The 140818-nt window shown below is 40.8% G+C and overlaps 11 protein-coding genes and 6 non-coding genes across 20 annotated transcripts in view; 12 read left to right on the top strand and 5 right to left on the bottom strand.

The window, feature by feature from the left end:
- Positions 1-19799, top strand: part of mybpc1 (myosin binding protein C1) — a 46939-nt gene extending 27140 nt beyond the window's left edge. Inside the window, exons 15-32 of the mRNA XM_050035702.1 lie at positions 1741-1865; positions 1995-2100; positions 3349-3515; positions 3630-3795; positions 3875-3981; positions 4075-4211; positions 4987-5146; positions 5220-5324; positions 6310-6498; positions 7089-7223; positions 9058-9225; positions 9446-9534; positions 9610-9805; positions 10192-10331; positions 10407-10566; positions 10969-11105; positions 12532-12718; positions 18918-19799. Of these exons, the coding sequence (XP_049891659.1) occupies positions 1741-1865; positions 1995-2100; positions 3349-3515; positions 3630-3795; positions 3875-3981; positions 4075-4211; positions 4987-5146; positions 5220-5324; positions 6310-6498; positions 7089-7223; positions 9058-9225; positions 9446-9534; positions 9610-9805; positions 10192-10331; positions 10407-10566; positions 10969-11105; positions 12532-12718; positions 18918-19012 (2569 nt within the window). The 3' untranslated portion in view covers positions 19013-19799. The remainder of the gene's footprint in view (positions 1-1740; positions 1866-1994; positions 2101-3348; positions 3516-3629; positions 3796-3874; positions 3982-4074; positions 4212-4986; positions 5147-5219; positions 5325-6309; positions 6499-7088; positions 7224-9057; positions 9226-9445; positions 9535-9609; positions 9806-10191; positions 10332-10406; positions 10567-10968; positions 11106-12531; positions 12719-18917) is intronic.
- Positions 19800-22260: 2461 nt separating this feature from the next.
- chpt1 (choline phosphotransferase 1) lies at positions 22261-34628 on the top strand. The gene is made up of 8 exons (XM_050035724.1): positions 22261-22698; positions 27034-27181; positions 27298-27439; positions 27565-27649; positions 28115-28246; positions 28341-28499; positions 30477-30602; positions 33103-34628. Exons 1-8 carry the CDS (start codon positions 22459-22461, stop codon positions 33217-33219), a joined length of 1149 nt encoding a protein of 382 aa, XP_049891681.1. The 5' UTR covers positions 22261-22458; the 3' UTR covers positions 33220-34628.
- Positions 34629-37393: 2765 nt separating this feature from the next.
- On the bottom strand, positions 37394-63485 carry gnptab (N-acetylglucosamine-1-phosphate transferase subunits alpha and beta). Its single transcript, XM_050035700.1, has 21 exons — positions 63217-63485; positions 60857-60942; positions 60350-60469; positions 59866-59916; positions 57083-57285; positions 56681-56745; positions 56369-56503; positions 48480-48641; positions 48203-48382; positions 47817-47987; positions 47575-47698; positions 47273-47488; positions 45590-46668; positions 45310-45509; positions 44763-44982; positions 44536-44649; positions 44340-44425; positions 44151-44249; positions 43870-44037; positions 42129-42219; positions 37394-40136 (listed from the first exon to the last, which is right to left on the bottom strand). The coding sequence occupies exons 1-21, from the start codon at positions 63376-63378 to the stop codon at positions 40065-40067; spliced, it is 3804 nt and encodes a 1267-aa protein (XP_049891657.1). The 5' UTR covers positions 63379-63485; the 3' UTR covers positions 37394-40064.
- Positions 63486-69695: 6210 nt separating this feature from the next.
- dram1 (DNA-damage regulated autophagy modulator 1) lies at positions 69696-77728 on the top strand. Its single transcript, XM_050035733.1, has 7 exons — positions 69696-70110; positions 70460-70527; positions 72557-72699; positions 72790-72967; positions 73197-73255; positions 74533-74625; positions 74717-77728. Exons 1-7 carry the CDS (start codon positions 69980-69982, stop codon positions 74753-74755), a joined length of 711 nt encoding a protein of 236 aa, XP_049891690.1. The 5' UTR covers positions 69696-69979; the 3' UTR covers positions 74756-77728.
- A 567-nt stretch (positions 77729-78295) lies between these two features.
- washc3 (WASH complex subunit 3) lies at positions 78296-83783 on the bottom strand. Its single transcript, XM_050035739.1, has 7 exons — positions 83566-83783; positions 82920-83018; positions 82741-82806; positions 82476-82613; positions 80311-80427; positions 80163-80227; positions 78296-80071 (listed from the first exon to the last, which is right to left on the bottom strand). Exons 1-7 carry the CDS (start codon positions 83614-83616, stop codon positions 79972-79974), a joined length of 636 nt encoding a protein of 211 aa, XP_049891696.1. The 5' UTR covers positions 83617-83783; the 3' UTR covers positions 78296-79971.
- A 216-nt stretch (positions 83784-83999) lies between these two features.
- Positions 84000-93054, top strand: LOC126384601 (zinc finger protein 23-like). 3 transcript variants are annotated; one of them, XM_050035705.1, is made up of 9 exons: positions 84000-84945; positions 85484-85686; positions 85770-85871; positions 85949-86044; positions 86130-86240; positions 86325-86442; positions 88017-88779; positions 89929-89990; positions 90080-93054. In XM_050035705.1, the coding sequence occupies exons 1-9, from the start codon at positions 84834-84836 to the stop codon at positions 91603-91605; spliced, it is 3093 nt and encodes a 1030-aa protein (XP_049891662.1). In that variant the 5' UTR covers positions 84000-84833; the 3' UTR covers positions 91606-93054. The 3 variants fall into 3 exon arrangements, with proteins under 3 accessions (XP_049891662.1, XP_049891661.1, XP_049891660.1); XM_050035704.1 differs by having other exon boundaries at positions 85946-86044; positions 89932-89990; XM_050035703.1 differs by having other exon boundaries at positions 85946-86044.
- Positions 93055-96641: 3587 nt separating this feature from the next.
- LOC126384613 (tetraspanin-7-like) lies at positions 96642-97730 on the top strand. Its single transcript, XM_050035725.1, has one exon. The coding sequence runs from the start codon at positions 96642-96644 to the stop codon at positions 97728-97730; it is 1089 nt and encodes a 362-aa protein (XP_049891682.1).
- A 6618-nt stretch (positions 97731-104348) lies between these two features.
- On the top strand, positions 104349-114298 carry def6c (DEF6 guanine nucleotide exchange factor c). Its single transcript, XM_050035706.1, has 12 exons — positions 104349-104863; positions 105543-105683; positions 107118-107300; positions 107846-108076; positions 108158-108304; positions 108475-108583; positions 110716-110945; positions 111028-111135; positions 111347-111513; positions 112838-113036; positions 113135-113225; positions 113822-114298. The coding sequence occupies exons 1-12, from the start codon at positions 104768-104770 to the stop codon at positions 114031-114033; spliced, it is 1914 nt and encodes a 637-aa protein (XP_049891663.1). The 5' UTR covers positions 104349-104767; the 3' UTR covers positions 114034-114298.
- Positions 114299-115088: 790 nt separating this feature from the next.
- Positions 115089-119030, top strand: mcat (malonyl CoA:ACP acyltransferase (mitochondrial)). The gene is made up of 5 exons (XM_050035722.1): positions 115089-115692; positions 115931-116018; positions 116114-116331; positions 116475-116612; positions 118606-119030. Exons 1-5 carry the CDS (start codon positions 115255-115257, stop codon positions 118882-118884), a joined length of 1161 nt encoding a protein of 386 aa, XP_049891679.1. The 5' UTR covers positions 115089-115254; the 3' UTR covers positions 118885-119030.
- A 32-nt stretch (positions 119031-119062) lies between these two features.
- bik (BCL2 interacting killer) lies at positions 119063-122841 on the bottom strand. The gene is made up of 6 exons (XM_050035742.1): positions 122777-122841; positions 122664-122692; positions 121525-121627; positions 121238-121390; positions 121037-121151; positions 119063-120077 (listed from the first exon to the last, which is right to left on the bottom strand). Exons 3-6 carry the CDS (start codon positions 121617-121619, stop codon positions 119961-119963), a joined length of 480 nt encoding a protein of 159 aa, XP_049891699.1. The 5' UTR covers positions 121620-121627; positions 122664-122692; positions 122777-122841; the 3' UTR covers positions 119063-119960.
- A 1747-nt stretch (positions 122842-124588) lies between these two features.
- On the top strand, positions 124589-139127 carry ttll1 (tubulin tyrosine ligase-like family, member 1). Of its 2 annotated transcripts, none has more exons than XM_050035718.1 (10): positions 124589-125054; positions 125197-125320; positions 126984-127192; positions 127288-127468; positions 127784-127921; positions 128085-128193; positions 129154-129297; positions 130728-130814; positions 132900-133063; positions 138048-139127. In XM_050035718.1, the coding sequence occupies exons 2-10, from the start codon at positions 125208-125210 to the stop codon at positions 138175-138177; spliced, it is 1275 nt and encodes a 424-aa protein (XP_049891675.1). In that variant the 5' UTR covers positions 124589-125054; positions 125197-125207; the 3' UTR covers positions 138178-139127. The 2 variants fall into 2 exon arrangements, with proteins under 2 accessions (XP_049891675.1, XP_049891676.1); XM_050035719.1 differs by having other exon boundaries at positions 124589-125058.
- On the top strand, positions 129932-130019 carry trnay-gua (transfer RNA tyrosine (anticodon GUA)). The gene is given in 2 exon segments: positions 129932-129968; positions 129984-130019. It is a non-coding gene; the product is annotated as a tRNA-Tyr (tRNA).
- trnay-gua (transfer RNA tyrosine (anticodon GUA)) lies at positions 133190-133277 on the top strand. The gene is given in 2 exon segments: positions 133190-133226; positions 133242-133277. It is a non-coding gene; the product is annotated as a tRNA-Tyr (tRNA).
- trnay-gua (transfer RNA tyrosine (anticodon GUA)) lies at positions 134121-134207 on the top strand. The gene is given in 2 exon segments: positions 134121-134157; positions 134172-134207. It is a non-coding gene; the product is annotated as a tRNA-Tyr (tRNA).
- On the top strand, positions 135375-135480 carry trnay-gua (transfer RNA tyrosine (anticodon GUA)). Its single transcript has 2 exons — positions 135375-135411; positions 135445-135480. It is a non-coding gene; the product is annotated as a tRNA-Tyr (tRNA).
- On the bottom strand, positions 136861-136947 carry trnay-gua (transfer RNA tyrosine (anticodon GUA)). The gene is given in 2 exon segments: positions 136861-136896; positions 136911-136947. It is a non-coding gene; the product is annotated as a tRNA-Tyr (tRNA).
- On the bottom strand, positions 137755-137842 carry trnay-gua (transfer RNA tyrosine (anticodon GUA)). The gene is given in 2 exon segments: positions 137755-137790; positions 137806-137842. It is a non-coding gene; the product is annotated as a tRNA-Tyr (tRNA).
- Positions 139128-140818: the final 1691 nt, after the last annotated feature.

Here is a 140818-nt window from a genome sequence, read left to right as displayed (position 1 = left end):
TACAAAGTATGAAATTGTCTGTGAGTTTCATGGGGTGCAAAACCAGTGCCATTAAGGCTCAAAATGCTGCACCAGTTAAAATAGAAATGCTCCTTCAAAATAATAATTACTCTTGGTAATCTATCGGTCAATCTCTGAACGCACTGGCTATCATCTGACGACGATAAAGCTTCTAGGGGCAATGGCCAGTACTTCGGGCTAATGCTGTGTAGCCAGCGGATATTCCGGCCAAGATTTTCCGTTCCATGCGCAGGTAATTTTGGCTAGTCGTATAAACACATATATGTATATGAATGCAGATTCATTTTTCAAAACTAACATAAAGCTAGCTCGTCATAAGACGACAGCTGATGGGCTCCGCTTCTCCATACTTCTTGGACTACAGACAGAAACCAAAACACTTCCAATACCAAAACCTTGTCCCATCACCTATGCTATGCATCGTCCCATTTTTCTGCTACCAAGGGAAATGGCGTCCACTCTTATCCCCTCTCAAATTGCCTACTGCCTTTCAAAAGGATTATATTCCTAAGAAAAGCTAACTAACTAAACTTATATTTTTATATTGACAATAACATAAAAACCTATATTAAGAATATTTTTAAAAATCTACTTAATTAGTCATATTTCCAGCTTTTTTCGCTGCCTCTAAGTGGCCCAAAAATCATCTAATGCAGGTTTAAGCTCAACCATTCAAACATTAGAAAATGAAGCTTTAGTATATGTTCCCAACCTTAAATGTCTAAAAGAAGAATAGTAATAATGATAAAATGTACATGTCGAATAATTAATGGTAAAAGGGTAGGTGTAATAAGCTAAGGCTTTAGTCTACACCTTGCTTTTTTGTTGAACTTTTGTTTATAATGCCAAAAAAGCATCAACTTAATGTTATTTATTGTCTCTCTACCAGTGTATTTGAGTTCTTTAAGTTGGAAAATGACCGAAATAAACTAAACTAAAAACTAAATTATAGTTATCATGCTTTGCTAATAAGGCTTATAATAATAGCTGGTGATATCAAATTGAAAATGATTCGTCAATCAAAGGTGTTTATCTATAGAATCCGAGAATAGATAAAACAGATATTAGGATTACACACCTGTATACCAGATGAACACTATGCCTAACCTAACGTTCATAAGCTGAAACTTGTGTTCAAAGCCATTCAAAGTTAAAGCCATCTGGGAGGTTATTGCTGTTTTCTGGTTTTGGTGTCCTGTTGCATTTTCTCCAGGGCTCCCTGCTTCGAAGACTTCACTATAAAAAAAAAACTCTCTGTCTCTCTTCTGACACTATTTGCCGACTTCATAAACCCCTCCAGGCATGATGTCTCTCTGTCTTTGTCTGTCTGTCTATCTGTGTGTCATATCATGATGCTCCTTCCTGTCTGCCATAATTACTTCCTGTACACTCCCTGTGCTCCGGCCCCATTCTGGCTCCACTGCCGACCGTTAGTCAGAGGAAGTAAGTCCATCCGTCCAGTCGATTCTCCCTTCTCCATGTGTCTTTGTCTAGCCTGACCTTTGGGTTTGTGAAGTGCACTTGATGCATGTTTAGAATAATAATGATGTGCAATTGTTTATTTTGTCTACTCCACTGTACATTTTGATTTAAAGAATGATTTTTGTATTTCTTTTACTTAATATCTTGTAATAAAACCCATTCCTATCTATATATTACTGAATATGGACACAATATCTGTAGGTGATCAGTGATGTGACTACTGAATTTCCTGTTTAGGTATATTTTTGAGCATAAGGGCACACAAAGGATTATGGTCATCAACAACTGCACCATGAATGATGACGCAGCTTATTCTGTAGCTGCGGGGGACGAGAAATGCGCCACAGAGCTGTTCGTCAAAGGTATCCTGATTATGTACTCACTTTAATTTAACTTCTAAAGAACTGCATATGACATACAATATGCTGCAGATTTAGCGTGCCAAACCGTGAGAAACTTTTTCAGTTTCTTTCTCTATTCTTGTCTTACAGAGTTGCCAGTTAAAATCGTTAAAGGTATCGAGCCAGTGAAGACCACAGTGAATGAGAGGATTGAGCTGGAGTGCGAGGTGTCAGAGGAAGGTGCTCAGGTCAAATGGTAAGACTCGATGTGTTGCAAAATTACACATCAAATTCAAAATAGACTGCTTTATGGCAGATTAAAAGAAGAGGCCACTGGTTGGTTAGAGCATAGGAAAGACTAATGGTGAAAAAAAGCAGCTACACCCTCTCTGTCCTAAGCCCCTCCCACCAGACAACCAGTGGGATATGCACAGGCTTTATACAGTAACCCAGTGTTTCCCATACATTGATTAATTTTATCTTATTTCATTGTAAAGTTGCCCTTAGCACATTCGCCCAGCCCCTCCTTGCCCTGCTCTCTGTCCATCAGACATCAATTGAAACAAGAATTAGGCACCCCACGGTCCCTTCGCCTCGTCCCTAGCTGCTGTGGACTGCTTCCCCAAGAAAAGAGTCGGGGGGAAGCTCAGAGACAGACCTCGGGTGGCAGCTGTAAAAGCTTGAATTCAGCCAGTGCAGGCTGTCACAGTGGGCTGCTGAGTCTAACCTGTGTAAGGGCATCAACAGAAAGTTTGCTGATCCAGCAGCAAGCCATGGTCGTTCAGTTCCATGGAGCTTGGTGTTTGCACTGACTGGATTTAAATTGCTACTGTCTGTCTCCAGAGCTGCTGCCTGCCCTCCTCCCGGCGAGGTGGTCTGTAGCAGTGGAGGACATTGTGATTCAAGGCTAACTTTAGCTACAAAAACATGAACTTGAAGCATTGTTTTGATTTAAGGTAAAAGGCAAAATGTAATTGTCACAGTCTTATTTGAAACAATAATTTTCTCTGTTTTGAAATAAATGACCTAACTTTTGGTGCTTTGTAATCATATTAAGTATATGTAAGCAAAACAGAGTATGGCCTGGATGGGCCTTTAACAACAGATTCAAAAATGCTTGTTAAAGACTCCCTGTCTGTCACTATAAGGCTAATGGCCAAGAGCTTATTTGAAATTGCCTATGTTGCTATTAGACCTAAGTGTAGGTATGTGATGGTGCTGGAGTGGGAGTGGATGAGGGGCCCTATTTGTAAAATGTTGTCCCCCTGTCCACCGTTCCTAACGGCTGGCCTGATTAGTACCGAATTAGTTCTTTACAGGAGGCAGTCATAAAATCATTAGGAAATAATGAAGCCATAAGATAAAGCTTCACAAATAATCATGACAGGAGTTAATGTAACAAGGTAACACTTGATGTAACAATGAAACATTCGTGCTTATGTTTAGCTGCTCATTTATCCATGACGTGTTTGTGACTAATTTCAAATTCTTCTTCCTCCCTCAGGATGAAGAACGGTGTTGAGGTTCCAACAGGAGTTCGCTCCAGATACCGAGTTAAGTCTGAAGGAACAAAACACTTCTTGGTGATTGATGACGCCTCCAGGGAGGACACTGGGACTTACTCCATCATGGCTACTGGTGGCACATCTGAGGCACACGTACAGGTTGACTGTACGTAGCATCCTGGCCCTTTTTCACAATGCCTGTTTGGTTGAATGGCTTTAAAAAGAATCAGTATTAATAATTTGCTCTGTTCAGCTCTAACCCCTTTTTACATTTAATTAGTGAAACCACTGAAGATATACCAGGACCTGCAGGATATGACGGTGTTGCTGGGTGAACCCCTCAAGATGCACTGTGAGATTTACCCCGGCAACGTCCCAGGGCGTTGGTACAGGAATGGACAGCTGATCCAGCCCAATGACCGCATCAACATCTTACACAGAAATAAGTATGTAACCTCTGTTAAGCTCTGTTCTATCAAAACCAATTTCACACAAACGCTGACTAACATCATTCTGGTTTTCCAGGAACCATCGCCTTGAAATTGCGGCCAGCTCCCTTCATGATGCAGGAGATTACACTTTTGTACCTGAGGGATATTCACAGAGTCTCTCTGCCAAAATTCATATCATTGGTACGAACCTTATGCTTCATTTATAACTTGCCATCACACTTAAATGCACTTATTAACATAATGTCTTTTATGAAACAACTTAATTTTCTGCAGACCCACCAAGGGTGCATTTGGATAGCTTGAACTTCCCAGACAACACAGTGACAATTGTGGCGGGAAACAAACTTCGCCTGGAGATCCCCATCAGTGGAGAACCAGCACCCAGAGTGGTGTGGATGAAGGGTGAAAGGGTGAGCTTTAACCTTTTTAGTCTTAAACTATTTTAAAGGAAAAGGCTGGCATTGTTTTATTTTTTCTTCTATTTTTCTTTGATAACAAATCCCGGGAAAATACCAGAACCAAAGTACTTTCCAATTTCCTTATCCTGTCTCTGGCAGGGGTGGACTGGCAACATAAAGCAGCTCGGAAATTTGCTGTCAAGCGGTCTCAACTTGACACACAAAGTTTTAACTAACACAACATCCTTTTCAGTCAATTCAGCCAGTAGGCGCCCGGTCTCTGAAACTCAGACCCACTGGTTCCTTTTGAAGACAAAAATCTTTGAAAACTGATCACAAACATGCACTTTCATTTTAAGAAAAGGCTTGGTTATTTCCCACAACAGCTGGGCACTGTAGGTGTTAGCAAATGTTACCTAAACAGGACTGAACAGTACATTTGTTGGGGATTATTTTCAGCGGTGGATTAATACGCATTTGATGCTATTTCAAGGCACAGCACAGCATGTGGGATTGAGTTAAAATAAACTACAGTGGCCTTGTTCACAGTATAAAAGGAATATGTCACTCAGTCTTTTTAGTAGTTTTTGGACAACAGTGGAGCTTTGTGGCACAGAGGAATGAAATATATCAGGCATTAGATACACAGACAAAAATTAATTGTTGGTTTTGGTCTTTTCATGGGATTTGTTGACAGTAAAAACAGAACATAGAATATACCCAGCCATTTGCTTAAAATGTCATCTGGTAGTCCTTAATATATTTTTTTCTGTCTTATTCATCTTAGGTGATTCTTGAGACAGGCCATCGCGTCCACGCTGAAACATACGGCGACCAAACCAGCCTGACGATTGACGTCACAGAGCGGGAGGACACAGGCAACTACAAGATAGTCCTGCAGAATGAGGCTGGTGAAGCTACAGCTAGCGTCAAAATCAAGGTTGTAGGTAAGTGATAGCAAAACACTTGCACTGCAAATTTGTTCCTCGGATATTTTACATGGCCTTGTGTTGTCTGCAGACATCCCCGACCCTCCAGAGGCTCCCTTGGTCCCAACGGTGGGCGGTGATTGGTGCACTATGACATGGGAAGCACCAAAATATGATGGAGGCTCACCATTATTAGGTAAAATTGCATGTTACTTGTTATGACAGCTTAAAGGGGATCTATTATGCTTTTCCGTATTTTGTGTCTTTTACAGTATGGAGCATTACAATGTTAGATGTTCATATTAAACGTGGCCAAAGTTTTAAAAATTTAGGTAAACTCAACATACTGAGAGTAAAAGTTATCCCTAGTAATCCCTGCAAACGCCTCAGGCCTCAGACCGTTCTGAATAATCTGTTTCCGACTGTTATTTCTACTTTAGAAACAAGATGTGTGTTCGCATTATGTAGCCAGCAATGCTACATGTAGCAACATGCTAACGTAAGACAAACAAGTAATCTTGGTTGCTTATGTTAGGAGCTTTTACTGGTGATTTTTCACAGTAGAAAGTGCCGTGATTCTGTTACATTCATTACCCAGCTGCAAGTACACTGCTAACACACATGTAGCTAGATGCTAACATCAGGGAGACATGTTATCCTGGTTTCTGCTTTTAAATTCTCCCTGATTTTGGATCGTATGTTGTGTTTAAATGTGGCTGTGATTACAGTGTTCATGAGAAAACGACCATATGAACGCCCCCATTGTGGTATTCGTGACCTCGTAAGAGTACATTTTCTGAGAGCTCAGAGTTCACAACTTTGTGTATTTGACTTCTCATGTAGTAAACATGAGCTCACGAGTTCCAGATGAATGTAGCAATTTTCCTACTGGAACATGTAAGGTTCTATTTAGTAGTGTTTACTGGTGATTTTTCACGATAGAAAGTAACGCTTTTCTCTGTTGCAGTCATTCCCCAACTGCAATGACCGTGAATACACGTGTTTCAGCACAGACAGTATTCAAAAAATAGTGTTTCTTGACCATTAAAGCATGTAAACATCAGCAACATTCTAAGTGAAAACCCCAAATACAAGCACAAACCTGAAAATGAACATAATAGTTTCCCTTTAAATGTATGTGTTGGTGGTTATATGATAAGCTTTCTGACCGTCCTCTAAAGGCTACTTCATCGAGAGAAAAAAGAAACAGAGCTCCAGATGGATGAGACTGAACTTTGACCTGATCAAAGAAACATCATTCGAACCCAAGAAGATGATTGAAGGAGTGCCATATGAAGTGCGCATCTTCGCAGTCAACGCCATCGGTGTGTCCAAGCCCAGTGAACCATCCAAACCCTTTACTCCCCTCGGTGAGTAGCCCAAATGTCTCCATATATCCACTAAGCAGTCCAAACACTGGCCCTTGAGCTGTTACTGCCAATAATCTGTCCAGGAAAAGAATTACACGAGGCTTGAGTTTATCTAGCAACCGTTTCATGATAATGGGGGAAATTTTAAAGAGTGAGCCAGTGATAGTGCATGTGTCATCTGCCCTTGGTACCCCAGAGACGCAGCTGTTCCTCCCCATACCCCGCCATCCCAAGCATTCTGACTGTGACCTCCACTGGACACGCAGGAGCTTTAGAGGATATTAAATATGTCTTTATAATGGCTGCCAAATCATCTGCGGATTAGAGGTTTAGGAGATCAGGTCTGTCAGAGGGTTCAATAGGAGTTAAATATGATTCACAATACAAGAATAGATAGAAAGAGCAGGGACTAATAAGATCTGCTATACAGATTGATAGCATACCAGCCTGAGAGCGAGGCGCACTTGCTCACGTGTTCTTGTCTTGCCAAAATGGATGTTGTCCGATCTCGCTCATAGCCATTATTGGAAAACAAATGAGGAATGGTGGTTATGACTCTTCTGATCTCTAAAACCTTTATGTCCACTCAGCTGTGACCAGTGAGCCCACCATGCTGGTCGTGGACGATATCACCGACACCACAGTGACAGTAAAGTGGCGTCCTCCTGAGACTATCGGAGCTGCCGGACTGGACGGATACCAAGTGGAGTACTGCATAGAAGGAAGTGAGACAACCATCAAATCTTCTAAAGGCCCCAACACACTGTGTGATTTTGGGGATGTTTAAGACACAAGTTGACAATTATGAGAGTAACGTGCCGAAACTTTGGTTGATAATCCAAACTACTGATCATAAATCACACTGTAGGTGGATTTCCATCAACCTTTTTATTGATGCACATTTTAGATTTGCACATAAAAAACACCCAAGAGGAAACGCCAAAAAGTCAAAAAGATTGAAAAAAATATTGCTGTATTGATATAGGTAACTGTGACTAAGTGTACTGGAAGCAGATTCAGTGAATAAACTAAGACATACAGTCATGACGTACTGTCATTGCATAAGCCACTGCAAGCTCTCGTCATCGTCTCTGGAAGGCTTTGAAATAGCACTGAGCTGTAATATTAGTTGTATAAAACTCTTATCATTATTATTATTATCCAGTGTGCCCTACGTTACTATCCATCATTTTTTTCCCTGTGTTTTAGGTTTGACAGGTGCTCTTTTAATCATGTCATCTTGTTGCGCCCTCCTTTGCAGTGGCACCTAACTGGAGAATTAGCACCATGTCATGCTTATCTCAATTAACCAACCTCCAATATTGACACAGATACAGTAATGATGGAAAAGTACATAAATTGACATATTTTATTGTACATTTTTCGAAAGTTTGGTTAAAATTTGCACTACCATTGGATGGAAACTCAATTTGTGACAGGCATCTGCCAACAGCCTATTTAGTGACATTGCACCCAGACTTATTCTGCGTAATAATTCTAGAGATTTTAAGAAATCTAATGCATGGGTATGCTCAAAAACAACTAGTTTGCACAACATGGTCCAATAATGTCTGAAGGCAAAAGCGTTTATAGCTGTTCCAAACTGCCACGCTGACTACAGGGGGAAAGTCCAGCCATCATAGAGCAGCGTGAAACGCAATAATCGTTACAATTAAGTTAACGACACACTTGTGGACAATATTTCCTGGAAGACATTTGTAGCATTGCACTCATTTGTACATACGAAAAGTGACAGAAGCAGTCGTGTATAGAATGAAAAAAAAAAAAGAAATTGCTGGACGCACCAATCAGGAATCAAGAAATCCGGAAAATGTCTTCAAATATTAAAAGAAAAAGTGCACATGCAGAAAATTTTAAATGAATTAATGAATTAAAATAATTAAAATAATTAAAACAATACAGGAAAAGCTGCAAGTCCTCAAATATGAAAAACTAGAACCATGAAAATTTTTTGGATGAAAAATAATTTCAACAATTATCAAATTAGTTGCCAATTCATTTTCTAATTAATCGACTAATAATTTTAGCTGTACTTTAGCAGCCAATCGTTATTTGTGAAGTAACTAGTAAGCAAAGTTACAAAATAATTGTAGTGGAATAAAAAGCACAATATCTTCTTCTTCAAATTTGTACTTAAGTAAAGTGCTTCAGTAAACCTACTTGGTTGCATTTCAGCACAGGGACTACAACATGAAATGATATGGTATACACTGACCAGTGCAACATTGTGAGCGCTCATGGATAGATAGATATTCACATGAATACCAAATTCCCGTGTATATATCATGCTGCTTACGTATTGTTAAAAATGTACATTTCAGTGCTACAAATCACCAGACATTCATGGCACAATCTGACATGCCTCAAAATTGATATAATACAGTCACAGACAGTTATTTTATCAGACCTATCCCGCACAGTGTTTGTCGGAGCCTGAAGTTGTGTGTGCATGTTTGTCATGTTAGTCAGAGCTTACAAAAATTTCAGCAGAGGCTGCTAACAAACTATTAATTCAGCTGGACTGTTTGTTCGCTGTAGCTGATGATTGGATAATATCCAACACGGAGCTGACAGAGAAGACCAAGCACACCATCACTGGGCTGACTCCAGGAACTAAAATCTTAATTCGAGTCAAAGCCATCAACGCTGCCGGAGCCAGCGCTCCACGGACCATTCAGCACTCCGTCCTGGTCAAAGAGGTTATCGGTGAGCTCTGGAAACTGCAGTGGAGACTTTCACTACATTTTCTCTTTAAAGTGCTTTTTTATGAGACTATTCTCCAAAAATACATTTCAACAAAAACTTTTCTGCTGTAACATGAGTTAAAAGTTTTTTAAAGAAAAGATTCAAACAAACTCAGATATTTCACTAAAAAGATATCTTAAATCATTTGTCATACACGTGCTATGGTGTGTCTTTTCCTAAGAACCACCCAAGATCCGCGTCCCCCGACACTTGAAGCAAACATACACTCGCAGAGTTGGAGAGGCAGTCAACCTCGTCGTGCCATTCATGGTAAAGCAACCTCAAAATCACTAAATAGTCGTTTCATCTCTGAACAGAATAATTATCTGTGTGTGATTTCTGCAGGGTAAACCCAGGCCGAAGGTCAACTGGCTGAAAGAGGGCAAGCCCATCGAGCCTTCCCACGTAAGCATCCGCAACACAGACTGCGACAGCATCATTTTCATCCGTAAAGCAGAACGCAGCCACTCTGGAAAGTATGAGATGACCGTGCAGGTTGAAAACCACATGGACACGGCCATTCTGGACATACAAATTGTAGGTGAGTGAACGAAAGACTGCTCTTAGAGAATGAAGTCGGAAACAGCACTGTATTGTTTCCTCATAAATGCAAAGGTGGTATTAAGTCTTAAACTAAATAAAGATCCATCCATCTATTTTATGCTACTTGTCCAGGTCCAGGTCACACTCAAATAATTAATGATATTATTAGCAACTATTGTTATATACTGCTGGGAAGGACATATAGTCCCTCCTGGTTTCCCATTATAAGTTAATACTTTGGCCAGAACAATTGTGAATTGAATTTAAAATGAACCCTGCAGCTAGCTACTCTTCAACAAAGTTACTATATTATCATTATTTTTACTACTCAAACTTAGTATATTAATAACAATAAGAACAAACAATCTTTTCTCTGATTGTTAGACCTACCTGGGCCTCCTCAGTGTGTGACGATTGAAGATGTTTGGGGAGGAAACGTGGCTCTGGTCTGGACTCCTCCAAAAGATATCGGCAACGCTCCAATTACAGGCTACACTATTCAAAAAGCAGACAAGAAGACAATGGTAGAAGATCAATTTTTCAAAAAATGCTGAAAATGATGTGAACGTTACACTAACACGCTGTGATCTGCTTTACAGGAATGGTACACATGCATCGAGCATTATCATCGCAACTGCATCACCATCACAGAGCTGGTAGTAGGGAACGAGTACTTCTTCAGGATCTTTGCAGAGAACATGTGCGGCCTAAGTGAAACTGCCACCCAAACCAAGAAAAGCGCCCTCATCGTCAAAGAAGGTAGCACTGACTATCATATAAGCAAATGCTTACTAATAATGTCTGATGGGGGAAAATGCTTCCAAAGTTAAATCTTTGGAACAAATCACATTCATTTTATTTGTCATAAATGCCAATAAAGTTGTTTGCTGTCTATTTATTTCACAGCTGTTATCTGAAAGGAACTGTCAGTGATGTTTTCCACCCTGAAGTGAGCCTGGGTTTATTTACAGCCTCACTTTAACTTAAATGAAACAGGGGTTGGGCTATGACTGACAGGCCCTTTGACAGTGGTGTTGTAGCCTCAGCCGATGATAAACACAAAAATATTGTCTTTCCCTCATCACTTAGGGAATTTCCCACATGATACCGCTCAGAGCCAGTATCATGCACAACCCCATTCCTTTACCCTTCCCTCAACAGGCTTGCAGGTGAAAACGCACGAGTTCAACGACCACGACTTCAAGGAGGCGCCAAAGTTCACGCAGCCGCTGATCAACACTTTTGCCATCGCCGGCTACAACACTACTCTCAACTGTAGTGTTCGTGCCAACCCAAGGGTAGGTGGGAGGACCACAGGTAAAATTTTGTATATAGATTGCACTCAGGTAAATACACAGGTTGACCATGTTGTACTATGGCACACTATTGGTAATGATAGATAACGTTGGTGTCTGGTCATAGCTAGGGGGTGTGGTGAGGGTGGAGTCGGTGAGGGGGAAAACAGTCCTTGCCACACTGCCTGTAAATGCTGGAAAAGCACAGTTTTTAAACCTAAATAAGAGACACTATTACATTTACTATAGATATGATAAATTAAACTTACCATAACATCAGTACCCTAAAGACGTTAACACTTTTATGTAACAGACTAGCATGTTTAACTGAATTTCATGCACGTTTAAAGACAGCATAGCAGTGCTAACGTTACTTAACGTCATTAGCCCGTGTTTTGATGATGTGCTATAATGTTATCATGCAGGGATTTGCAAATTCAAGAGCTATACATCCTTGGAAGCTCACAACTTTTGTACCAGTGGCTAAACAATCTAACACTGTTTGGATAAAGCGTTAGATCCTTTTTGTAAAACCAGAAACAGTCCCGGATTTGCTATCACTAAACTCACCAGACAACATTTAAATAAACAGTCATTTTGGCTTCTCAAGAGTCGTCATATTTTCACATCTAATTGGATGAATTAAGGGTTGATTTAAACCAAACTAGAGTTGGTGATTGAACAGTGGAAATGTAAACTATGTTTGTTTCTGTGAGTTTCTTGTTTCTTTTGACTTTGAATTTAGTGTGTTTTACGATGATAAAACTGTCGTTTATTTAAATGAAGTCTGCTGGGTATATCAATAGTGATTTCGGAGCTGTTTATGGTTAAACAAAAAAGATGTTATTCTTTAGCAAAATGGTCTGTCTCAGTAGGGATCCTTTTGCTGATCCTGACACTTAAAATTACAATCAGAGCCTGTCACTAGCAAATACAAGCACTTTCAGTGGATGTAAATTGACAGCTGGAACGTGCCGTATTTACATTGCAGCCTGGCCCTGCTGGCTGCAGCACTCTTGTCCAATACTGGGCCAAATCAAAAATGTTGTTCCCATTAGTCACTTTGACAAAAAAACCCTGGAAAAATAGGATTCAGGTTGAAAAAATACCCTTTTTTCTGATTTATTTCTTTGACGTACAGAAAGCCACATAGCAACTTTTGCTTTTCTCCTTAGCAAAAAAGGCTAGGATGTTTTATGGGCGCTCCCACAAATGCCAACTGTATCTATAATACCAGGGAGCATCACTAAAGAACAAGAGCACCTAGATGACTGTGCAGTTTTTAAAAAACTTGTTAGCAAAGGAAAACGAAGACAAATTTTAAAATTATGACCCAATATTAAAATTCAGGGATTATATCAGGACACTTTTGCCCAATTGCCTGTCAGATTAACACCGTTATGCTGATGTTTCTGTTGTCTGCCTGCAGCCCAAAGTGATCTGGATGAAGAATAAGATAGTCATCCTCGACGACCCACGCTACCGCATGTTTAGCAACCAGGGAGTATGTACTCTGGAGATCAGGAAGCCCAGTCCCTATGATGGCGGCATGTACTCCTGCAAGGCTATCAACGACCTGGGAGAGGCCCTAGTTGAATGCAAGCTGGAGGTCAAAGGTCAGTGTGGTCCAGGAGGCGAGCTCAGTGTGCCTCCCTGGGTACCTGTCTGTTTCTGAGTCTGGCTTCCCATAGCCTTTTGCCTTTCTAGTTTTAAATCTTAATTTCTACTGCCTCTGGCCAGTGCCCCTGCTGAATGTTAATTCAAAAATCTTTGTTTCTTTATCTAAAACAAATAAGTTATAATAAGTATAAAGACCCCACGATGGCTTTGGGAAACCAACTCTACTGTGTGTTGCAGTCTCCCAAAGGGCTGACCACATAGGCAGTGGACATGTAAGTATCTTTACTGGGTTGCACCAGCTGCTCACAAATTCATTGCTCAGGTTGTATGTTAAGTCTTTCTGAAGTTCTTAGAACTGTTAGCTAATTTCTGATGATTCACTACATTGGGCTGCACCATCAAAACTTAAGGAATGTTTTAGCTAGATACATTAGTAAAGTGTAAACTGGTTGCTGTGAAATATCTGTCCAATCTAATACTTGATTTATGCTTGACAAACCTGTGAGGGTTGTGAGTGTCCCCATGGCCAAAGTGATGTCATACCATCAGTCCCACCACTTTGCACAGGTACCATGCAGCAGGTTTTCACCTTTCCATGCAAATCCGACATTTTCTGATGACGCAGACACTGATAGGCAGAGAAAAAGGAGAACTATGCTGTAGGCATGAATTTTCGATACGTACAGTTTAGGAGAATATTGGTTTGCCACAGAGAGAAATCAACACGGAAAATTAAAGATCAAAAAATGTACTCATCACGATACCGCATCAGGACGCATGAGGACTAAGGTCCCAGACACATGCCACATTTTTTGTGCCCTCCAAGCCATTGTTGTCGCCAAGCTTGCCCAAAAGCGAGAGCAGCGTTTAAACTTTCCCAAGCACCTATTTTTCAGGGTGTGAAAGCTGTGCCCTAATATAAAGACAGTTAAACTTTTGGAACGCACACACATGATGAAGAACAACCAATCACAGCCCATTTTTACCATTTTTTTTATTGGTGAGCTGTTGATCATGTTTTTGCAGGGCTACCCAGAGCTTTACATCTGCCCCACAGACAATATTTTAATATATACTGTCAAAAAACAACACATGGAATATCAGTTACAAACTCAGGATTTCTGCTAAGTAGCCAAGGCAATGATATGGTGCTAGTTATAGTCGTAAGCAACATCAGGCACAACCTGCCTCCGCAGTCCACGCCCTTAAAAATTTGACACAAAAGTTGGCACAAGAATGGCACCCACCACCCAACCTTGTATTGTGTATATGGTAAAAGATGCAGCATGTGTATGAGCACTAAAGTAATCAACTATGAAAACAGGAAGTCACTGTAGCATCACAAGCTGTAATAACAAATGCAGAAAATAACAGCTTTAGGAGGCTAAACAATATATTAAACTTACCTGCCAATGATTAGGTTTGACTTTACTTTATTAATAATTTTCTTGATCAATATATGTATACATAAGGAAATATGTGTACCAGAATTATAAGCACTCATCTTGCTTGAGTGTGAGCGGGAGATGATGCAAACCTAGCTAACATTTTTTGGTCATTTAGGCTAAATATTACTAGCATAATGTTTTGTAATTTGAGGCATAGTTTTTGTGAAATCAAATGTAATATAAAGGCATTTAAGATGTCGACAATATTGTCTCTTTTGCTCTTAACAGATACAATTAGCAAGCTAAAGCTAACTTTGTCGGTTAGCACAATTAACGTTAGCTAACTGACAGCTAGCCCATATATCTGGCAATTAATAGGTGTAAATACTAAGTAACAATCAAAGAGAGTATATTTAGACAGACAACACGTCCTCACTTACTGCCACTGTGAATAAAAAATAAAGCCAAACTGTCCCAGATACAGCTGCCGCCATCTTGTTGGCATTAAGAGCCAGTCTGCTCAGTTACTATCTCTGCAGTACCAGGTTCCCGCCCATTCACCCGTCCAACCAATCACGAGCAGCGCCGTGGCTCAAGTACACACTGATTGGCACATGTAGCTGTCAATCATGACACCATTACACACCCTTTGTTTACATTAGATGGTATTAAGCTAGCAGATAGCTAGAATATAGCCTACTTTTTATTTGTATGCTTGTACCTGTTTTATCTTTTTTTTCGGAGGGTTTATTTTGACGTAATTGTCTTAAAATATATTATTTATACTCTTCACATATACTTTTGTCATTCCTTTTTTTAATATGTGCTTATGCATATAATTTTTCAGTGTGATAATCCAGATGATAGCACTCTTGAATATCTAATTAATTTTGTTCCTCTAAATGCTACATTTTTTATTTACAATCAGAAATTCTCTAAGTCACTTCCTGAATTTTTATTCTTATTTTAACTATTTATTTATTTTATCTTTTCTCCTAGAATTCAAGGCTAACCCTTCTCAAATCGACAAAAAACACAAACAAACAAAAATGTGTCAAGCTTTTAAAAAATATGCATTTTTTTTCCCAAAAATCCTTTGACTGAATAGACTTGTTCTTTATATGCTTGTATCCATTTATCTTTTTTCCTATTTATTTTTGTATGTAATTGTCTTAAAATACTGTTATTTCTACTCTTCACATGTACTTATGTCATTCCTTTTTTTTATATAAGTGCTGTTATTATTTACCTGATGTTTCATACATGTTCCTTTAAAACAAAAACAAAAATCAGAAAAACAATCCCTTGATCAGCGTGATAAGAACTACTTAAAATGACAGAAACCATATTTGGGTCCCATCTGCTAACATGAGGGGCCTGGTTTATGACCTATACTGCAGCCAGCCACCAGGGGTTGATTGAAATGTTTTGGCTTCACCTTGGGGAGCTGTCATGATGTCCATGTGTAGTTGATTTTAACAGCTAATGTTTACATAAAAACTAGTTTGCATGGTGCAACCCGTTTGAATTTAGCGACATGTCAATCCTCATTTCCTAAAGACTTATCCTGAAGCTTGAACTTATGAACAGCTGGTGCAACCTGCTCCTGAACACCATTTTACAGATACAAATAATGACATAATAATAATACATTCATTTGTGTGCAGTGCACATAATATCTGGTGACACTTTCCCATCACCACCACATGTACGGGTTTATCCCCAGTCCAATTCATCCAGTCATCATGTTCATCATCACAACACACCACCTCCACACACAGTCTGTCACCAGTCACACCTCAGTAGGAGCTGTGATGTTTCTGTGTTGTCTTGAGACTATTCTCCACAGATTCCAGTGTCGTCTTTATGCCACAGTTAACTCCTCATATAAAAGTGTTCAGTAATAACTCAACAGTATTCCCTGGTGCACACATATAACTCCATGTAAACATTTTGTTAACCCCTCTTCTCTTCTCTCTCCCCCAGTCCAAACTCAAGAATTGTGAATGTATGTTCTCATATAAGGTAAGCTTTCATATGGTTTTGGCATATGAAGCTTATGTCATTCATTATGCATCTTTCAGCCAGCTTGTAACCTCGCTTTTCTCGGTCGGTGGGTTTGTAGCTGCTTTTCTTTCCCATGAAAGCAGGACCCAGAGAAATCGGGCATTAGTGAAACAAGGTTTGCATGACAACGTTTGCCAAATTTTTCCCCAGTTCTGCTTTGCTGGCTGAATTTAACAGCCCTGTTCTGAATATTTTAATCAATTGCCATAGTCGCTGGTGTGAAATGGAGTGAAATCAAAGACTACCTCTCATGTATTTTGTGCCACAGATAAGGTGAGTAAAAACATTTTGCAAACTTGCTAACCTTTTTCCGAGAAATCAAAAGCTGGGTTTCATGTTGACATGATGTTTACACAGCAGTCATCATACAAAATCCAAGCAAAGCGTACTAACACTGGGTATTTTCCAAATCCTGTGTGAGTTTGTATGACAGTGCAGTTTCTGTTGCGTCCCTTAGCTTACAGTGGTGGAAAGTAACATTACTTAAGTACTGTAATTACAGGAATATTTTGACATTTTGGGAAGTATGCTTATTTGCTTTCTTGCAGAAAGAGAAAGGATCAATACCACTCTCATGTCTGTCCATTATGGCCCAGACACACCAAACTGACATCAAAGAACTAGTGGCAGTGAAGGCCAACTGCATCGTCTCAAGTTGCATGTGTCTTGGCCAAAAAGTTGCACGTGAATACACCTCAAAGACTACAGCCAACCACCAACTAGTGCATGCATTCTGTGCCTGCGTGAGAAGTGATAACTCTCCATACCAGCAGGCAGCGGTAGTCTGTATTCATCATTCAAAAACGGAAACCGGAAGACTGACAGGGCGGATTCAAGACACTAGTTAGCAACACGACCCGATGTTGAAAGAACAAATTATATTTACAATGTGCTAGCAAACAACAACACAAACACTTACAAACTGTCTCTGCTAAAGAGCTCAATGGATAAAAAAGTAATCTTACCTAATATAAAAAGTTTATTTTGCCTATAGTTATTTGTTTACTTTCCTCATTTCAATTTGGCCTCTGCCGCCATTTCAGCATGCTCAATAAGCTGATAAAAAGTGAACGAGAACACACTGCAAAAACTAGGGCGACAGACGTGTATGGATCTTTGCTCTCAAACCACAAAACAATGTGATGACACAACAGTCTCCTTCAGTACATTATTCTATGCTTTCTTTTGATTTTCACATTGGCGCTTTCTTTTGATTTTCACATTGGCTAGTCATCCTGTTTAATTTGTATTCTGATTAAATCGGAACCGTTGAAACAAGTTGTAGGAAGCCTCTGCAAGTAAGTGGTTGCTGGCAGACACTCTGTGCTGCAATAAAATGGTTAATCAGTAGTGCCGTGCACTGTAGAGCCGATAATGATAATGATAATAATTTATTGTACAAAACGGGGGAAACAAAGGTTGACAAAAACGGTTCCATAATTCATATTAAATTCAAAAGATAACGAAAAAACAGCTACAAGTTAGAGGGAATAGTGTTAAAGTGGTAAAACTTGGCATTGACCCACAGTCTCAGACGGATGCGCTCAAGCATGCCGTGTGCACAAGCTCAGTTGGTAGGCTATACTNAAAATATGTAAAAAAAAAAAAAAAAAAACAAAAAGTAAATAAAAAAATGAATATTGAATACCAAATTTTCACAACGAATACCTACCCATAGAAACAAATATTCAAATATCCGAATATTTGGGTACAGCCCTGGTTCAAAGGTCACAAAATCCATCTTAGCATATCTAAAACTCATTGATTAACAAATTATATTTTGTGTGTCTTATCCGTACAAAATCCAAAGTAAAAAAAAAAAAGGTTTTATGAGTGATTACAGGTCGTACTATTTTTAAGATGGGCACAGTAACTTACTGGAGTCTTGTTGCCACCAGGTTGCCAGGCAACCAGATGGAAGTTACAATGGAAAGCAAATAAGTGTAATTCCAAAAATGTCCAACAATTCCTTTAAATACAGTTAAGAACTTGTATTTTACCACATGCAGCTTCATACTTATACTGTAGAACATTTCAGTGGTATACTGTGCTTGTTTTTGTTTTGTAAATTATATTTTTACTCTGATATTTATCTGACAGATATAGTAGTTAATCTGCAGAGTCAGATTTTATATGCGAGATGTGTGATCCCTTAAAATATGACGATTTAATAATGGTCTAACTGCCTAACGGTGTATAAGTTAGTTCAAATTTGCACCTTCTCAATTAGCTACAAGAAAAATATGCTTCTTTAGAAATGATAATCCAGTAATGTCATATATATTAGAGTATAAAACAAAATAAATTATACATTTTTATGTATTATTAAGATATTTGTCACAGACGAAACCTGCTCAGTGGTATTGGCCCATTAACTTAAGGATCTGCAAACTTTTTCCACCACCGTTAGCATATAGTGGATGACTAAAGACGGTGTATGCTTCATTAATCTGGAATTTTTCAAAGGTGTTGGACCTGCATTTTAGTTCAGTGGAATCAGCTATGCTGCTGGTTCTGCAGGCTTAAACCGATGCAGAGATTTAGTGTACTCATGAGCTATTCTGACCACCCTTCTTCTCTCACTCTTGATCCAGTGTTGTGAACACTTCTTTGCTCTGCCTGGTCAGCTTCTTGCTCTCTCCTCCTCCATTCCTTCTTCCTCTCTCTGTTTTCCACTCTCCACATCTGCCTCTGTCCCCTTTAAGAATATTATAAGATCATTTTTCCTCTCGTCCATCAGGCGGCTTCACCTTCTACGAACTCATGCAACGCGGAGTGCCCCTACACCTGATTGACAAGTACATGAACGAGAAGATTGTCGAGCAAGAGAAGTAAAATGGGACAGAGCGCAATGAGACACTTTAGCTTTGCAGACATCTGCCGCCACTAGTAATCCTCTTCTCTCACTTACTGAGGTCAGCAGGCTGAAGATTGGATGGAGGGATGATAGAGGGATGGCGAGACAGGTGGAGGAGTGTGGGGGAGGGTGTACTGCTCTGTTGTGTGACATAATGTGTGCAGGTTTGGGGCTAGTTACCATAGGACAAAAAAAAAAAGCCAGCTCACTTCTTTGTCACCCTCTTGTGTTCGAAAAGACTCTGTTTCAGCTCAGATGCATGCCGGCAGTGTTTTGGTACATGTAGAGTGTAAAACAAAAATAAAAAATATTCAATATATAGCACATTGGCACACACTTACAGTATTTACATGTTGATTCTTGTTGGGAGTGTCTGTTGAAGGCGATAATTTATTTCCAGGGTCTGAAAGAAGGGAAAACAGAATGTATAAACAAAGGTTTGGTGTTTGTCTGGTGTGACAGAACTTCTATATGGCAAGACAAATGAAAACAGACCAGAGTAATGTTGGATAAATGAATGTGTAGGTCCTTCTGAGATAATTCACAGTAATGTTTGTTCATTTCACTTGTTTTCTGTGTAGGTCATTTGTGTCTAGTAAGTGAGAAAATGTAGAGGTTTACACACAGTCCATATTCTGCATGACTCATTGTGCTTTTTGGATTCATTCTGGACTTGAAGCTTGATTGATGCTCAGTCATGTGCGCATGCCTTTACCTCTGTAATTATGACCCGTGGATTACATTAAAAAGTCATTTTGAAAATTGTTTTGTTTTGAGGACTCCTTTTGTTTGGATTATAATCATATGACAACCTGTTTAAAAAAAGCTTATTGGGGCTTTTACACAGAGACTCATTCTTAAATAAATACAAAAATACAGATTTATTATGGTGTAAGAGGTGGACCAAAACATGGGCTTCTGTTAAGAGTGTAACCTCAAGTTGTAAATGTTTCTTACATGCACAGACAAATGATTTGCATGTGAAATATATCTATCTAGATAAATATCTATCTTCATAATTTAAAGAATAAGGTTCTACATCCCACTGAGCCTCTCCATTGGATGGACACAGACAGAATACACACAGACCAATTATTTCACCATTATATTTACATGATGGGGTTTGACCATGAACATATTAGATTCTGCTCAAGGTATATACAAGGTTACTAGGCCATAAAATATTATAAGTAAATAATTATATTTTCTAGTAAAAACAAAAGCCTCAGTGAATAAAAAAATAAATCACTGAGGTCACTGTAGTCACATCCTTGGTATTTCTTCGGGGTATTTTAGCTGAGTTGTTTACATAATTCAATTAAATACTTACACGTGATGGGTGTTTTCGGGTTATTCCAGTATATTTATACTAAAATTTGACTAATTTTAGGCCAGTGAATTAATAAATGAATTAAGGATTTGATTTTCATCCACTGCATCCATTGTGAGTGCAGTCTAATTCCATAGAGTATCCAGGAATGACATTTTTCTGTAGGGCAACGCAGAAGATAGCATTGTCCTGTTTTTTGTTTTTTTTTTAATTGCAGAAAGTAAGCTCTGTGGCAAACTTACACGTTTTGTTCAGCAAGCTGATCTTCACAAATTAACACAGCTTTCATGATTTCTGGAGCCTAAATGCGATTGCCAGAAGTAAAAAGCTATTGCTAAGCTTTAAACAAACTATACTACAGTCACAAAATTCAACAGCCCTACCACAACGATGCTGTAAGTTTCATTTAGCTACTTGTTAGCAACTGCCTTTTTAAAGACACATAAAAGCTTTAAATTCACAAGGGGAGTATTTACTGATGTATTTTATGTCATATAACAAAACATAAAAGTCTCTTAAGCTTGTGTTAACCACAGACCCTATTTCAGGTATCTAACCGAAAACCCATTGACTTTGAGATGAGGGAACCAGGAGTGCCAAAATGCTAACTTATTTTCAGGTTTTAGGACTCACTCCTGGGGTACTTGATTATGCTCGAGAGAAGGCAGACATCTCTACGGTGGATATTTCCAACATTCTGTAACTCAGACCAAAACAATCTAGACTGATACATACAGTAGCATACGGTACTTAGGATGGGCCTCATTGCATGCTATTATGACATGCCCTAGTGCCTGATCTTGCGCCTAAAGTAGCAACCGTATATTGTATCATCTCGTTACATGATTAAATAGATAGTTGACATTGGACAACATCAACAAACCTGTCACCCCACAATCATCGTTGCAAATTTGTATATGACACAGATACCAAATAAAATAAAAAATTATGCATTTGATTGAATATTTTTTAGTTTATCTATGTTTTTTATAGTTTAAATGGAATAAACATATAATTTTGTTAAAGACTGCGACTAAAAAAGAAAGATAGAAACCCATGATGGACATGGGTTCACCTTTTTGAGGGCATATATAGCAGATGGCACCATTTTTATTTTAATGTGAGTTCTTTTTTCAACATGCATATTTCTGATGTGGCAATCTGAATCACTTGCAAGGGCAAGTGTTAGCGAGCGTCTGTCGCCCTAGTTTTTGCAGTGTGTCCTCATTCACTTTTTATCAGCTTATTGAGCATGCTGAAATAGTGGCAGAGGCCAAATTGAAATGAGGAAAGTAAACAAATAACTATAGACAAAATAAACTTTTTATATTAGGAGAGATTACTTTTAGATTACTTTTTTATCCATTGAGCTCTCTGCCTAACACATTGTAGGACAGCCCACTCTCTCTACAGGCCCCCACCCATCACCCCTTGGGCTCCAGTGCCACCGCACTGCCTGCACTGATTATATTTACGCCCCTGAATACGTTGTAGGTAAGAGGAAAAATGTGTTTTCAATTTTGAGATGAACTGTCCCTTTAAATCCTTTTAAATGCACATAAAATATAATAAATAATATAAAATTAAGTATACTATCAAATAATATAAAAATGAATTAGTGACATTAAAACATAAATATGTGAACATTTTAATTTAATACTTACTGTTATGTAAATATAATGGAATTAATGTATAAACATCAGCCTCTCTTTCCGCTTACTTGCAGTCGTATTACTGTATTTTTTTACGTGACAACTGATTAATTTTGACATTTAATACAGCATATAACGGTTTTAATAACCTCGTATTTGCCATATGTTTGTATTTCAATTCAAACTTCCCGGTCCGCAGCCATATTATTCCCTTCCGGATCTTCGCTTCCTGCCGAGACGCCAGTCGATCAGAAACGTACCGAGTATCGACTGCTCATGGTTCCGCTGTGGAAATGGCCTCGTCTAGTCACCTAGCTATAAATGCCAAATGAGCTGCTTTATTTTGGGGGCGGTCGAGAGAAGATAGTCCCGTGTGAGCCACCACCCGGGCGTCCTTGGAAGTTTGTGACGGTAATTTGAGGAGAGACTTGGCAGAAAAACAATGCCACATTTCCTGTGGCCAGAGCCGCTGTCACCCGCACAACTGAAGCGGCTGGAGGAGCATAAATACAGCGCCTCTGGTCGGTCCCTGTTTGAGCCGCCGTTTCAGCTCTACTGGAACTGGCTCGTCCAACAAACTCCGACATGGGTCGCACCAAACACTCTCACTATCGTCGGACTGCTGGTCAATATCATCTCCACGGTGGTGCTTGTGTATTTTTGTCCCACGGCAACAGAGGAGGTGAGTAAAGCGACCTTGGCCAAAGTTTGTACCCGGGGACTAGCCCCAATTACGTGCCCTTCTCTGGTATGGGAAGAACGCGGATCCTCCATTCAGAAATCGCGTAAGTTAACGTTACGTGGCCACCTGCGCCAACCTCACACCCCTCAAAGCCACTTTACAAGATATTTCTGAGTCAGCAGAGTCTACTTGTTAATTCGGCAATGATTTGAGCCTCACAGCTACTCACATTTTAAAAACATCTCCACGTCATTGATAGGGTCACCCTGCTCTCTAACACCCTCTCTGTGTTATGGCAGAAGGTCCAGGCAATATTAAAGGAATCACTTCGGGCATTTGATATTTTATTTCAGTATACAATGTAAGCCGAATTAAAGATTGTCACGTGATGGTCTGGGAGATGTGTTAAAATACAAGGTGTAACATTTGCATGGCCGCACACAAGCGAGGAAGCTTTAAATGTTGGGGGTTTTCAATTGGATTAGGTGTGACATTGCTTTCCTGTGGAAAGACTGTAACGGGAGAATACTGTACGTGTTCGTCATGTGGTCTCTCCCACATGTTTTTGGAAAGTTGTCAGCTTTGAGGTGTTGCGTGTTGCTGTCTGCCCAGGCTCACGTGGTGCTGTGTTGTTGATGGTAAAACAGGAATTTGAAGGAAATGTTGTTGCTCTTGTTCAGCTCACTCAGGGTAGTAACACTTAATTACAAATTAATAACAGATTTTTTTTTTTAGATGACTAATTTGATGTGGAATTGCTTCAGATATACCCATGAATGGATTATTGAGTGGGCCCACCAGTCACAGGCCCAGGGGCCCAAGTGTCAGGGGTCCCCTGGCCTTTATCTGCAGACATGTACTGTTTAGGAAGAGACTCAAATGACTACAAAAAGACACAAAATGACTACAGTGAGACACAAAACCACAAAAAGATGCATAATGAGACACAAAATTACTACGAAAAGACATAAAATGACTACAAGAAGACACAAACTTTACCTCAAAGAGACCTAAAATTACTACAGTGGGACACAAACCCACAAAAAGATGCATAATGACTACAAAGAGACACAAAATGACTACCAAAAGACATTAAATGACTACAAAAAGACACAAAACAACCACAAAGAGCCACAAAATGACTACAAAAAGACATAAAATGACTACAAAAGACACAAAACGACCACAAAACGACTTCAAAAGACACAAACTTTACCTCAAAGAGACACAAAATGACTACAGTGAGACACAAAACCACAAACAGGTGCATAATGACCACTAAAAGACACAACAACAGCAAAAAGAGACAAAACCACCACTAAGTCAGTTTCTTGCTTTTTTGTTGGAAAGATGGTGGGGTCTTTTGCATATCTGTGCCGAGGTCTAATGTAGTCTCTGCTCCATATTTCAAAAACTTAGACCTAAAATACAATAATAGGCCTTGCAACAAACCTGTGACCTATAGTCCAGTTAACGTGTGTCACCAGGTTCACTGTGGAGCAGTGACCCATGCAGGTACTTAGGTGTGTTTATCAGATTTACACCTTTGTCCACTCTCAATCTGAGAACCCTCAGCTAAGTCCACAGTCCATGCAGCATGCTGTTACTGTCAAATTCCTCATGTGCAAAGGTATTCCAGTTTCCCTTACTCATTGTTTAGTGCTGCATAATGCAAACCTGGCCACTCTTCTTCATGGACTGTAAACATACGGAGGCTCCATGCCTGTGCAAACAAACACATACTAGAGGAATTTAAACAATAATGGACACAGTTGAGCGTTCTCCCTAACCTCTGTGATAACCCTGAACAGGCAGACCCTGTCCCCACCACTCTATGAGGCATTTAGGACATGGACTTTAAAGACAACAGCGGGATCTCTGAATATTTAGGACAGCATGAGATTCTTGATCATTGTGGACACACAGACGATCTTTGTGTCCCGCTCTCACACACTCAGTCACAAGCATACACACATTGTAGTGGTAAACACACTGTGTTGGCTGGCTCCACCGTCCAGATGGTCCATAACCTCCACCCCAGTTAGAGGAACTGAGTCACGCCAGTCAGCTGGAATCGCTCTTTCTCAATACCTAAAGCACACACACAGATACATGGAGTGTGTGCACATGGCAAGGCACTAAAATACATTTTGTAACAGTTGTATTACTACTCAGAAGTTGCTGTGCTTTAAGTGATGAGGTGCCTTGTAAACGGTAGCCACAAGAGCCACACAGATCCTGATCCGTCTCATTCTGTGATCCATTTCTTAAAATTACAGCCATATCTAGAGATCAGTTACAACAGCAATACAAACATTTTTAGCTTTCAAACACCTATTACACCCTCGACCAGCCATATTTAGATAAATAAATCATTTTAAAAACAACTAAAAATGTTAGAATACATTTAAACAAGTGAGTTAGCAAACAAACACGAATAAATAACAAAGAAAAAAAGAAAAATCTGGTTAATACAGTATAATATATTAGTGCGTATACATAATAATGTGCGTACACTGACAGCAGGTTCATCAAAAAGGTACAGCAGGAGTGTATGATTTCAGAATCAAAAATACTTTACAGTTTTTCGCAGTTTCTCTAATATATGAACATATAAAATGATTATAAATTAAGAAGTATGCAAAAACATGAAAATGTGTGCATTATGCTCCAATATGTAACAAAATATATATAAATAGAAAAACAAGAAGCTTGTACAAATATGTGCATCATAATAACGTGTGTTAAATATAAATGCAAATATTGCAGAAGTAAGAAATAAATAAGACTGTTAGGTGAAATAACGTTGCACAGTTCAGTCATTGCACAATTTATTGCACGTTTCCATTACCTCACAGTAATCCTTTATCCTCATAGCAGGGGAAACATCGTTTCATGATCAGTTTAAATTTTGTAGCTATCAGTCTGAAAAGAAGCCACACTCAGAAAATGAATAGCATTTACTGTGTAAAGAAAAAAAAGGGTTCAGGTTTTATTTCATATAAGTGTATTTGTTTTTTAGTGTATGTGATATACTAGGTGGAAAAAGAGACTTTTTTCCCTCTTTTATGAGATTATTTTCAATCTATAATATCTGAATTATCTGCATAAGATATCATATTGATATATTATATATTCTTATGTAACAGACTGGGTGCAGCACTTATCTGACCTTTGCTTTAGGGCTGTAACTGTTATTTTAATTATTGACTAATCAGCAGATTACTGTCTCGATTATTCATTTGGTCATAAATATCAGAAAATAGCCCTTAGATGAAATGGTATGAAGATTTATACCATGATTATAGTGACAAAAGTCTGCGGCACCCTCCACTTTTTGTTTGCATAAACATTAAAGGTCCAATGTGTAGGATTTGGTAGGATATATATTGGCAGAAATGGAATTTGAGATAATATGTTTTCTTTAGTGTGTAATCACCTGAAAATAAGAATTGTTGTGTTTTCGTTACCTTAGAGTGAGCCGTTTCTGTCTTCATAGGGAGCGGGTCCTCTACTACAGAGTCAGCCATGTTGTTTCTACAGTAGCCCAGAACGGACAAACCTACACTGGCTCTAGACAGGGCCATTTGTTGTTGTTGGGTTTTTTTTGTGTCGACCACCGTAGTTAGCAGCCCTCAGCAATGAGCAATGTCATGTTTTTACTGGTTTAAATCATCTGGTCGTTTTTGTTTGTTTGTTTGTTTGTTTTTGGAGAGGAAGAGACCTCTGTGAATAATTGGACTCCCGTGAAAAACCTCCTGAACAGTAAACACTGAAGGAATTCTAACCTAGAGAAGTTTTAGCTGGTTACAGTCTGCAGTCGTCAACATAGATGCCACTAAATCCCCCAAAGTCTTACACTGGACCTTTAAAATAGTAACATGGCCAACACCTTTATGTAAACGCATATAAATCTTATCAAATATACATTTACATTAAAGGTAGCCCGTCTTTGACATGCTTGCTCAACTGTCAGTATCACTGTAGATAAAACGAGAGCAGTAGCATCACTGGGTTTGCCTCCTCCACACCCACTCTGCAAACAAGGGAACAGCAAAACAAACCCATGTTGCAGGCTGCAGCTGTGTGTCTGTGTGTGACTGCAGCTAACTTTAGTTGCACATATACTACACAAAGTAATAATTGATGAAAGAGGTTATTTTGCTGTGTTCACTGTGTGCACCGCGATGTTGCTTTGACGTCAGGTTTGTTTATGTTGGCAAACAGGCTTTGTGGACCGTTCCATTGCACTTCACTGTGTCGGAGGTAGTTTTTTTCCAAGTTCTGAGTACAATAGATTGCAGATTAAAGTCCCTCTCCCTCCTCCACCTCCAGGCTCCAGCATGGGCCTTCATCATGAGCGCTCTGGGCCTGTTCATCTACCAGTCTCTGGACGCCATTGATGGGAAGCAGGCCAGGAGGACAAACAGCAGCTCACCTCTGGGGGAGCTCTTCGACCACGGCTGCGATGCTGTCTCCACAGGTAGCTGCCTCACTGGACAGCTGAACCCAAACTACAGAATATTAAGAGTGGCTGCAGAGCTTTAGTGGATCAGGGAGAGATTTTTATCGTCTGTTGTTTTGTCTTTCTTGTGTCAGTCTTTGTTGCCGTGGGAACATGCATTTCATGTGGAATAGGAAGATACCCAGACTGGATGTTCTTCTGTGGTTTCATCGGGATGTTCATGTTCTTCTGCGCCCACTGGCAGACCTATGTGTCCGGGACCCTGCGCTTTGGCCTGTAAGTCACACATTCATCTTGTCCAGTAAGAATATAGATGTGGCTCCGTGCCCGTATGACTGTGAAACCATTATGTTGTCACTTAAATTAATGATCTCGCTCTCCCTCTGTCACTAACTTTGCAGGATCGACGTCACAGAGGTGCAGATCGCCATCATAATCATGTATTTGATGTCAGCTTTCGGAGGCGTGAGCCTTTGGCAAACCACGGTAACTGAGAATGACAGATTTTGTACAGTCACATGTACAGATGCTCAAATACTGTACACACACAGGAACTCTTTCATTTCACCTTGTAGTAGTCAAAGATTTTCCTCCGTTAGTTTTCACACCAAACTAATTCTGATCATTTCCTAGTTTTTAGTCGTCATTCTAGTCTTTAAATAGAATTTGTGTTTTACTTTTACTCCGTGCTGCCTTTGGAGGCTTGACTTAACATCACATGAGAGAAGTGAGAAGGTAAATATGGCTAGCTAACGCCATGGCAACAGGTCATCTATTGGACATGATCTGGCTCAAAAAGCTGATGATGTCACCTGCATTTTTTTTTTCTTTTTGCTTTGCCCTCCCATCACGCTCGGCATGCCTGCAGCTTCCATATTAGCACTTTACTTCCTGCTAGAAGGAGAACGCGTTGTGTCTAAGCATTAATTTTGGCTGCATGTGTTTCCATAGTTGCCTGTCATTGGACTGAAGCTATACTACTTCCCCATCATGGGCATCATCGGCGGGGCTCTCTACTCCTGCTACAACTACTTCTATGTCATTTTGAACGGAGGTGTCGGCAAAAACGGCTCCACTGTGGCTGTAAGTCCACAAACACATCTACTCCTCACACAAAGTCTGATCCAAGTCAGAAACTATATTGTGATGCATGCTTAATAACTGTCCCTCTGTACAGGACACCAGTGTGCTGACTCCTGGTTTGCACATCGGCCTCATCCTCACGCTGGCCTTCATCATTTTCAAGAAGTCGTCCAGCGAGCTGTTCGAGCTCCACCCCTGTCTCTACCTGCTCGCCTTTGGCATGGTCATTTCCAAGATCTCCAACAAGCTGGTGGTACGTTTCATCTTGTCTTTAAGTTGTAATCCAAACTGTTTCAGCCCTGGTTGATGTGGCAACACCTGTGGTTACCATGGTGACAGCAAGCAAGGTTTAGTACAACAGTTAACACTTAATGAGCAGCTACTTTGTGGTATGCGTGTTTCTAGTGCAACCAAACAAACTTGCATTGTTTAAATGTTGTTCCCAGCCAAGACAACGTCATGACGGCTGCTATTGCTTTCACCTTGTGTGTCATCATGCCAAAATGTGGTCCTAGTGACACCAAATTGTAGCAGGAACTACCTCAGAACACATTTTGAGTACTTTGGCTAGTGATTAAACTTTACAGGTGTGTAATTGGGAACAAAATGACGGACAACTTTGAAGACATGTGTGGTGCGATCAAGGGGGACGGAAGTAGGAGGGTAGGAATTAGGGAAAGAGGCCATTGCCCCCCAGCACATACATTCACGCCCCTGGCCAACGTTTGCTTTAGGACATGGATCACGGTGTCGGGGATGGAGAGATCTCGCAAGATGGTCTCTAGTTTATGTTGTGGATGCACTAACCTCTATGATAAATACACTGCGACTCCTGTGACAGCTTCACAATAAAAACCACCCAGTGTTTGGTCAGTTGAACATCTTTAATGTGAAGCAGCAGCTGATTCAGTTGTAGGACAGTAACAGTAAACGGTGAGTCTGGTGTAAATGACGTACCAGAGATCGTCTTGTGATGGGAACAGTCAAGCCTGGATACTGTCTGTCGATGAGTCTGTGGTGGCCGGTGCTGTCCTGTTTGCTGCTGTGTGCCGGGGCAGCAGGTTGAGGTTAGCAGAGGTCAACAGACTCAATAAACTGATTAGCAAGGCCAGTGATGTCGTGGGGGCGGAGCTGGACTCTGTGGGGGCAAGATATGTGCCATTTTGGACAATGTATCCGACCACCAACACAGGAGCACATTCAGTATCAGACTCATTCCCCCAAGATGCACCACAGAGTGCAACAGGAAGTCATTCCTGCCTGTGGCTTTCAACCTGTATGACTCCTCCTTCAGATCATCAGCCGCCCTGAGTCAATAGACTGTCATCAGGACTTCATTAACCTTCTGCATTTATAATTGATTATCTACTGGGTGCAGTTATTCAGCTGTCTATTCTTGTTTTATTCTATTGATGTATATAATGTAGTTACATTTTCACACTAACAGCCTCGGCACAGTGACAATATATATTTTGTTTTTAATATTTTTAACATCTTAAGCACTAGTGTTTAACACTGTAGCATAATGCACATTTTATTTTATTTTTAATGCACATTTTCATGTTTTTTATTTAATTTCATTGCTTTATATTAACAAACTTCTATGTCATACACATAGTCTTACTTCTTATAATTCTCTATTCTTTACATCAGAGCGACTGTATCGAATCACAATTTCTCCTCAGGCATCAATAAAGTATTTCTGATTCAAATTCTGATCTAGCGGTCCACAACATGGGCCAGAGGCATGAAGTGAGGGGGCTAATGGCTCTTCCCGACTTCCTATACTCCCTACTTCCTGCCTCCTTGCTCAGACCATACTCATTTTCAAATTCAGCCTTCACTGTGATCTCAAGTACACACCTGTGAAGTTGCCTGATTGCGTCTTGCACGGTTGCGACAGACAGACAGACAGACAGACAGACAGACATATAAAGTACTCAAAACTGCTTCTGTGGTTCCACTATACCAGGTGTCTCCAGGACTACATGCTGATGATATACACACACACACACACACACACACACACACACTACCAGCCAAAGTAGTGTTGAAAATTAAAAACTGTGACGTTGGAGTACATGCTGCAGTGTTCCCTCTAAGTCCCTCCTGTGTGTGAAGGCAAATTGAATTCAGCGCGGAAATGGCGGACTCCGCCACTCCACCACATTCATCATGCCTACATTTAATCAGTGTTTCATTCCTCTCATGTGTCCCTGTTTCACTGTAGATTGCACACATGACCAAGAGTGAGCTGCACCTCCCGGACACGGCCTTCATAGGCCCTGGCCTCCTCTTCCTCAACCAGTACTTCAACAGCTTCATCGACGAGCACATAGTTCTCTGGATCGCCATGGTAGGTGTCTGACACATTTATAGGGGTAAAGATTTAATATCACAGTATAACATCCTCAACTACTAATCACCACGAACAAGTACCAAATACAAGCATCTAACTGATCCACTGTTTGACTATTGGTGATGTATAATCAATCACTTTTAATTATTGTCAATAAAAAGTTTGGTGTTTTTGAGAGATTGTTCTGTTCAGTTTAGGCTTAAAATGATGAAAACAAAGGTCTGATTTGTATTCAGAGATTCCCAACATGTGCACATTTTTTAACCTTATATTTGATGGTGTGAAACGCTTTCTCTCACAGTGGCAGTCTGGGCACTGTGGTGTTAGATAAACTGTATATTCAGTCTTCATGAGGCTGCACCCACGACTCAACATACAGACGGGAGCAAACGTGTTAGTAGAACTGTTGCAGAGAAATATATCGTGCAACCAGAAAAAGACTACCAGCCGTTTCATAATAAATGCCTTCTATTGTTCTTGCAGCACACCTGCTTCTATTGAGAGCAAAACATTTTCATGACAGTGTGATTGAGCCAGCTGTAGTAAAAACACGCAAGACAGGTTATGACTGAGAAGAAGAGCACATAAAGTCTATGTACACGTAAGCACAGTGTGGTTCTCGATCCTGTGTGTGGGACTTTTACTTTAGCTAATCAGGGACTCAGGTGTTGGTCGAAGTTCAGTGCCAAGTTCCTTTAGACTAATGGGATGACTCGACATAAACCTTCCTTTGACATCTGTGGCGCGTGTTCTTCTGCCCAGCCTTGATATGAGAGCCTGATTGTGGGTCTTCCTACAACTTTACACTTTACCTGGCTGCAGTGACAACATCCAGGTATTTTCACACAGTCAAAATGCAGGTTGAATGCGTGGTCATAATCCTGGGTGATCTGCAGGGTTCATGTGTGAACAAAGAACTTGTTGGGACAGAAAACACGCAGTTCTCAGGCTCAGGAGGAGCTGAAATGAGGTTCTGTCGCAGCCCTATAGGGCCGTGCACACCCACACAGGCGTTTCCAGTTATTCTGGCTGATTAGACTGCTTAACAAAACATCAGCGTGTCTCTGAATGATTAAAGTGTAAGATGAGGGACATCAAACATTTCGACAAGTCACAGCAGGAAAACCACAGATGTCACTAATGACATTAATTACACCTGGTGTGGTGCATGCACTCACTGGGACACTTTAATGGAACAGAGCCATTGTTAATCCAGTAAAAAAATATTTTTGTGGGCGTGTTACACCAAATCCTGTTTCCCCCCGGCAATATTTTTGCAAGAGCACCGTTGCTGTGGCACCACCAAGAACGACTGTGATTGGTTGAAAGAAATACAAGCAGCCGGGGCGTTTTTTTCTCCAATCTTAAAGTGAGAGTCGGCCCAGCCAGACCTGTCGTTTCTTGAGAAAGGTCTGGTGAGCGAGACTATCATTGCCCACATGTGCATGACGTCAGAGCAAGTTGGGATCAAGTCAGACTTACTCTAACAGGCATCTCAAATGAGCCTACTATCTGCTCATGAAGGTTTAAACTGAGGGAGAGCAATCAAGTCTGGCCTGTTCACACCCACACCCTCCTGAGGAAAGGTGTATTGGGGAAACAAGTTAAAACACCTGTGTGGGTGGACCATGGATAGTGAGCCTTTTTTATGTGGGGATATCAAAATAAAACAACTCCTCACTTCCCAGTGGTGGATGCAGTAAAAAAAGTACCTGGTTAATGAATTACTCAAAGTACTACTTACAATGGTTAGTGGGGAGTTAACACGCTCTCCCTGTGTCAGCGTGGGTTTTCTCCAGGTACTCCAGCTTCCTCCCACAGTCCAAAGACATGCAGGTTAATTGGTGACTCTAAATTGTCCGTAGGTGTGAATGTGAGTGTGAGTGGTTGTCTGTCTCTATGTGTCAGCCCTGCAATAGTCTGGTGACCTGTCCAGGGTGTACCCTGCCTCTCGCCCAGTGTCAACTGGGATAGGCTCCAGCACCTAAGTCGACTGTAATGATGTAGTCCCAACTCTCACCTATGGTCATGAGCTCTGGGTAGTGATCAAAGGAACAAGATCGCGGATACAAGCAGCTGATATAAGTTTCCTCAGAAAGGTGGCTGAGCTCAGCCTTAGAGATAGGGTAAGGAGCTCGGACATCCGGAGGGAGCTCGGAGTAGCGCCGCTGCTCCTTCACGTCGAAAGGGGTCAGTTGAGGTGGTTCGGGCATCTGATCAGGATGCCTCCTGGGCGCCTCCTGCTGGAGGTGTTTTGGGCATGTCCCACTGGTAGGAGGCCCCGGGGCACACCCAGAACACACAGGAGGGATTACATATCTTATCTGGCTTGGGAATGTCTTGGGTTCTCCCAGGAGGAGCTGGAAGACATCGCTGTGGAGAGGGACGTCTGGGGTGCTTTGCTCGGCCTGCTGCCCCCCTGATCTGTCTTCAGATAAGCAGGTAATGCAGTTGTAGTGAAGTATATTTATTTTTTATCCTCTCCATCTCTCTTCAGGTCTTCTCTCTTCTGGATCTAACACGCTACTGCACGGGCGTGTGCCTCCAGATCGCCTCCCACCTGCGCATCCGGGTCTTCAGCATCACGCCGCCGAGCAACGCTCACCGCGACTGACGGCTTGCCCGGCGGGAGGAGGCGGGGGAGGATGCAGACCTCTCCCCGCTCCTGAAAGCAGATGATGACGACGAGGAGGGACACTCCTCCTCGACCCTGAGCCACTGCAGCCTTGACAAAGTGACCACCTCTGAGTGAAAACTGCCTCTCCCACAAGACGGAAAAATAAAACCAACTAAACTCTACAAACCAAAAAAAAAAAGAAAAAGTTTTGAAAGGCATGGAATGGAAGATTATACGGGACTAAAGTTTCCCTTCAAAGTTTTTAATTTAGACGAAAGTGCATGTCAGAAAAGAAGAGTTCCTGCTTGTTCAACTCAAATACCAAAATGTTTCTCTAACCTTTGCTTGGGCAAATATCAAAGTAGTTTTATCGGTTTTAAATTTTCAGACATGTTATTGTCATACATTTCATAAATATACAGCGAATATCGAGATAAATCTCTTTGATGTATGCTCAAACTAAACGGACTAACTCTTGGAAGTTTTCTTAATCATTTGTTTTATTTATTAAAAAAATCAGACTTAAATCAGGGCTTAAAAAAAAATGCAGATTTTTTTTTTTTAAATGACCTTTAAAACCTCATAATTTCCAATGATGTTTGCAATGTGGGCTGGCAGGTTGTCAACGCGGTATGTGGCGGGGTAACGGTGTGTGTGTTAGTGCCGAAAGCAACGACGGGTTCTCTATCAGGCTTCTCTTAGAAACACCTTTACATTAATATTTGTATCCTCAGTTACTCATCTCATCCTACATTCCTGGAAATAAAATAACACTTTACCTCCAGCCTTTTAGAGCACCGTCGACTGATGAAGCATTAACACACAACTTGTTCTGCTTTCTCTGTTCTTCTCCCTAAAGGGCTAATTATGTTGTGATTGTACAGAATTCAAACGAAAACGCCTTAAATATTTTTGTTGTAATTACTGTTAAACTTGTGAATATTTAAAACAGCTTTGTACGTTTGGTTTTTTTCACTGAAGTATCATACCAGATGCAACGACAGTAATAATACAATGCTACGCCACTGTTCACTCTTCAAGTTTCTTCACTCATACAAAAGGTACATGATGTATGTTCAAGATTTGTTGGATTATCTGACTCATTATTCAGGTTCATACGGATCAAAGGGGATGTTTCTGTAGTGCGGGTAAACTATATAAGGGTAAAAAACTGTTGTACTTTTAAAATTATCTTCCTCTCAGATTCTGCTCCGGCAGGATTGTGGACACTAAAAAGAGGGGCATGTTCTAAAAAGATGGTTTTCTGTTGGACTTTGGAACTATGCACTGACATGTTCACCCTTTGATTTCAACACCATGTTGCACTGTTCAATAATACAGTAAATCACATTTCTACTAACAGGTACTGTATGAGTGGAAAAGATTGTAATAAAGAAAATATTTTTCAGGATTTGTTGTTACTGTCGGCGGTGAAAGACGCACTCGCATCCTTTACTAATGTCAAAGTCCCAATGAGACATGTTGACTTGTCACAGGAGGGAAAGCACAGGTGTGAATCATGAAATTAATGATGGCTGCATTCCATTTAGCAGCTCTGATTTCAGGTTCTTGTTACTGTGCATGCTGACTCGCTGTCACTCAAACTGGAACTCTAGTTGTGAAGCACACACAGAGTTTTAGGCGTATAAATATATATATATATATATATATATATATATATATATATATTTTAGTGTGTCTTACTGTTGTTTTTATGTTTTATTCACTTGCAGATGTGCCCAGCTTGTCAGTCTTGAGAGATTTAGCATCTAAACTAGCTGCTCTAAATCGTTTCATCTAATTTTGTGATTAAACAGAGACTACCCAGCAATCATCATTACATATCTGTATATGACAAAAACTACAAAAGAAAACAGGAAGTTATTAGTTTAACTTAATAGTCTTTTTGTTTTTTATAGGGGTGTCGGTGGCTTATTGGATAGAGCAGGCGCCCCATGTACAAGGCTGTTGACGCAGTGGACCGGGTTTGACTCCAGCCTGTGGCCCTTTGCTGCATGTCATTCCCTCTCTCTCTTTCTCTCTGACCTTTCACACTTGACTTTCCTATCAATCAAAGGCAAAACTGCCCAAAAAATAGTTAGTTTATAGTTCTAATAGTTTATAGTTTATGTAGAATAAGCATATTATTTTGTAATAGATTGATACTACTTTACAAAAACAGAAAGCCATGATGGAGATGGGTTTGTCTTTTTGTGGGCATATATAGAAATCACACCTTTTTTTGTTCGACAGCAGTTTACAAAGCATAATTTTTTTTTCACAATTAAAGAACTTTGTAGAACATTTGGGGAGAAATTAAGTGTACATATAAGCGCGATATGTTGGGGAGACTTGAGGAGGGATTAAAGAGAGAAAAAAATAGAATAGCAGTCAGTGAGGTTTGTTTGACTAAACATCATAGGGTCTTTTTCAGGTCATAGGGGTTTTTCGTATTTCACCCACTTCACCCAGAATTTAATGAACACATTTTTCTGAAAATGAAGAGAAAAAGTAATCTTTTCCATAAAGAAATTGCACCATTTTTAATTTAACATGAGTTCTTCTGTAAACATGGGCGTATTTCCGGGTGGCAATCAGGCCCCTCCACCCCACAGCTCTCAGCTCAACTGCACTACCTGCACTCTCTATATTTACACCCCTGGAGCCATAATTAGTGTTATTACTAACACCCGTGCATGTCCTACTCTGAAAAGTCAAAATGTCTGCTGTGAAAAAGGCCTATACCACTATGTAAAAATACTCTATTACAAGTTAAATTCCAGCACTCATACTTAAGTTAAAGAACAGAGGTATCAGCTAAACGTAAGGGACAGTTCACCCCACAATCAAAAATACACATTTTTACTCTTACTGGTAGTGCTGTTTATCATTCTAGATAGTTTTGGTGTGAGTTGTGAAGTGCTGGAGATATCTGCCGTAGAGATGTCTGCCTTCTCTCTAATATAATGGAACTAGATGGCACTCGGCTTGTGGTGCTCAAAGTGCCAAAAAATACATTTGAAAACTCAGCAGCAATGTCTCTTTCCAGAAATCGTGGTCCAAATACTCCACAGACCTTGTTGTGAGCAGTTTCATGTAGGAACTATGCCAACCGTATCACTGCAGAAGGAAACGTGCATCTACTCATAGACAAGAGGCTCGTGCTCGTGACAGTGTTAGATGTAAGCATCAATAGAGAGCCCCAGGAATGAGTCCTAAAACCTGGAGATGAGTCAGCATTTTTGCACTCATAATAATGTACAGGATAAACTCAAGAGAAAGAAACTACTTGCCAGCTCTGCAGCCCCATGTGATGATGAAGACAGACTGAGTGACATGGTGTTCAGGGTCGTAATAGGGGTGAGCAGGTGAACTCAATCAGATTAATGCGTGAACACAGAGTGAGAGGAACCAATCAGTGCTGAGGAAAGGGAAGGAAAGGAAGTGAGAAGTGATAAAAAGGAAAATAGGAATCCTTACTGGGGTTTTTAATGGGTTTTTGGTAATGAGCCTGAAATAAAGTCTGTGTAACCTTAATGTGAAAAGTAGCTATAGTTGTAAAATAAATGTAGTGGAATAAAAAGTGCAATATTTCCCTCAAAGACGTTGTGGAGTAGAAATAAGAAGTGGCACGAAATTGAAATACTCAAGTACCTCAAATACACTGAACAAAAATATAAACGCAACACTTTTGTTTTTGCTCCCATTTTTCATGAGCTGAACTCAAAGATCTAAGACATTTTCTATACACACAAAATACCATTTCCCTCAAATATTGTTCACAAATCTGTCTAAATCTGTGTTAGTGAGCACTTCTCCTTTGCCGAGATAATCCATCCCACCTCACAGGTGTGGCATATCTCTGGTGGACATTCCTGCAGTCAGCATGCCAATTGCACGCTCCCTCAAAACTTGCAACATCTGTGGCATTGTGCTGTGTCGGCAAAGGAGAAGTGCTCACTAACACAGATTTAGACAGATTTGTGAACAATATTTGAGGGAAATGGTATTTTGTGTGTATAGAAAATGTTTTAGATCTTTGAGTTCAGCTCATGAAAAATGGGAGCAAAAACAAAAGTGTTGCGTTTATATTTTTGTTCAGTGTATGTACTTCAGTACAGTAGTTGAGTAAATGTACTGAGCTGTGTTCACACATGACATAAACAGCGAGTTGACTGAACCAAACCACATTTTATTTCAGTCAGAGGAGCCACTAAACTGATGCAATCTGTGGAAATCCCATTTTACAGATATGTGACTCATCGCCCCGCCTACTGACATCATAACACTCATCATATGACTTTTTTGGCAGCGGTAAAATGCTGACAACATCAAGTAGTCAATTCCATTTTTTTTTTTATAATAAAGAACTTTGTAAAACTGACATTCGGAGGGAAAAGTTGTCGAGCACTGTCTGAGGCTTTGTTAACATTCTGCGGCGTTCGAACCAGATGCATCAGTCACTGGGCTCACTGTCACAACAAGACAATCAAAATAAGTTACAGAACATGCTGAGGGGTCTGAATTTCAGACAGTAGCGAGCCTGTCGAGTCCCACGGGGACACACATACAGGTGGCTATGAAAGCTGTAGTATCACTTACATGTAGCTCCGACAATACACTTGTACCACATTAAGAATCATATTATCCCATGTCCCATCCATTCCTGATTAGAGTGTGATGTGGCCCACATTTATAAGAAGAGAAGTTAAAAAAACAACAACAAGAGGAGATAAACACAAATGTTCAAACAAGAAGGAATGAACAACGAAGGCACTTCAAGTTTTCATGTTTTTAGGGACAACACAGATATGACAGCCGGCACTTAAAGCTGGGGAGGGCAGTTTGCTATCATTTTGATGAACCAAATTTACTGGCATGGAAGCTAAAGAATGTACTGCTGTGGACGGGGCTGCTGTACAACATATTTTAGCCACCTGAAAAATCAGTATCAGTTTCAATGTATACTTTTTTTGGAATACTTTCACCTCTTTACCTCACACAATAGCGGATAGAGGCAGTGGTAGACCAGCAACTCTTTCGTACTATGACGTATCGACTTAAGTTGCTGCTGACGGCAAGGTGAAGCCATGAAAATATTCTAAGTATAGTGTACACTTAAACTGATACCGGCTTTTTTTAAGGAGGCTTAAAACTAATTAATTGAAGCAGCGGTTTGATTGAGCACTGTTTGATGTTATGTACGTGACACCAGGTTTTTTACCCAGACGTTACTGGAAATAAATACTGTTATTCGGTCTGTAACTGCCTACACTGCAAAGCAACCCAAAAAAGGAAGATGGGCTTATCAAAAAGAGAGTCTTACGATAAACAGAATTGAACATGTTACTATCGGCAAAGCATTGCTAATAATTAAGCCTTCTGCTAACTGCAGCCAAAGGCTCTTGGCTGCAGCAGCTTATATTAGCGAAAGACTCAAATCACAGTGTCTCCTCTGCCTCACTCCCCGCCGCTACAGACCACCTTGCCAGGAGGAGAGCGAGCAGCAGCTCCTGAATAAGACCCCTAGTGAGTAGTCGCAGCAAGCTCCAGCTCTGGGGGACTGGAGAGCCTCAACTCCCTGCCAGATCAGGAAACTTTCTGTTGCTGCTGTTACAAAGGTTAGACCTGGTGCTGGGGGCGCTCAGCACTAGGGGATTTGGCTGGCCGAATTCAAACCACAACAGCCGCCACCAAAAGTCCCTCCCTGAAGCTGCTGGCTCTCCTCCAGGTTGAGTAGTCCACAGCCTCGGTGAGCAAGGCAGAGAGACCGTGGAGTGGCTAGCTAGGTAGTTTTTGTCTCATTTGTAGTTTGATAACAAGAGGGTGTGTGCAACTCTGGTCAGTAGTGTGGCAAACACTGGGTTACTGTATGAAGCATGTTCATATGTTCATGGTTGTCTGATGGGAGGGGCTTAGGACGGAGAGGGAGCAGCTGCAGGAGGAGGGTGATTTTTTAATTCTGCAGATTTTTTTTTCTGCCTTCCCCAGCTTTAAATGAACTCTTTTATTCTTCCTATTTGTTCTTCTTCCTTCATTTCTTTAAAATGAAGACATTACACTAAAAGCCAAACACAACCAGGGCTCCAAGTACCGACTCTTTTCGTCTACTGACTATTCCGTCAATAAAACTGTGGAAAAATGCCCATCACAATTTCCCAGTATCCCAGAACACATCTTAAAATGTATTTTTTAGTTTGACCAACAGTCCACATCCCAAAGATAATCAACCCACAATAATATAAAACAGAAAAAAAGACTCACATTTTTCCTTCAAAAGTAACTCAAACGATTAATAGATTATCAAAACAGTTACAGATCGATTAATCTGCTAATCGTTTGAGCTCTAAACAAAACAGTTTGCGGATTTCATAGTAAAACTTGCTTGCTGCACACACACACATGCACACGACGAGTCCTGACCTGCTGCTGTCAAATGTTTCACACGTTAACAGCACATGAATCAATGACATGGTGAAGGCAGGATAGGAGGAGGGTGGTGCAGTGTGGAGGGAGTGTTTGTTTGTGTTTCTGTAAGTGAGTGTGTTGTACAAACATCTGAGACACCCCTGGTGGACTAACAGAAGAATTACAGGGTTCTTCTTTCTGGCTGCCATTCCTTACACTGGCCAGCCCCATCCATCATCTTCTGGAAAATGTTTCATCACCATCTCACATTAGTCTCTGTCCTCCGTCCGTGCTGATGCAACACAAGCACCGAGGACTTCAGATTTCTGTTTCCACCCAGTTCCCCCACTCCGAATCCTCTTGACTGAGCAGGAGAGAAAGGGTGGAGGTTGTTGAAGTGCAGACAGGAGAGGAGAGGGAAGTCTTCCATTCTTTCACACCCGCTCAGGGTTGATGTCTCTGTTCACTCTGCGTCTGGGGAACAGCTTTCGCTTCAACAGAATCAGCTGCAGGAAGAGGGAAGAGGAGGAAATGGCACTATTAGTGAGAGGATGTGTGTCAAATCAAAGGGTGGAGATGTTTACACTTCACACTACAGATCACCACTTAGCTTACTCGCTTCCTGGCAGAGAGGTAGATGAGAGGATCAATACTACTCTCCAGTGGTGGAAAAAGTACTCAGACCTTCTGCTTAAAGGTCCAGTGTGTTGAATGTAAGGGGAGTAAATTCTAGTCGACCAGAAACAACCAGCATTAGTTGATAAGATTTCATAGGTTGCTTCGTCATGAAACTCTATTCGAATGTGCGCCTTGTCAAAATAAATCAAAACCTATATGTCTGGACCATGTGGGAATTTAATTTGAAAGGACAGACACAGGAAGTGTCCACGCTCAGCAGTCAGACAGGAGTCAGGTTAATTTCCAGGGCTGGTACCTGCGGTTATTCCACAGGCTAGTTAATAACATGTCGGGCAGGAAATCCAAAGTGTGGGATCATTTTGAGAAGGTGAAGGACGAACCCAAGGTGATATGTAAACTCATCTTCATTGGTCGACTACAAACATGACGTATCATCTGAAACATGGAAGTAGCTACATGCCCATTAGCCCACAGCGTCATTAACAGGCGGCTCGCTCAGTGTGTGACGTGCACTTGTAGATAAAATATAGGCCTATATTAATGAAGGTTCATTAGTACGGTTTTGTATTTCTCTGTAATGTAGCACAGTGTTAACAATGTTACTGATACTATTCTTTCTCACACCTTCAACTCAAACCATTGTGTTGCCCCGCCCAAAATATATCATTTAATAATCATTAACATCATAAACATGCAGGCGACTAGTCGACTAATGGCCCTAAATTACGACTATTGGTCGACTAGGAAAACTCTTAGTATAGGGCAGCGCTACACCTTTGGCTGCCTGGCAACTGCTCAGCTGCTTCAGGCAGCCTTCAGACAGATCCAGGCTGGCTGTTTCCCCCCCGTCTCCAGTCCTTATGCTAAGCTAACTGGCTGCTGGCTGTAGCTTTGTATTTAACACGCAGCTATAAGTGGTATTGATGTTCTCAAATAAGCAAATTTACCAAAAATGCTGGACTATTCCTTTCATATAGGACTTGGTAACGCAACAGGACTTTGACACCATATTTCCCTCAGACCTTTCGTAACCCAAGAAAGCAAAGATAATCTTAGAAGTGGGGCAGCAGGGTAAACTCTCCTCCCTATGGAGAGAAGTCACTTTTGATCTCTCTAATCTAAACAGTACAAAGCTGACTCTGATTTCTCCATCTTAATAACATGGGACAGCTAGGCTCATTTGGTGCCAAAAAGACATCAAAAGTCTGTTTGTGTCTGGTGACAGAGACACTGGACAAGTCTGACACATTCCTAAATGGGAGCACTGGTCCCACGGGCTGCTGTGGGGGAAAATTCTCCTAAGGTCACTGCAACTATTAACCTTTCTTGAGGTTCGCTGAGGAGAAACTGGAAACCTTCGGATTAGGGAAGCGCCTGGAAACAGCTCAATGTCAAACCTGAGTCGCGTAGTATTTGTTAAACATTTCCTGGCATTTGATTTAATCTCTTTTGAGCACCATACTGGAAGAACGTGATAGAAAACTGGTCCAAGAACGTTATCCTGATCTTAAAATTCTTCACTATAATGCTCCTTGGTCGTCCCTCCAGCTAGAAATCCTACTTGTCTGGCAACAAAGAAGGTTAAAGTAAATACAAGTACAAAGACAGACAAGTGTCGCGTTTCACAGAGGACTGCTGGGCATCTTTCATTTCTGTAAAGTCAGGTCCTTGGCTCAGCCGCTCATACTCCCGCGACACATGAGACGGATGCACCTTTGAGTGGAACTTGGGAAGCGAAGGCCTGAGTCATAGCTCAAGTGTGAATCATGGAAACGGAGAGGTGTGTGGGCGCATGTCCTGTGTGCCTTTATCTGAATGTGTCAAAAAACTGCGTGTGGTCCGAGGTGGGACATGCTGACCTGTTCGGCAAAGAAGGACATGATGGTGAAGATGACGAGCGTCACGAGGACACAGTGCGTCCAGAACTTCAGCTTGTCCCGATACACCCGCCTGGAAGAAAAATCACATTTCAGTTAGGTTCAAATTAAACAAAAACATCCAACTACAGTACAGGTGCACAGGTCTCACTGGAGGCTAGTTGCGCTGTGATGTAACAAGAAGGAAACATACAGTATGCAGAGGGTAGCAGGGCAACAGGGTGACAAGGTGACATCACCCAACGGCATCTGCCTATCACTTTAAGAGCACAAAGACGGGAGGGGAGGTGACGGGAGGAGACGGGAGGCTCAGCTGTGTGATGATCTTACAAGTATCTTACAGCCAGCGATTGATCTGAAGCGGCTCAGTCTAATTTTAAAGCCTCTATGTGAGGACGGCATTCTCCAGCTGAAGCCCCCCCGAGTACAGGAGCAGGATCCCTGACAAAAACCCCCTAAAGCCCCGGAGGGATTCCCACTGCTCCAACCTGGCAACGCTCGGTCACATGTGGTGATCGCCACAAAGTCTTGACTTAAGCTGTTTGTGACGAGAAAAGCTTGATACATTACTGACTCACGTGCAACAAAGACTCTGATGTGTGTGCTTTTTAACCATCAATAACCGCCTGTGATTGATTTATTGAACAACTACACAAACACTTGTCAAGCAGATTGAAACTGAATTACTGTGGGCTTTGAAGTGCTGGTCGGACAAAGTAAGTCTGCCAAAGATCACTGAAGGTCACCTTGGTCTCAGGGAACTTGTGACTGTTTTCTGCAATTTATTGACTGTCACTTGATTCATCAAAAAATGACACACAGATAGTAAAAGCAAAACTTGTGCTGTGTCTTAAGTCGGATACCTCTGTACTTATACACCCTAAATGGTCGCCATGTAGCCTACAAAGTGCAATGCCGGCCAACTATCATGATGAGCACCAAAGCATTGTTCAAATATGTGTATTTTTTACTACCACTATATTGTTTTTTCGGATATAAGTCATCAGTTTGTTTATTGGGTTACTTCTGTAATAATTCATGGTCAACGTGTCAAGTTTGTAAAAAACACACTTTATTTTGAAGCACAGTGAATTTCCGGCACAGAGCTTTTATTTTGAAGTGCTGTTTCCTGCTGTAGAGTGAGTGACTAACGGACAGCTACTTGAGAGAGACAGCAAACTAGCTCAATGACATGGCCAAACGCAAGTATGACGCTGACTATATAAACTGTGTGGACCTTGAACTGATGACAAAAGAGAAATCTGGACCCTGTGGATGGACCAGTTGGGAACCACTGGCCAAGGCTACAGGATCTATGGGTATAATTACATTTGGTGTTAATGCATGTTAAACTCTCATCTCCACTGTAGAAGTTTCAAGCATTAGATTTGTGGTAAGAAGCTTTAGAAGCTACCAACGTACTACATAAGTATGCTAACACAGGTATCCGATTTGAGAGACAGCAGTATGTCACTTTAGTAACGTCCCAGCATGCTAATGTTTGCCTACTAGCACTAAACACAAGGTAAAGCTGAGGCTCATGGGAATATAATTAGCTCTGCAGGTTTGATGATAAAGCAAAGTAGTGGACAAATTACAATTTGACCCCATGATAGCGCTGAATGATCAGTCTATTAATCCACATCCCTACTCAAAACCACAAATATCTGAAGCTCTTTTAATGTACATCTGAACTAAATGATGTCTAAACGTCACATCCTACCATTCCTGGAGCTCCTCCATGTGCAGGAACCTGTTGCGATACTCTCTTGGCAGCTCAAACTGGGACGGCAGCGGGAACATGGACTCATAGAAGTCTCTCAGCACAGCTTTCACTGTGGCAGCATCTTTATGGCTGTGGTCGATGTTGTCGTTCAGACAGATGAACTTCCTGTTGGGGATCAGTGAAAATACAGATGGTGGTACAATTTAACAGCTGATGTAGTGAACTTAGGCTCAGAGAGGGAGAAATGAAGACGAAAGGCAAACAGAATCCTTTCCTACCTGGGGTTCTTCCTAATGTCATCTAACTGGCCGACCACATGGGACACATTTGTCCGCACCATCTTGAAAGCTATCTCCTCCTCCCCCATGATCTCAAACCTGTCCAACAGAGCACATGTTAGCAGCAGCAACAGTAAAGCTGATTTTTTAGACATTCACAGACTGAATAACGGTACACTGAGTACTCACTTGTACTTATTCTGGTCTCTGAAGGCTTTTTGGATGCGTTCTGTGATGGGCTTGCAGTGAAGGACGAGGCCTTTCGTGACAGGAGGCTGTGGATTGAAAAAAAAGCACAGAAAACCAGACAAATTATTCAGCAAGAAAGCCACAAAAGAGGTCTTAAAAACTTATCATATGCAATGGATTCAATGTGTTGGCTCACCATGCTGGGGTCATAGTAGGCCTCCTGAGTTGGGTTCACCAGGTGGAGCTGGGTCAGGTTAGTTGGGAGCGTCTTAGAGCAGTTTATCAACATCTGCTCCAGACCTGTCAGGTCCTACAAGATGCAACAAAAATATATCACACTTCAAAACCAGAAGAAATCTTGTAAAATATTATCTGACAAAGTCTTATGTTAGGGAGAGAAGACGTATCAAAGCCAGGACCAACCTGGAGGCTGAGTGGCAGCTCGTGGATCCTTGTGGCCAGAGTTCGAATCTCCCGGTCGGACAAGATACCTGAGTGGTCGGTGTCGATCTCGTCAAACACTTCAGACACGTTGAGCTGCTGCTGAGCACTCATCAGGAAGTAGAAGTACGAAAAGGCGAACTGCATGTCCTCTGAGTGACGAACACGATGGCCTGATGTTTTGTCAAACTCCTCTGGGAATCTGGAGAAAAGAGAGCAGAGCAGTTTAACACGTCGCAAAGGAGTCTCTGTCTGTTTGTTTGTATGTATGTGGCTCTGCCTGTGTATTTCCTCCAGTCTTTGGATGGACTTAACAGCTGGCGTGTGTATTGCTGAGGACCCAAGGAAGTTCCCGTAAATAGCCTGGTCCCAGATAGCTAGCTGTCAGCAAATAATGCATATACTGCAAAGAAAGCGTAATGTTTAATGTGAAGTTGTTTGGATGAGTGTTTCTTGAGAAAGCTGCAAGCAGCAATCGGCCCGTTCCTAGTACCTAAAAATTATAACAAAGAATCTGTAACACACTCACGTGTCCTGCAGCTCCTGCATGATGAGACGGTCGATCATGTGAGGCATGTGTGCGGGCACTTTGCGGGACGTGAACCCAAACTGGCCGTTGAGCAGCTTGTTGACGTAGCGCAGCGAGTCAGCAAAGGTGTCCTGCAGCTTTCGGATGGTGGCAGCACCGTCAGTTTCGTAGGACAGTTCTCTCTGCAGACGCTCCTCTTCCTGTAGAGTCACCACAAAGAAATTAACATTTAAAGAAATCAAAATGCTTGACTGAAAGTGGAAGTTGTTGCCGTACTTACCTCAAGAAGTTCCTGAAAGTATTTCCTCCTCTCCCACGGCAGGAAGCCTCTGTCCGTGGAGATGTAGTGTTGGAGTCTCCTCCCAACTGGAGCTCCTCCTGCAGCGTCGGCCGGCTCTGCCTTGCTCTCAGTGCTCTTGGTTTTGGAAAGGCTGCTGAGCAGTTTGGAAGTCAGAGGCCTGTCGATCGCAGCTTTCAGATTGTATTGTTTGGGAGGTACAAAGTCTTTATCAGGCTTATCATCAATATTCACTGTGATACGAGGAGTGACTGTTCTTTGTGGCGCTGCCCCATCTTTCCTGGACATTTCCTCTTTTGAGTTTGGATTTTTCTGAATGATTTTTCCAGCTATGTCTTCAACCGGTGGTTTTCCCTCCAGCTGCTCTCCCTCCAGGTCTTTATAGGGCTTACCCTGGACCTTGGCTGCACCCTCATTCGCTGGATGTGAATCAGTGTCCTGCTGCTTTTGAGCCAGTGCCCTGTACGGTTTTAGAAGTTCAGCCTTTGTGAGGTTATAACCCTTCACAGTGATGTCACCGATCAGAAGTTTCTCCTCCAGCTTCTGCAGCTCACTCTGCACAGCAGCTGGTAGAAGAGACACGTTCAGTGAGGGAACTTCAACGACAACCTGAGGTTCACCTGGCTGCCTCCTCTTGATCTTAGGCCCCCGTTTGTCCTCAGGAATGTCTGAGAACGGTACAGGTGGCTCTGGAGTCGGGGTCGGCTTTGGCTCTTTGCCGCCGTCTTTGCTCGCAGCTTGGGACACATTAACTTGGGGTACCTCGCGAGTGTCGACAGCTACGCTGAAGCTCATGGTGAACTCTGTGTCATCTTGTCTCTGGAAAGTGAGATTGTAGTGAATCTGGGTGGCGTTGTGGCCCGGATGGAGCAGCAGGTGAATGGTTTTCCACTTGTTAGCGACGGAGGTGTGGCGAAGTGCCGGGTTGTCGCTGATGTGGGCCTCTGAGACTCTGCGGGCCAGTCTGTCGAAGCTGAAATATGGCCTGGTTTCACCCACTGGGAGGGTGTACAGGGTCTGGTTCTTCAGCAGGGTCACATGGTACAGCTCGCCAAAGTGCTCTGCAACAGAAATCAACACAATCAATGCATCTGTTAAAGGATAAGGCTGGTGATACGTCTGCTCACCAAGACTAAACACAGAGAACACATTACTCCAGTTTTAAAGGCTTTTCTTTTAGTTTTAGACTCCTGACTACTTATCTGATATATTGGTCAAATACATTCCCCCTAGATCCCTAAAATCCTCCGCCTCCGGTCTATTAAATGTCCCCCAGTGTAGAACTAAAAAGTACGGTGATGCTGCGTTCTGTGTCATCGGCCCTCGTCTCTGGAACAGCCTTCCAGAGGACGTCAGACTCTTTGATTCAGTAAACAGCTTCAAACGAAATCTTAAAACCAAAAATTTTGTAGCTTTTGTATAATCGTTTGGTCTCAAACCCAATTTGTATTTCTTATGATTGTGTGTGTCAGTGTGAGTATGTGGTTGTGTATCTGAATCTTATTTATTCTATCTTATACTGTCTTTTATGTGCATTTTCTCATTTTATTATGTTCTTGCCATAATTTTGCATCCTGTCTAAAGTGTCGTGATAATATCGTATTGTGAAGCCTCTGGTGATTCCCACTCCTAGTAGAAAATATTAACATGGTGCATTAAACTCACCTTGGCCGCAGTCTCCCACATCGTATCCACAGGAGAGAACATTGCAGGCTTGGTCGCAGAACTTGTCCGCCAGCCAGGAGTTGGCACAGCCTTGATTACAGTACGACGTCCCTCCAAGACCTCCTAGACCCCCTGCAAACTGCCACACCTGTCCACCAGCTCCACCAGGCCCGCCACCGCCGACGCCAGCCGCAAACCGGCTGTTCCCTGCCGCACCTGTCAGAGAAAAGGGACGACATGTTAGACATGAACGTAGCAAATTAGCTTATTTACATAGGAGAGAAAGAGACGGAGTTCTTTACCGAGGCAGTCTCCTCCATCCCAGTCACAGGCGGAGTTGTTACAGGCTTTGTCACAGTACCCATCTTTGATCCAAGATCCTGGGCAGCCCTCAGCACAGTTGGGGACGGGCCAGGTGAGATACACCTGCAGTGGGGTGAGGGAAGACAAGATTAAAGGACAGTTTGTAGTCAGTTTAACATGTTTTTACTTGTACAATCTGTACACAGTTTAAAATGAACTCCCTGTGAGCACTTTCTGTCACCTTCTGTCCTTTGGAGTGGCTGTAGAAGTCGTCCGGCCAGACGTCTTTGCCAAACATCACGTCATCGTTGAGGTAAATGAACTTTTGGGAGAGCCCTGGGATGCGGTGGATGTGGGTCTCTATGGCAGGGGAGCTGAAGGTGGGAAGGTGGCTGCTGTTCAGGAAGATATCCTGGAAGTAAAAGAGAAATATAGTTAGTAGATTTGTAGCTGTGGTGTTCACATTCACGTTCTTTGCACTTTGAGAGTTCTGTAATTGTTTCGGTATTTTTCTATTTGGTTTTTAAGACATAACATAGGGTTTAGGGGTCAGTAAAAATAATCTGACTACCAATCCCTCTTTAAGAGTGCAGTGCAGTGTGATAGATGTCGAGGCTTAAATTTTACCTGATGTGTGACAACTGTAACTCTGGGGTTATCCAGGTTGAGCCAGGAGGGAATCTGCCCGTTCGTGACAATGAAGATGTGCCGCACCCAGGGTGCGTGTCTCTCCACAGAGCGCAGCGAATAGCGGAGCTCCTCGTTGTCTTCGAATCGGCTGGCTGAGACATCTTCATCCTGTTTAGACTGGAGAGGAAAAACGATAAATATTAAGCTCATATCTCAGGGGATGTTACTGCTCACGGTGAAGAGCCGACAGGGTTTCAGGGAGGACCAGTCGTACCTGTGAGATGGCGGTCAGGTCCCAGAACAAGTAGCCAGGGCTGATGGTTAACTCTTTTCCATCCAGCGTCAGGTTCTTTTTCGCCTGCTGGGTGAGATCGGTGAAGTCCTGTGGGGTGTTCAGGTGGAGCAGGGCGATGCTGGCCTCGGAGTACAACTCAAACTGAGGGACAAATAAATAAAGAGTAGGGTGTTAGAGAGTGCTCCAGTGATTTGGAATTGCACTTTCCTGAAGTTGGTGGACTTAATAAAGACATAAGTTTAACAAGTTTACCCAGAGGGCTGTCTGCTGCATTGGCGCATTTGTTTGACCAATCAACATGCACTTACATCACTCATGGTTGCTGTGCTGGCAAAGTATCTACTCTGAAACAGGAACTTAAAGTTTCTCAAGACACATATTGCGTTTTCTAGTTGCACTTTTACATATAAAATCAGAGTTGAGACACCACATGCGCTGTGGGAACAGTCTAAATAGAGATTTCTCAGAGGTGAAGTCACATGCCAGTGACATGGTTTAACCACAGTCCAGCCAGACATGTGAAAGAAACCTTCATCGGTCTGTCTTTGGGGCCGGAAGATTTCTGGAAGTCTGGGAACGCAAATGACAAGACTGACAGTGTGACCTCTGACCTGCAGCTATGGAGGTCAAATCAAAGCAGTGATGATGCTTGTGTGGAGGCATCTGCTGGCTGCTGCAGTCAGACCAGTGTGTGTGTGTTTGTGTTTGTGTGTGTTTAAAGAGGTGAGGGTTCGGAAAATTCTGTGATGTCATCTTCTCCATGGGGGTCACATGGAGAGCTATGTGAGGCATCGGAGGACTCTCTTTCTGTGTGTGTGTGTGTGTGTGTGTGAGGGAGCCAACCCCGGCCTTGCCCCTTTCCAACGATCTGTCTCGCCCTCTCTCATCTCTTAAACTCTAAGCTTCCCAGGAAAAAGACTCACCCCGTCTCACTCCATCATCCCACGCTGAACCCAAACATCTCGCATGAACCCGGCTCCTTTGTTTTTCTCTGCTCCTGTTTTTAGGTGACGAGGATTTGCTGTGTCTTATAAACGCAGCGGGGAGCAGCCAGGAGACAGCGAGCTGCGGATCACATAGCCGTCTTTATTATAGCTCTCCTCGTAGTCCTGATAATGCTCTAACACTTGCACACGAAGCAGAGGTGTGTGGTGGCCTAACACTGGCACATGTCTGCCCGCAAGCAAGTGTAAACTATTTTCAATACACACATGGCACATAATTATTTACTAGACCACAAGGAAACATTATGACTGACTAGTCTTGAAGGATTGATTCAAGATAAGACCCTAACATGTATAGAACTTATTTTTACATCTGACCTGCAAATTAATTCCTTATTCTTCCAATTTCCATTTTTTTTAATGCAGCTTAAGTTGCTCTTTGCAAGTATTAATACTTCCCATGTGAGTTTTAGTCTCAACATACATTCTGTGGCCTGTATGTAACTGCAGAGGCAACACAAAATGTAATTAGCCTAGAAAAGAGTTGACCCTCTGAGTAAACCAATTAACCTCGTGTTGAGTGATCTGTCTAAGCAAGTGGGTTGAGATGCTGTAGTGGCGCGCAGCACAATGGACGGCTTCATCTGAGCTGAGGCTGCGTCATCCTGTGTCACCTGTTGGGTCAAAAGGTCTGGAACAGTCTGACAGTCAGAAACTGAACTATAACACTATCCAGTTCTTTACATAATGTACCAAACATTGTCAATGTTACGAGATGACAATTCGGTTGGTCATCTAGTTTTCTGTTGACAGATGTTTGGCGTATGTGTGTCACAACCAAAGACTGTACAAAATAATGGCCGTAGCTACCGTGATGTCATCCATTGGTTTGTGGACTGTTTTGAAGACTTGAGTTTGGCATTTTGGCCATTAGCTTCTTGGATTTTTTATGTTTGGACTGGAGATTAGAGCAGTGGAGGAGATAGAAGTGGATCTGCCTCATTGACTGTGGTGACCAGGCCCCCAGGAAGTGCGCCAGGCTTTAAGGCCAATTTTCGTAGTGACTAAACAGTGTAAAAACACCATCATCTGATGCCTTGTGGCCCGAAAAGACTCTCTTATTGACTTACATGGCAAAAGAGACGTCTTTAAATCAGTTTGAAAACGAGACGCAGCTCCAACTAGAAAACAATGTTTTGATGCATTGGATGTGCTGAATGTGCATATTAAGGCAGTACAGGAGGAGGTGCACATTAATAATCCTCCAGGACTGTAACATGCTCATGTTTAACCCAAACAATGTGTCAAGTGACTGCAGTTGGTTCAGATCCAGGTCGGAACACGTTCTCAACACAAATGAACCGCACCAGAGTTCATTTGTAACCGGACTGAGACCACCTCTTCAAGAAGGTCTCGGTCCGGTTGTTTTGGTGCTCACCTGAGTGCGATTGCTGTGTTCACACCTGCCCAAACAAACCACACTGAGGGGGCAGACAAACTTGAGTTTGACTGAACCGAACCAAATGAGGTAAAGCACACTTAGACTTCTTCTTTGTCAACTCTAGCTGAAAAACATATCCAACAACAGCCTTTTCAGCACAACCTAAACAGTGTGGCTCTGCACATATTGTATGGGAAATAAAACCTTTCAATCTTGCTTCACAGTAGAGATGAGACACCGTGTGGACAAACGCAACCACATAAAAATACACGCTAATACAAACACATCAGCAGGCTTGTACACAAACACTGGGAGCAGATGATCGGGGTTGTGGGGCAGCTTTCATCACCATAGCACTCGGTCTAACACCAGCTATAAATACCAGCTGCCTCTCACCGCTCAACCTCTCCCTCCACACTATGCACATCATCCCTCTTTCACAGAATTGGCCTGACGACACCAGGAAACACCTTGAAACCCAAACTGTGTATTGTGTGGCGGCCCGTGTACCTAGAATCCCTCCGGTCCTAAAAGCCAAACACACACACTTTCCATCCTGGACTGTGTGTGTGGCTTCACAAGTCCCGGTATCATCTCTATTCCCACCACTCCACTGTAATCCTGCTGCACCCGTTCCAGCTTGTTCCACTCAAAGATAAAATCTGGACTCCACACAGGTAAAGCCGGGCACACACAAACATGTCTGAGATGACAGGGTGTGTCCGCGAGTGCAGAGAAGGTCAGTAAAATCCTTGTGACCTTTCAGCGTGTTGGCTGGCGCCGCGCCACTCCAAACAGTTGTTCTAATGTTAACCCCCGCAACGCCAGCTAAGGTTACAGCCCGAATGCCGCTGGCTATTATCACATGGCCTACCAGGCTATGGCTCGACCACAGACCTGGAGACAAATGCAGGGAATGATGGGACAACTGCGTTTGGTGATGATATGTAGGTTAAACACAGTTAACCTACATATCATCACACACAAAGTTACATAAGTTTGACTCCGCTGAGGCTGCCTCTTCACCTGTTAGTGCTCACATAGAACATACAGTAGTATTATGTACAGTACGTTATCCTGAGTCTGACTGACTTGGAATTTGGCACAAATATAAAGCTCATTGTGCTCAAAAAAAGCATCCTGGAGCATAAATGTCTGCCATGATGGATATTTTGCTAATTTGAATAATGTAAAAAAAAAACAGTTATGTGACATCTGTTGGGATCCTGACACTGACCAAATTTGGTACACATGCTCTAAGAGTAAAGTATTCACCAAGATATGAAGTATTATATTGATTGGTACATGTGGGCGTGGCCTGTTTCACATTATATACTACCTTATGTCGTTGCTTCAGTTGCTGAGAGTTGGAATAAGGTAGAGACATGATATTTGGCACCATAACCAAGAACTATTTACAAATGCTTCCCCAGAAATATGACTCCAATCGGCTGCATGCTGGCGCTGTAATTAGTGACAGAAAATGCCATTTTGGAAAGGCAACACCCCTCACACTATAGTGCCAAGTGTCTTGAAATTCGGCACACACATAGAGCTAAATGTGCTCTACAAAAAAAGCCTCTTGGACCATTATGTTTTTTTTTCCATAATGTCAAACACCATAAAATGAAAATACTTTTCTTAATTCTGGCTCTATCAACACCAAATTTGCTACACAGCCTTGAAGGACTGAAATACACATTTCTACTAAATGACAAAATGAGGGGCGTCCACTAGCTCACCTGGCAGTGCAGGTACCTCATGTAAGAAGGCTGTGTTCTTGCTGCAGCGGCTGCGGGTTCAATTTCAACTCATGGCCCTTTGCTGCATCCCCCCCCCCCCCCCCCCCCCCCTTTCATGCTATATATATAACAAAAAGACTAAATGAGCCAGATTGGTTAAAAAAAAACAAAAAAAAAACACAAACGCCATCAATCAAAAAACTTCACAAAAGCAGGGATTTTGCAGTTAAGTGGCCAGAACTCATTAAAGATTTGTCCACTCATCATAAATATTAATATATATCTTCAGTATGTGTTGATGAATAGGCCTACCAAAGCATTCTCAGCCTGACCCATAGGAGTCGACACAAACACCAAAAACATGTATCTCAATAACTGGTGGACAGATTGTCACCAAATAGGCAAGAATTAATGAGTGTCATATTGATTGCCTACATAGCAATACATGCTACATTATGCCTTTGCTCAAATTTCTGTGAGCTAGAATGAGATAGAGAAAAGAATTTTAGGACCATGACTGGGAATGATGTTCTAATGCTTCACATTAAATTTAATCCCGATCAGCCAGATGGTGGCGCTGTAATTTACAGCTGAAAAAGTGACAGCATGAGTCTGGCTCACTTAAAATTTGACACATATCTACAGCTCAGTGTGCTCTATAAAAAAAAGCCTCAAAAGGCCACTATAATGGAGTTATTGCTATTTTGCATAATGTGAAAACAATGTGTCTACTTTTTTAAAATTACTTTACCTGTATCAACGCTAAATTTGGTATACAGCATTGCAGGATGGGGCTAATCAATTCCGTTATAAATTAGCAAGACTGGTCAAAAACAATGAGTGCCATCAACCAAAAAGGGCCGGCTTAGCAGTAAAAAGGTCATAACTCCAATTGTTTTTTAATAATCCTAATTAATTTCAGTGGAGACATCCTGAACAATGTCCTGAATGTATCCATCAAATTTCATTCACATCTGTTAAAGGGGGGCAAAACGGCGAGACTTTGAAATGGCGTGACTTCGCTGAGCTTTGTGAAGCCCGGGACCTGCTCGCACTGTTGCTTGCAGCTTTGAGTTTGACAATTGAGCTGACTCCTCCTGTTAGCCATGAAATGGTTTGAACCTGCAATTTTAACATAATATCGTACTATTGAGTGTTAAATTGAATTATTTATATTATCAATGAAGATGCTGATCATTTTTCCAATTGATCTTTTGCTCTATAAAATGTCAGAAAATAGTGAAAATAGCCGTCATAATCTCCCAAAATCCAGACTGATGCACTTAAAACTGCTTGTTTGGTCAAACTGCAATCAATAGCACAAAGATGTTCAGTTTACTCTCCTAGAAGCAGCAAATATTCACATTTGAGAAGCTGGAACAAGTGAACTTGGGGAGTTTTACATCAAAAATGACTTAATTTGATCCCGTTGATCCACCAATCCATTGATTATCTAATAAAATACAGTACTGGGAGGTGATAACGTAACTCTATTGTATAACACCTTTGTTTTACATTTGATAATATACAAAGGCAGTTACAAAAGATGTTATCTAATCTGTCAGCCGTTAAATCTAATCAGCCATGTGAGCATATTATCAGAAGACGGGACAAACAGTTGACTCATGCCCGTCCTGGCCGACTGCTGGTGTGACAGGGTCACTCAGCTCCAGGCTGCACTGTTTTGTTTTCTTTGATTATTTCAGAGTAATCCGCGCTCGTTAGTGGCATTCCTCGCACTCAAAATATAAAGCGGACTTCTGATTAGAGAAAATTATTAGATACAAACGCCGCCGAGCCAAACAGAGGCCCTTTATCCACATCACAACATAACTGTTTAAAATAGAAAAAGCCCATATTTAGCAGGACAGTGCAACCTCCTCTCCAAGGAGGGTTTGACATTCGTGTTCAGCCCTTTCTTAGATTACGCTGCTGCTGTGATGTATAAAAAGATCTTAATTTGTGCCCACACAAATATACAGTGTATATCTGGAGTGAGCAGCACCCTTCAGTACTGTGATATTAGGACGCTGTGAGATTGACATCTGGTGGCCAAACTCAGTTATATTTAAGTTGTCTTTAACATTGTCACTTTCAAAATACCTTAAAGAATTAACGCTCATTCTCCACATGGAGTAAGAAATATAATAAATAAAAGAAGCTAAAAGTCAATGGCATCTTCTATATATTTATCCAGTGTGCAACTCTGCCACCTGCTGTTTTGAAACTGAAATTTCCTCCTTTTCAGACACCTACACGATGTGGATTTAACTTTTTCCTCAGGTCGATTTTTGAGAAAAATGCATCAAAATAAAACTTAAATAGATAATATACAAACTGACAAGACATGCAGAATAAACAATGTTGTCAGATGCCTCCATATTTGTCACTCAAAGGTCCAAATTAAGCCTTTGCATTCAGAGCTCCTAGATATTGGAACGACCTGCCTAACATAGTGAAGTCATCGAAATCCGCCTACATATTTTACAGTATATAAGTATCTTTATCTTCCCTACCTGACTCACCTGTTGATGCAGATACACACACTCATGCCACTGTATACACACAACATTCCTTTTTCCTACTTTATACCTTTTGTTTTATTTCAAAATTAATACTTTAAGCTGGGATGTGTTAAAAAAAAATAGAAAAAAACAGCATGGAAATTCTGAAAAAGATTGTATAGGTTGCTGGAACTGAAATAAAAACGAAGTTAAAAAATTAGGACAGTCTATTTGACATTGTATTTTGATGTAATAATCAAGTTCTAGACTTGCTTTTCTGCAATTTTATTTATTTTCAATGATATTTTAGTGCATTTTACTTTTGTTGGTTTCATTCTCTCTGTTTTATATGAGTTGTTTTTTTATTGTAAAGCACTTTGTAACTGTGTTTTGAAAGATGCTTTAAGACATAACAGATGAATATTGTAGATGTTAAATACAAAAAGGAGACCCATATGATGAAAATCTCTGCAGATATGTCAATTCTAACTCTAACAAATAAGCAGCTTAGTTGCCACGGTTTACCCCAATAACTTTTTTTTTTTATCTGTCTTTCTGATCTCCCAAACACCAGGAACTATTTCTAGGAAATTTTTAAGAGCTTTTTGCCTTTATTTGAGAGGACAGCTTCAGCGTGAAAGGGGGGAGACATGCAGGAAAGGGCTACTGGTTGGAATCGAGCCTGCAGCCACAGCGTCAAGGCCTCTACCAGGTGAGCTACAAGGCACCCCACCCCCAGAAACTATTTCAGCTGAGAAACAAGTTTTGATTCATGTTGCTGCCTAACTATTACCATGCAGGATTGTCAGTTTTGTGAACACCCTCACCAGCAAAAGTAACAGTAAAAGCCGACCACAGATTCACTCTCATTTGGCGTTTCACCTCGCTGTATTTGCATTTTTTCTGTGCCGTGTCTCTTGGATGTCTGCTGCTTAGGGTCTGGCACCTGGCTGCTACCTTTTTATAAAGCCCCTTCAGTACTTCCATATCGCAGGATATTACCAGATACAGTGATGTTAGCTTCCTACTTCTTTTCTGGGGATTCATTTTGATGAGAAAGTGAAGAGTGCTCTGGAGTCTATATGATATTCTGTACTGGCTCAGAGTCTATTACTGGAAATATTTTCTGAGCGATGGGATCTGATCGGACTCAGTATCGACGGTAAGGACTCAGATCAGGGCATCCCTATTAATAAGTGATAATGAAGTCAGTAATAATGATAAGAAAAAGTTTTACCTGTTTGATCTTATTGGTTATCGCAGAGGGCAGTTTGACTCTCAGCTGCTCTGTCTCCTTAAACGTCGCCGGGAAGCCGCTCAGGTAGGCCAGAGACTGCATGCGGATCAGACCTGGAGCCTCTTTATCTGTCGTCTGCAAAACACACAACAAAGAAATACATTTCAACCATCCAACAATGATATGTGTGATATGTGATATTTCATAATTATCTGCCATTATAGGAGGAAATGATGAGGATATATCTTGAATCAGACAGTTTCATACGGTTCAGCATGCATTTAACAGTTAATAGAAGTGTTATTAACTCACCAGGTAACATCTGGACACAGAGAACTTCTGGTCCTCTTTAGACACATCTGTAAAGGCTTTATCAGCTGTAAAAACAATTGATAAATAATGAGAGAAGAATAAAATCTGTAGCCAAGAAGTCTAACAAGAAGCTCAGAATACAGATTCCTTGCTCCACCGCTGCTGCATCCTCATGCTCTGTTTACTTATTAACCACACTTCAAATATCATCTTCTGCACTGTAAATATTTTTCATATCTGAGTGATAATCCCCTGCTGGGTTCAGTTTATCTCTCTGCCTGGAAAATCTCTTACATGGTGTTTGGGATCACTGAGCGAGCATCGTCTCCTGCCCTTTGTTGCTGGACGTTTTTTAATCTAGTTTTTAAACCAGTGTTTCTGGATTCTTGCGTGTGTTTTTACCGTCAGCCTGAGAGTGGAAGATGGCGACGGAGACGGTGGTGGACGGGTGAAAGGGTTTGTTCATCAGCAGCAGCTCTTTGGCAGCAGAGAAGGAGGGAGAGAGCGACGGCAGCTCTTTGAGTGTGATGTTGGCTGGCAGCGCGGGGTCCAGCGCCAGCATGGGCGCTATGATGCAGTGGGACAGCAGACACTCCAGCTTTACACTGAAATACAAAACAAAAAAACACATTACTCATATTATCTTCACCCTGTGCTCTCCTGTAGGTGGCCGCCTCCTCTAACTTAGTGGTTTCGGCCTTTCAGCTATTCATACATACATGTGAAATTAGTCACGTTCACACATTTAGCAAAACGGCTTCCTTTGTGGAAATGCTGCATCGAGTCCCCGTCTGTGTGTCTGTGGTTAAAACTAACAGGTTTTTAATCTTGACAGAAAGAGTCGAGCGGGAAGACGAGAGAGATGGGGGCCCTTTGCAACCTAATGCTTTTGGTGGTGTACACAGGAAATCCTTACTCTGAACTTGAATCGACACTGGGGCTCAGCTTTAAGATTCACAGCGCTGCAAAAAAATGTAAAAGGACCCTTTGACCTCATTAGATTTGTCTTTCAAACCACTGTGTACGCACGTTTTATAAGAAGATGCAATAGATTCATATTCCATTGCCTTTACTTCCTATAAAGCATGCTGCAAATGACAGTCACACCCACCCACTTATTAACAACGCTGGGCCTCTTTTGCCGCCATCAAATAACCGATATCCCACCAGCTCTCTGTGGTTAAACCAACCCCCCAACTTCCTGTTTCAACATCAAATGCTTACACTATTGTTCCATTGTGCCTTTAGCTGTCACTTCCTGGTGTTATAAAAGGCCAACTAGTCTCATAATGATCTGTAAAAACAGACTTTTACATAAAACAAAAACTGTGAGGTGTACCTAATAAAGTGGTCAGCGAGTGTACATACAAATAGGCTATTTAGATTTTGCAGTACCTGTTACACAGTGGTGGCAGGGCTGGGAAATATACTGATATGGTGATATGAGACGAGATATGATCTTAGATTTACTAGACTGTTCTAGCTGTTCTATTATTTGCCACATTACTGATGATTATTTATCAAAAATCTGTGTAAATATTTTCTGAAAGCACCAACAGTCAACCCTACAGTATCGTTACAATATCGATATCAAATTATTTGGTAAAGGATATTCTAATATTTGATTTCCTACAGATCACCCAGCCCCCAGTGGCAGCTCTCCCTTTCTTATCTCGTCGTTTTAGGGATTGTTGTAAATCAATGAGCATTCAGTCTTTATGGAAATAATAGATTTGCATGTTTTTGTCGGGGATTTAGTTTCCTGGGTCCTTCATACAGCAGTTTAATGTAGAAACAGTTCCTCTGTTTATTTTCTGGAAAATTAACTATATCATATATGCAGTTTATTAGGTACACTAAGCTAAAACTACAGCAGTCTAATACAACAGTCCTGCCATAAATCCTTCCTTTATGCAGGTTATCATGTTCAGTTCTGATTTGGAGAGATGCTGCTTCAGCTTTATGGTGATTTTTGAGGATGTCGTTTGTGGTGCTGTTGAACTGTATTGTATTATACAGAGAGGTGTTTCTGTTAATTAGCCTACCCTTATTGATATACATTAGTCAAAGTAAACTGGCAACTGAGTCTATATATATTAATTAATTTCCTGCTGTAGAGTGAGCGACTAACGAACAGCTACTTGACAGAGACAGAAGTTGCTAGATGCCATGGCCAAACACAAGAACGACACTGAATGTATTAAACTGAGTGGACCTTGAACTAGTGACTAAGGTGGAATCTGGACCTCCTTTAGTCTAGAGCTTGCTGGCGCTGCTCCAGAGCAGAATTAGCCTCAAGTTTGCAGGGTTATCACCCGAATAACAACTGAAAACTGGGCTAAAAGTTGTCAGTGTGAAATGGAGCTACTGGAATTTATGTCATGTTTTTGTTGTCCAATCACACATCACATCATCAGTGCACCAATGCTTTATGTTTATGTTTTAAGCATGGTAAGTTCTACTAACAGAAACAGCAGGTACCTAGCAAGCTAGCTAACTTAAAACAACAATAACACGTCACATGTACCAACAGGCATTTGACCCTGGGCAAGCAGTAGCAGGGTTCAAGGTTAATGTTTTTGTCTCACTTGCTCCGTCAAGCAAGTGGGTCAGAAATCTTTTTGACCTAAATAAATTTTTATTTGCCCTATGGAAACTGTTTTATGTATAAGCAGTTAGGAAATGACAACAAAGACTACAGTGAACTGTCCTCTAACGCCACCCATCTAAACTCCTGTTTCCAGGATAACTGAGATGCTCACTTGCACTTCAGCTCATAAACTTTGTCATTACCCACCACCTGCAGCCCTATTGGCACAGCACATGTGCAAAACTCAACAGAGATGAGAAGGGAGCAAGATGGCTCACTCCTTAGCTACTGCCATCATCAGCTCCAGAAAAAAGCAATGTGTTTAGTTTGCTTTTTACCACTAGCCTGAGTGGACAATTGAGTTGCTAGATTTACTTGCTGGATCTGGCATTTTACTTGCCCCAGGCAATCCGGCAATCCTTACTGTTGAGCCCTGAGAGGTGTGGTGTGATTCATATAGCCCTGGGCTTGGCTTAACCCTGGGTTAACAATGTGTGCGTGTGGAATGGGGCTAAGTTAGCCCAGGGCTAATATGCAGTGTGAAACATTGTGACCTAAGGGGACCATCACACACCCAACATATCTCAACACTCACCTCTCTTTTGGCACTTCAGTTGTCTCACTTGCATTTTTCCACAGGCGTTCCCTGTGTGCGACAAAGCAGTGAATTCATATTATTTTATCATCACACACAGAGGTCTGTAGAAGCCAATAAACAGAGGAGCAGCACCATTTTAACAAACAGATGATAGAAGAAGAAAAGTTCAGAGACTAATGAAACATGAACTTTCTCCTCAGAGTTACTTTAACCTTTGATCCCAGAGCCCCTCTTCCTCTGGGGCAATGTCTGAACAAGCCAATCAAGGTGAGAGTGATAATGCTACAGCTCGTGTACCAAAACTGAAGCCACTGAAGTGTGTTTGCACTCTATCACCACATACTTCAGGTAAGACGTTCTACAGAAAATAAAGGTTTAAATTTGACTGCAGGCCTTGTGGGTTAAGGCCTACAATGATTCTACTTCACCACTAAGTTTCACTGCACAGCTGTATCTGCACAGACAGCGGAACCGCAGCTACCTTAGAGCTTTTTGTTCCTCTTCCAGTTGCTCCTTGACCGTCTTCAGTTCCTTCAGCAGAGCCATGTCGGTGCCGTTCACCCATGTGTACACCACATCAATAGGCATGGGCAGACAGAGCCTGCAAAGAGAAACACTCGCATCACTCAAGACAGTCGTCAAACTGCAAAGCCGTGACCCTGTTTCCCTCCCCAGCGAGTCTGGATTGGTTTTTGTTCATGCATGGTTACATCTCGTCCAGTTCTTTCAGATTTCCCTCAAGGGAAGGGTGCCAACAGTCCTGTGCGGCACAGAGGAAGGTTTTTGCAGGAAGTGCACACACTTTTTCACATCAACACTTGTTATTATGATTAGATTTTCACTTGTGAACTCCACCCAAGAATATTTTGCACTTGTGACTGTGAGTGCAGAGATGACATCTGTCTAAATGAGGCAGTAACACAACAGTGAAATTCATGTATTTCCTTTGCTCCGTTCATTAGGAGCTTATGTGCTGTCTTTAACTCACCTGCTCTGGAATGATTTCCCACCCACATTGTCTCTGTACGAATCAAACAGCACATGATACTGGTCCCGACTCCACTCCACCACCACCTGTATGGAGAGGAGAGGGCACAAGGTGATATAAACCTCTCAGACAAGTAGCTGCTGATGTTGTTAACTCCTAAATATCAGCATGCAACTGTGGAACTGTGTGTGTCTGTGGGAATGTGTGTATATATGAACAGAAAGAATCTAACTAATCCAGTCCCATCCTGCAAAACTTGTCTGAAATATATTTAAACTTAAACATACCAAGCCCTCCAGTCATTTACCACCACCACCTCCCCGGTTTCGTTTTTTTCTCTCCTCACACAGTCAGTCAGTCGTTACAATCAGTAACGTCTCTAAATCTATTGTTGCCTTTCTTTCTTTGTTTTTATATTTGTTAGTATGCCCATTCTGTCAACATGTGTACGCACTAATTGGTGAATAAAATGGTAAAAAAAAAAAAAATCCTAAACATCGCACATAACAGCTTGCTCACTCATAATCTGCACAGGTAGACACCAAGGGGATATTGTGCTCTTGAAGTTAACATATAATCATATACCAGGACAAAAACACATCAGAATAAAATCCAAACTTCATTTAAAACTTTGCCCCCCCTGGCCTTCACCTGCAAAATGTCACTCAAACTAGCACATACTGACCACTTAAAATAACCAAAAAGAGACGCAAAAAAAAGCCCCAAAAAAAGACACAACACAAACAAATTAGATGCAAAATTGCCTTAAAAAGACAAAGAAAAAAACAGAAGGAGACACAAAATGACCTCAAAGAGACACAGAAAACCCACAAAGAGATGCCAAGGAACCACTAAGAGATGAATAATATCTACAGAGATGGGCAAAAAACACACAAAAAGACACAAAACAACCAAAAAAGATGCAAAATTGTCTCAAAGAGACACAAAACAATCACAAGGAGGGACAAAATGAACACAAAGAAACATAAAAAACCCACAAAGAGATGCAAGAGAACCATGGAGAGACACATAATAACTACAGATATGGGCAAAATAATCCCAAAGAGACACAAAAAAATACAAAAAAGAGACACAAAACAACCAAAAAAGACACAATACTGCATCAAATAGACAAAAACAAAACACAAGGACACACAAAATGACAGAAAAATGACACAAAACAACCACAAAAGGAACAAAATTGCCTCAAATAGACACAAAAAACCCCAAGGAGACACAAAATGACCATAAAGAGACACAAAAAACCTACAAAGAGATGGAAAGGAACCTCTAAGAGACACAAAATAACTATGAATATGGGCAAAACAACCAGAAAGAGATGCAAAACAACAACAAAGAAACACAAAATAACCAAACAAAGACTCAGAAATTGCCCCAAATAGACAAAAAAAAACACAATGCAGCACAAAATGACCACAATGTATTTGCGGCCATTTTGTGCCTCATTGTGGTTTTTTTGTGTCTCAAAGGAACTGCTTAGAGACACATAATAACTACAGAAATGAGCAAAATACCCACAAAGAGACACAAAAAATCACAAGTAAACACAATATGACTACAAAGAGACATAATCAACCCACAAAGAGAGTCAAAGGCACTACTTAGAGACACATAGTAACTACAGAGATGGGTAAAATAACCACAAATAGACACAAAAATAACAAAAAAAAAAAGAAGACACAAAACAACCATAAAAAGACACAATATAGGGAATGGGCACAGTGACGTCACCATGGACATCGCCGCCATGTTGATGGCTACGGGCAGCCACAAATACACAAAAAAAAAACACAAAATAACTACAGAATTTGACAAAACAACTACAAAGAGACACAAACCCACAAGAGGATGCTTAATGACTACAAAGAGGTGCCAAACCACCACACAGTCTGTGTGTCTTGCTCTCATGTAGCAGAGGTGGTGGGGCCATTTGCTTATCAGTGCCCAGGGGCCTACTGTCTCACAAGCCGCCCATGCTGATATGCACACATCCCCCTCAACAAACACGGCTGAGTTTAAACGTGGAGAGCTGTGAGTTAGCAAGTCATGGGAGTCAGTTCCTTTAAGATACGTTACATCACGTGATTAATTATTACGCCGAAGTATTATGAACACCTCAAAGATTCAAAATACGCTTCAAATAAATACCTAAACATGCGCAGGTTTGCTGACAAGCTTGGTGAACTTAAAGAGCCATATTTTTGAGTGGACTCTGGTGAGACGGTGCCTCAAATCAAAAGAAGCAGCACACAGCTGTGGAGTAATGGACGTTAGCTAATTCAACAATACAAAGCGGCTGCCAGCAAGTGACGTGAGTTAGGAAAACAGAAGATGCTCACCTCGCCAAACTGAAAGGCGGAAACTATCATGAGGACGAGCCCCCCAAAGCAGAGGTACAGCCCGTATCGATGGGACAGACAGGTGTATGTCTGCCTCTGTAACAGCTTCAGCACCGAGTTGACGACTACCATGGTTCTCCTGGGCGAAGCATAGCGCTGCATTCATTCAAAGAAACACGTTTAACGCACTAAACAAAGAAAGTAAACATCACAGGCGACCAGGGGCTGTCAGCTGACTACCAGCCAGACGGCATGACACATGACAACCATACATCTCACGCTTCTTCTGCGGTGGTGACGCTGCTGCCGCCCCGCTGCTGCTGCTGCGCTTCAAACTCACGGGCGCCCTCTGGTGGGAGGGAGGAGTAAGGGCCGTGGTGCCTTCACGGCCAACTGTTGCCAACAGTTTTACTAGGGAAGAAAAGGTAACTTCGGGCACTCAGTGACAAATGCACTTGAATTAAGTTTAAAAACTTTGATATTCCTTGATTCTAAACAGATCAGTAACTCCTGAGCATCACAGGATGGAGATGGTCACACACACATACTTTATTTTTCCTATTATATGTTTCTGTACAGATAAAACATAATAATTTAAGTAATGGGTTGTATTTTTGTGCAGGATTTCTTTTTTACCTCGTTCTCCAACATTTTCATTAAAGTCGTGTTTGTGTCCCCCTGAAGGATGTAATGTAACAACTCTTAAACTCTTTTGCTCTCTACCAACACTTGGGAAAAATACGTGGTGCTATAGATGCACTATTATTCACCAGCAGTGTGGCATTTGGGGCTGTACAGGAGTGGTGTTAATCTAAACGGTAAAGTTTGGGGCTGTAAAAGCCAAAACAATGTGCTGAAAGATGCTAAAAAGCTTTGTAGAGCTGAGGAGAACTGCAGAATTGTTTTATTATTCTCTGTGTGTCGAAGACTAATAGCAACCACTTCACCTGACAAAGTTATTTGCTTTACAGTTAATTTAAAAATCAATCCATCTGATCGCAGGGGCAGCAGGCCAAGCAAAGCACCCCAGACGTCCCTCTCCCCAGCAGCACTTTCCAGCTCCTCCTGGGGGACCCCGAGGTGTTCCCAGGCCAGATGAGATATGTAATCCCTCCTACTACAAGTGGGATGTGCCTGGAACACTTCCAACAGGAAGCGCCCAGGAGGATCCTGATTAGATGCCTGAACCACCTCAAGTGACCCCTCTCGATGCAAAGGAGCAGCGGCTCTACTCCGAGCTCCCTCCGGATGTCCGAGCTTCTCACCCTATCTCTAAGGCTGAGCCCAGACACCCCACGGAGGAAACTCATTTCGGCTGCTTGTATCCACGATCTCATTCTTTCGGTCACTATCCAGAGCTCATGACCATAGGTGAGGGTTGGGACGTAGATGGACCAATAAATCGGAAGCTTCACCTTCTGCTTCACCACATTATTTTCATAATTATCTTTAAAGGGGAACCACACCAATTCTCAAGAAAAATCATACAGGCTATTCCTATATTCAAAGACAGTCCAAAAATATTGGTGAACATGAACAACTCTCTCCCAAATCCAGAAACTAGAGTGCTGAAACTCATATTTGTGATGTGATCAAGTACCCTATAGATCGGATCACTGTGAGGACACATTAACAACAACAATCACTTCCGGGTAGACAACTGGCAACTGCAAAAGTACTTTTAAGCCAAAGTATTTATCAAAAGTATTTTTTAGTGTATGCTATTTCTGGAATTGTTTTCTCCACTTCATTTTACATACTCACCAATTGAGGCAACTCAATGTGCAAAGTAAAATGACTGCTTGTGGTGATAATATTCACACATGTAATCTGACAAAGATTTTTTTAGGTGTGACTTTTTTCAGTGGTTAAAAACATTTTGTGGCTGTGACACAGGGTTTTACTACCAGGAATTTACTGAAACAAGCATTGCCAATAACATATATGACTCAGTTCTCAAGAAATCTGTAAGAACACTGCATCACGTGTGCTCTGCATTTTTTCCTGGCAGTGAAAAAAGCAGAAATACAGCTGCTCAGAACTTTTTACATCCCGAATCATGAGAGACTACTGGGAAAAAAGTGGAACTTGCTCAGGTGCCATAGCGTGACATAAACACAGGACGTAGGTCAAGTGATAACAAGCGATTGCATGCTAGAGTGGGGGAGTCTGGTCAAGGATGGTTTCTGGTGTTGCATGTTGATAGCTTCCTTGAACTGCATATAATCCCACTGTGAATAATCTGACAGTTTTCCAGAGCTTCTCTCAGATGAACCGAAGCATTCTTTTCTCTTGAGGCCAGGCAGGCTGTGGTTTCTCTGGCCTGCCCCAGCTGCCTTTTTCTCTGCTGAGTCAGGAGTGCCCTGGGCTAGCCCAGACACAGAAAAGGCCTTTTCAACCAACAATTTCTCAAGGTTGCTGCCAAGTCAGGCACTGGCGAGCTTCAATAGTGGCATCAACAACTGAGGCTCTGAGCTGGCTCCACTTGGACTCTGTGTCCCAGGCTCTCCTTAAAATATAAGAACAGCTCTGCAGAGGTTTGAGCTGAAAGACGTGAGCCTCCACCAGATTGTTTAGTCTGTGCAAAACAATGAATATGAAAATTGTCCCTTGCCTCTATCTGCACCTGCCTTCAGTCGCTGGCCTGTAGCTTGACTGTTCTACTCCAATCATCGCTCTTGACTATGTTGACATAACAGTAATAGATAACATGAGCCTTCAGCTTGTGTTGGGGGGTCTTTAAGAGGCCGTGACTTTGCACTTTCCTTTAGGGGAAGGCAGGACTTGCACAAATCACATCGCATATTTGGGAAAGCCCTCCCACAGCTTTCCAAGTAAAGATAATTCTTTCTTTTTTTTTAAGATTATATTTGTGGGCTTTTTGCCTTTAATGACAGGACAGAGAGTGACATGGGGAGACAGAGAGAGAGTGGGGACTGACATGCAGCAAAGAGCCCGAGCCAGATTCAAACCCTCAGCTGCTGCAGCGAGGCAATGCCTCTGTACGTGGGGCTGAAAGATAATTTTACTACTTTATCTCAGAGTCTGAAAGTAAACAAAGAGAGGAGTACCCTGGAAGAGCCATGTTGGCTCACTGCATCCATGAATCATCTTCATCCATGACAACTTGGCCCGGTTTGCTCCTCAGATTAAATTACCATGGTGTCCGCAGGTGAACCCGTCTGCAGGATCCCAGCCAGAGGCCACATATCTGGGCCAAACCAACCACTGCAACAAGCTCCTTCACCACCAGAGAACAGAGGTGGTATATAACAGCATATAGATCATATACAAGTTAAAGTAATAGAATACTTAGAGGGTAATTCTTTTTCATTTTAAATTCTATTTTTGGATTATTAACACTGTGTATATCAATAAAATGTGGACTACATGACATACTACTGCTGGATAAGTTCACCCTTAGCAGTGATACTCAACATGTGGCCTGTGGGCCAAATCTGGCCAGCAATAGAGTGTCGGATGGCCACGTACCATTTCCTAATTCACAATGAAAATAAATCGAATCACACTGGAAATCTTCTTTTGTACTCTGAATGTGAATAAGGTGCCAGAGTGCATACAAAAACGAAAAAATAGAGCTTATGTATTTTGAAAAAAATTCGAGAGGGACCCCCCGACAGAGGTCCAGGCTAAGCCCTGAATGTCCTCAAATCCTAGAAACGCCCCTGCAACCAATTTAGAGTGGGGTTCGAACCGCCTACCCCAGGGTTTGAACCAGGATCCCTCTTGCTGTGAGGCGACAATGCTAACCACTGCACCACCATACTGCCATAAAAACAATATTAATGTTTGTTTATTAACTGGCCCCTGTCACTCTGCGACTCCTGTGCAGAGCAAGTAAAGTATCCCTGATCTATAGCAATTCATTATACCATGAACTATAACAAGGAGCTACAGCTGTTAGAAGCAGGGACACGGCACCAAATTCTGGACCCTATGCAGAAGCAGTCTCTGTGGCCCCCTGCCCTTCCTCTCTTGAGTCACGTCTCTCTCACGCACCTTCTGGTCACTTCCCTTCCCTTTCTTTCTTTTCCTTCTTGGAACCCCGATTTCCCTTTCTTAGGAAAAGACATGACAGTGTACGATGGTGCTCCAGCGGCATAAGCAGCCACTTCCTCGGCTCTGGCTCCATTTATAAACAAATCCAAGCGCAGGGGTGGACTTAACCATTTTGTACCACTTCAAGGGGTGAGAGGGGCCTTTTAACTGATTTATTCAGTAAACTTTAATTTAATTATGGCACCAATTACTTAGAAATAAAAAAAACTGCTAAACACCCCAAACTTTTCATTCCAAGCCTTTCAATGGTCCCACGCGGGCCTTGGGTAAACCGTCCCACTTTTCCCCCACTACAATGCCCCTGGAGCGGAGTATGAAGTGGCACTACAAAACTGTACTTGAGTACATGTGTAAGATACTTTTCAGCCCTGCTGGAGAGGTAACAATCCTGAAAACTGAAAAATAATAAGAGCTAACGAAACAGCCATTCATCCTTCGATGGTGGTGTTTCTTTACCCCAGTGCCTAGTGATAGCTTTCTTGCTTGCTACTAGCAATATTTTGATCAAGTATCTATCACTAGCAAAAACATTTTCTTCGGGAAATATACATTGATAAAGATACAGTAATTTTCTGACATTTCCAAAAAACAACAGATTGGTCGACATCAAAAGACCAGCACTCTTGCCAACATTTCTGGCAACTTTAGAGAAGCCTACTTTTAAGTAGTGGTTGAAAGGTGTATCTTCCACACATTATGCCAATCTTCGTCTGAAATTTCTACATTGAGTCCTTTCTACCAGTGTTCATTGTCGCCCAATCACAAGTCCCTTCCACTTGCTCCGGTCCCTGGCGACCCTCCTTGCACCATGCCATCTGACACCCATCTTGCTTAGGTCTTCCTTAAACGTCTGTCTCCACGTCGTCTTTGGCCTCCCTCTATTCCTCTTGCCACCCTCAGGCACACAGTCCATTGCCACACTCGCTGGTCTCTCTCTTGGCAGTCGGAGTACGTGTCCAGCCATTCTTCTTCTCCTGTCAGAGACCATGTCAGACAGTAGCGCCACCCCTGCCCTTCTCATCACCTCATCGTTGGTGATGTGGTCTCGCCATGAGATCCTCAAGATGGTTCTGAGGCATTGTCGGTGGAAGACATCCAACATGTTGATAATGCTGGCAGTCCTCATTCACGTCTCGCAGGTGTAGGTCGCTGTTGGAATGACCACTGACATATACAGGCTTGATGGCCGTAGTGATAGCTTTGGACGAACGTATGTTGCGGAGCCGTTGGAAAACTCTTGCAGCTTTGCCGATACTCGTTCGTACGCCTTTCTCTACATCTCCGGTACTCGAGATGTTACTGCCAAAATTCGTGAAGTTCTCGACGTACTCGATGTCATACTTGCCTAGAGTGAGTGGTGGGTGATGTTGACCCTATCCGACGATCATGGCCTTGGTCTTCTCGTGGCTGATCGTAGACCAACCTTTGCTCCTTTGCAACAAACAATCACCTGGTCGGTGAAGATTCTCAGTCATCCAGGTCATGCTAATCGTAAGTGCAATATCGTAGGCTACTGGACTTGCTTGCGTTTCTTGATGATGTTTCGCCTCTCATCCAAGAAGCTTCTTCAGTTCTAAATGACTGGTACGAAGTTGCAGGCTATAGACACTGTGTGGGTGGGAACCCCTGCAGAGTCATAGGGGTCACATGAGCTCTTAGTTTCAGAGTCTTGTCAATGTGAGTCGTTGACCCCTACGACTCTGTAGAACTGAAGAGGCTGAAGAGCTAAAAACTTACACATTTTTTAAAATCTGTTTTTTTTTCTTCTAAAACCCCACTGATAGCTATAGGGACAACCAACCAGGTGATGGGGCTGGTTGTCACAATGTGTCAGCAGAGTGTCTTTGGTGGTTAATTACTTCCTGTTACAATAAGTTGTAAAAATGAAAATGATACTCATTTCAAGCCAAGACCTTAAGCTTTCATTTAATGTTTGAGTGACTCTTGAAAGATGTTGATGATGATAATGAGAAATTCACACAAGATTATAAAAGTGTGACAACCTTGGGCTTTCCTACAATTACGAAACTACTTGATTACAACTTTTAACTTCTCGTAACTTCCTTTTATTGATTACGAATTCCATGCACTTTATACCTACACTGATTTCATAGCTACTTTTCTACCCACTGAGATTTAATAACAAATAATAATGCACTCTTGCAGATAAACTACATGTTGCTCACATGTTAATGCAACTACAACTAGTGACTGTAAAGCCTCTTATGAGGTACTTTTATACTGTACCCATATTTCAGTAAAGAGCAGCCTACTTCCCAACATTGTTGTGTATTACTGGCACTGACACACCTCTGGGAATTCAAAAGAAAGAGTCTCGTCATGTGGGAGCCAAACAGTGACAACAAGACAGATGAAGGAAGGAAGGAAGCTCCGTGTGATCATAACAGGAGGCTTCATTTGCGTAGGCCGGCCCACACGGAGTCATTTAAGGGGAAGAGGTTACTGTATACTGTATATTGGCAGGGCTCACTCTGGTTCATGTACCACCATGTGACTGTCGGTAACTTCATCACTCTCCACCGCAGCACCAGCAGCAGCAGCAGCAGCAGACTCTGCCCTGACCCTGGACCAGTATTTAAACTCGGGTTTTTATGTTGTGTGGATTTATTTTGACTCCGTGTGAGAGTGTTTTCTGGAAGCTTCGCGTTCAGCCACCTCGGAGATGTTTTGGTTCCAGCAAGGACTGTGTTTCCTACCAGCGTTTCTGGTCATCTGGTCCTCCAGCACTTTTATTGTTTCCTACATTATTGCGCTTTTCAGAGGGGATGTCGACGTCATCTTTCCATACATAAGGTAAGTTTTATTCATCGAAATGACTTTAGAAGTGGTTTGACGCACCAGAAAGTCAATCTGAGGTGTAGAAAGTGCACGGCGAAGTTTATTTTCAGTGATTTCTGAGGCACAGAGTTAGTTTCGTTTTCCTCTGCGTCAACTCGGCTGGTGCCCAGAGTCCAGCTGCACGTACACATCTGCAGCTATCAAGTGCCGCTCCTCTTCTCACTTCTCACTATGAAGTTAGACTTTCACCCTAAAGTTTAAAATATAACATCATACAGACCTACATAAGGGGAAGTATGCTGTACTGTCAGCACATGTCTGTAGTGTGAGGGCTGACATGCAGATCTGTCTTTTCCCTTCGCAGTGACACAGGTGCAAAACCTCCAGAGAGCTGCATCTTTGGCCTGATGACATTCATTTCTGCATGTGCAGGTACAAGCTTTCCTCTCTACATTTACTGGGATGCATACATGGGTGGAGAGACAATGGGGCCCCTGGGTACAGATATGCAAAGGGCCCCACCACCTCTCCTACAAAGGAGCAGGACACACAGAGGGTGTGGTGGTGTTGGGTCTCTTTGGAGTCATTTGTGTTTCCTTATGATTGTTCTGTGGCTCTTTGAGGTGATTTTGTGTCCCCTTGGAAACGTTTTGCATCTCTTTATGGTTGTTATGTGTCTTTTTCGTAGTCATGCGGGTCTCTTTAAGGTAATTTTGTGAGGGTTTTGGTCATTTTTCTGTCACTTTGTCGGCATTTTGTGTCTCATTGTGGTTATTTTTGTTTTGTGTATTTGTTTGGGTCTCCTTGAGGTAATTTTGTGTCATTTTTGGTAACTTCCTGTCTCTTTGTAGTTACGTTGTTGTTACGTGTCTGTAGTCGATGGGGTCTCTCTGTGAGGTCATTTTGTGTCTCTGTAAAGTAATTTGATGTTGTTGTTTGTTTTTTTTCTGTCACTTTGTAGTTTTGTGTCTCCTTATGATTGTTTTGTGTCTCGTTGAGGTAGTTTTGTGTAATTTGTAGTCACTTTGTGTCTCCTTGTGCTTGTTATGTGTCTTCTTGTAGTCACTTTGTGTCTCCTTGTGCTTGTTATGTGTCTTCTTGTAGTCACTTTGTGTCTCCTTGTGCTTGTTATGTGTCTTCTTGTAGTCACTTTGTCACTTTGTGTCTCCTTGTGCTTGTTATGTGTCTTCTTGTAGTCACTTTGTGTCTCCTTGTGCTTGTCATGTGTCTTTTTTTAGTCACTTTGTGTCTCGTTGAGGCAATTTTATGTGTCTTTAAAGTAATTTTGTGTCTAATGTGGTTGTTTTTCTGTCACTTTGTAGGAGTTTTTTGTCTTTCTGTGATTGTTTTGTGTCTCTTGGAGGTAATTTTGTGTAATTTTCTGTCACTTTGTGTTTCATTGTGGTTGTGATTGGTTTCCTCAAAGTCATGTGGGTCTCTTTTAGGTAATTTTGTGTGTTGTTATGGTAATTTTATGTGATTTTTGGTGATTTTTCTGTTACTTTGTAATCATTTTGTGTCTCCCTGTGGTTGTTACGTGTCTCTGATATAACTTTGTGTCTTATTGAGGTAATTTTGTGTAATATTTTGTTGTTTTTTTGTGTCTTTGTCGTCATTTTGTGTCTTACTGTGGTCGTTTTGTGTCTCTTGGAGGTAATTTTGTGTAATTTTTAGTCACTTTGTTTCTCGTTGTGTGCCTTGTAGTCATTTTGGTTTCTTTGGGGTAATTTTGTGTCTCTTTAAACTAATTTTGTGTCTTATTTGGTCTTTTTTTCTGACAATTTTGAAGTAGTTTTGTGTCTGTTTGTTATTGTTTTGTAGTCATTTGGGTCTCTTTATGGTTGTTTTGCCTGTTTTGTAGTTCCTTTGTGTGTCTTTATGATCATTTTAGTCTCTTCCTGCTCTGTTACTGTTAATTTAAGTGACATTTTGCAAGTGAAGGCCAGGGCCCTGACACTTTGGCCCCCTGGGCCTGTGCCTGGTAGGACCATTGTGTAATCCATCCATGTACCAGATCATTTTTAGCATCAAACACTTAATTGCGTGTTTTCTGGTAAATGTTAATGCAGCCAAATTGTATCTTATCTCCATTAATTTGTGTTGTAGATGTCCTTTTGTCAAAATAAAGTTCTCTGCTACTTTCCTGTTTTATTGAGGGGAACAAATGCACATGTTCTAAATATTGAGGGGGATGTGTCCTCCAAAAATCTGCACCTATGCACAGGATTTTCACTCCCATCAGTGTGAACATCTGCACTGTGACCTCTGTAACCTCTTTTAGGCAACTGCGGGCTTTCCCAATGGAGGAACCAAGCCTTCCAAAGTTATTAGTCACATTTCCCCTTTTAGGAAAATGAAAGCAGAGTTTATTTGATGGGATGCAAGAGGATTGTTTTTCTGTTGTAGTGAGTCATCAGTTTACAACACATTGTGGTAAATGCACAATGTCATCTTTACACAGGAATATCCACCATATATGCCAGGTACAAGTTTGTGGAGAAGCTGAGTGCGGACACAGGGATGGTGAGCCCACGTCTCAATAAAACTGCTCTAGTGTTGGGGCTGCTCTCCTGTTTGGGCATGTGTATTGTTGCAACATTCCAGGTATGTACTCTACATGTGGTGCACATTTAAGTCACATTAAGATAATGAAATGTTTAAAGGTGTAATTTTGTGTTTGCTCTTTTATTGCAGGAAACATTAGTGACAGCCGTTCATGATATAGGAGCAATACTGTTCTTTGTCTCTGGTGTCTTATACATAATTCTCCAGTCTGTTATATCATTTCGTGCCTATCCATTTGGGTCCTCCATTTGTGTGTGTCGAGTACGTGTGGGTATCGCCATCCTCGCTGTTTTGGCATTTTTCCCCAGTATCCTTTCACAGAAGTCTAATTTGTTAAAATACCAATAAGGTCTGTTGTTCTTTCTAACCATCATGACATGCATTTAAACAGGAACTTCGCTTCATGGTTGCAACATGATCCTCTTGTTGATATTATCATTAGTGTGGTTACCAGTAAATGCACAGTATGTAGTAGTTATGCCACATTTACAAGTGCCAATCATTGTTGATGCCATTTTCCTTAATGGGTAATTCAGCTTTCATCTGTGCGTTCTATGTGAAACAAACCACTCTGCACAGAGACAAAGGAGACGAGGTAGGCTGTTGTTTGTCACTATACATCAGTTTAAAGTGGAAACAGGCAACATATCACACACCCTTCGCCGCCCACCATGATGGGGGCTGTCACAAAAGCAACCCATCACTTTCCGCTTTCCTCAGAGCCAAGCAATGTGGCTCTTTTTCCTAGGTAGAGTTTCCACAGTTACACTCCTAGCAACGAAAGAGCTAACTAGAACCATGACGGGTTGATCATGTCCAAAGTCTGTCCCAGGGGTCAATCCTGGCCCACACGATACTGATTAATCAAGCTCTCTCTCTCTCTCATTATTTCCGTTCACTTCATGATGACAGCACTATTATATACTTAATAGACATGCACCAAGCAGGAACTAGTCAAGAAGAACTAAGACATTTCTGACAACCTTTGGATGAAAAGGTTTCCTCATTCATTTTAGAGCGTTGCAGAGAAAAGTTGCGGTGGTGCAAACTGTTCTGAGCTCGACTCAAGCCGGCTGATAGTGTCACCTGCAGCTCAGCTAGTCAAATCACCGTTGGCTGCTGCTGCTCGCTGTATGTGCTTACGCCCCGCCCACTTATTTATTGCCGCTGGTTATTTATATTACTGTGGTGTATTTATCATGAATACACTCCATCTGATGCTCGTTTTGTTTCTGCTTTTCCCCGTTTCATCACTACCACAAATGCAGCTGTAGCCAGTGTCTCACTATCACTATCCTCATTCATATTTTAAGAAGCTACAGATTATATTCAGCCACAAAATAAGCCTGAAAAGCTGCAAATCAGAACAGAAGCACAGAGAGTTGTTGCGTAGACATGACTTTCAACTTGTCTCGTCGTGAATCTTTGGTCTGAAAGAATCCCTTAAGAATATTAATGTTCTTCAAAGGCAGTTGGTTCCAGGTAGAAAGAATGTTAGCCCTTTGTAACCCTTATTTCTAGGAATGTTCTTGGGTTGTTCCACCATCCACCATTTCTGCTTCTGGAGATCCTAAATGCTACCAGGGAAAACAAAAGCACTATCCTCTTCCTGTTTTGGTTACACCGTGGTTACCACACTTCCCTTGTGCCGTAAAATCGAACCTTCATTTTCCTGGTGATCGTACCCGGTGGCAAACAGAACGTCATTATAGAGGCGAGGCTTTTAGGGAAACAATAAGCGCTGATATGTCATTATTCTGTAGTGATTACATTGTGCAATCAACATTTACTTCATAATAAGTTAAAGCAAAGACAATATCTGTTTCCACTTAAAAGCTGAATATTAACTGACTGTCTGTGTCTCTCCTTCAGGACTATCCCTTCCATGTGGCCAGTGCTGCATGCGAGTGGATCGTCGCCTTCAGCTTCATCTGCTTCTTCCTCACATACATCGACGACTTCAAAGTGAGTATCACACCGACAAACAGAAGCTCATTTTTATTTAAATGTAATGCTGAAAGGGGTTCTTATTTCTCTCCCTTTTTATTCCCCACAGCTGTTTACGTTGCGAGTGAAAACAGAGAACGTGGAGTAGCCATGATGACTGGCGACAAATCACAGTATGATTATCAGTATTTTAATGTTTAAAAAAAAGTTCTGCATTTTTTTGTAAAGCTCTTATGCAAATGCATTTTGTACATTTGTATTTTTACACTGCAAGGCTTTTATACGATGTTGTGTTTTGTATCGCCTGACTGAATTTGCTGGTAGAACACAGTGGGTACGTTGTTATTTATACATTATCAGCAGCTCAGAAACTGATCACAGCCTGTATCTTTATACCTTTTATATGATTTCAATTCATTTTATACGTGCACTTAATTGCTTCCTGTGTTCAAACAACACTTTGCACTTTGCTCTCGATCGTTGCCACACCAGCGTGACTCATGCTGTCAAACCTGTGACCAGTAATAAGAGAAGTTCATCACACAGGGAACACATGATAGCTTTACATGTGGTTAAAGGAGACTCAAACTAATGACAAACTCGTCTGTGGGAACATGGTGGTGCTCGTGTTGTGTGAGAAAATGGTGAGACTACACTGATACTGTATGTAAGTAATCAGGAAACCTGTATGACGTTTTTTTTATTAGCATTTTCTAATCATGTTTTCTTTGGACAGCTGGAAACTCTTTCTATGAATCCTCCAATTCAGAGTTTTGGTTTCAATACTTCCTGTACTCTCCCTGTGTGGTAAATGGTTTAAGCTCATACTGCTGGATTGTTCCACAGTGCAGCTACAGATGGGATTTTGCTTGTGTTTGCAGACTGTAGACAGTTTATGCAACAGGAACTAGGCTACTTAATTAAATAGTTTGTTCAGTATGACTGCCAAATTAAATTACTGTAATAGAATAGAAATTGCAGCTAATTAGAATTGAAGGCAGGTTTTCAGTGTGCCGTCAGCCAGATAAATTAAGCTTTTCTCTTAACCTTACATCAGCGGGCATTAAAAAAATATAGGCAGTTTAATCAGAGGGACTTTACCTTTGAAAATTGTTTAATTTGTAGGATTTTCAGGGGCCTGAAGAGGCAGAAGTTTCCAGCATTTCACTCACAATATGTCATTAAGTCTGAAAAATGCAAGTATTTTGGGTGACAGAAATATATTTTGAATTTCTGACGCCCTTAAATTTGTATATATTATCAAACCCCAGGCTGGGAAGCACTGCTGTAGAGCACACTGCCAATACTTTAGCTACTTTAGTAACATCAACAACATCAACACTCAGGGTTCCCACACACTTTACCAATGAATTTTATTACCCGTAATATTTAACCCTCTTTCCAAGACTTTAGTGAAGTAGATAGGCCTCTATCGCGATCGTAAGGTGCTACTCCAGTATGCTACTGTATGTCCTAAGGCAGGCGAAAGTGTAGCTGGAATATGGACATACACGTACAGTAGACACAAACTGATAATGTTATCATGGCCTGGCTATAGCAGGTGTGAAATATGTGCCAAAGCTGACACTCTGTTGAGCAGCCTTTTGGTGTCCTAATGCTTTTTCCCTTTAACATGGCTGACCAGAGCCGTTTCCTCACGGTGCTAACGGCAAGCATTATTTAACATGCACTGCTGGCTCTGGCTAACTTTACTCACTTGTTCGACATTCCCGCCACCAGCTAGCTGCATACACAGATGTGTATCACGTAATACTGGTGATGTTTCAGTACTACATGGGAAATTTCGTGTAATGTTAGATATGTTTTGGGATTTTGATGGACATATTTAACAACAGCCAAAACAATGTATCAGGGTTCTGACAGCTTAAGTCAGATTTAAGACTTTTTAAGACCAATTTACAATAACTAAAACTGATTAAAAAAAAACATGGACCAAGATTTTTTACCGAGGGTTAAGGACAATTTAGCCCACATGCTGATTGTAATATAAACCATGACTTTTTGGGGAAATACCTGGCATTTGTTGACGAATATTCTAAACAATTTTGTGTTTCTTGCTCTGCATGTGGGATTCCAAAGTCTTAAGGGGGATTTATACATGTGCGGCAGTGCCTATGTTGTAGCCTACGCATGTGGCCTACACCGTTTGAGCATTTATACTTGTGTGGTGGTGTGTCTGTGTCACTCTGCAGTTACACCTCCAAAACACACATTAAACATGGCTTAATAAAGACAATTTCAAACACAAGTACACAAATCAGCTTCACTATAACTCGCAGCATTCACAGACAAACACTTGTCTTTATCTGGACACATTTTCCCCACAAATACAACATGCTAATGTTTTTAGCACAAGCCTATGGCATTTTACGTTGTATAAATTAGCCTAGCGGCTAGCAGACTTTTCCTCTACTCATATGAAGCCAGGGACAACAGCAACATTTAACAAAGGTAACGTTACAAAATTCAGCTCCATTACAGCTCACAAGGTTTGTTTTGAAAGATTAATTTATTTTAATACCAATTAAGGCCTTATTTTTAGATTAATTAATCCAATGCCTTTTAAGACTTTTTAGAGATAGACAGGAACCCTGGCGTATATTTAACCACTGTAACATTTCCAACACATTCTGTTAATTCCAAACTATTTCCAGGCCTGGAAAACCATTTAACTTTTCCAGGAATTTCATGACAGTGGGAACCCTGAAATAAGCGCACAATGTCAGAGCCTCTAAAGTACTCTGAGACAATTTTGTGATGTTGTGATGAGCAAATAAAGTGTGTCATAGTGTCAGCTGTTGCTACTCACCAAATATAAAATCACTATCACATCTGAGTATCAGCTGATATCTTGTATTTCAGCAGCCAGCACTTTTGGAGCATTCTTTTATAGATCATGTCTGTAACTGGTGGTCAGTAGATGGGACTAACACACAGTATTCCAAAGAGACAATCCTGTCCACAGATTGTTAACGTGTCCACTACAGATGGTGTCTTTGAAACAAAAGGGAGTTTATCTTTCATTCAATCACTGTGTATTGATACGGTTTTGCTTATGACACAATGTACTGTACAGATGATGGTGCGCTGCTGAGCTGAAAAATAAAGATACACTTTTTTTTTAAGCAAACTGTTTATTTATTACAGATCTTCTTGCTTTTGTACACAAAGTGCTTCCCAGACTTCTTCACACTCATTTTCACAGTCACTATAGTGTAATAATATTCATTCATAGAAATCTTATGAATATTTGTTATGTGCCGAGTTCATGACTTCACTATTTTACATTTTTAGGGCGTGTAGTCACAAGTCCTGATGAATGTCATGATAAGATGGGACAAGTTTGTGTTCTGACATGTTGTGTTTATCACTGATTTAGTGCAAGTTTGTTTGTCTTCATTCCAGCTGAGGTTACTGTACAAGGCAATGCTATCATGGGACAAACATTAAAACCCAGTTGAAAATGTCAATAGAAAAATGTTAGCTATGCAAGGACCCAAAGCAGAATCAGACAATACACTACTTTTTATCATTTACTGTCGCTCGTTGGTGACATATAAAGAGTTGTTGTCTGTATTATAAATCAAGACACACTCAGCAGCTTTGGAAAATATTCAGATTTCATTTTTTCATTAAGAATAAGTTTGCAAAACCTTCTATTAACATGTTTTTGCTCCAACATATTGTTAGTAAACTGACAGCCCAAAAATTTAACCCAATCCATCTTAAATCTTTAATATATAAACTTTGCAAAAAAAGCAAAGAGGTCTGAATACTTTCAGAAGTCGCTGTGTCGTGATTAACAAGGTCCAACAATGGATAAGCATGACGCTCCACTGCGACTTGATTATAATATTCTGTAAAGACACCAGTTTGGAACTCCTGTTTGGATATTGTTCATATGCCAACTTATTGAATCTCAGTTTTGCTGCTTTGAGATGAAGAAGAAAAAACAGGCAGTATTAAAGGAAAACGCCACTCCCCAAATGATTATTTGTATATCACTTACTAATCCTGTGTTAGGCTTAATTCATGACGGAAACAATGTTTTCTCACATGTCGCCACGATGAATGAAGAATCCAAAAACTCCTGAAAGTTCTTGATGAATTGAAGTCATTGGGGTCCATTGTTAACAACAGCAAAAACTATATCAAAACATCTGTTAACGAACTCTCACACAAATTGTGCAGTACAATCAAAGTCTAATTTATCCAGTCGTATGCTCAGTGCCACCCAGCTGAATGGAAAGTAAAACTTATCTATGCTCTCTTCAAAGCCAGACTCCATTGACAAAAACAGTAATTTTATCTCCCTGAACACAGGAGTTGCTGGTCTACTGCTGCCTCAATTAGTCAGTTTGTTTGTGTTGCTGTGTGACTTCCATGTTTTAAAAGGTTAGTTCAGATTCAGTAAAGTCAAACACTAACACTTATAATCTACCAATCCGGGCAGCAGTAGATCAGCAACTCCTGTGTTCAGCAAGGTAAAATTACTGCTTTTGTCAATGGAGTCTGGCTTTGAAGAGAGCATTGATAAGTTTCGCTTTCAGTTCAGTTCCCCATCGGAAAGAGTTGTCTTTTTAGGAAGTACTGAGCACACAGTTGAATAAATGAGACTATAATTATACTGCGTGAGTTGTTTAAGAGCTTAATATAGTTTTGCTTAGTAATAGATTTAAAAACGGTCATTTGGAGGGTGAAGTATTCCTTTAAGCGTTCTGTTAAAGGTCAACAAATCAAAATATTGCTAATATAATTTCATCAAAGTACTTCAGAATGACAGCTGATTTTAAGGAAGGACGGAAATTACACCATATTATGATATACATCATTACTGAAGGATTATTGTGATATTTTTCTCCCTGGCTGTAACACACAGAAATAGAATTTATTTGTTGAGTACCTTTTTTCAAATAATTTTCTGTTTAAGTTTCTGTTAAAGGCATTATAGTAGTGCAACAACCAAAAAGAAGACCGATATCTTCTACAGGATATGATAACTTCTTGTACAATAGTCACTGCCACTGCCATGTTCTGATGACAAACAATCAACAAGGAAAATTATTCACTCTTTTTGAATTTGTCAAAAACGCAAGATGTATCAAAATTGTGGAGGTCACTGACCGACCGAATGCAAAACTATTTCAGTGCTTCTACACTGAAATTACAATCTGGTTGGAGTTTCCTGTTTCAGGCACTTACATTTGCACCCTCTCACAGGTGCTCCTTTACAGGCACTCTGCAGCCGACTTTTCATTCTCAGTACAGGCCTACAGGAGCTCAGTATAGCAATGCATGGCCTTTACAGGAAGCTATGTGGGTGATGGGGACAGAGGAAAGGTGTCAGTCACTGAAAGATGATTCGCTGTCAGAGCTGGTGGCTGCAACATCCTGATCCTCCGTGCTCCTTGTTCCTCCATCAGGTAAGGGGGCATCCGGTGTGCTGTCATCATCAGGGAAGGAAATGTTAGCGGTCAGTGTTACAGAGATAAAGACTATTATGTAATCATCACCAGTAACAGTGAAAGACTCACTCAAGCAAGCTGGGATCCAAACCCTCCAGGACCATTTTATTCTTTATCGCCATAACTGGGACTCCCTGTGATGAATAATAAAACATTTATTAAAATACAGAACACACAGATTATGTGTTTTTTAATCCCTACAGTCTGCATGACATACCACTTGGACCATTTTCAGGTATCGGGCATAACGTGGGTCCTTGGCCACCGTCATGACGTTCTCTGCACCTGCTTCTGCTTTTGGTGTCGCTGCAGAATCTGGTGCAGTCTGAGCGGGCTGCGACATGGAATATGCAAATTACCAAAACAGTGTGATATAACCAGTGGTTTAGACAACACAGGATATCGAGTGTGGTACCTTGTTTTGCATTTTTAGTGAGTGCTGCTCTTGTAGGTTTCAGACTTGCAGAGATTGTGGTTTGCAGATGTGTTTATCCGATGTTGGAGTGTTTATAATATTGATTATACAATATAAAGCTGACTAATTAGCACACTGAATCTCATGTGACATTAATATTGACACAAAGACACACAGAAATGTACACAAGTGGGGTTACCTATAGGTGGGGTTTGGTATCATTTAAAAAAATTACAATACCAGTACCAAAACCAGCACCTTTAAAGTGATACCAATACAAATGGAGTTTCTTTTGAAGTACTCCTTCTGCATTTTATGCATTTATTTTTGTCAGACGCCAAAGGCATGTAGTAAAGCCATACTATCAAATGTTCTGGTGGGATCTCGGCATGCTGAACTGCCAACTGCTTCAAATTTTCATCTGCTTTCTATGAGCTAACTTCTCTTACACACATTTCACTTATTTATGTATGAGTTTACTTCATTTATTTTGCATTTGCACCTCCATCTGTTTAAGAATGGACTCAGTGCTGTTTCATATAAGTGCTTTCATGTTCTTTTTTGTGTGTGTCATACAGGGGGCTTTCATGGGTTTATTATTTTTTACATTTTATTTTGTAAATGTTTTAATCTAGAGAGTGCTTTTGTACTCAAGCTTCAAATGTGCTTTATAAATAAAATTATTATTATTAAATACACCATGCTTGACTTCACCACACCATAGACTGTATGGGTTTTAGCTGCTGCAGTAGCAGGCAGTGCAACATGTAGATCTAAGCAGAAGGAGCAACAACCTTTCCTGGTATGGAGTCTCATTATGTAGAATACTAAAACATGAAAAACTAAGGAAAGGGCACAAATTATATTTACTTTATAGGAAACAAGCATTACTGTAGCGTCCTTGTTTTTTTTATGTTTTAGTGTTCTTTACCAGTGGTTCCCAACAAGTGGGTCGCAGGTCCGTTCTCAATGGACCACAAGTGACTTGCAAACATGTCAAGTTTGTAAAAAAAACACACTTCATGTTGAAATACAGCAAATTTCAGCACAGCTCTTTTTTTTCCAAGTGCTGATTCCTACTTTAGGATGAGTCTCTAGTGGACAGCTACTTGACAGAGACAGCAAACTAGCTTGATGACATGGCAAAACACAAGTATGATGCTGAATATATTAAAATGTTTGGACCTTAAATTAATGACTGAGGAGAAATCTGGACCCCGTTGCTGCACCAGTTGGGAAGCACTGTACTCCATCTTGAGACTGTGCCAGGACAGGTTTTGGCGCCCTCTGCTGGGATCTACTTCTTGTGCTGGTTGCCATCACCTCAAATTAACCCCACCTGTGTATATTGTTTGTGAAATTGCCAGAATACATGCTGAAGAAGGGTGTCTTACCCAAAACGTCTGTGTGGCAAGATTAGTCAAACTGGACCACTGTCTTAGTTTTTAATTCTTTTAACTGTTCATGAAAAGAGTTGTAAAGCTGTGGCTTCAGGGGAAGTTATGTGATGGAACTACTTCCCTGTGGGCACAGTGACTTCCTTGAGACTCGTCACCACTGTGAGGTTGCCAATAGTTAGTGAGCTTTAGAGGAGCTGGTAGGTGGATCCTGTTATCGTTGCACAGAGCTAGATGAGCCATTTCCCCTTGTTTCCAGGTCTTTATGCTAAGCTAAGCTAACCATTTCCTGCCTTTAGCTTTATAATTAACACACAGACATAAGGGTGGTATCACTCCTCTCATCTAACTCTCTGCAAGAAAGTGTATAAGCATATCTATTTAAATCTCTACTACTCTTTTAAGTACAATGAACATGTTTGACTTTTTGTATTATGAACTGGTGGTTGAATCCACATAAAATGCATATACATGGCTTTCTGTTAAAAAAAGAAAATCATCTTGGCTCTTGTGGTACAATGTGGCTGAAAAATACTATATACTTGTTTGTGTGCATGTCAGTGTATTTACCTCTGTGGGAGGCAGGGTCCCTGCTGGTGGACCATCTGTTTGGCTCTGACTGGCGTTAGTGGGTCCATTAGCCTGAGCAGGTTGCCGCTGACTGAGTCCCTCTATCGTGACGTCCTCCAGCCCAGGTATGGAGGACAGCTGCACAGAACATTACAATAGTTGGCACATGATCAGAGCATGAGCATGACATTTATATATATATATATATATATATATATATATATATATATATAGTGTCATAAACGTCAGAAGCTCAAGAGCTCACCTTGGCTTCCAGAATACAAAGGGTTGTTTCAATCTGCTGTATGCGTAGAGATATGTTGGAAAGTTTCTGTGGGGAAAAGGTTTAACAGTTCAGGATATGATCTCAGTGTTGCAGAAGTTGTGTGTGTGAATTAACCAGGACAACAGAGGCAAGTAAAGAGTACAAGAAGAAGTACAAACCTCTTCACAAACTGTGGAAAAGCGGTTAAGGAACCGGACTGTGTGCACGACAAACTGATTGAGATAGGCAACGACTCTTCTCTGTTGAATAGCAGGGACCTAAAGGAAACAGATGGAGCTTTATTAAGGAGGAACCCAGCATGTGATGTACTGAGGACATGAAGTAAATCACATACAGCCATTTTGCCTCCCTTAGGCCACTACACTCACTGCATTCATTCAGTTTGAACATAGTAGATGTTGTGAACTCTTTGGTTGTTGACAACAGGTTAATATGAAGTTAGTCATTTATTATTTCTACCACAGCTGAGCCACCCCACACAATATTTTACAGTGATTAAATATTTAAATAATATGTTAATTATTCAGTAAAGACTCCAACAGTTATTGCTGCAAGCTATGGATGGATGCCAAAGAGATGTTAAAAGGCAGTTTTGTTAGCTAATCATAATGAAGCTAACAGCTGCTTCGATTACAGCTAACTAGCTTAAGTACTAACGTTATAATTACTATCTGACTTGCTAATCAGGATGACAACTGTCTCGCAGCACTGTTTTGCCCCCATTTCTTCTCATTTGCTCAATATGTAGCTTGACGTTAGTTAGCTAAGCTTAATGCTAGCTAGCTAGCTAATTTAGACACCAACCTTGGTAAGATCGACACCGGAACCCACGATCGGCAGCCCGTCCTCGTCCATGTTGGACGCTTTTTAAACTTGTAGCAGATAAAAGAGCAGTTTCAGTTCAAACAGCGAAAATTTGCACTGCAAAAACACAGAAATGTTAAATACAAAAAAATATTTGCTGGGAAACGTTTCATGTGACCGTGACGTCACGACGTTGCACCCAACGGGCGGTTTGAGCTTTTATTTTGAAGCCGCCGTTCCGGTCCTTGGAAAAGCAACAACATCCGGTTATGTCCCGTAGCTGCATTTGACAGTTTCTGATTATTACAAGTTTTATAAGCTACAAAAAAACCCATTATGTCTTAAAATAACGTTTAAGTCAACAGTGAGATTTTCAAACTTACAAATAAGACTTTTATCTATAAACTTGTGTCTTGCAAAATATTGTTTTACCAGTGTTTTTTTCTCTAATTAATTACAGTTCCATTCACTGTCTTACAAATTATGTTTTAACTAAGATTCAATTTGAGTTTTGCGGTTAGATGGAAAGTCAGTGCTGCAGAGGTTTTTGGAAGGCTTTTGTAACACCCATTGTCACTTGTCAAATGTTTTGTTTTGTGTCTTTGACCACAGCTGGATTTATGAGGACAAATTGTACCTGGTACATTTGATCATAATTACAACCAAGTCTTTAAAATCTTTTTAAGATAAAATTAAATGTATTATTCTATAAATCTTTAAGTGCTTACAGTGAGATCAGCTCCCAAAACACTTAGCACCTGCATGTCAGAGAATCCTTGTTTATTTAACTATAATTTTTTTTGTATTTTATGGGCTTAATACTTAGTTGTTATGCATCCATGTTTTATAATTCTATCATGAAAAAATATTTTTGCCTCTGTTGCTATAATTAATATTGATTTAAGGTTCACTAATCAACTTTCTCCAGAGTTTTTAACTGCTTCATTTGCTGATTAAAACTATGTGCTCTGTGAAAAAGCTAGTAGGTAATGTTGACATTGAGTTTCAAGAGTTTTGGATATTTAATTTAAAAAAAAAATTACATTATGCTATTGAAACACGAATCACTCAATCTAAATGAACTGTATACATGTAAAATGCCAGGGTAAATAGTTAAAATTGAATTTCTTGTCTTACTGTTGAAACTCAAGACGAGAGGAGAGAAAGTGGATTTTAAGTGAAGAACAGAGCTGAGTTGTGACACTTTTATTTTGAAAAGAGGAAACGCATACGAGTTGAGGAAGCGGGTGTTTGCGTTCCAACAGCGCATGCTAGCTAAAAAAAACAAAAACAAATATCATTATTTTACATCTATTTCTCAACGCTACAGCAGTCACCTCGCATTAATGGAGGTTATCGGGTCAATAGAGAAAACTAAAGGTACGTTTATTATTAATTTTCTCCCGCTGTAGTTTAAGGAAGGCCATGTTTATATCAGTCAGACTGTTAGCGGGACCCGTCTATTTAAAGGAATCATGACAATCAGTGGTTTTAAGACTGGAGCTATCGCACAATGAAATAACTTGTTATAGTCTGATGTCAAATGTTAATGTGACGTAACACAGTTAATTTTTACGAGATTTAAAGCACACCTGCAGATTCTTTACCTGGTTTCAAGTTCAAAACGCCCATTAAATAGGTGCATCCAGCAACTATACGGGTTCATAGGCTAATGGCAGCTTCTTAAGGGGTAGTTTTAAGAATAAATAGAAGTTGCAGTAACTTTGCCGTTGCTTTGATTTAGCAAATTATTACCTTGATTATATTTCCATTGCGAAAGAGCTTATTTAAAGAAGATTTTTAAAGTATTACAAGTAAAATAGGTGCTGCTCAGTTTGCTTGCAAACTGCTCTCCTTCACTAAAAGCTCATTGATGCCCTCAACAGACCATCTCTCACATTGCACTTTGATCCCTCAGACCCAAGCCTGCCTCTTGCATTCCTTCGCCTCCTGGTGCCTCCACTGCAGCTCCTGTCTGCTGCTATGTGGCAGCTGGCAAAGCAGAAAGATGTGATGAAGTATGATAAGCTGCAGGAGTTTGTGTTCATGGTGACAGAGGCAGTCCCCGGACTGATCAACCACAAGCAGAGAGCTCAGCTCATTCTGGGGCTAAGAGCAAGGGTGAGCAGAAGTTGTGTACTGTATCAAATATTGTAAATTTTGCTGTAATGGTTTTGCGATAACATAGTTTGTTGATATTTCAGTTGATTCTGGAGCTTTGCAAAGGCACGGCTCGAGGTTCTGTTGATGCTCCGGTGATCCAGAGCTATTTGGATAGACTCCCAATAACCTCTGCAAACACAGATGTAAGTACAGTGAGGAAATTCCTTTTTGAAAACAAATAATAATAATCTTAAAGTGACATGAATCTTATCTGTAGCAGTGCAGGGACACAGAGGTGAAAGCAACAGAGTCCACTTTTATTGCACTTGTTGAGAGCCTGCTGAAGGATCCTGTTGAGAGAGCGTATTTCTTCCAGGTCAGACAGATTTTAAATAATTTCTTGTCTTGAAAATACTCACAATAAGTCCTGCAGTAAACTGACATTGAATGAACTCTTACAGGAGGTGTTCCCAGTGGAATATGGGCCACAATATGACGCCGCTCTACATGTGTTATTGTGGGAGCTGCTCTCAAAGCTGGAAAAGCTGCTCCCAGTACCAGACTTAAAACAGGTATTGAATCAGTCCATTCAGATTTCTCAGGTTGTTTTTTCTTCTGTGCACAATATCACCATTTACCACAAACTGTGATTACAGACCACCGCCTGGTTCGGCTCGGCTCCTTCTGTGTTGGAGGAATGTGTCCAGTCCTCACCTGAAGAGCTGGGTTTAATCTTCGAGCACTACAAAAGTATAGGACTGCTGAAAATGCCATGTGAGTAGAGCTGAAATTATGTTGTCTTTTAAGTCAGATATCAAGCAAAAACACCAAGCATGCTCTGGTTTTAGCTTCTTAAATGTAGAGATCTGCTTTTGCCTTTGTTATATCATTGAAACTGGGTAAAAAAAACATAGATTTTCAGTTGTATGATCCAATATTGAGTCTTGAAATTCCAAAATCGACCTTTGCATTCTTATCTTTTCTCAGCGAATGTGTGTAAATTTGCACAGAATGTTGTGTGTACACTTTTATACATTTTTACCAGCTGCGACAGCGGGGCTGGTATTGTTTTTATCTTGTCTGTCTGTGTGTGTCATGATGGCAAAGTGAGGTCCTGGAGGCACCTAGGAGAGTGTAGTTGAGATCGCAATGAAAGCTGAGTTCAAAGATGGGAGTGATCCGAGCAAGAAGTAGGCGCTGAGACTGGTGTGATCCTGTCCTAAGTCCTTTAGTATAGTTCTATATACTGCCTATTTTGACCCAAAATTTTATACTAAGGAAATGTGGTTACAATTTAATTTATAATTGGCACTTTTATATTCAAAAGAAAACGCTATTGTTGGTTACTGTAGAATAAAAAGAGATGTAAGTTCCCAAGATAAATTCAGAGAATCTCTTTTCGATTTATGCAACATTGCAATTTATATTTTATGTTGCTATTGCGATTTCACATCAAATTAAGTTACAAGTTTCTAAAATATAATTTAATCAAATCTTGACATCTGCACAAATATCCAACCCTATATATCACTGTAAGTTGAATACCTTTGCGTTGTAGACAAAAAGGTCTCACAAAAAAACAATTTGAAGCTCTCACCTGGGCTCTGGCAAAAATTGTAACAAGCTTTTTCTAAATAATAATAATAATAATAATAATAATAATACATTTTATGTGTAGAGCGCTTCTCATGGTACTCAAAGACACTTTACATTTGTTAAAAATGATCACAAAATAAACTACAAATAAATACAACAGGACTACAATAAAATACAAACAACACCATTAACCATCTTCTGGTGTTTTATTGACGAAACACTTAGGCGATTAATCGATAAAACTAATAGGAAAAGTAAAAGTGATCTTTAGTTACAGCACTACTTGTAAATACCTGAAGGTGTTTCCAGGAAGTGCCTTAAAATTACAATTTTTTAGCGAGTGTATCAGAACCAATTGGCTTCCTTTTGACAACCATGAAGCCTCTGATATTTCGGGCTGATATGGCGTAGCCAGTGGACATCCGGGCCAAGACTTTCTCTTCCGTGCGCCGTAATTTTTGCTCTATAAACAGAAATCTACATATGAAAAAAAAAAGAATATAAAGCTAACTTGTTGTCAGACGATAGCCGATGCATTCTAAGATTGCATTTTGTCTATGCATTCCACCTCTTTACACGTGCTGTTTACAGTCATTCAAACATGATTGGTCAATAGTACTCAGACTACAAACAGAAACCAGAACGTTTCCAATACCAAAGTCTTGTCCCATTGCCCACAGATTCAGCACACATAATCAGAATCAGTTTATAGAGATTCTTCATTCAGTGACTCCTTGTTTTCTTTTTTACAGATGGCCCTTCATCCACCATCGGCAGCTGCATCATGTCTGCTTTATCCATTCCTCCCTCGCAAAGGACAAACATCTCTGTTGGACTGGAATCAATCCACAACTACGCTAATGTGCTAAACCCCGTCACCTTTGTCGGGACAGATCAGTACAGCGTTGTTGCTGTCTACACCGAGGTGGAAGCTGGGGAATCTGAAGTCGATGAAGAAATGATCGAGTCAGCTGAAGTGCAAGTTCAAACCGATTTCTACGAAGAGGAGATAGTGGCTGTGAGCGCAGATAACGCCGGCGGTGAGGAGACGACCACCTTAAGGACAGAAGAAACAACTGAAACTGTGGATGTCGCCAAAGCTCTGGACACTCTGACGAAAACTTTCGCACTGAGGAAGGAAAGCCTCGGGCAAGATGTATTGACAGGAAAGAGTAATGATTCATCCCTTAATGACGAGCCTGGATCAGGAAATGCACCAGACGAAAGAACAACAAACGAAGGACATAAAACAAGCGACCAAACTGATGAGAAGAGAGAAAATGTTCAAGAGGTGAAGGAGGATTTTCAACATGGAGGCACAGAGAGCAACATGAACTCATGTACAGACTTGGAGGATGATCACAAAGCTTTTTCTGTCCATGAAGAAACAGATGTCCCCAGTGAGGATCCATTATCTGAAACACAACAGTCTTCCAGTTCAGAGAATGTGCGCCGATCGACTCGTCTACAAATAAAATCCTCACCCAGCTGGCAGGAGATGTGTAAAATCCAGAGGTAAGTCAGAGAAAGTAGTAATACCGTAATACTGTGACTACGTCCTCCTATGAGATAGTATTTTTAAAAATCCACATTACCAAATGGACAAGTTTTATTTTTTTCACTCAACTGATTTGCAACATTACATAACAAAAGTAACAAAAAACTATTTGGGAAATACACGTCTTGAATGACGTCTATTTCCATTTTCAGCTGCGCCTTTTATAGTCTTAAGATATTTGTCAGTTTTTCATTAAGACTTCTTTAAAGAACGAAGTTGACATTTTCGGGACATTTATTAATCAAATGAGAAATCATTACCATTGTCATGTCTGTAGGAGGGCTGTTGCAGTGGAGGAATTTTTGCTGCAGTGATTGAGGGTGGCTGAAAGGCGAAATATGCACTGCCATTTTTTGTTTTTGTAAATTACTTCTTTTATTCCGATTTTAGTGATTTGTAAATAAGCTCTATTGTCAGACTTTTATTTGGTAGATTGTTGCTTTTTAAAAGACAAAGGTGACACAGTTTAAAAACAATTTAAATACTTGTTAAATACAGAACACAGAAGGGCAATGAGGCGCAATAAGAGGTGCGTAAGTAAGAGGTAAGTTATTGTGACAGCCATAGTCTGTACGCTAAATACTGAGCTATTACCAGCAGACGCTTAGCTTAGCGTAGCATAAAGATGGGAAACAGTGTGAAAACATCCCCCGGCCATAAAGTAGTTCGGCATATAACCCCCTGAAAACCATGTGTCATTTTTACACTTTGTTTTGTGGAGAGAGCAAACAAGAAATAAAGCATTAATTAGTGAGCTTCAGAGGTGCTGTTAGGCAAATTTTGTTAGATTTGCACAGGGCCAGGCTAGCTGTTTTTTTGCTAATCTAAGCTAACCGACTAGTGGTGCTAGCTTTGTAGTGGTATCAATCATTGCATCTAACTCTGAGCACAATTGCAGATAAGTGTATTTCCAAAAATGTCAAACCATTCCTTTAATTGTTTCTTACTTTCTGATAATAGTATTACTGTTCCTCCTTAGAAATTACAGGGATGAAGTACCATACTTTTTACTGTAGTATTTGTTGTAACACTTCACATATTATTTGTGAGACATTATTTAAACAGCATTTACAGTTATTTCTGCATTATTTCCATTTTTGTGTCAGCAGGAGCAAAGCTGATGTATCTCTCACCCCCTCTGTTATAGCCGTCAAAGGCAACGACAAAGGTAATATTGACATGGATAAGAGAAACATCTTGCACCTTTTGAAATATAATCCACGTTTTACTCACACTTTTGTCTTTTATTACTTGCAGATGGTTCGGATGAGATGATGTCCATCATCTTCACCTGCTCACAGTGTCCCTTCCACAACTCGGACAAAAACAGCCCTCCTCACTTCCACATGCAGAGTGTTCACTCTGAAGTGTACAGGACTCTCTCAGGAGCCAAATTTACTCCGTCTCCCTCCAGCACAGATGAAATATTTACATCCATTAAACTTTTACCCACAGGAAACACAGAGGGGAGCGAAGCAGAGCAGCCAGACAATCAAAGCAAAGTCAATGCATCTCAGTCCCAAAGCAGACAGAGGGCCCTCACGTGTGAGACGTGCGGCAAGACGTTCACCCGGTCGTCAGACGTGAGGAGACACCAGCTCACTCACACCGGAGAAAGACCGTTTCTTTGCTCGCAGTGTGACAGAACCTTCCAGCACTCGTGGGATCTGGCCAAACATGAGAGTAAACATCACGGCGTGGCCATTTCTTTCTCCTGCCAGGTGTGCGGGAGCTCCTTCGCTAACCTCCGCGCACTCACCGTCCACCACAAGAAGTCTCACTCACAGGAGAGCCAGCTTCCTCAGATCTGCTCCATCTGCAGCTACAGTTTCTCCACTTCCTCCGAACTGCTGGAGCACAGGAAGTCTCACATCATCACCAAACGCTACATATGCCAGAAGTGCGGCGAAGGCTTCGATACCCTGCTCGCACGCTCCCAGCACCGGCAGATCCATCAAGTGAAGAGTCAGTTTAAGTGTCCACATTGTGAGAAGACGTACACCCGGAGATCTGATGTGAAGAGGCATCTGTCCACACACACTGGGGAGCGACCTTACCAGTGTAACCAGTGCAGCAAACGGTTCTCGCTTCGCTTTATGCTCATTAAACATCTCCGTGTTCACACAGGGGAGCGGCCTTTCCAGTGCTCCCACTGCCCCAAGAGGTTCACCCTGGTGTCTGTGCTGGCCAGACACGAGAGGATGCACACTGGGGAGAAACCCTTCCTCTGCTCTCAGTGTGGGAAGGGCTTTTTATCGCAGGGAGAGCTTTCGAAACATCACAGGTCACACGTGGACGACAGGCCCTACTCCTGCCCCCAGTGTGACAAACGTTTCAAAAGCAAAAAAACCCAACAGGAACATATCGTCTCCCACACCGGGGCCCGCCCGTACTCCTGCGCCTACTGCGGGAAGGGCTTCACCAAACCGTACGCACTGACCAGACACAATCTCATCCACACAGGAGAGAGGCCGTTCCCCTGCGGACACTGTGAGAAGTCGTTTCTCACCCTCAGCGAGGCTCAGCTGCACCAGCGTATTCACACAGGGGAGAGGCCGTACCCCTGCAACATCTGCGAGCTCAAGTTCAAGAGCTCGTCAGAGCTGGCGCGACACAAGCGCAGCCATTCGGGGTTGAAGCCGCTGAAGCCGCACTGTGAGCAGTGTGAGAAAACATTCACGTCCAAGGCCAAGCTGAAGAAACACATGGAGACACACAGCGAGGAGGGAGAAGCAGCACAGTCTGTGGACTCGATACAGCCTGAGAAAAATATCAGTGATTGAAACAGTGAAAAAAATATAACATGTATCAGGATGCTTGAGTTTAGATATTTAGCTTTATGAAATGTGACAAAAACTGATCAGGAGAGAAACGTGTGTCCACAACTACATGTCTTCTTGACTATACTGATTTTACTAAGTGTAGACAAGGCGTGTTTGGAACTGTAGCACTCTTTTTTAGTAGTTATTACTTTAACCCCATTCAAGGAAGTTGGCCACTCAGCTATATTCGTAGAGCACAGCCAAGCAGCTGTACATATAGTGCGCCTGCTGTATGGGCCCAGTGATGCAGAAGCAGTGCCAATCATCCAGGTAATTTCATACAGTGGAAATATAGAGATTTGGATGTCATGTGCCACTGAGCAACTTCCATAGGTATGAATGAAGCCCTGCGGCCAATGCTGTATCCAGGTCTCATAAACAAGTCATTCTGAGGTAACGAAAACATGTTTGCTGGTTTCAGGTGACTATACACTATTAAAAACATGGTTATGAATATTTTATTCCATTTCTGCTTATATATCCCTCTACATCCTACACACTGCACTTTATTTCTGTCGTGTTGAATTGAATTATACTTTAGAGCAGGGGTCGGCAACCTTTACTATTAAAAGACACATTATTTGCCAAAAAAATGTCTGAAGCTGCAAAACATATAGGAATAAAGGTAACAGTCTAAATGAGCATTCATTAATATGAGTAAGTAAGCTTGCTACTCTGCAGTGGTCTATCCTACTATTAAATGGAGAAACCTCTGTCCCTCTGTCCGTCCGTCTGTCATCATCTGTTTTCCTCCTCACTGCTTTGACCTATTTCTCTGAACTTGCACATCGGCTTTCATCTTGGTCATGTGCAGACAGCCACAATGCCGTTTTTGCATTTTTCCCACATTGCTACTGTTTATATTCGCGTTTTTTTCCACTACCCGTTCATACTGTGAGCACCATTAGCAGCGAGAGCTGCGCGAATGCGCAGAGACCACTTGGAAAACACCTGCGCTGGGACCACAGTTTATGGCTGGGACATGCAATTTCAAGTGCCAACACTTGCTGAGGTAATTATTTTACTGAAGGAACGCGCATCTGTGTGCGCAAGCCAGCCGTTACATATTTTCACTTTACTGACATTAGCCTACAAACATTACAAACTAAACATTGCGCTGTGCACTTTGCACTGTTTCTTTCATTCTTTCTCCGTGTTGCATGTGTATGTGTGTACCTGTGTGCCCGCACACGGCCCCGCGCACACGCGTGCCTCCGTGCCATCAGCCAAAACTATGCTCCACGTATTTTGCCATAAAGCATGTTTCTAAATACAGTGTGCATTGTTTGTCTTACATTAATATTTATTACACAGTGCATTTACAGTGCTCTGATGTTGCATCTCCTCTAATATACTGTTTTTGATTTCTTATTCCTCTATACATAACACATCCCCGGGTATGGACTAGTTTATAATTAATTAGTACTTTAACTTTGCAGCGTTGGTGGTGAAAGCAAATAAATCTGTCCACACATTATTAAATCCTCGATTTTCCTTCAAGACTTGGAATACATAGTCAGCCTTGCTAGAGAGACTCCAGGCTAGCCACCGTGACTGAAGTTAAGTAAAATTTACCAGAAAAGGCACCAGATTGTAGACGTATGATGCATATTTTAGTTGATGAAACTTTAAAATATTTTTAATTCCTCACTTTAAATTCAATATATAGGCTACACATTTTGACAATTGTTAAAAGCAATATTCACATAGGGCCTACAACAATGACAAATGAAAATCAGAATGTTAAAAAAACAAAAAACAACTGTTATATATATATATATATATAATAATTTTATGTTAAGCCACGGGTTGCCTACCCCTGCTTTAAGGCAATGCTTCTCTACCGAAGGTCACGCCCCACAAAAGGGTCCCAAGCAGAAATCAGGAGATGATTAACAAGGATGTAGAAACAGAAAAACATTTTCATGCCGCACAAAACGAGATTTGAAATGTCTTGACAACTATATCAGGTGGCTTGCCATGCCATGTTTCATGCTTCCTCCGGATGAACTGTAGTAACTTTGATTATTCCTCTAACTTTGCCTCCAGCACCATCATCAGGTAAAAAGTTTTTAAAAATACCAGCCATTTTTGGGAAAGACCACTGCGCTCAAACCTCTGGGTGCGTTGTCCAAAAAGAGTCCTTAAATGAATAAAAAAAATGGGGGATCGCACACCTCCAGAATGCAGAAAAGTTAGTTTATTTTGTCATCTTTTCAATACAGAAAAAAGCTCAACACAGAGCACTCTCGGCCAAATACCAGCCAAACATCAGCCTCCGCTGTATTTTTGGTAATTGCTAATTAACAAATGTTAGTATGCTAACACCAATCTAAGATAGGGCACATGGTATACCTGCTTATACCTGCTTAGCTTAACATTAGCATGTTAGCATGCTTGACGTAGCATTTAGCTCAAAGCACCACTGTGCATTTTGAGACTTAAGCACATTCTTCCAACTCTGTGAAGCTGTACTCATAGTCAGTCTTGTTTATATCATTAAGGCCTGTGAAAATTATGACAATTTAAGAAGGAATAATAATCTTTGGTGGAACTGCCATTATGACACATTTGACCTGTAACAGGTTTGTAAGCAGACAAAGCTTTGTTTTAAGGGTCACAAGTCAGAAAGGTTGGGGCGCTCTGCTTTAAGGTGTTTCCCAGATGTTGCTTTTATTGTGTCTGTTTCAAAAGGACAATGCTGCAGCAATCACAAGAGAGGAGTGTTTTCCCCCTCACCTCTCCTCCCCCCTCGGCTGTATTTTCTTGGAGCTGCCTTGAAATCTCATCCTGCATGTGTCAGGTGATGTATTTCCTTCATTTCTGTCCAGAGTGCACATAAAACCCGGTGAGCTGGTGGTTACAGAGCAAAGATTAATTATAAACATCATAAACATAACCTCATTTCCTTTGCAGACCTCCGGCTGCCTGTTGTGAAATTCCCTCTCCCCTCACCCTGCTCACTGCTGTAGTCTTCACATTCTGGGGAACAAGGTACTCTAATCTGTATGTGTAACCTGGTAAACACGTAAAAATCATTATGCAAGCTATTGTGGCCAGTCACAATTAATTTTGTGATGTTTTTTTTAAATCCATAAGCTATTTTCTATAGCCTATATGTATATGTAGGCCTATGTATATAGTATAAGAATAAATTGTGGTTCTGCACATCCTTCCCCTCTTCCTGAATGGGTACTCCCCACTCAGTCATCATGTCAATTTCATGCTTGTGTCCTTATAAAAAAAAAATCCATATAAATGTGTTTAATTAACTGAGAGGCTTTAATTAGCTCTGACAGGGGGGAGGGTTTATGGGAGGGAAGCCGAGGAGGAATCACCAGGATTAAATTGGCTGCATCATTTAACAGGGGACCAACAAAGTGCTGCTACAGTGCAGTCTGAAGGAGGGGTTTGAATATCTATTTTTAGCATTGCATATGTTTCTAAATGTATTTTAATTTGTTAATGACAAAATGAGACAATCCATAATGCGGTAAGTGGGGTTTTGAAAGAAAGTTCAAGCCAGTTTCTTGGGTCATGGTTGCACTTTACATCTTATATTTTATTTGACTAATACCACAAAAGGGGGATGTGGCCAAAACCACGCTGCATACAAAGCACACATCACGGGCGTACTAACCAACAGAAATAGTAATTGTGGTACCACTTCCTAATACAAAAGCATACTTCATAAAAGGTTTATAACTGATAACTAATGGCTTTATTAATGTTAATAAATCCCTTTAGCTGTATTGTAGTCTTTCTTTTTGGTAATAATGTAGTTATACTGGTAGCCAAGGTGGATTTCTCAATTTCTACATGAAGTCTGCAGTTTTAATGGTAAATTACTAATAATAATTTCATGAAAAACTTATTTAAATTCACTGATTACAAGGGCATAGGTTTGCACCAATGAAATGGGGGATTTGGGGTCTGAAATTTTTGAGTATTAAACACTTCATTTCCTGCATTCTTGTGAATTTTATGCACCAATTTAAGCATTTTCTGCATCAATTTATGGTGTAATTATCTTTAATTTTGTGTAATGCACATGCTCTAAATTTTGCATGTCACCATGTCCCCCCAGCTAAACTCTACATCTGCTCTATTTAATGCTTCTTGGTTTGCAATTGCCTTTGCCTTTGCTCTTTTCGTAAAAAAAAAATCTCAACACAGCATGCTAAACTGTGTCACTGTTCTAATAAACGCAGTTCTAAAGTGAGCATTTAGTGTGCAGATTTGAGACTGCATAATTTGTGTTTTGCATGTCTTTATACAGTAATAAAATAGGTCCGTATTTTTAAAAAGAATTTACTTTTAAATAGACATCACACATAAAAATCATTTATTTTCTCATCCAGGTTAAAGTGCTATAAATACTGGCTTTAGTCACATCCTTGACTGTGGGGCTACTAGCCTGTAATTTCATTTGTCACTGTAGCATAAAAGTTACATATGGGTAAAGTTTTTACTTTTCACAAAGACACCACACACACCGTAGAGACAGTAGTACAGTTTTTCCCCAGTTCATTTATTCCACAAATGGATAATAGTAAAACTCAAAGGGATGTCTCCTCCACACCGAGAGAGGGTGTGCATGGGTGGATTTCAGGTCCTACTGCAATCACCTCTCGCCTCGACCAGAGTGAGGTGCAGCATGCAGCGAGCGGCCAGATGTCTGGATGGGACTATCAGCAGAGGAATTTGAAGAGCTGGTGACCATGCAGGTGGAAAGAACGTCCGAAATAAACAAATAAATACGGCGGAGACAAGGGGGCTGTGGATGCCGATAACGGGACGACGCGACACCCATAAGTGTGATTTACAGTCCAGTCGGCATTGGCGGTGTTGATGGCGGATTAATACTGGTCATAAAATAGTGGGGGGCTTGTGTTGCAGGAGGACGGGAGTGAAAGCACTGATAGAGGAAGGAAGAGAGGGGAGGAGTGTGAAGAAGAGAGAGAGAGAGGGGAGCAGATAAAGCCAGAGCCAGGATCATGAGTTCTGCACTGCCATACGATTCGCTGTCAGCTCGGCCGAGTCCAAGCAGACAAGCTTTGGACTGGGAACGCCAGCAGCTGGCTGTGCGACGACTTTCCTCTCCACGCAGTCTTGACCTGCTCTCTCCACCTCCTCTTCCTCGTCGACCCTCAGCGATCCCTGGCTACCTTCTGTCGACCTATCAAGAACAGGAAGAGCAGCTCCAACACCAGCAGCAGCGACTGTCCTTGTCGGTGTGCTCAGAGGCCTCGCTGGCGCCCCCTGCACCTCCACCTGTGGGCGCTGCCCCACCCTGCTGCCGCCCAGTGGGAGTCATGCACCTCCTGCGCCTGGGTCTCCTGGCCTTCAGCTGTCTCTTCTGGGCAGCAGGTTTGGCCATCTTCACCCTGGGTGTGTGGGCGCAGATTTCCCTGGCAGACTTCATGCTGCTGTCTGCCAATCGCTACCCCAATGCACCGCTCATCCTTCTGGCCACAGGTGCAGCCATCACTGCCTGGGGCTTCCTGGGTTGTCTAGGGGTGGCTGCAAACCTACCCTGCGTGCTCAGGGCGTATGGGTTTTTTCAACTTGTTGCACTTGTAGCCGGTTTGGCAGCTGGACTCTCAGGTCTCTTCTACCGTGAAGACATTGCAGGAGGATTTCGCAGCGGCTTACAGCGAGCGGTGGCCGGCTACACCGAGGATGAAGGCCGTGCAGATGCATTAGACAGCCTGCAGAGGGCCTTGGAGTGTTGTGGAGCTGAAGGTTGGCGTGACTGGCTCACTTCGGACTGGGCTATCCAGCATATGACCTTCCTGCCCAACGAGAATGGCACTTCGGTGTCCCTGCCGGACAGCTGCTGCATGAGGCGCAAGGGCTGCAAGAATCGACCTCTTCTGTCTGATGATATTGAAGGAGTAGAAGCTGCAGGGATCCATCCACACGGCTGCTTTCGCAAAGTCTTCAGTTTGGTCAACGACAACGTCTTCCACATCGCTGCCACTGTGTTGGGATTGGCCTTCACCCAGATTGGAGGCATCGCCCTGGCTTGTCTGCTGGCCAACAAACTGGCACCAAGACAACATCGACGTGTGGTGGCACATTAAGTATCAATGGTCAATTTGTAATTTGTAGATAATTATGATTGGGAGTGAACTATGCCCCTAAAGAGTAATAGAGTTGCAGAGTGTTGGGAGTTATTTCGGAAGGCCAGATTTCCGGGAGTAAATGTTCCATCTGTTTTCTGACAGTGTCAGGTAATTGGCATTTGAAGGGCATTGGCATGGCTTGGATGGGCATTAAAACTTTTCCCACACAAGTCTTTAACTGCTTTATGAAAATTAAATAAATTGTTCTTTAACAAAACGGTCAAAGGTGCAAGCCTTTGTATGCAAAAAGGTAAAGCAAGAAACCAACTGCAACATCTGTTTAGCATTTCGAAAAGAAACTGAAGAGTTTTAAAGCTGACATTTTGTAGAAATCTGATTCCGATAATACATCCAGCAGTTAAAATCAAATTACTTTTAGTTTCTGGGTCAGTTTAGATGATTTGAGTGACTATGCCAAGTTCTCGAGAACTGCCGTTAGTAATAAGTACAACAGATGATCAATTCATCAGCCTATATTGTTGAATTATCTATTGTAAGACACATTAAGGATATCATTAGAAGGGCACTTGGAGAGCGCAGACCTCTGCCAAAGCCAATAATCCAGTCTTCTATGGCAGTGGTTCATAACCAGGGTTCCAGAGACCCTCATAGGTCCTTGAGGGAGCGCCAGTGGGTCCCAAGAATAAAGAGAAATAGTTTATTCTCACTATTTAATTCATTATAGAAGTGAGCCCAGTATGAGTAAGAGGCATAAAAGTTACTATTCTGATCATAACTATCACTTCCTCCATGGTTATCTCCTCAACTGTAATGGACAACTATAGAATTCTGCTCTTAGTCATACTCTAACTCAGTGATTCCCAACTGGTCTGGCCACGGGGTCCAGATTTCTCCTTAGTCATTTGTTCAAGGTCCACACAGTTCAATGTGTTCGGCATCATACTTGCGTTTGACCATGTCATTGAGCTACTTTGCCGTCTTTGTCATGTAGCTGTCCGTTAGACACTCACTCTACAGCAGGGAGCGGGAATTCAAAGTAAAAGCTCTGTGTGGGAAATTCAATGTACTTCAAAATTAAGTGGGTTTTTTTTTTTTATAAACTTGACACATTTGCGAGTGACTTGCAGTCAATTTAGAATGGACCCGGGACCCACCTGTTGAGAACACACCTGTTGGGAAACAATAGTCTAACTAACAAGCACAGTCTTTTCAGATGGAGGTCCCTGAAGCGAAGTCTTATCAAATGGGTGTCTGTGACCTTATGTGTATCAGTTTATTTGTCCTTGGTATGCAAATCTGCAAGTGCAACCACTTTATATGTCTGGATATATTTCCAAAACTAGCCAGTTGGAATTATGTTAAATGAGTGCTCCATAATGGCTGCTTTCTGTATGAAGTTTGGGCAATGGTGAAGGCTACCCCAGAAGATTACTGTCACCAGTGAAAGTGGACTGTGATATGGAGTCATCGAATTACAATTGGCTATGTTTTGTCACTATTTAACTTTACTACCAGCTGCAGGATTTTTAAGATGTATTCTGCTAAGGCCAAATGCCCTATCTTGCAGTTCTAATGAATCTGCCCCATGGTTTGGATCTGCTCCAAAACTTATTGGGTTCTTCCAGGGCCCATACCACTCCCTTCCACTAAGTTTTGTGGAAATCCAGCCAGTAGTTTTCCTGTAGTCCTGCCGGAAACAGAACCTCCTTGGAAAAGGTAAAAATGTGAAATTAGTGGTTAAAAAGCAACTCCTTACACTTTGCAACTCCCTTGCATTCATTGTTTGTCTGACTTTGTTTTCTGCACAATTTTACAAATTGCATCTTTGATTCAGTAAGGGTGGGATGAAAGGTGTGTCCATTTGATACCTGCAAAGAGGAAGTCTGACATCAAAAATTAGGGTGGGACCAGATTGGGTAGCACACTGTTAATCTCATACACTTAACAACAGTAAAATGTGACTTCGTCCCCTGATTTTGTTTCAGAAATGTTTAAATACTAGCATGGATTGATATGCTTCATTATAGAATGTAAAAGTAATCATGTAGGGTTAAACTACTCTCATTTGATCCTTGGATTTAACGCATCTCACACCTGAATGCACAGGAATGTTCACCAGCAGTTTTCCACTTAAGATGACTCAGCCTGCGTTCAACAGATGTTCGTATCTGCATCACTTAGTGTTCCCATCACAAAGAATACACTGTGCTAGAATGGTGCTTCTGAAAAGAGCTTGATAATCTATTGCTGTCTGTGGTATTTTGTGCTGTTTATACATCTGACAGGCTGTAATGTTGAGGTGCTTTGGTAAAATGATGACTGCTTTTTCTTCCAGATGTCTTTGTGTTGCTAGAGTTTGTATATTCTGAAGCACAAGATTGTTTTAAATCACTGAATATTGTCAGTAACACAATTGAACATTACTTCTTAAATGCACACCTACATTGGCATGAACCAAATATTTTATATCCCACTACCAGCATGAAACTTGCTCTTCTTCAACATCTAACTCAAGTTGGCTTAAACATACTAACATGTTGGAAAATATCTTTATGTGCTTTCTTGTTGAGAGTTAGCGAAGTTGACTAATACCACTCATAAATATGTAGGTATTGCTAGCAGCTGGTTAGCTTAGTCTAGCATAAAGACTGAGAGCAGGGGGTAACAGCTCATCTGGCCAGTAGATATATTTAATTTTTGTTTAATCTGTACAAAAAAAATTAACATCAAACTCATGTTCACTTAAATGGCTCAATATGTTGGAAAACATCTTTATTCACTTTCTTGTTGATAGTTAAATGAGGTGACTCATATGTCTGTACACTATATGAAGCTAATTCCTGCAACCAGTTAGCTTAGCCTAGCATAAAGACTGAGAGCAGGGGTAAATTAGCCTGGCTAAGGATAGGCTACATTTCATTGTTGTTTATTCCATACATAAAATGAAACTGAAATTCATTTCAACAGTTGGCTTTCATGTCAAGAGTTAGAGAAGTTGACTGATACCACTCTAAAATGAAGCTAATGCCAGCAGCCGGTTAGCTTAGCCTAGCATAAAGACTGAGAGCAGGGGCAGCTTGCCTGGCTAGTAGATACATTATTTTTTATTTAATCTGTACAAAAATTAACATTAGCATAGCCTAGCATAAAAACTGACTCGTTTAAAAAACAAATGAAGTTAAAATACATAAACAATATGTAAAATGTTAATTAGTGACCTTAAGAGATGTTGTTAAGTTTTCTTTCTTTTTTTTCCACAAAGCCAGACTACCTGTTCTGTTCCCAATCTCTTTTGCTATGCTACGCTAACCATCTCCTGACTGTAGCTTCATATTTAGCCAAGATTTTCAACTCTCACATTAGGAACATTTTTATCATGAGTAATTGTCTAAACTCATGTTTATGTTTGATTTTTTTTTAATTTATTTTTGGTTCATTTTTATTTATTTATGTATTTATTTATTGGTATTGCTAAAATGTGTCTATTTGCGGTGCATTATTCCAAATAGGCTATTGAATGCATTGTAATTAATCTAAAGTAGGCTATATAAAAATATGTCCATAGGTTGTAACATAGGTTATTCAGATACATTTTAACTGTACAATAAGTTTTTGGAGTTGTCTCGTTGAGCAGGTTATTCTTTATTTGTCACGCAAACTCGTAATTTAAAGGATCAGATCTCCCAAATTCAAAATTTTCTATTCATGCAGGCAACAAAATCTAAATGTCATGTGAGTGATATTGATTTTTTCATCTAGGTCTCCTCAAAAAATCAAATTTCTTGTCTTGTCTTACCATATGTGTTTTCTCATATAAACATATTACTTGTGTTTTCAGATTATTATGCACTGAGATGATTCACATGCATTCACCTTCCTTCCAGCCTCAACATCATACCTCTCCTATACAGGATAGGCATTTTTATCGCTCTTGTAATTGTAATGTATGATATATACTGTATCTGTATAATGTATTCTCATAATAACCAACGGTGCAAACAAGCATGACTGAAACTGTAAACTATATTTGTCAACAATAAAAAAAAAAGTCTTTGCCTCATTACAGGATATTGATTCGAAACCGCAAATGGGAATGTCAAGGTCTCCTGCCCTTGAATTGTATTAAATATATAAATAGCAGCAGCATTCTTTACATGAAAGGTTGATGTAGTATTGAAACAACAAACAGTACAACGTTGGCACAGGCACATTTGAAGTGTGTAATGTCTAATAAACAACTTGTGACATATAATAAAGAGGACTTTTTGGGATTTTAATGTGAATTTTTTCCTCTTTAAAATGGAAATAAGTAAAGATTATAACCCTCATCCTGACAGATGGTAGGTTCAAGCCTCCTGTCTGCATTTTAAAGACCTTGAGAAACAGCACTAGCTTTTTATTTTATTAGAGAGGCCATGCTGGACATGTGCCAGAGTGGTAAATTCTGAGCGCTGGGAGCGGTCCATTCTCAATGAGACCTCTGGCCGCCAGGCCAATACTGAGTTATGGCTAACTGAATGACATCTCATTTCTACCACCTGAGACAATGGTGATTACATTTGCCCTTGAAGGGAGACAACAGATACAGATGACATGGCTGAGCGTGACTAAACACAACGGCGTGACCCATTATTGATTAGTTTATGGAGCAGAAAATCATGAACTATATCCTCTGCTTGAATTGGGCATGTTCATTTTCATAATTCATCACATAGATTACCTTAAAACCAACATACAGTATATCTACATAGACACAGAGAGGCTGTGGGCTGTGGCCTCTAAACAATGACTACCATTTTCATGACCTAATTTATGGTATTGATTAGCCTACATGCTCGAACAAGGCTTGCGGATGCTTTCTGTCTGATTGCATTGTCCTTGTTTAACCCATTTTGCCTGAGGTTGCTACATCCCCACCAGCAGTTTCACCACACTAAAGAAGAGCTCTGGGAGATATTCGAGCAACACCTTAAGTCAGGGGAACCACAAGGGGCCTTTTGCTCGTAATACCTCTGAAAACTATTTTGGGTCGGGCGCTTTAATGTGCAGTATTTATAGCTTCTTTTTTACCAAAACAAATACTCAGTGGAAGGGACACAAAATGGTCACAGAGTGGTGGAAAGATATACTCACTATCAGATTTCCATAGCCCCAAAACACTCCCTTAAGAGAAAGAGCTCAGAGGAGAACATTTACTAACTTGATTAGGGACATTAAGCATCACAACATTGGTATATTAAAGGATTTACATGTATGCTAACCTGCATTACTACCTGCAAAACAAATTTGATTCATAAATCATAGAATTAGTTTTCCAGTTTGTATGTTGATTTATTCAAAGATCCAGTGTGTAGGGTTTAGGGGGATATATTGACAATAATTGAATATAATATAATAAGTATGTTTTCTTTAGTGTGTAATCACCTGAAAATAACAACAATTGTGTTTTCATTAACTTTGAATGAGCTATTTATATCTACATAGGGTCTATAGAGGGTCTTCATCCATGGAGTCTGCCATGTTGCACTGCCATGTTTTTACAGTAGCCCAGAATGGACAAACTAAACACTGGCTCTAGATCGGGCACAGTTTCACTCCAAAGTCGTCGAAATCTGGTGCTTGGGCAGCGACTTGCTGCATCAGAAACCCATGAAAAAAGGCATCCTTTAACATCAGCATGATATGGGACCAGTTGCCATTATAACAGTGCCCGGTGGCATCAGCGGGAAACGAGGCGGGGCAAGAGCGAAAGTTAAGGAGGCGAAAGTCCGAATGGGGCGGGCGGGAGTTGTGGTGGATGGGTCACGGACACTGACTTTCACCCAGGAGAGCGTTGTTCATGTCCCGAGGGTTTCTAAAGCCAAACCCTGTTCTTTTTGCTAAACCCAACTATGTACGTTTGCTGTTGAAGGAAAAAAATGTCAATTCACGGTGTTGTACCGATGTAGTGTGTTTATTTTGATAGAGACTGTATGTAAACAGCAAATTTCCTGTGAAAATAGAAGTGTATTTTGAAATAAGACAATGCATGTAACAGGCAGAACTTGACACGGCATCTCAGAACGTCAACACCCAACGCACGTCCATGACCAAAACGTCAATATGTGAAGAGGTTGGAGTGAGAATGTGTTGATTTGTAATGTGAAACCACTTAAGTCTGTATTTTTAATTGGTTTGAATCACTTGGTCCGTTTATTTTGGAGAGGAAGAGACCTCTGGATAATTCAGGTCCCAGTAAAAACCTCCTTAGCAATGAACTCTGAAGGAATTCTAACCCGGAGAAGCTTCAGCTGGTTGCAATCTGCAATCCTCACCACTAGATGCCACTAAACCCCGCTAAATCTTAGACATTGTTCCTTTAAATTCCTTAAATATATAATAAACCCGTTAATATATATTAAAAAAGTAACCAGCAGCCTACATTTCCCACATACGCTACATTAAAAGTGTACAAAAAGTGTTTTTGTGTATTTAAACTTACGTTTTCAGATTTTGAAGCTGCTAAATAAACATGGCTTCAGGCTCTCTTCACAGATGGGTGTGTCTCTAAAGCCTCATTATGCCTCCTGAATCTGATAACACGGATTTTGGCTGGCAGCACTTCAGGAACTAAGGAATCCACCCTGTAGTGTGGATACATGTCCTCGGGAATTTAGCCTGGATATGTATAAATTGACCCTTTAAGTTTGTCTATTTTATTCAGAGACATGTTGTTCAGAGTGGATGGTAAGATAATTAACCAAAATATATTTATAAGAATGTAAACTTGTATAAGTGTTTGGATTTCTTTTTAAAATCGTTTTACATAATTTATTATGGGGGACAGTGTAGGCATTTACCTCTACTCTCCGCCTCTTTAAGTCTGCCCTACATCTGACTCCTTTTGGTCCCTTGCCGTTTGCACAGCAGCCTGTACTCTGCCCCACATTTTATTTGGCAATTCCCACCGCCGCTCGCTCGCACCGTCGCTGCGTAAAAGCCGCCGCGCTGAGCTTGGAAATGTAGTTGTTATTACGCACAGCGAGGTCTCCAAAATGGACTTAAGATCCGAGCTCCTCAAGTCCATCTGGTACGCTTTCACGTCGCTGGACGTCGAGAAGTGTGGGAAAGTGTCCAAGTCGCAGTTAAAGGTAAGCAGGAATGTTTGTGGTCATTTTCAGATCAGGAAGCTGACAGCGAGGGGCGTCCGCTGACTTTAACTGTACTACCCTGTCCTTTATATCACTTTTCTGGCTAAACCAAATTATCTACAGTTGTCTGTATATGTTTTGAAATACTAACTGGTAGGCAACTCTGTGAATCAGCATTGTAATCTAATGAACAGCTCACACACTAACGCCCCACAAGCTCACTAACAAGTTCAAATATTTGAGAAAGTTTCAACACTTCATCCAGCAAACACAGAACCTGCTCAGATTGTAGGTGAGTTTCAGCTTCAAGCTCAAAGTCCAGTTTTTCTCTGTGGCCCAGAAACACAAAGAGTGACATAATACCATCACTGCCAATGATTCATTAAAAGGCATGACAAAGAACAGCGAGTACAGATCATATTTTGCAATTTTCCCAGGTAGTGAGTGTTAGCTCTTTACTGTCGTGTTGGTTTCCATCCAGTTCTTACATGTCTGACTGAGCCAGAGGAATCCAGGGAAATAGCAGAAAGCTGTCCTGACATGCTGAGGACCAACTGTCTGTGGTTGTGGCTCTGTGTGTGGATGTGTGAGGAAATATGGAGTGCACAGAGGAAACCTTGAGACTATGTGTTTACATGCACTAATAGACGACTATATGTGTATGTATTTGCTTCTTCAGGTGCTTTCCCACAACCTGTACACAGTGCTGAACATCCCACACGACCCGGTGGCACTGGAGGAGCACTTCCAGGATGATGATGATGGGCCAGTGTCTAACCATGGCTACATGCCCTACCTCAACAAATATATACTGGATAAGGTACTGTGGCTGATGACATCACATCCTCAGTGGCAGTTATAGAAATACAGAAATGTGAATGAATTTATACATGTTTTATTTCTTTTATTGAGAGAGATTTCACTTTGTGTGTTTATATAAATATATATATGTATATATACAGTGTATATATATATATGTGTGTGTGTGTGTGTGTGTGTGTGTGTGTGTGTGTGTGTGTGTGTGTAGGCTAAATATCATAATGATACAAAATAATTGTTCTCTACCTCTTAAAATCTGCATTATGTACTGTAGATTTCCAAACTTTGGGAAGAATTTTGTAATATTTGTTTGAGAATTGTGCCATTAAAATAGTGTAGCCTATTATCATTATTATTATTTATTCAATTTTTATTTTTATTCTATTTTATTTTTATTTTATTCTTGAAATATAGATACTCCTTACAGGTCTATATGATGTTATTTAGTGGCAGAAGATGCCTGTAAAAAAACAAACAAAAACCACTACATGATCACTGACAAATATCAGTTTTATTTTCAGAAAAGCTTTAAATATTTCATTTTATATCCTGTAGTACTTTGTCCCTGTATTGTATTGTATCTAGGTTATTTTTATTGTTATATAGTGTTTTTGAATTTTTATAAAGTGCACTATAAATAAAATTATTATTGTTATTATTATTGGGAATACTTATATTATTATTATTTTACCTAGACCCTATTTTCCCATGTTTTTGTGTTAAATGGAGAAAGAAAAATGGAGATAATTATTTTTAAATTGGTCCATCACTGCAGCTGCAGCTATGTAATCCCTACGGGGAATTGAGCATCATCAATTTACACTCATTTAAAGTTCTTGTTTTTGCCACTGACTGGCTCACATTGTTATTAGAAGTGTCTGAAATTAAATATTTCTCCTTACCTTTTGCTGGTCTGTTTGTTATTGTGACCAGGTCTCGCTCAAGGAGAAGTCTCGTTCTGAAATTTCGCGAGAGGTGACTTTGTGCAGGAAAGCAACAGTGGAAACACTGGTGAAGGTTGGAGAGACTAGTGCCAGGGAGACAGTGTTGTGTTGGAGTACAGACAGTGTAGCTTAGTGTTATGTAAAAGATTTTCAGTGTCATGGCTGAGTATGTAGCTGATATCCACAATATGGGAAAGTCTGCAAGAATGAAACTTTTCTTTGAGCAAGACTTGGTCACAATAACAAACAGATCTGGTCATTTGATTTCTCTTTAGGGTCCTCTCCATGATGTCATCAGACACTTCTAACAATCTGAGCCCATCAATGGCAGAAACAAACACTTTTAGTGGACGTAAATTGATAGTGCACAATTGCCCGTAGGGATTATACTGCAGCCTGTTTGGCTCTCTCACAATACTGGACCATCTCCATCACACACTTAGACACTAAAATACAGTATATATACTTTATAATGTTGTCTGTCTTTTCAGGTCAAAGACGGGATGTTTGACAAGGAAAAGTTTGACGACCTGTGCTGGATGATGACCATGAAGAAGAACTTCAAGGGGCTACCACAGGGGGCGCCGCTATCGGAAAGAGACTGTTTCAAGCTCTTCTGTTTGTTCAACCTCCTGTCTGAGGACCGCTACCCGCTGGTGATGATACCAGAGGAGGTAAAACATGCCGATGATGGTGTGCAACAGGGATTTGTGGTAGGAGCAAATTGATTTTAGGGATCTGATGGAGACTCAAGTCCAAATGCAAACATTTTGACACAGAACAGTAAAAGAAAAGTGTCATATTTTTATTTAAAATATGCAAAAATTCCTTTCTTAACATTCACAAGGCATCAAAAGATTAATAGAGCAACAGTTTTCACAGAGAAACAAGGCAACAGCCACTTTCACTGTGATCTCCTAATTGCCTCAAAGACATATTAAATTCAATATAAACCCAGCTTGTGTCCCAACAAAGTCAAACCGTCTTACATTTTTTCACAGTAGAAAAAAAGCAAGTGCAAGTAAGTACGTTAATGAGTCTCTTCCTTCCGCCACTTCCTCCGTAATGCTTTTGGTTTCCTGTCGACAGAGACAAAAATAAACTGCTTTTGTGCTATCAGCACAGTAGCTTTGTCACAGATGTACACTGATACAATATGTTATTAAAACCATCAATATTATTTTCTGCAGTCACTGACAGTATTCTAACATGTCTTTAGGTGGAGTATCTCCTCAAGAAAATCTCCACAGCGATGAGCCAGGAGTGGGATGGGAAGCCGTTGGAGGACTTAATATCCCAGGATGCCACAGTGCGGGAAGAGGACATGTCTGTGTGGACCTTCCTGGAGCACATGGGGGCAGGTCGGCTGCTGAGGGTCACCAGCGCTGAGGCCTTCAGTCTGGCTTTGGATGAGGTCTTTCTGGAGATGTATCACAACGTCCTCAAGAGGGTAAGAGAGTGTTTTGTGTTTGTCGTCTCCTCGCATGTCATTTTTGTATTATATTATTTATATTCTGTCCCTTGTGTCCAGGGTTACATGTGGAAAAAGGGACATGTACGCAGGAACTGGACTGAGCGTTGGTTTGTGCTGAAGCCCGCCTCCATGGCTTATTATGTCAGCGAGGACTTAAAAGACAAGAGAGGGGAGATCCATCTGGATAAGGGCTGTGTCGTAGAGGTGGGTGAGGAAATGTGATGTAAACACTGAAGGTATAATTATGTGGTGCGCAGGCGAATGTTCAAACAAACTCATTTACAGCATGTAAATCCCTCATCCTCGTATTTTGATACCATCAAGCTGAACTATCTGGAATGTGCCATTTTCTGAGTGTCCTTTTTCTGTTTCAGCCTATCGCAGACAGGGAGGGGAAGCGCTGTCTGTTCTGTGTGAAGACTCACAATAAAACCTTTGAGATGAGTGCGTCTGACCAGAGACAGAAGGTGGAGTGGATTCAAGGTGTGTTGGTGTGTATAAGTATTAGCAGACAGAGTCAGGAATTAGATTTTCACTGCAGTGATTTATCATGTGCACGGTCACTAGTGGCTTCTTATTAAACAACATTTTAAATGAATAGTTTGACATTTTGAGAGATATACTTATTTGTTTTTTGTCAAGAATTAGAATAGAGGATTGATACTGTTCTCATGTGTGTACAGTTAATAGCTTAGCTTAGCCCAAAGACTTGAACTGGGGAAAAGGCTAGCCTGACTTGGTCCAGTCTTGCCATCACTGTTAGGTTGCCAGGCAACCAGAGGAGACTCCATGGAGTTGCTGGATGTATATTGGAACATTGGAAGCTGTGTACAAGATATACTCAGGGTTCAAGTGGTAAAGTTATGAGAGCGCTGCTGTTGGGCAATACCAATATGGAAGCTACTGTTGGCATCTGGAAGCCACTGTGGCTAACAATTTAGCAAGCTAGCAAAGGGGTCACGTAATGTAGGAAATGCAAAGGCATAATAACAGAGTAAAAAGATGAGGCTGTTATGAATATCAACGTCTTTCTCAGACATATTGTAAAATCATGAAGAAAAACTGTACAAGACTGGAGTTAAAATATATTGTCTTACCATCTACCAAAAATTGAACTTCCATGGCTTCCACCATTCCTGAAGAACGTCAGCAAACACACCACCACCATGGATATATAAAGAGAATTGGAGACTGGGTTGGAGGTGGGGTCCCATTTATTCCTATGGAAGTGGCTCAGTGGTGCATGAAGCCAAAATAGTTTGACTTCCCAGGTATGAAATTACCTGGATCTACCGCATTGTGGGGCCCAAACAGGCTGGAGACTAACGACGGCCAAGTGGCTAATGTTCGCTGGCCGAGCGGGTAACATCTGGTTTAGCCCTCTGCTAACTTGAATGGGGATAAAAATTATTCAATTCTGAGGCTCTACTAGACTTAAGAAATGTTGGCTTTAATGGAACAAATCCTGAAGCAAGCCATTTTGTGGGGATTATGACACTTATAAAAATGTATCAACTGATTTACAAACATCTCTTCCACAATGTAAGTCTATGGGAAAAAGTCTTTTTGGGCCCACATTGGTCTCAAAGCCTGGCGCTGTTCCTGACGTTTGGTCACAACTTGTGAGCTCTGAGCTTTCAGAAAATTTTCACTTATGAGGTCTGGAATAGCACAAAAGGAGGCATTCATCTCATGAACACAGTTAGCATGACCCCATTTGAAAGCAGCAGTAGTCTGACAAATAACACCTGTTAAACTAATGTTTAACTAATTGTTATTTTTACACTTCTGTTTCTGCACAAAACAAGAAATAATGTCTTAATTAGTAAGTTTAGACATGCTACTGTAGGTGGATGTTATTACCATTGGACAGAGCTAGGCTAGCTGCTTCTCTGTTTCCAGTCTTAATGCTAAGCTAAGCTAACCAGCTGCTGTCTGTAGCTTCATAATTACTGTACAGACATTAAAATGGCATCAGTCTTCTCTTCTAGCAAAGCAAGTAAGAGTATTTCCCAAAACGTCAAACTATTCTTTTGCATAAATTTATGTTCATGTCTTATGATGTCATGTTTGGTGTCAAACACTCATTGTTTTTGGTGTTTGCTGCACATCCTAAACATCACTTGTTGATGTTCTTTTTCATATTGGACTTGTTAAAGTTTGAGTGTATGAAGTTTGTCTTTATCTGTTCAATGATGGTAGTTATCACAGCTCTGTCTGTTAACAGCAACATTATCTGTGGTCACCGAGCACATGAATAACATCCTGTTTGTTGAGTTTCTTCCTCTTTTTAATGGTTGTTGATGGATGTCAGTCATGGTGATGGTGGTATGGTGAGGAGGGTTTGACAATTCAATAAGAAAATGTACAAAAGATCAAATTAAAGTAGGGCTACAAGTATATTTATTTTTATTTATTATTATTTCCGAAAAATGGGTCTGTAGATCTTTTTTTGTCCAACTCTTTTTATTGGGGTTTTCAAAGTTAAACAAACAGTGGCAGTGGTATAAAATCATTTGCCTGTAGATCTTTTTAAATTTTCTTACAGTTTCCCAGAGCCCAAGGTGTCATCGTCATGGGATGAGATACAGTTTGTCTTTCTGCCTCCTCTCCAGCTATTCAGACAGCCCTCCGTCTCCAGGGCGAGGGCAAGTCCTCCCTTCATCAAGAACTCAAACTGAGGAGGCGAATGCAGCGGGAACACAGCCACCGGGAGCGCAGCAGGAGCAGCCGCAGCAGCCGGAGCAGCTGCAGCAGCCAATCGGACGACTCCAGTTTCCAGGAGATTGAGAAGATGGAGAAAGAGAAGGACAGACAGGATTTAGAGATAGAAAGTATTATACAGGTGAGAATCAGTGGTGGGATGGTTACTGTAGTCGTAGCTCAGTTTTAACCTTTAACTTTTAACATTTATCTGTGTCTTGCAGCACGCACGCCAGTTAGAGACCAAACGAAGGGAGGCAGAGGAGAAAGAGAGGAGGAGACAGAGGGAGGTGCAGATGGAGTTGGAGAGACAGCTGAAGGAGGCCGAGACGGTAGGTTTTACAGACGAATACATTTATTTACATTTCACTGAAATGGGATTTAGAGTCCTGAAAACAGCACAATAACACTGGCATTATAAAAGTCAGTGAGTTTTAGTGGTGGAGGAGCGGTAATGGCGTTCCTGGAAAAAGTGATTCAGGAATAGGTCACCTCATGTGTGTGTGTGTGTGTGTGTGTGTATATATGTGTGTGTCCTCCTAGTTGAGAGACAGCATGCAGGCAGAGATGCAGGAGAAGGAAAAGGAGGCCGAGCAGCAGAAGAAGAGGATCCAGGAGTTGGAGCTGACGCAGCGGAAACTGGAGGCTGCTCTCAACATGGAGATCCAGGCGCGACTGGAGGAGGAGAGAGCCAGACAGGAGCTGGAGAGGTGATAAACAAACACACCCACTGTACGCCCATTATACTCTGAACCAGATGTTTTCAAAGTCTGACAGTGTGGTCCCTCTCTACCCCTCTGTGCCGAGTTTGCATGTTCTCCACGTGTCAGCGTGGGTTTTCTCAGGGTACTCCGGCTTCCTCCCACAGTCCAAAGACATGCAGGTTAATTGGTGACTCTAAATTGTCCGTAGGTGTGAATGTGAGTGTGAATGGTTGTCTGTCTCTATGTGTCAGCCCTGTGATAGTCTGGTGACCTGTCCAGGGTGTACCCTGCCTCTCACCCAATGTCAGCTGGGATAGACTCCAGCCCCCCTGCGACCCCTAACAGGATAAGCGGTTAGGGAAATTGAATGAATGACTTTTTTTCGCTTTATATCTATAGATTTTCAACGCAGGGCAAATATCTGTAAAGGCCTGGATAAAGGAGAGTTACATCAGCACTGTGTTGAGGGGGCATTATTAATGAATTACTATCCATCCAGCCATTTTCATCAACTTATCCGAGGCAGGGTCGTGGGGGCAGCAACACTTTCCAGCTCCTCCTGGGGGACCACAACGCGTTCCCAGGCCAGATGAGATATGTAATCCCTCCAGCTTGCTCTGGGTCTGTCCCGCAATCTAGCCCTGGATAAGCAGATGGATGGATGTTTGCAATGTACTCATGGACGTACAGACAAATGTTACTGGTTTGCTGTGATACTGAAGAAAACTTAAAAACTTGACAATTTTCAGGCAAGTTCTCTTGTTATAAGGAGCAACTTTTTTCCTATGATTCCTAATTGCATTTATGGACATTTTTGCGACGGGCAAGGATGGATTACTGAACGGACCTACTGGGCAGAGGCCTGGGGGTCCAAAGTCAGTAAAATGTCATCAAATTAACACGTACTAACTGGGAAGAGACTCAAAACGATAACAAAGAGACACAAAACAACCAAAAAGACATAAAATTACTTTAAATAGATGCAAAACTACAACAAGGAGACACACAAAATTACCACAGAGACGCAAAACCACAAAAAGATGTATATCGACCACAAAGACACATAAAACTACAAAAAACGAGGCAAAACCACCACACAGTCTTGGAGAGGTGGTGGGGCCCTCTGCATATCTGTGCCCAGGGGCCCATTGTCTCATAATCTGCCCATGGGGATGAACATCAAAGATAAAACCTTCCCGAGGAAGTAAAAGTCACATTGAAGCTAAAAATATGTGTGTGTCTCACAGTCTAAAAACCATTCCTCTAAACCAAACCAAACTACACAGACATTAGTGGTTACTTGATTATTATTCTTACTCCTCTTTTCCAGGTTGTTGGAGGCAGAAGAAGCAAAGAAGAAGCAGTTCCAGCTCCTCCAGGAGCAGCAGAGGGCCTTGCAGTGCCTCAGCCCCATACTGGAGGCCTCAGACGGCAGCCCAGACGAGGAAACTCCCTCCGCTCTTCACTCTGCCTCTCAGGAGCTCCAGGACCTGCAGGCTTCTCGCCAGAGGAGCCACCAGCGCCTGGAGGTAAGAAAAGCACAGTGTGTTTGGATCGGCTTAGTGTGTATGTTAGCATGTTTAAAAAACACTCATGAGAAATGACTTGTTTGATTTTCTTATTCCAGGAGGTACAGGAGAAGCTGAGATACGCCAGTCAACACGTACGACACTGGAACGTCCAGCTGAACCGACTGATGAAACCCATCGGTCCTGGAGGTGCAGTATGATCTTAATCTGGTCTGTTATGGTCTGATTAAAGGGCAGCACAGCAGCTTTTAATTGAATTAAACCCCAATGTCAGGATGCACCATACTGAAATACCAAGGAGAAAAAATTCTCTATTGCTCCAGAGGTAATAAAAATAATAATAACTTTATTTATACAGTACTTTTTCAATCAGATGTACAACCCCTTTTGGTTGTCTGTGTAGCTTTATCCAGCAGAGTAAACAATAAATTGGAATATTTTAAAGTTAATGGTGTTTTATTTTCTTATTAAGTCTCTGATAAATAGCACCATAATGATGCTATGTACTGTGTAGAATAGATTTATATCATTTTATTTAGATCCTAAAAAAAGGTAAAGCTTTTTCCGTAGTAAAATAATAATACTTAGTTAAGTATGAACTTACATTTGTTTATTTTTACTAACTGTACAGATAATGGAACAAAAAAATCATAGAGAGCGGATATAAATTTAAGGATGCAGTAATAATAGAAAATATTTTCTAATGTTCATCTGGATTCAGATGTGAATCAAAATGCAGAAGATCAAACTTTATTGTCAATGTTTTGTTTTTTGTTTTTTTGTAGAACGTATGGAACATCGCCTGTCATCAAATCGCAACTGTCCCAAAAAGGAAGGAGCGTTGGCCAGTAACGAGTTCATCTCTAAATACAAGATAAGATCTGAACAGAACAGCCAGATTCCTGAAGACGGCAAGACACTGGAGGAGCAGCTGGAAGCCGCCAACCTGTCGGATGGATCAGACGAATCGCAGGGAAAACCCAACGGACAAATGTGATCAGTGAATGATAAAAATTCTGTTTGTTTAAGACCAAGACTTGAGAGCACAAGGAAAGAAAATATTTACATTACACAAAAGAATCTGTGCAGAAAAGTGTCGTATTATATTTATATTTTGAAATGCACACTAAGATGGAGAGCGAGGATGACAAACACAATGTGATGCAGGATTTAATGAAAACACATTTGACTAAGATCAAGTGAGATTTACAGTTTTGTACAATAAAGTTTATTGGTGAATAATAAAACATCAATTTCTGGTATTCTTTATTGTTTACTGGGAAACAGATCTGAATTACTGCAATCTCTCACCTACAAAACTATTATTGTAGACTTCCTTAACGCTGATTTGAATTTTAAAATTCAGTCACTCTTCTTCTGCATGTTGTAACCTGATAACTGAACTCACAAGAAGCTATGTATGAAAGTAATAAACATTTTCATAAATGTAGGTTAATGTAACATTTAACGAGACTCTATGTACTGTATCTTTATGTATTATTTTAATAATAATACAACATATGAAGCGGTGGAGCCAGACCAATCAGCAGACTAATATTATCAGCTGATAATAGCTCATCACAGATATTTCTGTACTGGTGTATATTTCCGATATTAATATATTGTTGCGATAATTAAGAAACAGCATTAAACAATATTATTACGATTGAACAGTAAAATACTGCACTCAGTATCCTGTCACAGCTTTTTAATAAGCTTATTTATGGGATCCTTAAAAAAATATTTGTTTTGGTATTTTTTTAGGAATATATACAGAAATAAATAATTTTCATCAAATATCAAAAATAAATAATGAATAAATAGTATTATTATCATTAATAATAATAATAAATCAATTTGTTTTATTCATTTTCAAATAATAAAATGTATAGTAATTATCATTACTATATTATATTATATATCTATTATTTTTATATTTTGATTTAATTTAATTTAATTTAATTTAATTTAATTTAATTTTGTCAGTAAAATTATTACATATTCTTACCTGAGAGTGGCGCTGCGGCAGAACACAAAACCGGAAATGACCCGGAAGGAAAATAAATCCACCCCTGGTGACCTCTATCAATATGGCGGCTCTCATTACTGGCTCATGCTGACCGTTAGGAACAAACTTGACTTTTTTGTTCATTAATTACAGGTTTTCCGGGCAGATTATGGGTTTGTTTTAACCCTTTGAGACATCATTAAAGCCGCAATGTTGGCATCATTAATTGTGAGGAGGACAGCAGTCTCCAGAGGGAGGGTCAGGTCTCTGGTCTCTCTCAGCAAGACTCTCTCCACCAACCAGCCCGGCTCCCCGGATGGAACTCCCCACCCTCCGCCCGACACCCCCGCTCCTCTCTCGGACAGCGAGCCGGTGGAGCAGCGGAGACCCAGGAAAGACCCCCGGGACTGCTCCGTGCTCCTCTTCCCCGGCCAGGGCAGCCAGTTTGTAGGCATGGGTAGAGGACTGTTGAGGTACCCTAACGTTAAGGACATGTTCAGGGTGGCTCACAAGATCCTCGGGTACGACCTGCTGTCTCTGTGCCTGGAGGGACCCAAGGGGGAGCTGATGAAGACGGTTCACTGTCAGCCGGCGGTGTTTGTCACCTCCCTGGCTGCTGTGGAGAGGCTCAACCACGAAAACCCCAAGGTGACTGATCTTTACTGCAGTATAAGTAAAAACAATCTCTCATTTCTTTAGTTTGTGAACAACAACAGTAACTCAGAGTGAGATTCAGATTCTGTATACAATATTAATAGTTCAGCACACCCCTAGATGGAGTAGAGCTATAAAGTGGCAGAGAGGAGGAGTTTAGGAGGACAGAGACGGTTACAGGAACCACCTCAGGAACATTTTCTTATATGACTCTTCACACTTCTGTCCACAGGCCATTGAGACGTGTGTCGCTGCTGCTGGTTTCAGCGTTGGAGAATTCGCTGCCCTGGTTTTTTCTGGTGCTATGAGCTATGCAGAAGGTAAACCTGACAAAGATGTTCAGTTAAAAGCACTGTGTGTGGTGATGTTAGTTCACATGTCCTAAGGTATTAACCCCCTTCTCTGTGTCCTCTAGCTCTGTATGCGGTGAAGGTTCGTGCAGAGGCCATGCAGAAGGCATCAGAGCTGGTTCCCAGTGGGATGCTGTCGGTCATGGGTAGACCACAGGCTCAGTACAAATTCGCCTGTGTGCAGGCTAAAGAGCACTGCAGCAGCCTGGGGATTAAGGCGCCGGTCTGCTCTGTGGCCAACTATCTGTTCCCTGATGGCAGGGTCATCGCAGGGCACCAACAGGTATGAAACAGATATGACCACATAGTCTGATATTTACCATGTGGAAAAATTGATTAAATTTTATCAAAATTACAGTGATACAGTCTTGTCTCAGACTCCTATTGCGATAATCCGTTTAATAATACCTGTTGTCGTGTTCCCAGGCTCTGGACTTCCTCCAGCAAAACTCACGACGTCTCCAGTTTGTGAGGAGCAAACCTCTCCCAGTCAGCGGGGCTTTCCACACTGAGCTGATGGAGTCGGCCACTGAACCTCTCAGGGAGGTGCTCAGACAGGTGGAGGTCAGTCAAAACTGTTTGTTTAAAGCCACAGTAGCTCTTTGTGGTGTTTTCTTTACATGGCGCTCCTCCCATGCCCAACCCTGCCCACACAGCACTCACACATGTGCAAAGGAAATATTCACATAGTCCATTTCTTGCTCTAATGGCATCTCATACACTGACATTGAAACTTAAATGCTTGAAAGCATTTTGCAATACACCAGCAATACACCATATGATGATTTCCATGTTTATCGCTTATTTTTTTCAATTTATATGTTTGGAAATGTAATTTAATAGAGCTGCAATGATTAAATAATAAGTTGTGGAATGAAAAATTAATCGCCAACTTTTTTTAGCCAACTAAACAGTTTAAGTCAGGGAAAAAAAATCAAAATTCTCTGATTCCAGCTTTTTAAATATGAATATTTTCTGGTGTCTTTACTCCTCTAGAAGAGTAAACTGAATCTATCTGAATATGTCTTTGGGTTGTGGAAAAAAAATAAGACATTTGGAGGCATCAACTTGGGCTTTGGAAAACAAATTTTTGGGCATTTTGTATACCAAAAAACTAATCAATCAATCCAGAAAGTAATTGAAAAGTGAAAAATAATCTGTAATATAATCATTTTGTTAAAGTAAAGGTTTCCAGTAACATTTTCACTAAATGTCATGTCTATAATGCAGTATGAGCATGTCCATAAGAAATATGCAATGCCTTGTTACCTGGTTATTATGTTGCCTTGTTTTTATATGGCAAAACAATATTAGAAAATGTACTGTAATTTAACTAATTTAACTAACACAATGACTGTTTGCATAGACATCGACATGGTAGTGACGAAAATAAAGGAAACACGAGCATAAAATGTGTTAAGATGACCCCCTTGCAGGAGATTAAACAAGCGCTTGTGTTTATTTGAACTTGGGCGTGCAATTAACACTGGACCCAAAGTTTTTCATTGTAGGTTTACATCCTGACAAACATCTTACATCCAAGAAAGATATTGCTATCTTAAATCTCTGTCTACTGCTTGCAAAAAGAGTTACCTTACTCTTTGAAAAAGACCGGTAAAGATTTATGCATGACTCTACCTCTGGAAAAGATCACAGACATCATCAAAGGGAAACAGTCACTCTGTGAAATCATTTTGGGTCATTTTCTACAATATATGGAGAATATTGATTTAAGTATTGTGATGAATGTGGTGGGCGAGATGTGAATATAGTGGTCCTCTGCAGTTGCCTGAAGCATTTGAACTGCTTTTAATATTTAATACTTCCTAAACCTGTCTTTTTTTATTTTATTTTATTACATATAATTCATTTTTTAAAATTATTGTTGTTTGCATTTTGTAATCTTTAAAATGTGTGACATGTAAGGGAAGACTTCATTTTGTTGCTGGACAATAATCTCTGTGCTTTCGATATTCTTTTGGATGAGAACATAGTTGCGTTCCTGTTCTTATAAAGTATTTGTAAATGAATAAAGATATTGCTGGGGGGAATAACGAGCCCCTTGAACTGCCATGTCAGTGTGTGTTGACACCAGAGGTTCCCACAGAAAAAGGTCGGAAAACACAATTATTTGATTAATTGATCAATCGACAAAAGAATCATCAGTAAATAACCACTATTTTGATAATCGACAAATCATTTTAGTCACTTTTAATACAAAAATTTGTTGCGGGAGGATCTGATGCTTTTCTTTGTCATTGACAGTAAACTAAAAAAATCTGTTTCCCCCTAATTTTATAGAGAAATTATTAATTTATCAATTGAAGAAACAATTGGCAGACTAAATGATAATGAAAACAATCGCACCTTCCAGCCCTGAAACAAACCAACATCATCAACCAACTGTTTTGCACAAAAAAGCCCCTTTAATATCAGTTAATTTCCTCCACATCTCACTTAATAATTTATAACCTCAACCGTTCAGCCCTTGGAAAAGTTGCAAACGTTGACCATTTGAGCACTTGTCATCTAACACCTAGCATTCTCTCACGTTCAGGTCCGGCGTCCCGAGATCAACGTGTACTCCAATGTGGACGGCAAGCGCTACATGAACGTGAGCCACGTGCGCAGGCAGCTGGTGAAGCAGCTGGTGTCACCGGTGAAGTGGGAGCAAACTCTGCACGAGATCTACGAGAGGACTCAGGGAACCAAGTTCCCGCACACCTATGAGGTCGGCCCGGGAAAGCAGCTCGGTGCCATGCTTCAAAAGTGTAACAGGAAGGCGTTCACAATGTACACACATGTGGATGTCACCACTGATGAGGAGGAGGACTGATAACACGGACATGTGGAGGTCGAAAAATGGGCCTCAGTGTGGACATACATGACCAGCAAGCCCTGTTAAACCTGTGAGCTCCTGTGGTTGCTTCTTATGGTCTTGTTTGTGTATTATAATTATTATTAAGTAATTAAAAAAAATGTTTTTTAATGAATGAGACAACAAACCTTTGTCATTCTTGCAAATCTTGTTTATTAGCATCACATGAAAAAGCATGTTTAAATCTGAAACAGAAAGTCCAGCTCCCTTCATCTTACATTAAGCCAGGCTACATATCATTTGTAAAAAAATTTAGCCTCTTACACCAGTAAGAAACTAATCAGGGTACAAAAAGACTGCAGGCCAGCAACAGTCCATACACGGGTAACATCCTCGTTGACATTAATACAAGTGTGAACCAACATGTCACTGCTACAATACGCTGGCCAACCCCCTGGGCAACACTGTAAAACCCATTTAAACAATTTCCACATGCCCTGAAAAATTTTACAGCATTTTTTTTAAACCTGTTTCATATAGTATGGAGTCCCTAAGGTCTTGAAAAGTGATATTTTTATCTTAATTAATTCATTAATTTTAAAAAAGCGTACAGGTGTAATGTACACCATCCAATTTCCCATCCCAACAAAGGCTCATTCCTCCACTCATCCAGATCATCAGCACTTCTCCGTCTTCTCATCCCATCTGCATCTCATCTCATCTTCACCACCTCTCCCACCACCAGTGTCTATTCTGTTCGACTTCAAAATTCATCACCCTCCTTAAATCATACCATCTCGATTGAGTCTAACTGCCTAAGACTTTTCATTTTTCATACTTATGTGCACATGTTCATAAATATTCTTAAAAACAACTCTCTCCTGATTGAAATAACTTGTGAGCACAAGATAAAAAATACCACCTTTTAAGACTTGAGGGGCTCCGTCAGTATCAAATTCAATACATCATTAAAGTGATATAAAAAGAGAATTCAAAGTAAACAGCAGAAACAAATCAGTTAGCAATATTTTTCATCATTTGCCAAAAAAAAAAATCAAATATATAACGGCCTTAAAGACCTGCTTATGGCCCCTTTAGGCTCTCCATTCCATCCACAGTGCACCGAAAATGGTCACTGTGGCCACCAGCGCCACAGTCACCAGTGCTCCTCTGGTCCAGCCAGTGCAGGTTACTGGTTTCAGATTGGACACCTGTGAAATGAAAGTCAAATTGGAGTTATGTTTATATCTTATTTTTAAATGTGCTCTAAAGCAGGGGGGGTCAAACTTCCGACTTGATCTCAGATAGGCTGGGCCAGTAAAACCATCACAAAATAACCTATAAATAACAACAGCTCTAATTTCTTCCCTTTGTTTTTTTGTAAACAAGTTCAAGTGCTGTAAAGTTTAGATGATTCAAAACTCCCAAAACACACATTAAACATGGCTTAATAGAGACAATTTCAAACACAAGCTAACAACACAAGCCTATGGCATTTTCCATTGTATAAATTAGCCTAGCAGCTAGCGAACATTTCCTGTACTCATATGAAGCCAGGGACAACAGCGACATTTAACAAAGGTAACAGTACAAAATTCGGCTCTATTACAACTCATAAGGTTCACCGACAAAACAACTGTCTTATACTGAACACGTTTTCCAAATAAATATAACATGCTAACAATATTAGCATAAGCCTGCGGCATTTTACACTGTATAAATTAGCCTAGCAGCTAGCGAACGCTTCCTCTGCTCATATGAAGCCAGGATAAATCACACACAAGACCGGAGTGCTATATTTTTATGGAGGCTTTATTGTCTTCACAATTTATTGTTTATTATCTGTGAAATTTAAGTAAATAAAAGCTTTGTTTCCACTGCGAGAAATGTTTTCAGCTTACAAAAATAGACACAAGGTCTGCGTAGCTGCCATGTTTAGTTACATATCTGGGGAGGTGGATGTCAGCCTATGGCGTCGATTCAACATAGAAGCATAAATTCCGCCTTAGCCTAGTCATCTGGTGGGCAAGTTCTGGGCCGCGGGCTGTATGTTTCACACCTCTGCTCTAAAGGTTTTTTTTGCATGTGTATCATTTATGTTTATTACTGCGCAGTAATAGCGAAAGGTCACTTGAGAGTCAGATATCAAGTCACAGAGAATGAGTGTTACCCAGGCGGCCCAGGCGTCAGCTCTGAGGATCCCCTTCCCAGGTGCAGTGCTCGCTATCCAGGCCTTCACCGCAGCAGACAGGCCCTGGAGGCCCCACAACTGACTGCGTACGTCCCTGGAAGAGAACACCACCAGGGTACAGCGTCTTAGCCAGTCACATTAAAGCTATAAAGATATTTGAGTTTTTTTCTGATTTTATACCGATATATGGTCCTGGTGAGTGCCTGAGCGGGTCTCAGCATGTGAAGAGGAGTTGGTAACCAGTTTGGCTGTCTGCTCGCCCACTCCCCGTTCAGCTGGTCTCCAATTACAGCCAACTGGCGCCCAAAGGCCCGTGCAGCCCTGTCATTGATCCTAAAGGAGAAACCAGACATAAAGATTTGTCGTCTTTTAGTACAACTGGTCCCACATCGTCTGCTGCCTGAAGCACAGTCTGTCTGAGCTGTATGTTGTTATGACTGCTGTGTGGGGAAGGGCCCGTACGGTACCTGAGGTTCATGTCAAACAGGGTGTCAGTGTCCACCTCACCAGGTCCAGCCTGGAGGGACACAACACGACTCGGCTGCCTTGTTTGTTCCACCATGTTGTTTTCTGAGAGGAGAAACCAGTATTATTCAAATCAGTCATATCAGCACACGTCTTCATCGGCCATGCACGATAGATAAAGGCCCCATGGTTTGAAAGTGTTGATCTCTGCTCGACTCCCAACGTTCATAAACAGGCTGTGTAAATACTGGGTCACGTGACCAGGATAGGTGGCGGCTGTGTTACCGGGGGGAAAATCCAGGTTGATAAAACAGGCTCTCCCAGGTTTGAAGAGATGACATCACCTGTTGGATTAAGTCCAACAGTTGTAGCTCACTTACTACTGTTTACTTCAACCAAACTAAGTTTAAGATTAAGTTTAAGTTCCCCCCTGTGTGAACTAGTTAATACAAGACACTGTGCATTTTAATCTCCCTTTATTACAGGATTTATGACTTGTTATTTGCCCCAACGATCAGGTGTGTTCCCTCCTACGTGCACCTGTCCTCAGACCAGTTCCTGCTGTACCTGCACTCATGTGCCTTGATGCAAATGCACCATTTCCATAACTCAAATCAACCAAACTGCCCTTTTTATCTCAACAAGAAGAAATATAACATTATAGACTCCAAATATTCAACTTTTAGATATTTGTTAAAGTGCAGAAAGATGTTTAATTATATAGATTTAGCTTTACAGTGTTTATGCCAATTTGATGACATGAATACCATTAAAATACAGCCTTAAATGTGTGAGCCGTAACAATATAATCACAGTTTAGGCTCTAGAATAATCCCCAGAGGACAGTTTTTGAGTATTTATCATGTGATAGCCTATAGTCCTTTGCCATATTGTCATAACAAAGAGGTGAAGTCATCCTTCTCACCCAAAGCAAACAAAGGTCGTTTTGAAGATCACACATTCTGGATTACACATTAAACCCGCAGATGTGAATCCATTTTAAAATGACTAACTACATTTACAATTACTAGTGTTATTGTGTCATGCTGGGATGGCATCATGTTTAATTTTAAGGATACAAATGCAAGTGCGGAGAGTACAACAGGTGCATGCACAATTAAACAAACGAAAGTAAACGTACCTTGTGTGTAGATTAAAGTGGACGCCGCCCTGTAATACATAAGACATTGTATCTGAAACGTTTTGGAAGTGATAAAATAAATTAATATTTGTCAAGTGTTTTCCTGTACTTACAGCAGCGTCCTTTAATCTCGTCGCTCTCAGGTAACTGCCACAAATATGACTGGCCACGCCTTTACCTGCTGCTACCTACAGGGACCAGCAGGGGGCGACAGCGTCACCGTCACACACAGGATACAGTTTGGTTTTAAGTAATGTTAATTATGTTAGATGATGACTGTATGAAACATCTCTGTGCGCAAGGGAAATATATTCATACATTTAATATACTATATTTTACAACATTTTATTGTTTATGCATTATATATATGTGTGTATTATATTGTATATATTATACTATAAACACATTAGTCATATAGACATACGTATACTGTGCAACACATTATATTAGTCTGTATGATATGATACATATGATACAGATAATGACATAGTACACAGTACAATGATAGATATAAATGACAATTGCACAGTATAACTATGACTAATGTCTAATGTGTATACAATATAATATTTATATGTTATATAAATTGTATGCATTATGTATAATCAGAATCATACATAGATGCTTGCTGATGTCACACTTGACACAAAAATTCCTCACAATGCCAGCACAATGCCAGACAATATGAGCAGTGAAAAGATGGAGTGCGAGGATTAGTGATTGTCCAAGCCACGATTTAGTATTAAACAAAGAGCATACAAGAATACATCAGGAAGATGCCCCTCAGGATGACCTGCTCAGAGAGCGCCTCAGGCAGCAGAAGACAGAGGATGATGAGGAGAAAGAGGAAATATTATGGAAGACCAAACCCCTCCATGGAATACACCATTGGCAGATACAGGAAAAGGCTGACATCAAGAAATCCTACCAGTGGCTTGAAAAGGCTGGCCTGAAGGACAGCATGAAGACCTTGATCATAGCAGCACAAGAACGGGCCCTCAACACCAGATCCATGGAGGCAGGAGTCTACCATGGGAGCCAGGACCCCCAGTGCAGGCTGTGCAAAGAGTCCCCTGAGACAGTTCGACACATATAGTGGCAGGATCTAAGGCGCAAGCTGGGCCAGCGTACATTGAGAGGCACAACCAAGTGGCTGGGATAGTGTAGGAACATCTGAGTGTGGACTAGAAGTCCCCCATCTTGTTGCTGTTTACTCCCTTGATGCTGTAGCAACTGAATTAATAAAGATTATCTTGCAGTGTCTTGGTTATAAATAAGAATATTTCAGACTTTTTTCAATGTATGTGGACAGTTTTTATACATTCCAATACAATAATTAATTCACTCTACAGTATGTCTTACACTGTCCCTGCCTTATGTTACAACTGCAGAGCTGCTACGTATATGCAGACTTTTGTTTGGTATTCACCTACTCTGCACAGGTTTTTTAAAATGTAGGTATTTTCCTCACTGGTATTTTATGTCTTAACTTCTCTAATATGTAATACTAATTACTTTACTCTTTTATGTGTTATAATTATAGTAATTATCTTGCTTTTGTCTCCCTTTTGTACATGATCCAATAAAATAGAATAAACAGGATATAGAATGACATCCAGTATTTCTCTACCTCCTGTTGTTTTAGATTATTAATGGTATACCATTGTACTTAGTCTTTAATACTAATGATTGCCTTGATTTAGATGGTGTGTAATATGTTTACTGTGAATATTCTGTTAATACGTAATAGTATTTATTACAAATCATTATAATGTTTGTGAAACATGATTATGTGTGTGTATATAAAGTAGTTCAGTCCAGTTTAAACTCCACATACAGTCCAACACTGACCCCTGCTGGTGCGCTGACGTAATGACGCCCTGCAATGACATCACTGCGTCCTCCGTTGCTAGGTTATTCTCCCGGAAGGACCAAGCCCTCAACGACGTCGTTTAACGTTTTTGAGACATTTCTCCCTTTAAAAATCCCTTTAAATGTAATGTAGTCGCATTGTAAGCTTATCATGTGTATTTTGTTATTGCGTTTTAATAATTTAGACTTTTATTGTGAAGAGTAGAAGAGGGCGTTTCGTCACTGTGTCCAGCTTCACGTCGCCGGGATCAATAAATGTAGCTTGTTAGCAGTAAAACCGCTAACATGCTAGCTGTTATTTGATGCTTTATGAGGCTAACAGTGATGCTGACTAACTGTCGCTGTGCTCCGCTATGAGTTAAGCTGGCTAGCGACAGTGTGGTGAGATTGCATCACTGACTGGGTGATGTCCGCCCAGCAGCCTCTGCAGCACTCCTGGGAGGATCCAGCAGCCTGCTAACAGAGCCATCCCGGCTAGCTCATGCTGATGACTGGCTGTTTCCTGACATTGATTTGCAGGTAGGTAGGTGACAGCTTTGTGCTGCATGGTAGCTGCATGCATTGCCCCACTCTTTGTCTGTGCTTTTAACTATCCTGAGTCCTATCTGTGTTTTTTTTTTTTTTTTTTTTTTTTTACCTGTTGTCTTGTGCTCCACCCTAGTGGGAGGCACCATGGCCGGTAAGGTGAAGTGGGTGACAGATATTGAGAAATCAGTGCTCATCAACAACTTTGAGAAGAGGGAATGGGTTCAAGTCACAGAAAACGACGACTGGAATTTCTACTGGTAGGTTCACACCTCATCCACATGACACTCGACTCACTAGTCTTTGGACACTGTACTCTGTGAGCATTAAATACATTAACACAAAAGTACTCTTGTTCTGTGCTGAAGTCAGTGGTTGTCAATCTGTGGGGCGGGTCTCCCTGTGGGGGCATAGAGCCACTGCAGGTGGGGCGTGGATGGCCAGGGGGGGAAAAAGGAGTGGCACAAAGTTAAATTAAATGATTATGTTATAATAATAATAATAATAATAATAATATATTTATGAAGCTCTTTTCAAAAGTGCCTTCCTGCGACCCCCAACAGGATAAGCAGTTATGGAAAGAATGAATAATGCTGTCATGCCAACATTTATCCTACCATAAGTCATCATGGATCCTTTTTTATTAGTTGCTATTACACTTATTGTTAATGACTGATAAAAAAAAAAATTCTACTAAAGTGTCTCTGTGGTGGAACTCCTTACAAGTAATAGACATCTGAAATGAGAGAAGGGGCCCCAACTAGACACAGCTTTATTGTAAAGTGTCACACAAGCCGAAAAGATTGAAAACCACTGGTGTAATATTTAGGATCAGTGTGTAGGATTCATAGGATTTAGTGGCATGTAGCAGAAAGAAGTGCAGATGGCAACAAGCTGGAACTTCTCTCATTTGCCAAGTGTGAATTCTTGTTCATTGCTCAGCTGAGGTGCTGAGGTATCCGCAGAGGTCTCTTCCTAACCAAAACAAACCAGTGAACACACTAAATAAAGCAGTTTCATGCTAAAAGATTTGTGTTTTTACGACTCAGAGGAACTACAGTGGCCGATGCTAAAACGCAAATGGCCCTCTCTTGAGCCAGTGTTTGGTTTGTCTGTTCTGAGCTAATGTAGAAACATGGCTTCGCAACATGGCGGCCACCATAAACGTGAACCTGCTTTCTATTTAGACAATAACGGCTCATTCTATGGTGACAAAAAGACAACGATTTTTATTTTCAGGTGATTAAACGCTAAGAAAAAATAAACAATATCCATGTCTGCAAAGATATCCTTTAATATGCATTGTATTTTATAATGTCTCCATATGTTTTATATGCAGAATATGAATCGGAAAAGTAAAAGTATAAATATAGTGGAGTTAAAAAGTGCAATATATGGCTTTGTTACCAGTAAAATGTCAGTGTTACTTAAAAACGTATACATGTGTAAGTACAATCAGGAAAATGTATTCAAGTATTAAAAGTAAAAATACTCATGCAGAAAAATTTAAATCAATTTAATAAAGCAAGGAAAAGCAGCAAGTCTTCATTTCTGAGAGGCTGGAACCATGAAATGTTTTTGCCTGAAGAATGACTAAAACGATTATCACAATGGCTGCTGAATAACTTTCTGATCAATCAGCTAATCATTTCAGCTGCACTTGTATATTTTCATTTGGTTTGCGTGCAGATATATTATTTTGTAACTGAAGTTATGACATAGTACTGAAATGTTGTAGAGTCGAAGTATAAAGCAGTATAAAATGGAAATATTCTGTTATCTAATCTACTCTGTTCTCAGTAACCTCTAACTGCTGCAAATAGGATGTATGTTGATCCTATTTATGAGTAATAATTACATCAGCACGCCTGTTTGAGGGTCTTAAGATCACCATAATGAAGGTTTATTTAATCACACATGCAGGATGAGCATCCAGACCATCAGAAATGTGTTCAGCGTGGACACCGGCTACCGCCTGTCAGATGAGCAGATGGTTAACCACTTCCCCAACCACTACGAGCTGACCAGGAAGGACCTGATGATCAAGAACATCAAGCGCTACCGCAAGGAGCTGGAGAAGGAGGGCAGTCCGCTGGCAGAGAAGGACGAGAACGGGAAATACATTTATTTAGGTATCCATTAGAGTTAAAAAATTCACGCTTACTCCATTATCTTCCCCAGAAAACATGGAGAATATGTTTACCTATTTGCCCTGTGCTTCGTGCAGATTTCGTCCCTGTCACATTCATGCTCCCCGCCGATTATAATCTTTTTGTGGAGGAGTTTCGCAAGAACCCATCCAGCACTTGGATCATGAAGCCCTGCGGGAAGGCTCAGGGCAAAGGCATCTTCCTCATAAACAAACTGTCCCAGATCAAGAAGTGGTCCAGAGACAGCCGCACCTCCACGTGAGTTACTGATGATATCATCATAACACTTCCTGCAAGGAGACTACTCTGTACATACATTCGCATGTTGTCATAATATTATTCTTTCTGTAAAAATAAACCTGTTCTAGTCCTGCAGTCATCTCAATCAGTAAATACATTTTATTTGAGTAAACTACTTAACAGGTTCTTATGTGTAATTACTTTGTAATTACACATAAGAACCTGTACAGTCTGCTATGGGCATTTGATTCACAGGTAAAATTCCAAAACTAGTAACAATAATTCTTTTCAGAGGTTTATGGTTTGCTGATGTTTAGCTTCTTGCTTTTCCAGGTTTGTTGCAGCATCCAGCGGCAAAGAGGCCTACGTCATCTCCCTGTACATCGACAATCCTCTGCTGATAGGAGGGAAGAAGTTCGACCTGCGTCTCTACGTCCTAGTGACCATGTATCGGCCATTAAAATGCTACATGTAAGCATTTTTTGGATACTAGCACCATATACTAGTAATGAATTGTAATCTACATGTAACAGAAGGCAACTGGTTTGTCATACTATTTGGCTGTAATCAAACCATCACAACAGTTTTCTCATGAATAAACTGCCACTAACCCTCTCTGTGGTTTGATCCTCAGGTACAAGCTCGGCTTCTGTAGGTTCTGCACAGTCAAGTACACGCCCAGCACCAGTGAACTGGACAATATGTTCGTTCACCTCACCAATGTGGCCATCCAAAAACATGGGGTAAGTCTGTATCTTGTATTTTATGGCTAGTGGGTGTTGTTATTAGAAGACAGTGTTATAAAGGGGTATTCCACCGAATCATTAAGTTGGGGGTCACACAAAGCAGCAGTGGCCACTTAATTACAATACCAGTACCAATACCATTTCCCCGTAAAGTGATACTGATACCTAGAGTACTTCATTCGATACCTTCATTCGAGTGGTGTGTAGTAATACTTTTAAATATTTTGGTTGCATCTTGGCACGCTGAACTGAAAACTCGGTCATATACACTGCGCTCGACTGAGGCACACCATAGACTGGGTAGTAGCTGCTGCTGCAGGAGAGTGAGCTCTGCACCAGGGACAGTAGATGAGAGTCCACCTGGCCGCACACACTTAGTGAGAGTTAGCATCTCATGGCTAATGCTACCTAACAGTTTATAACAGGTTTAATGACAGAGTCGGGCCGTTTTAGTGTCAGTGTGAATAAGTTTGGACCGTTAAACTGATGTTAGCCACTGCTGCTGTGTTAGCTCATGCTAACCGGAAAAAGGATTAAAAAAAGGATTGAATGCAGTCATTGTTTGATACTACTTGGTGCTGTGTTAGTCAAGTTGATTAAACGTGTTCAATACCGATACCCCTAGTTGCTGTGTTATCCTTTTACTGCCTCGTATGGGTCAAACTCCAAAAACATTGGGCCCTCTACTTCCTATAATTCAACTTAAAGTCATTAGACTCTCCTTTAATGGTTTGTGGTGGTCTTTCCAAGTCCATGCCCTAAATTTGTAACACAGGGTTCCTCTCAAAAATATCTTCAGCCAAATCCAGACTTCAAAAATCTTCCTTCAGAGCCCCAGAGGACATTATACAACTTCTTTCACACTGAATGATGAATTTCAGGTAATGATATAACTCAATGTGAAAAAAAACAAACAAGAATGTCAGTGTCTAGTTAGACTGTGTACCTTTAACGCAGGATGACTACAACCATGTCCATGGAGGCAAGTGGACGGTCAGTAACCTCCGTTTGTACCTAGAGAGCACCAGAGGGAAGGAGGTGACCAGCCGACTGTTTGACCAGATCCACTGGATCGTGGTGCAGTCACTGAAGGCCGTGGCTGTAAGTAGACATTGAGGGTTTTTTTTTTTGGTTTTTTTTTAACTGAAAACTGCATTTCCAAAATATGTGACCATTACTCCTACATGCTTATTGACATTACAGATTAACACAGATTTAGGAAGTTTGACCAAAATGTAATACTAGATAATCTTAGGTTGCCAATTCAAATCTGTCTTGAAGGAGTAACTTTTAACTGTGTGTTGAGAAACATTTTGTCCAATAGCACCTAAAGCAAGAGCACTGTTTAACTTAAGAGGTTTACACTATACTTAAACTAGATATCTTTGAATAAGAATGAGATGTGGTGGCTTGTGATTTCATTACAGCGTGAAAAAAGAGCGGTTAAATGGCTAGTATGTACAAAATGTTTTTTATGGTTTATAAGTTTCACATAAAAGCGAATTCTTGAAATTCTTTTTAACAGTTTATTACTACCTCAAAAGATATGTACACAGTGAAAACACCACTGATTAGACTGATGAAGGTGCAGGAAAATCATCGTCTCTGACCTAACGACATTTCAAAGGAGTTTATGTTATGATATTATTTCTTTGGTTGTAACTAAAGGTGATGAACAGCTGGTAAATACAGTACGTAGACATTTTTTCAATAGTGAATATACAATGTATGTGTCCCTTCGATAGCTCAGTTGGTAGAGCGGAGGACTGTAGTGGGATATACCAGGCATCCTTAGGTCGCTGGTTCAAATCCGGCTCGAAGGAGTGACTTTTAAACCTGTAGTCCACTACTGAACAAAGTCTACAGCCTTTGAAAGCCTGACAAGAACACTTCCAACTGTGTATTAAGTGTACACTTTATAATTATCTGAAGCGGTAATTAAGCTGCAGTTTGAATGAGCCAGTTTGGGAAGCATAAACTTCATGATTATGACGTTGTGAGAGAGGTCGTCTGACAACAGGTGCCTCGTTCTGAAAACAAAAAATAATATAAATGTACACAGTTATATTCCACCACTGCTGACTGTCCTCTTTATGTCTCTAGTGCTGCAGCCACATGCAGTACTTTAACCACAATGCCACACATGTTGAAGCCTCCAGTCATTGTGTTTTTACTTTGCTCCTGTCGGGCTTCTGTTTTTAGTATTCAGTGATCTCAGTTGGGCAGCACTTGTATACACACAGCTGTAAAAAACACCTGAAATGTGGGGATTTCTTTTTGTTTTTAGTACAACAGTGCACTCAATCTAATGCACACTTCCCTTTTCTACTAAGTGAGCTGACTCACTTCCCCTCTCAGGCCTCACACACAGGCTATTCTATACTAATAGTTATGTCCACACTGGTGTCTTTAGATGTTACTAACATCCTTCCCTAATGAGTTATTCTTTATTGCATTAAAACATGACAGTATATCATAATCAGTGTAGGTCAGTTCCTCCTCCTGACTCCTCCTGTCTCTCTCTCTCCCAGCCTGTGATGAACAATGACAAGCACTGTTTCGAGTGTTACGGGTATGACATCATTATTGATGACAAGCTCAAGCCATGGCTTATCGAGGTGAGTAATTTAACAGGAGGGGTTGTTACATGCATACACACCTACAAACTCACATAAAATGGCTGTAATTGGCTAAAAATTAACCTCTGCTGTTTTTCTTTTCCTTGTTGCATATTTTGCCAAGCCCAGAGACACTTAACATGCTTACACAGTGACTCCATGTTCCCTTTCACAAGTGTTAAGCAACTTTAAATGCCCTTGAGCTTTATCTTTGTGTGTGCGTGTGTGTTTGAACGTGTGGCCTCTGTTTATTCAAATATGTGCCTAAGGTGTGTCTGACCCATTATTCCAGTTGAAAAACACTGCTGTTTTCAACCTGAACATGTACCAGGTAATACAGGCTGATACAGGCTATTTGATGTCTAGTGTTTAATCTCAAATAGGACGCCTCCGTCATCATGTTTTTTAACATTCAAAATAGTGTGCTAGTCATGTGGCTGTCATATTTCTCTGAACTCATTTTGACAGCCACACAATGAGTTGCTGGGTTTCCAGGCTAGGTCTGAACTATTTCTGTTAACAGACACCAATCTGATCTATTTTGGGCGACATGAAGTTGGTTGTAGGACATAGATGGTCCTCAGTGAGGGACTGAAAAAATGTGCCACAAATCTAGTCAGGAACGCTTTCCTTTGTTCATTATTCTGTCAAGTATTCCTGTAAGCGGCCAACTCAGGTAACAGGTAATGCAAAACCAGAGCTGATAAGCGAAACTATTTTTGTTTGTGCCATCTACTCCAGGTATTAAATGTGTGTTGATATTAAAGATGCTGCTTCATCTTTCTCTGGGCACTCATTCTTCTTTTTAGAACGTATGTTTCTGAGTATGGAGAAAGAAAAATGACTTAAGTATCAATAAATTGATAAATGTATAAATAAATACAGGAATAAATAAATAAATATGAAAATAAATTTAAAAATATATACATAAATACAGAAATAAACAAATGTGTAATTGATTAAATAAATTAATGTATAAATCAAAACAGGAATATATACATAAATATGAATAAAATAAATGTACGAGTTAGTACAGTGATATATAAATAAATATGAAAATAAATAAATAAAAACACATAAATAGAGAAACAAATAAAAAAAGTAATTAAATAACTAAATTAATGTATGAATGAAAACGGCAATTAATTAAAAAATGTATAAATAAATACAGGAATAAATACATAAATGTGAAAATAATATATAAAAATAGTGATAAATAAATATGAAAATAAATAAATAACTGTATACATTAATACAGGAATAAATAAATAAATATGAAAAATAAATTAATAAATGTATACATAAATAAATAAATAAATAAATATTAAAAATAAATAAATGTATACATAAATACTAGACGGAATAAATAAATAAATATGAAAAATAAATAACTGCTTACATAAATACAGGAATAAATAAATAAATATTAAAAATTGAATAAATAAATGTAGACATAAATACAAGAATAAATAAATATGTCAATAAGTAAATAAATAATTGTATAAATAAAAACTGTGATGAATAAATAAATACATGTGAAAGTAAATAAATGTCTACACAAATACAGGAATAAATACATTTTGAAATAAATGTGTAAAAAACAAATAAAGGCATAACGAAATTAATCGATAAATGCATCGACATCGATAAATAAATGTAGTTGAACAAAAATGTAGAAATAAATGTAAAATATTTATGTATTTATTTATGTCCTGTTTAACTAGCAACTTGTATTTATTTATTAATGTATTTATTTATTTTTATTTGTGCATTTATTTTTTTTATTTATTTCAGTATTTTATTTATTTTTTCCTGTATTTATTTATACATTTATTCATTTATAAATAGTAGAGTCATTTTCCATCCACTATGTATGAGCACAGCTGTTCCAGCACCTAAGCAGCAGAACTTCCTGCCTGATAAGAGCTTCTATACGGGGAGAGGATGAAATGAAACAATGTGCTTATGCCTGTTTGGATCCCACACTCACCCACATCATAAAGCTCTACCTGTTTCCATGTGCTTTGGTGCCAAACACTTTTGTTCAGATGTAAATGTCACATTCTTCGTCTGTGTCATTCTCAGGTCAATGCTTCTCCCTCGCTGACCTCCAGCACAGCCAACGACCGCATCCTGAAGTACAACCTCATCAACGACACCCTCAACATCGTCACTCCCAACGGAGACATCCCAGACTGCCGCTGGAATCGCAGCCCGCCCCGAGAGGCCCTGGGCAACTATCAAGTCTTGTGAGTGACGTTGAAATCTACCTGTCACACTCAGGCAAACTCAGCAGCTTCTGCAGCAAAAGTGAAACTTTGTCTCCTGCGGTTACTGAGCTGAAGCCCTTTTCTATTTTTAGCTCCGCCATCATCCCTTCGATAGCTCAGTTGGTAGAGCGGAGGACTGTAGTGAGAAATATCAGACATCCTTAGTTCGCTGGTTCAAATCTGGCTCGAAGGAGTGGCTTTTAAAAGGTTAAACCCCTGGGACACTGCCAGAAATACTGTATAATATCAGTTACAACCCAGCATATACTTGATCTTACTGTACATTAGCCACTCTCCCAGTGCACTGCTAAAATAGGCTGTAACTAATTAACTAGCACTCATTTACCGCTCAACATACTGGGTGTGGGACTTAAAAGAGTGGCTTTTATACCATGAAGTTCCTGTGACATCTTTATCTTTATCTTTATTAGGTTACAACAGGTGATAAACAGCTTGTAAATGCATTAACTATAAATATTGCTACTGGTGAACTATAACCTCTTATCTCCCCTCAATAGCTGAGTTGATAGAGCGGAGGACTGTGGTGGTTACACCAGGTATCCTAGAGCCTCGTTTCCACCAAGCACTTCAGTTTGTTACACATTAGAACAGTTATTTTTTCATTGTCAAACGTTGTGGATGGTACCAGTATATAACTGGGTAAGGCTAAAACAATAGAAGATGAACATCTGGTAAATACAGTAAGTAAAGGTGGTCCTGCTAATGAATTATGACCCCCTTGTCTCCCTGTGGTAGCTCAGATGGTAGAGCAGAGTTGGTTATGTGTGGAGTTATAGCAGAAAAGGTCTGTTGTGTGGTCTATAACTCACTGTGCAGATCTCTTAAAACAAACTGTTCAACATCTGCTCAGCACAAGAGGAATCACTCTTTACACTCTTACATACCTGAACTCTTTTATAAGCAGTCTTTCCCTATGCTTGCTTCCTGCAGCTGTGGGAAAATGTTTTTACCTCATTATGGGCCTGTCCTCTCTAGTTTCCATACCTGTGTTGCTTTAAAGCAGAGTATGTATCTCCCTTCGATAGCTCAGTTGGTAGAGCGGAGGACTGTAGTGGCTGTAACAGGCATCCTTAGGTCGCTGGTTCAAATCCGGCTCGAAGGAGTGGCTTTTAAAAGCCCCTACACACGTCACAGTCAAAGCATTATGGGCTGCCTATTGAGTCCTCTGTGTCTTGATCATAAAGTCTATGGAACACTGGTAGTGGTGTTCTGCGTTTTCGGCATTAATAACTGTTCCTGCTAAAGAGCTCAATGGCAAAAAAAAAATCTCAACTCATATAACAAGTTTGTTTTGTTCACACCTTCTTGACTTAAGATGTTTGTTTGCTTTCCTCACTTTTGTTTCTCTTCTTGTGCGCTGAGCTGAACTGTCAACATTCTGAATCTGCAGAAAAAAAAGCTGACAAGGACTGAGTAGTGCCAACGGTGCTGGACATAAAAACTAGGGTGACAGATGCTCATCAACGGCCTGACATTGACCTACGGCTGATTGTCAGCTTGGCACCTCAGGGTACAAAGCGTTTAAATCAATAGTCCATAATCAAACATGCCGTACAACAGCAGTTTAAACCAGATTATAAATGGTCTTACTGTATATGGTGTGTACAGTCTTGTGAAACAAAGTGTTCAATATCTGCTCAGTAAAAGAGGGATCAACCCTTCTGCTCACGCTCTTCTACAAACAGTCGGCAACTCCCTGTGGTAGCTCAGCTAGTGGGGTGGTCACTGGATCAATAGCACTTGAAATGAGTATCTTATAAGCATTTAAACTCATAGTTCAAACTGGCAGTAAAAGACAGAAAAATCTTTCTTTGAGCCAGTGACAGAGAAGGATGCCTTGCATTTCCACTACAGCCCTCCACCCGACCAGCTGAGCTATGGAAGCGGGGATGCTGTGAACCAACAGACCAGATCCCAGAGGATTGTATTTACACAATACACAGCCTTTCTGACAATAGGAGCCTCATTCTGAATACAATAGTGTAGGTAGTGTGTGCTTCAGCATCTTGTTTACATAATAAGTCTATGTAAGAGCAACCAGAGGGAGGAAATTACTACATTACTCCTCTTTCTCCACCTCAACTGACTCTGACTCATTTCTCTACACTATGCCAACACTGCAGCACAAAGGAGGGGCTCATGGGCAACATTAAGGTCATGTTGTTTGTTGATGATGAACTTCAGGTATAGACTCTATGCTTTGTCATTTTTCTGTTTATTATTTATCCCATGCATTTTGTTTTTTTGTTGTTTTCAGTGATACTATCCTCCTTCGATAGCTCAGTTGGTAGAGCGGAGGACTGTAGTGGGTGTACCAGACCAAAGTGGTAGTCACAGGAATCCTTAGGTCGCTGGTTCAAATCCGGCTCGAAGGAATATCTTTTAATCACATGGCCGTGTGTCTGTCCTCACATGGGAAGATTCTGGTATGTTGTGGTTAGTTTATTTCTGGCATAGATATTCCTGATACAATACAGCACTTCACCAAACAAGATGCAATCTGCACTACTTTCTAAACAGCTATAACTCATGAGAGTTTACTGTGGCTTGACAAACACTTGTTACCATAGTGAAGTATCTGATACAGAGCACAATAAGTTGTTTTATTCCACAATAAGTAATTGAGATTTTTTTATAAATCTGACCCACTTATTATTCTCCCTTGTCTCTGTCGTTCTTTTATTCACCTCCTTAGCAGAACAAGGCTCTAGTCAAGGTCATTTTGGATGTATAGGGCTTTTCCTATGGCGTGTTTTTTTTTTTTTTGCACAAAGTCAAACCATGCTATGCCAATTTGCATTTCCATTGTCTGAGATGGATATCTCTAGTCAGGCCACAAGCGCGCATACCAGGTAGCTGTGACATCTCTCCGACTGCAGCCAACCCAACAACCCCTCTTCCCCTCACACAAGCGTGTATTGCAATACTTAATTGATGTCTGCGCAGTAGACCAAAGAGAAAGATGTTTTTAGAAGTGTCTGTGTTCAGCTGTTAGTACTTTTGTAGCTTCTAACTTAATCACTGTGGTTTCAAGTTTAGTTTCTCTCCTACATCCGCATTTGTACTTTAGATATCTGCATTATTTAACGGTTTCATGTTCACTTTCAGTCGTGTAGTAGTCGCTTTAAGTTACTGCTGGTGAAAACTCATCATTTCCTTATTTTGCTTGTTCACAAGAAAAACAGCTTTTACATTACAAAATAACATAGGGCTTTTAGTGTGAAGATTTAAAGGAAATTAAATGTTATCGCCAAATTTTCAATTTCTTACTCTTCAATTAAAACAAGTCTACTTACACTGAAGGGAGGAAGACTACAAGCAGAGACAGCTACAATAAGATGTTAGATGAAAGACAACAGGCTTTTACTGCACCTCTTTAAACTGCAGGTAGATTTCTTTTACCTGCCGTGCTGTGTGATGGTAAGACACCCAAATTACGGGGAACCTGTGGATCAGCCCACTGCTTTTATAAGACAAGCACCTTGTCATTTAGAAGCACCTTTAAGTTGCTTTAAGTGTTTAGGATAACACCTACAACTTTTTTGGGGCTGCTGATATATGAACTACAGTTTAAAGTGGCAGACATGTGGATAACAAGAGGGAAATCACAGGTTATCTCAATGACTCCCCCCACCTAGTCTCTCGTCTGGGCATTTGAACAGGGGACAGGTGGGGTTAGCCATGCTAACAACTATGCTAACAGCTTTGTGAGGCTGTTCTTTTTGTGATGTTCATGCGATCTTGCTAAATATTACTCCTTCGAGCCGGATTTGAACCAGCGACCTAAGGATGCCTGGCATATCCACTACAGTCCTCCGCTCTACCAACTGAGCTATCGAAGGTACGTTTCCCCATGCTGACAGACACATGCCCCATGGGTAAATTCCTGTGGACTTACTGTGTACACTAGGTACTAAGGCACACACCACCCTCAGTTTTTGTGTTCAGAATGAGTCACCTATTGTCAGATGACCTCTCTCACAACGTTTAGATTTTAATGCCTGGAGTATTCAGAATCACCATCTTGTGGACCTTCAGTTTATGCCCTAAAAAGACAGACATTACATGAAGGATATGCTCCCCAAACCTGAAACTAAACCGAGCCAAACTAGCATGGCGACTAAATTAAGCACTGACTTTATCACGCATCTCTAACTGACCACTTGAAACCACTCATTACTGCCTACATCATTCATGCTAGAAAGCTGGAGACAGCTGTCAGCAGCAGAATTCATGATGTACACTCCCATAAAAATGATAAATGTCCAACTTGACGTAAAGTGGTCGAATCACAGAGCGTTAATGCGCTGTCACCAAAACAACCACCACATCCCACACTGCACTGCACTCCTTATTGGGGATGCATCAGGACATATTGGCGTTTACACCATAAAAACTATGTGGTCAAATGCATCCCAGACCCCCTCGGCAGATGGTTTGAATGATTGGATCACAATGCGTATTGGTGGTTGTTCACACTTGTGTTTAGCGCTGTCCACTCATGATCGGATTACCAAAGATGCATGTTTACACCAGGAGTAAACAGGATTGCAGTCAAGTTATTGGTGGATATGTCATATACAGTTGGAACGGTTATAATCAGGTTTTTCAATTGCTGTTGTAGAGTATGTTCAAGTCTTAAAAGTCACTCCTTCGAGCCGGATTTGAACCAGCGACCTAAGGATGCCTGGTTAATTCCACTACAGTCCTCCGCTCTACCAACTGAGCTATCGAAGGGTTGCTTGTGTGAGGACACAGAGGGGTTCTGGGCTCTATGTGAACACAATAGCGAGGGTTTTGTGGGCTTAGTGCTTAGCAAGGGGGTATTGTTTGAGTAAAGCACCTTGTTGCATAATCCATAGTTCATGTAAAGGCAACAGGAGTTCCCTCACATGCGTTTACCCACTACATTATTCCTCTGTCTTTGATTCTGTGTCCCCAGGTATGACGAGGAGCAGGCGCAGAGCGAGAATGCCGAGCGTGACCTGCGGAGCCGCTCGGGTCAGGCCCTGGGGTCGAAGGGCACCAAGGGGAGCGCAGGCGTTCGACCGGCTGCCGCCACATGGAAGTGAGGTGATATTTGCTGACTCTCAGTGACTACCTGTACATTATTACAGGTTCCAACAGTGGAGCACAGGGGGATAAAAAAGACTATTTTTAGCCTAACTATTGGATGGAGGACTGCTCCCTGTCTCCACATTTCAACGACAGAGTTCACAGGGGGCGACAACTCTACTGCTGGAGGGGAGGTCATATTTGGAGAGTTTAAAGGCCAGAATTTGTCGCCGTTTGTATGAATGAGTAACTAAAAATGCAGACGTTATGCTGACCATGGTATGTTGGTGGGGTTAATGTCTCAACAACAGAGCAACAGCGGCTCCCACCTCAGCCTGAGCTCCCTGTGAAGATAAGGACAACCATTCCAAAAAACTTACACGTTGGTAGAGGAAATTCAAAAAGAACACTCTCCTTTGATGAAAGCTGCAGTCAGTAAAATGGGAACCACACAAATGAAAAGAAAGGTGTCTGTTGTATACATCAATGGGATTAAAATCCAACGTGAACAAGGAGGATTGCAACAACCTGAACTATGCATGATTACTAGAGCCACCACACAGGTGCAAAAAGAAGGACCTCTGTGAGATGAAGTGGTTTGGAAAAGAAGGTAGAGGAACAAGAGATCTAACAAAGGGTATAAAGATATAATATACTGAGAGTTAATAGTACTTAATGTGTATAGACCCCGAGATAGAATTTAATAATGTTTTTATAGGTTTATTATCAGTATGCATTTACAGGGTGGGTTTCATTAAGACTGTATTCAGTGCTGAACCCTATTGCACTTTATTTTTGCTTGAATGTTAAATAGATATGTTGCATTTTGAGTTGGACCACTGACGTCATATCTGCTGCACATCTAAAATTTTAATATGTGTTGAGGATGAATGCATTCTTAGCTATCAGCTGTTAATTTGCGGTTACTACTGAAATGTTGAAACACTGATGATGAGTAGACAGCTGCTTTTTTGATACACTGAAGTAGGGCTTAGGTATTTTAGTTCGCAGCACACATCGTGGGGTTTTAAAGCGAAGTTATGTAATTTCACAAGATACATGCAGCTTTAACTTTTAGAGCCGATTGGAATGAATGTATCACTTAAAAGGACAGTTCACCCCCAAATCAAAAATACATATTTTTCCTCTTACTTACATTGTTTTGTTGTGAGGTATCAGCTGTAGAGATGTCTGCCATCTCTCTAATATCATGGGACTAGATGACGCCGCCAAAAAATTACACTTGAAAAGCTTATCAGAAAAGTCTCTCTGGAAATCATGAGCTAGTAACTCAAGATAATCCACAGACCTTGTTGTGAGCAGTTTCATGTAGGAACTATTTTCTTTCAACTGAACTACACCCACTGACCGAATCACTGCACAGAAGGAAGTGTGCATCTACTGCCAGCTCACGTAGCACCACTGAGCTAGCTAACGTTAAAGCTCAACCGATGCCTAGACTAAAAGCTGTAGAACGAAAATTTCATTGTCATGTAGGAAGTATTTTCTTTCTACCATATGATGTTCAGCATGCATCTACTAATGGACAGAGTGTCATAACAGCACAAGATTAATGGCATCTTCCTCTGCTAAACTGTAATGTTAGCTAGCTCAGTGGTGCTAGGTGAGCTAGCAGTAGATGCACACTTCCTTCTGGGCAGTGATACGGTTGTGGGATGTAGTTTGGTAAAAAAAAAGAAAATAGTTCCTATATGAAACTGCTCACAACAAGGTCTGTGGATTATCTTGAGTAACCAGGTCATGATTTCTGGAAAGAGACATTGCTGTTAAACTTTTCAAATGTAATTCTTGGCACTTTGAGCACCACAAGACAAGTTACAGCCGATATCTCCAACACTCAGCAACTCACACAATCTAGATTGATAAATAGCACAGTTAAGAGAACAATATGTTTTTTGATTTTGAGATTAACTGTCTCCTTTCATCAGTATGCTCCCCCATCATTCAAGTTCATTATCAAGATTATTATCATAATCCCTTTATTTACTCTGAAACAAGGGGCGTCTTCTGTCAATGGATGAAGGAAAGGTGGTAAAATGGTTCCAGAGAAAGCACCTCTGTAATCAAATTGTGATTAAATCAAGCTGTTGATGCCAACTCTGATATAGAAACGCGTTTGGTGCTTTGTGAAATTGAATTGCTGACTCTCACTGAAGGGAAATTCTCCAGTGATTATGTAACAAGCTTCTTTATTTGCTTTCTTTACAACATAAAATTAAATTTTAACCAATTTAAATAACAGAACTGAAGATTTTTTTTTATTTCTTGTCACCTGCTGTGGTAAGGGGCCCTCTAGCCTTTGATTAATCTAATCTGTGTGGAGTTTAGATTAATCAGAGGTCAATCCTTTAAAAGCCAAATGACCTTTATGTGCTTGCTGTGCGGTAAAGTAAGCCTCTGCATGGCAAGGTCCTTGACCTTGAGAGTTTGACACTCCCCCTCCTCCACCTTGTTGTTTCCTCCTGGAGCTGGTTACCACACAGAGAATATCAGGTGTGTAAGCCATAGAGGTTTTTGGCATGTGATCTCTAACCAAACTTCCCCTAACCATCTGATCCGTATGTGTCATCGTTTGGCAGGAGGACGTACACATCCTCCTGTGCTAGAGACCAAATTTATTAAGACGTACTCAACTCT

The sequence above is a fragment of the Epinephelus moara genome, chromosome 23 (assembly GCF_006386435.1).
Source record: "Epinephelus moara isolate mb chromosome 23, YSFRI_EMoa_1.0, whole genome shotgun sequence".
Classification (NCBI taxonomy): Eukaryota; Metazoa; Chordata; class Actinopteri; order Perciformes; family Serranidae; genus Epinephelus; species Epinephelus moara.
Note: the sequence above shows the minus strand (reverse complement) of the source record. Positions and strands in the feature narration are given on the sequence as shown.

What these genes read in the sequence shown, in the direction of transcription:
- dram1 (XM_050035733.1), top strand. Translation starts at nt 69,980, where the DNA reads ATGTTTTGGTTCCAGCAAGGACTGTGTTTCCTACCAGCGTTTCTGGTC. An exon ending in GTCATCTTTCCATACATAAG is followed by an intron (nt 70,111 to 70,459) that starts GTAAGTTTTATT and finishes TTCCCTTCGCAG; the next exon opens with TGACACAGGTGCAAAACCTC. An exon ending in ATTCATTTCTGCATGTGCAG is followed by an intron (nt 70,528 to 72,556) that starts GTACAAGCTTTC and finishes ATCTTTACACAG; the next exon opens with GAATATCCACCATATATGCC.
- def6c (XM_050035706.1), top strand. Translation starts at nt 104,768, where the DNA reads ATGGACTTAAGATCCGAGCTCCTCAAGTCCATCTGGTACGCTTTCACG. An exon ending in TGGTGATGATACCAGAGGAG is followed by an intron (nt 107,301 to 107,845) that starts GTAAAACATGCC and finishes ACATGTCTTTAG; the next exon opens with GTGGAGTATCTCCTCAAGAA. An exon ending in AGCTGAAGGAGGCCGAGACG is followed by an intron (nt 111,136 to 111,346) that starts GTAGGTTTTACA and finishes GTGTCCTCCTAG; the next exon opens with TTGAGAGACAGCATGCAGGC.
- LOC126384613 (XM_050035725.1), top strand. Translation starts at nt 96,642, where the DNA reads ATGAGTTCTGCACTGCCATACGATTCGCTGTCAGCTCGGCCGAGTCCA.
- LOC126384601 (XM_050035703.1), top strand. Translation starts at nt 84,834, where the DNA reads ATGCTAGCTAAAAAAAACAAAAACAAATATCATTATTTTACATCTATT. An exon ending in TAACCTCTGCAAACACAGAT is followed by an intron (nt 85,872 to 85,945) that starts GTAAGTACAGTG and finishes TCTTATCTGTAG; the next exon opens with CAGTGCAGGGACACAGAGGT. An exon ending in CGTCAAAGGCAACGACAAAG is followed by an intron (nt 89,991 to 90,079) that starts GTAATATTGACA and finishes TATTACTTGCAG; the next exon opens with ATGGTTCGGATGAGATGATG.
- ttll1 (XM_050035718.1), top strand. Translation starts at nt 125,208, where the DNA reads ATGGCCGGTAAGGTGAAGTGGGTGACAGATATTGAGAAATCAGTGCTC. An exon ending in GACGACTGGAATTTCTACTG is followed by an intron (nt 125,321 to 126,983) that starts GTAGGTTCACAC and finishes TCACACATGCAG; the next exon opens with GATGAGCATCCAGACCATCA. An exon ending in TCAAGCCATGGCTTATCGAG is followed by an intron (nt 130,815 to 132,899) that starts GTGAGTAATTTA and finishes TGTCATTCTCAG; the next exon opens with GTCAATGCTTCTCCCTCGCT.
- washc3 (XM_050035739.1), bottom strand. Translation starts at nt 83,616, where the DNA reads ATGGACGAGGACGGGCTGCCGATCGTGGGTTCCGGTGTCGATCTTACC. An exon ending in CCGGTGTCGATCTTACCAAG is followed by an intron (nt 83,019 to 83,565) that starts GTTGGTGTCTAA and finishes TGTTTCCTTTAG; the next exon opens with GTCCCTGCTATTCAACAGAG. An exon ending in TTTGTATTCTGGAAGCCAAG is followed by an intron (nt 82,614 to 82,740) that starts GTGAGCTCTTGA and finishes TGTTCTGTGCAG; the next exon opens with CTGTCCTCCATACCTGGGCT.
- chpt1 (XM_050035724.1), top strand. Translation starts at nt 22,459, where the DNA reads ATGCCACATTTCCTGTGGCCAGAGCCGCTGTCACCCGCACAACTGAAG. An exon ending in GGGACCCTGCGCTTTGGCCT is followed by an intron (nt 27,440 to 27,564) that starts GTAAGTCACACA and finishes CTAACTTTGCAG; the next exon opens with GATCGACGTCACAGAGGTGC. An exon ending in TAGTTCTCTGGATCGCCATG is followed by an intron (nt 30,603 to 33,102) that starts GTAGGTGTCTGA and finishes ATCTCTCTTCAG; the next exon opens with GTCTTCTCTCTTCTGGATCT.
- gnptab (XM_050035700.1), bottom strand. Translation starts at nt 63,378, where the DNA reads ATGCAGCGCTATGCTTCGCCCAGGAGAACCATGGTAGTCGTCAACTCG. An exon ending in GAGGAACAAAAAGCTCTAAG is followed by an intron (nt 59,917 to 60,349) that starts GTAGCTGCGGTT and finishes TGTCGCACACAG; the next exon opens with GGAACGCCTGTGGAAAAATG. An exon ending in ATGGAGGAGCTCCAGGAATG is followed by an intron (nt 42,220 to 43,869) that starts GTAGGATGTGAC and finishes TTTTTCTTCCAG; the next exon opens with GCGGGTGTATCGGGACAAGC.
- mcat (XM_050035722.1), top strand. Translation starts at nt 115,255, where the DNA reads ATGTTGGCATCATTAATTGTGAGGAGGACAGCAGTCTCCAGAGGGAGG. An exon ending in TCAACCACGAAAACCCCAAG is followed by an intron (nt 115,693 to 115,930) that starts GTGACTGATCTT and finishes TTCTGTCCACAG; the next exon opens with GCCATTGAGACGTGTGTCGC. An exon ending in TGCTATGAGCTATGCAGAAG is followed by an intron (nt 116,019 to 116,113) that starts GTAAACCTGACA and finishes TGTGTCCTCTAG; the next exon opens with CTCTGTATGCGGTGAAGGTT.
- bik (XM_050035742.1), bottom strand. Translation starts at nt 121,619, where the DNA reads ATGGTGGAACAAACAAGGCAGCCGAGTCGTGTTGTGTCCCTCCAGGCT. An exon ending in CTGTTTGACATGAACCTCAG is followed by an intron (nt 121,391 to 121,524) that starts GTACCGTACGGG and finishes TTTCTCCTTTAG; the next exon opens with GATCAATGACAGGGCTGCAC. An exon ending in CTGACGCCTGGGCCGCCTGG is followed by an intron (nt 120,078 to 121,036) that starts GTAACACTCATT and finishes TTCATTTCACAG; the next exon opens with GTGTCCAATCTGAAACCAGT.